The sequence below is a fragment of the Monodelphis domestica genome, chromosome 6 (genome assembly GCF_027887165.1).
Source record: "Monodelphis domestica isolate mMonDom1 chromosome 6, mMonDom1.pri, whole genome shotgun sequence".
Classification (NCBI taxonomy): domain Eukaryota; kingdom Metazoa; phylum Chordata; class Mammalia; order Didelphimorphia; family Didelphidae; genus Monodelphis; species Monodelphis domestica.
Window position 1 is genome coordinate 172,273,574 of NC_077232.1, and position 144,179 is coordinate 172,417,752.

General features: G+C 39.6%; 1 protein-coding gene and 1 long non-coding RNA gene across 2 annotated transcripts in view; one reads left to right on the plus strand and one right to left on the minus strand.

Annotated features, from left to right (window-relative positions):
* Nucleotides 1-19,420: 19,420 nt before the first annotated feature.
* LOC130455068 (uncharacterized) lies at nucleotides 19,421-83,094 on the minus strand. The gene is made up of 3 exons (XR_008912900.1): nucleotides 82,881-83,094; nucleotides 33,525-33,586; nucleotides 19,421-19,949 (listed from the first exon to the last, which is right to left on the minus strand). It is a non-coding gene; the product is annotated as an uncharacterized LOC130455068 (long non-coding RNA).
* Nucleotides 83,095-97,124: 14,030 nt separating this feature from the next.
* MGST2 (microsomal glutathione S-transferase 2) overlaps nucleotides 97,125-144,179 on the plus strand; it is a gene marked incomplete at its 5' end in the record, with an annotated part of 71,828 nt that continues 24,773 nt past the window's right edge. Inside the window, one exon of the mRNA XM_016423207.2 lies at nucleotides 97,125-97,236. Within this exon, the coding sequence (XP_016278693.2) occupies nucleotides 97,125-97,236 (112 nt within the window). The remainder of the gene's footprint in view (nucleotides 97,237-144,179) is intronic.

Below are 144,179 nucleotides of genomic sequence, written 5' to 3' on the forward strand. Positions count from 1 at the left end.
ATATTTATAGAGTGTATATATACACAGAGATACACTCTATCTAAACTATAAGCTTTTTTTGAGATCAGAGATTCTTATACTTCCTTGTATCTAACACCTAACAGCATCTCACAAAGTTATATTGAATAAAACATTAATATTTATTGATAATTAAAATGAAAATTTTAAATCAGGAGAGAATTTTAAAAAATGAAATTGGGTGTGACCATCTTTTCACAGATTGTCTTTGGAGAATTATTTTTAATTGCTTTTTTCTTCAAATATCAAGTCTGAGATGTGATTAAAAAAACATAACACCTTACCTTCTGTCTTAGAATTGATACTATGCATTGGTTCCAAGGCAGAAGAATGGTAAGGGCTAGGCAGTGGGGGTTAACACAGGATCACACAGCTAGGAAGTATCTGAGGTCAGATTAGAGCCTAGGACCTCCCAACACTAGGCCTGGCTCTCAATCCACTGAGCTACCCAGCTCCCTCCTGAGATGTGATTTTGATTGACTACACTTCCATATTCCCACTGAACCAGAATCTATTCTTTTGATTCTTTCCTTCAGCTTCCCTCATTCCAAGAGAAGCCAGCTCTTTCCACCTAGCTTTTCACCATTTAACTCCATCTTACTCGTTCCTCACTTGTATTGTCCTGTCCCTGAAAATCAACAAAGCTCTTAATCGGAAAGATGTACAGCAGCAGCCAGAGTATCATCAGACTCCTGTGCTGGATAGATTGCATTTTGCCAGAGAGAGTGTAGCTAAGGAGAAGAAGAGGGTTTATGCAAAACAGTCATCAATTCAGTATCTCTCCACCCCTGCACATAAGAGTGAATTCTCTCAGTGTCTCACCCCACAGAGTCAGCACTGTCTAAGCCTGCCCCAGTTCCAAGGATGCAATCCTTCTCTTTGTGGCCATTTTGGTAAACAGACATAGTTAGTCAGTAGCAGTGATGAATGCTGCATTGATTTTGTTCATTTTACCACCTGTGTGGCTCTCAGAGGGAGATTTAATGCTTTCTCGGGCTACTATAATATTATGACTCCCACTAGGAATATCTTTTGATTAACTGTTGTTGCTACACAGTTAATTCACTATATTTATAAGAAAGAATTCTGTCAAGTCTCCATTCCGTAGGGTAAGGGAATAACAGTAGTAATAATATAGCCAATGTGGTATTTGTATAGCAGCCCTACAAAAGGAAACACATACATCATGTCCTTTAATCCGTAGACTACCCTGAGGCATATGCATTGAGTGTATAAATATTCCAAGGCTATGTAGCTACTAAGTGACACAGGCAGATCCAAATGTAAGCCCTCTAGCTCCCAACCCAATGCCTTCTCTGCTATATCAAAGCCATGAGTTTATGAAGTATTTGTTTTGTGCCAGGCCCTGCGCTAAATGCTAGAATACACTAGAAAGGCAAAAACTGACTGGGTCATATGGGGGCGCCAATATGCAAACAACTATTGTACCTTCAAGTTATAGACAGGGTAAATTGGAGGCATGACGCCACATCACAGGAAAAATCTACATCTTGTACGCAGGCAAAATTTCATGACAGAAGCCGTCTACTTCAGATGCTGGTAGGGAAAGGCTTATCCCTCATTTTTGTCCCCAGGGTCACTACAGTTCTGGGCTTTGGGGACATCAGTGACTATAGACCTCAACATTAGTAACATTAGGCTGTATTTCTGTCTGATATAACTGAACTGGTCTGCATCATTTGTCTCTAGAATGGGATCCACTGCAACAACGACAAAGGAATTTTAGAGACAATTCCCAGATTTCATCTTAGCTCATAGTAATCTCCTCCCTCTCCACATTTCTCATCAGAGCAATTGACTTGGTCCACTTTCTGGGAGATGATGCTAGTTAAGGGGGTGGGGCAGTTAAAATCTGGCACCAGGAGAAAGGAGGAGGAACAGAGAGTTCTAGAGAAATCCAGCAACTGGATAACCAACCTCTGAGAAACCAAGACCTGGTGGCCTTCAGATGACAGGGAGATATTGTAACCAAAGAACCCAATAATCTCTAGAGCTTTGGGTTTTTTTTCCCTTGGAGCAGGGGTGGGGGTGGTACAGTACTATTAGTTAGGCAAAGAAAAGTCCCTAGTTGCCAGAAACACTCTTACAACATATTATTGTGATATCTAGGCAAGCAAAAAAAGCTAGAGAGGCAGGTTGGGGAACTGAATGAAAAACAAGGGGATAAAAGGAGAGAATTTAAAGGTGGAGACTCCAGAGAGGAGCCCGGTGTATAAAAGGAAATAATGCACTGGGGAGGTAGAAGAAAAAAGAGCCAGATAAAGTCTGATTTCCAGCAGGGTGAGCTGTCAGTCAGTGAGATAGAGAGGGTGCCTCTTTTCAGGGTGACCTGATTCAGACATTAGGAAGGAGAGAAAGCAGAATGACCTAAACTGAGGAGAGAGATGAAATCACCTAGAAGTTGTCATTGTTAAGATGGCTGTTAATGTGTCTTAGGGATGCATAAAGCTGTTGTGTCTATTGCTGGCTTCTCCTCTTGACAAGATGCTACTGTTTCTGTGGCATCATAGTCTAACATTGTTTCTTAACAAGACACAGTTACAAAAGTAGCCTGATTGGAAGGAGAAAAGGGTCAGCTCTCTCTCCCTTCTCACTTCAACCTTTTCTCCCTGTTCCTGGGAATCTGAGTAAAAATGAAATGGGAAGAGTACTGGATTTGGATATAGAACATCTGGGTTAAAATCCTAGCCCTGCTACTTTCTGTTTGTGTCACGTTGGGCAAATTGCTTCATTTTTCTGTGCCTGTTTTCTCTTCTGAGTTGGGAAGCCTGGATAGGCTGGTACTAGATGAATACTCTTTCCAGCTATCCAGAGATTTATACATTTCTAACTCTTTCCCCCCTTCCTACATGCTTTGGGATATGTAGGGCCATTGTTAACCCTTGTTCTGGGACCTAATCTCACCCCTAGGCTCTATCTATTTATTTACTTTAAGCCCTTACCTTCTGTGTTAGAATCTATACTAAGTTATCAGTTCCAAGGCAGAAGAATGGTAAGGGTTAATTGACTTGCCCAGGGTCACACAGCTAGGAAATGTCTCTTGTTTCCAGGCCTGGCTCTCTCTGAACTGAGCTGCCTATCTGCCCCCCCTCCCCAACCCTCAGACTCTCTCTTTAGGCTCTGTCCCAAATGTCACCTTGGCATCTTAGACAAACCTCTTCCTGAGACCCTCCTCCTGATTGGTGGCTCATTCTCCAGAAATGCCATTTTAGGAAGCCACGCTTCACTTCATTTATGCCTAGACTCTTCAGATCCCTCCTTCTCTTCACCTGCTACCTTCCATCTATTTAGACATCCTTTCCTTCCCCCCACATACTTTTCAGCTGATCTCTTTGTATTGTCTTTCTCTATTAGAATTTAATCTCCTTTGAGGGCTGGGGCTGTGTCTTCCTTGCTTGTACATGCTTTCTTAGAATTTAGCATGGAATGAAGCACATAGTAAGTGTTTAATAAATGCTTTTGTTTCTCTGCCTATATGAATATACTCAGAAAACAACAAATAAGCTCTCCATGGGGTATTAGAGAGCCATCGATATTATAAAAATGGGCTTACTACACGTTAATTCCAAGGATATGTTAGTAGAGCTGTTCTCTGGCAAATTCTGGGAACACAGATCTAGGCCTAGGGGGACCTGAGAGGTCACTTATTCTAACCTCACAGAGTAGGACACCAACAACTCTTGAAGTCTACTAGGTTTGTGTTGTCAAACTCAGGGCATGCATGCCAGAAGGGGCTCCTCCCTTCCCCCTCTTCACATGTGCCTGAGAACATTTCTCTCATCATCCACCCCTCTGTCCAGCAGCCCAATGGGAATACTTCCTCCCTCCCCTGTCTGGGGTAAGGCAAGGGGCTCCTATGCAGCAGAGGGTTGCAATTTGGGCACTTGGTCTCTAAAAGGTTCACCATCACTGTGATAGGTCATTGTTAAAAGGGAGCATGCATCCCTAAGGGCTAGCTAGCCTTAGAGTGAGGGAGGTGGTGGTTCAAGTCCTATCTATTATACTTTCCAGCTATGCAACCAGGGAAATTTCCTCTCTTCTAGAATGCAAATGAGTAGAGTAGAAAGACTACAAGGCTTAGAATCAGGAAGCTCTAGTTCAAATCTTGCCTGTTATACCCACTAGCTATGTCCTTGGGCAGTTCAATTTATCTGAGTCTCAGTTTCCTCTTCTATAAAATGAGGCTAATAATGCTAGCAAAAGTATCCCCCTGTTTGGTTTTTAAAAATAAGATCACTGGTAGAATGTGGGCTTCTTAAGGACATGGACTGCTTCTTTCTTGTTTTTATATCCTGAGTGCCAGATACTATGCCTGGAACCAAGGAAGCCCTTAATAAATATTTGTTGAATTTGAATTAAGTAGACAAGTAATTTAATAATAATAATAATAATAGCTCACTATAGCTATTATTAGTGTGAAGGGAATTTTTAAATTCCCTTTGTCTATTTTTAAGCTATTTGTTTATTTTATTTAATCAACCAGGAACTTGAAGTATCCCTACTTAACAATTAGTAAGTCACTAACCAAGAGAGTTCACACTTACTTAGTCATTAACAATTAGTCCTAAAAGACCACAAGCACTATGCTCCCCCCCCCACCTGCAAGGCAAATTGAGAGACTTTGATTGGTTCCTGAGATGTGATAGATCAGCCCACAGTGAAAGGAAGGAGAAACCAGAGAAACAGGAAGTGACGTAAAGAAAACTGCTTATAAAAGCTAGCAGAGGACATCCTACTTCACTTCTACTGCTTTGGTGTCTCTGCATTTGAGGGTCTCTGCATTGGAGGGATTCTTCTGCCTTGAACTTCTGCGTTGGAGATTGATGCACTGGTAAGACTCTCACTGAAGAGATTACCGAGACTCCTGGTTGGAGATCGGGACCTGAAGAAGCCTTTCTCAGAGTTGAGCTGGATTTCTTTGTTTTGGCAATTATAGGGTATTTAGCTAGGCAATATTTTCTACCTCCTTCCTACATTTTCCTCTTTACTATCTCTACCCTGCTGTAATAAAGCTACTAAAGCTACTAACATACTCATAGTTTAATTTTTATAAACGGCGACCACAATAATTCTTTTTAACTCATAAATTTAGTCAAACTATTTTTAACCCTTACATTAGCTAATACTTATTGATAATTATAGAAATTACATATTTTTGTATTATATCAAATTTCTATCTAATAAATTATATATAAAATAATAAATTATTAACAGCTGATAATAATAGCAAAGATTAGCATTTTACAAATAATATCTCATTTGATTTTCATTACAACCATAGGAAGTAGGTACTTTTATTATCCTCATTTTACTGATGAGAAAACAGGTAGGGAAAAGTTAAATAACTTACTCAGGGTTACATAGCTAACAAGTGTCTAAGGCTAGATTCAGATTCAGGTCTTCCTGACTTCCTGTCCAGCATTCAGTGTACTACCCTGCCTAACTGGTGCCCCTAGGTAACTCTCTATGTCTCCACTGGAGACTGTTCCCATACCAATGAATTTGTGAAGTAACCTGGGTAGTCACAAAATTTTCTAACCATTATTTTATTTTATTTTTGTTTTGTTTCTTTTAAAAATACTTACTCCCCCCACCCCCAATTACATGTAAAAACAGTTTTTAACATTCACTTAAAAAATGGGAGTTCCAAATTCTCTTTCTCCTTCCCTTCCTCTCTTCTCCCAAACCCTCTCCCTGGAAGGATAGACCATCTGATATGAATTTTACACGTGCAATCATGTAAAACATTTCCCCATATTAGTCATCATGTGGAAGAGATCTCAAACATAAAAGAAGAAAGAAAGTGAATTAGAGCATTCTACCCATTATTTTAATTGTTCAGTTCCCTTTGATTGCGCTTGGCTAGCAATGAGATTCCTTCTATAATTCCTTACATGATCAAAGTTGATATTAAGTCAAATATAAATTCTAGCATCTGTGTATAGAAAACAGAGCACTTATTTTTTGATGTGACAACATATCTCACTCAACTTCTCCCTGGAGTGTGAAATATATGGAGGTCTAGGTCAAGAATATTCTAGAATTGGTGACCTGTACTATGTTTGGCAACTCCATATTGCTATTTCTCAAATGTGGCAAATTCAAGGCCAAGATTCACTTCCATGGAATGGTGGGGAAGCTTGCTCTTTTCCCATGATGATTCAAACAGCCTCAACCCTGTGTAGTAATAATAAGTAGTGTAACTAAGGCTTATTTAGCACTTTAGAGATTTAAATTCTGTAAATGCGTTCCTTATATCATTCTCATAAGTCCAAAGAAAGTAATGCAAGTATTAATATCCCCATTTTACTGATGAGAAAATGGAGATCGAGAGAAGATAAATAACTAAACTCAAGTCAACTCCAAGAGTACCATCTATCATGCTTGCCTCAGTCATCTTCAGCAATAGATTCCCCAAACACAATAGTAGGAAATCAGAATTTCTCCCTGAGATAAGTGAGAGAATTCCAAATCTGATTAACACCCTCTTATCACTGTTCTTCCCCAGCTGGTATTCTCCATAGCTTCTTGAATAGATTACTGGGATTTAGGCCACCATGGTTTTCTATACACACTCTCTCTCAGACAACAAAAGCAGGGGCAGCTGGGTGGCTCAGTGGATTGAGAGCCAGGCCTGGTGATGGGAGGTCTTGGGTTCAAATATGACCTCAGATACTTCCCAACTGTGTGACCCTGGGCAAGTCACTTAACCCCCATTGCCTAGCCCTTACCACTCTTCTGCCTTGGAGCCAATACATATTGACTCTAAGACTGAAGGTAAGGGTTTAAAAAAGAAAACAAAAGCAGGTTCTACATTTGCCCTCCTATTCACTTTCTTTCTTACCCTCTGGTTTGCTTGTCTTCTCATTACTGAATTTTCTCTTTCCTCTCTACTAAGTCCTTTCAAGTCCCCATAATCAAATCTTTTTCTTTTAAAAATCTCTTTTTACATACAGACTTACTCTTCTACCCACTGATTTACTCCAAAACCACTTGAAAATTCCCAACATGCAACATAATATTAGCTCTCTGTCCATTCTCATTTTCCTTCTCCAACCCAAAAGAGTTTTCAGCCTTCCAAATGGCCAGTTCTGTCTCTGAGCCTCCTTCCTGATGTCCTTTAAAAGGCTTAGAGAATCACAGGGGGCTGCCCTCTCCCACAACCTCAGAACCCAGCTGCCTCTCTTTTCCCGAATGACCCCTGTACCATCCTCAAACTCTGTCGACGTGGAACAAGAAGAAGGCTTCAGAATGCAAGAACACTATGTGTCAATGGTGTGATACCACTGGCTAATCCAAATGTTGACATGCTCTTAGGAGGTATGAAAAACAGATTCACAGAAGGCTGTGTTTGTTAACAGAACAGAATGTTAGAGTGGCCAAGGGCTGGCGGGACAACAGTCTGAATAAGAAGACTGCCTAGGCTCAAAATGTGATGGTGATGCATTGGTAGACTGAACTATTGGTTCGCTATATACCTGATACTTACCACTTATATGCCACTACTGGAATGCTCATAACATTAAATATTCAGCTTATCCTGTAGGGATGTTTTTTTCTTTTCACCCCCTGCTTCAATGGTCTGAGCATACCATCGGGCATTTACTTAGAAAGGAAAAATCATTCCAATAGAGAGGAATGTGACAGGTGAAAAGAAGGAGGAATCTGGAGAGTCTTAGGCATAAAAGAGTCCTTTCTAGAATAATAGTCCAGGAGAAGTCACCAACCAGGGGAGGAGAGCCTGAGGGCAGAAGTTTACCTAGGGATGGCAAGGTAACATTTAGGGAAAAAAAGAAGAAATCTAAAGAGAGAGTCTTCACGTGAGTTTAGGGCCCTATTTAATATATGTTTTTAAACTTTTAAAGTGTCTTCTTATTTTCAAAATCAGAAATCTAAATACGAATTAATGAAACGAGATATTCAACCAAAACAACTCTGCCTAAATTTATTAATGATCTCTTAATTGTCAGATCTAATGGCCTTTTCTCAGTCATCATCTTTCTTCACCTTTCTATAACCTTCTTTTTCTTGATACTCTCCTCTCTCTAGATGATTAGATATTTGTAAAATGCTTTGAAAATGCTTTGCATAATTCCTGGTACATAATAATTACTTAATAAATGCTCACTCCCTTTCTCTTTCCACATTTCATGATATTGCTCTCTGTGTGAATGTAATATAAATTGTACCCCCTTACCCGTGCATGCAATTTATGGCAGGAAACAAGAGGTGATGGGGTTCTCCGGGTTCTCTGGCTTCCTGGAAGAGGCTAAAGTGCCTCGTGGTGGGGGATGAGTCTGGACATCAGGACTTGGGACCTGGGCTGAAGTTAAGCTTGGCCAATCAGAGATGCAGGAGGAGTGATATCATTGGCCATATAAGAAAAGGGATGAAGCAGAATCTCACTTTTTTTTTTTTCCGGGACTCTCTCTCCTTACTCTGGAGAGTTTAACTCTCTGCTTGAACCAAGATGAGGAAGCATGATGTGGCTTGGAGGCTTTTTTAGTTAAGGCATTTTAGTGTCTCTCTCTCTCTCTTTCTCTCTCTCTCTCTCTCTCTCTCTCTCCATCTTTACTAATAAATAATTATAAATTAATGTACAGTCTCCAGAGAACTTTAATCATTACAGTTCTCTTGGTTTTCTTCCTTTCTGGTTGCTCTTTCTCCATCTCCTTTGCTGGTTTCTTCATCTACTTCCTGCCCACTATTTGTAGGTGTCCCCTAAGGCTCTATCCTGGGCACTCTTCTTCTCTACACTTTTACTTGGTGATTTACTTAGTTCCCAAGGCTTCAACTTTCTTTTTTATGCAGTTGATTCTCAGATCTGTTTGTCTAGCCCTAGACTCTCTCTTGACTTCCATTCTTATATCAGGGACTGCCTACTGGGCAACTCAAACTGGATATCCTATAGACACCTTAAATTCAACCCATCCAAAACGGAACTCATTAGTTTCCCTACAACCCTCCCCTCTTCTTAATTTGCCAATTTCAAACAAAAGGACCATTATTTTCCCAGTCTCCTGGGCTCACAACCTAGATAGCATCCTGGACTTCTCACTCTCTCTTCCTCCCACTGATAGCTGCCCATCTGCCAAATCCTATGGTTTCTGCCCTTGTAACAGCTCTCAAATATGCCCCCTTCTCTTCTATGACAGGCCACCACTCCAATACAAACCTCATCAGCTAGGCTACTGTAATAACCTGACGATTTTTCTCTCTGACTTAATTCTCTTCACTCCAAATTCACACCCCTTTAGCATTGGTCTAATCATGTTGCTTCCCTTTTCCGTCCCCATTCAATAAACTCCAGTGGGGCTCCCTATTACCTCCAGGGTAAATGATAAAATGCTCTGTTTGGCTTTTAATGCTATTCATAACCTGGTCCCCCTTTGCACCTTTTCAGTCTTCTTACTTCCCTTCATGAACCCTAGTCCAGTGACACCAGCCACTTTACTATTTCTGGAACAAAACACTCCATCTTCCAATTGGGCATTGCTATTGGTTGTAGCCCCTTCCCATAACTCTCTTCCTCATCATTTCCTCCCAGCTTTCCTGACTTCCTTCAAGTCTTAGTCAAAGCCTCATCTTCTGGAAGAAGCCTTTCCTGGTCCTCGCTAATCTTAGCATCTTTCCTCTGAGACTGTCCTCAATTTATCAGGCGTTATCTTCTTCATCCATAGTTATTTCTAAGTTGAGTGTTGTCTCTATTAAACTGGGAGCTCCTTAAGGAGAGGGACAACTTTTTTTGGCCTTTCTTTGTATCTCCAGCATTTTGCATAGTGTCTGGTACATGGCAGGCAGTTAATAAGGCTACCTGACTGACCGAAACAGGAGGAGGGCCCTTTAGTGGAATATACAATAATCTAGGTTGTTTCATGTTAATGACTTTCAACACACTTTCCCAAGGATACTGGGGAAATAGCTAGAAGAGAAGAAATAGGATGCTTTATCTTAGAAAGAGACATGTTGGGGGCAGCTAGGTGGCTTAGTGGATAGAGAGCCAGGCCTGTAGATGGGAGGTCCTGAGTTCAAATCGAGCTCCAGACCCTTCCTAGCTATAGGACCCTGGACAAGCCACTTACCCCCATTGCCTAGCCCTTACTGCTCTTAGAACCTATGTACATTGATTCTAAGACAGAAGGTAAGGGTTCAAAAACAAAGAAAGTGGATGCATTATACCATACATAGAAAGAAGTATATGTGGCACAATAATAATAATAATAATAATGTGGTCAGAGCCAGAAGAAGCATCACAAGTTTCACATTAGAGGAACTGAAGGTAAGGCAGTCAGACAATAGGCCCCCTCCAGACTAAACATATGTTTGTTAAACATATGGATATAAACTATGATGTCTGGAACAGTAGAACAGTCCCTGGGACAACAGACAGCCTTGGCTGGAGCTTGTGGAATGCTATGAATATTGCTATAAGCAGCAGTGACATGGGGTGTCCTGGAGCAATGTTTAAGTGACCTTTCAGGAGGTCCAGAGAAGAATCAAGGTCTGTGATCGTCATGGGATGGGAAAAGAAGGCTGAGTGTTTACACGAACCTGAGTCCAACCTTGCTGGCTTCTCCAGCGTTCCTCCCGCTATATCAGAATCTGACTGGTTCCTAGCTCTTCCTTAGCAGTACGTTCATGCAAGCAGACCAAGGCTCACAAGGGATGCTCGCAACCACCCTGGGAGACAGGTGCTATGATGATTATCCTCATCTTACAGTTCAGGAAACTGAGGCAAACAGACTTTAGTAACTTGCCCCAGGGTCACCCAGCTAATAAGTGTCTGACATTGAATTTGAACCCATGTTTTCCTGAGGGCAGCTAGGTGGCACAGTGGATAGAATGCAGAGGTTAGAGTCAGAAGGACCTAAGTTCAAATCTGACCTCAATTCTCCACATCTAGAGAAAGAACTGTGGGAGTAGAAATCCAGAAGAAAACATATGATTTATCACGGGTATAGGATTTGTTTTAAAAGATTACTCTATTACAAAAATGAATACTATGGTAATAGGTATCAAAACAGGTGTAACTCAGTGGAACTGCTTGTCATCTCTGGGAGCAGGGAGGGAAAAGGGGAGGGAGACAGCATGAATCCTGTAACCAAGGAAACAATTTTTTAATTTAATTAAAAATGTAAAAATCTGACTTCAAACTTCCTAGCTTTACTTCTGACACAGAGGAGCTTTGTGACATTGGGCAGTTACTCAATCTCTCTGTTCCTCAGGGAATTCTCTGAGTTTATAAGTTACTAAAGAGGTACTGACCAATGTCAGTGAGGGGAATTGTCTCACCAGGAGATGTGAATCTCCTTTTGCTATTGTTGTTGTTGATTAATTCTTTCAGTCATGTCTGACTCTCTGTGATCCCACTTGGGATTCTTGGCAAAAATACTGAAATAGTTTGCCATTTCCTTCTCCAGCTCATTTTACAGATGAGAAAACTGAGGCAAATAGGGTTGAGTGACTCGTCCAAGATCACCTGAGGTCACATTTGAACTCAAGTCTTCCTGACTCCAGGTTCAGAGTTCTATCCACTGCACCACCTAGCTTCTCATTGTTCATGTGTAATGAGTTATGTGTATGCTGCCTTTTCCACTAACATCTAAGCTCTCTGAGGACAGGCACTATTTTAGCTTTTTGCTTTGTAAATCTAGGGTTGCTCAGTGGATTGAGAGCCAGGCCTAGAGACAAGAGGTCCTGGGTTCAAATCTGACCTCAGATACTTCCCGGCTGAGTGACCCTGGGCAAGTCACTTGACCCCCATTGCCCAGGCCTTACCACTCTTCTGGGTTTTTAAAAAAAGAATTCACTTAGTAAATACTTATGGATTAAATGAATGAAAGCATTTCTGAAGCACTTACTCTGTACCAAACCCTGGGCTAAGGGCTGGAGATACAAATGCAAGAGCTGGCAGCCTCTGCCCTCAAGGAGCTTTTATTCTAAATGGTCAGGTAAAAGGCACTGGGGAGTGGGGACCAGGGCAGAATGGCCTAGTGTGAGAGGCTCCAAGTCTACATTTTGATGAGTGAAATCAGAGAGCAGCCCAGGAACGTTGCCCAAGGCAAGAGGTAGTGGCAATTTGACTCATTTTCTGAGAAAGAGAGAGAAGGTTGGGGGGGGATAGAGGGTTCAGGAAAGGTCACAGGGCTAGAATTGGCTAGGATGAAGATGAAAAATGCAAGGTCCCCAGGACTGAATGATTGGTAGTTAATTATAAATGGTATGCTTTCTAGCTGTGTGGCCCTGGGCAAGTCACTCACCCTGCCATAGAATAATACTTGGCATCGATTTGAGACAGAAAGGAAGGGTTTTAAAAAATTGTAAATGGTAAACAATCTCAGACACTGAAATAATCTTCTTCCTGTCTTAGCCCCAGCTGCAGCTTCTTGCTTCTTTCAAGTTTTTGACACAATTGCAAATTGCTTTGCTCCAAGTTTCAAAGTCTACAACCGAAAATGCTTGCAGGGCTGTATGAGTCACACAGTGGATATTCTGGGTTATGAGCTCATTTGCACCCAAATCACTGCACCTAGCGCTAGCCTCCTCTTCCCTCACCAGCTGGATGTTGGGAGAACTTGGTGTGGTTGCTTCTGGTTATTACGCAAAAGCTGATGGCTTACTTTCTTATGCTTTGGGGACCATTCCAGTGTATCCAAATAGATAAAGTCCTGGACACTAGGAGCCCTCATGGACCTGGCCTGGGATACCACCCAACAGGAGAAGGGTACAATTGTGATGGCTAAGGTCAAGGCAGATCATTGCAGGAAGAGAATTTCCAGGAGAAGTTTAGATGTTTATTTGGGGAAGTTAAGGGAAAGTGAGAAAGGAAGGTCTTGAGAAATTTAAGTGGTAGTTTTAATGGAGTACAACTCCCCAGGATGTTTATATAAAGGTAGATTACATTGGATCCAGTATAGATTTTGACCTAGAAAGGATGGGCTAGCCAAAACCCTTCCATTTTATAGATGGGAAAATGGAGGCTAAGTGAGTACTAAGTAGCAGAATCAAGCTTTGAATCATAATCTTTTGTGGGCATATTTATTATGCCTTCCCCTAGACTGACTTCCTCAGAAGCTACCTCTGGGGACACTTTCGGATGGGGATATGGACAAAATAACCCTACTTCACCTGTGATTTTTTTTTGTGACTTATTTTCAGAGTTTTGGCCAGTCCCACATTATACAATGCTAAGGGTGAAGTATAGGTCCTTCTTCTGAATCCCCCATGAAGCCAGGAGGCTCAGCACCCTTTTTGATACTTTGAACCTCTGATGGATCTATCATCTAATTTGGGTGGATACTCCCAACAGTGCAGATCCCAAACCATTCACTAGGTGTCTTTGTGTATCGTATGTGACCCTTACTCATATCCCTTGTAAATCCTCTACAAGAGATCACAAACCAGGCCTGGTGTCAGGAAGACCCAAGTTCAAATATTACCTCAGACACTTATTAGCTGTGTGATCCTGGACAAGTCACTTAACGCTGTTTATCTCCATTTCCTCCTCTATAAAATTAACCGGAGAAAGAAATGGCCAACCACTTCGGTATCTTTGCCAGAAAAACCCCAAATGGGGCCACAAAGAGTAGGACACAACTGAAATGATTGAACAACGGTCACTCAAAAGAATTCAAGGGAACAGCTGGGTTTCTCAGTGGATTGAGAGCCAGGCCTAGAGAGGGGAGGTCCTGGGTTCAAGTCTGGATTCAGATACTTCCCAGCTGTGTGACCCTGGGCAAGTCACTTAACCCCTATTGCCCAGGCCTTACCACTCTTCTGCCTTGGAACCAATACACAGTATTGACTCCAAGATGGAACGTAAGGGTTAAAAAAAAAGAATTCAGGAAAAAACAAGTTAGCTGAGAATGCTGAGTACATCTCCCCAGTAAATATTTCACCATTGATCTGTGGATTGATTGGAGGTGACCGACACCAAGTGACTAGTCAAATGACTCCTTTGGGTAAACATAAGATTTCTACGTCACAAGTCGATTCTTCAATAAACTCTTTGAGGAACAATTTAAAGCGATCTTTTTTTTTCTATTTACAATGGTGAGCATGAAACGTATAAAAAAATGATTGTTTTTCAAGGTGATATGGGAAAAAACCCTGCAGAAGCATCTTCCATGTCCTTAGCCAATGTTCTATTTGCTATGATATTACTATTTGTTGTGAGACAAATAGTATTGGATTTTGAATAAGGAGATCTGGATGTGAATCTTGGCTTTGCTACTTGCTACTCATATAACTATGGGTAAACTTTCCTTGGGCCTCAGTTTCCTCATCTTTAAAAGGGAGGGATTGAAAATATTCATAGCTGCGCTCTTTGTGGTGGCAAAAAATTGGAAAATGAAGGGATGCCCTTCAATTGGGGAATGGCTGAACAAATTGTGGTATCTGTTGGTGATGGAATACTATTGTGCTCAAAGGAATAATAAAGTGGAGGAATTCCATGGAGACTGGAACAACCTCCAGGAAGTGATGCAGAGCGAAAGGAGCAGAACCAGGAGAACATTGTACACAGAAACTGATACACTGTGGTACAATCGAAGGTAATGGACTTCTCTACTAGCAGCAATGCAATGATCCGGGACAATTTTGAGGGACTTATGAGAAAGAATGCTATTCACATCCAGAGAAAGAACTGTGGGAGTAGAAACGCAGAAGAAAAACAACGGCTTGGTCACATGGGTTGATGAGGATATAATTGTGGCTGTAGACTCTAAACGATCACCCTAGTGCAAATATCAATAATATGGAAATAGGTCTTAATCAATGACCCATGTAAAACCCAGTGGAATTGCATGCCAGCTATGGGGAGGCGGGGGAGGAGGGGGGAAAAGAACATGAATCGTGTAACCATGGAAAAATATTCTTAATTAATTAATTAAATAAAAAATTCAATTAAAATAAATAAAAGGAAGGGATTGGAGTAAATGATGACAGAAGTGTCTCCAAGCCCTACTCCTAGGATCCTGTTAGCTAGACTAATAATTTCCTACTCTAAATCAATTATTCCATATATATGATGGGAATTCTTCCATGCATAGATGGATCTGGGGTTCTCTGTAGCTCTGGGAATTTAAAAGATCTTCTGCTTTACTATGTGGTCTTTTTCCTCACTCCTGATTTCCTGAACTACACTCATTTCCCTCCTGCTTTGGGTTAAGTAGAATAAAATTGGCTCAGCTTCTTCAGTCATTTAATACCATTCCTTGAGGGCCACGAGAAGTCACTGGGCCCGACCTTCTCTCAGTTCTCTGTTTACAGTGTTCTGGGCAGGGCTGCTTACTGATCTCACTTTGCTGGCTACCACTGTAACTGAAAAGAGGCTAAAGGAAAACGGTCCAAGTAGTCAGTTTCTCTATAATCATTCCAGAGTTTTCAGACATGTTGCACCCAATTCCAGATTAGGATTTTTTTTTTTTGGTGAAAAATTGGTAGATCCAACCTTCTCTTCTGGTTGCTCATTTTAAAAAGTTCCTGTCTTGGCTCACGAGAAAGCTAAACTTTGCAGGTTTTTAGGATTTTGATGGGAAGGTTTCTCTTTGAGTGGATTATGTGAGAACAGAATGCATTTGCTCTTGGGAACAATATTATAAGTGATGATTAAGCTCCCAGGCTACTCTAGGAGGCCAACTAAATACAAACACAATGTAGATGGAATCTGATACATCAGTCAGGAAAAAAAAAGTGGAAAACAGCAGTGGTAATCTGAGTTTCTGCATAAACCAGAAAAAAATGTGCTTAAATAAGAAAGATTCTTAAGCAATCTTCCATGCTGGTGTTTGAGGAAAAGCATAGACTTAATTAGAAGAAAATCAGGACATAGGGCCATTTTAGAGATTCTTAAAAAAGAACTTCTAGGTACTTGCAGAGGATTTAGATGTTGATGCCAATTATTTTCCATTTTACTTCAAACTTTTGATTTTCCTTTTTCTTAATATAAGTCTATCTCTCATCTTTTCTATGCTTACCAATCACAAAAGGTCATTTTCTTTTCTTTTGGCTTACAGATGGAATAAAGGGAAGAGAAAAAGGAGAAGGGGAAGACTTCTTTGTTGTAGCTGAGCAAGAGCTGAAAAAGAGAGCCCGGAGGAAGGGTACTAAAATGATGTATATCTGTAAGAGAGTAAGATTGCCCAAGGTGGAATCAGTTGGACTATGTGAATGATAGGGTGCAGTGAATAGAGAGACAGCCTTGGAATCAGGAAGATCTGAGTTCAAATCTGTCCCCAGGCACTTAGTTGTGTGACACTGGGCTAGTCATTTAACCCTGTTTACCTCACTTTCTTCATTTGTAAAAAATGGACTAGAGAAGGAAATGGCAAACCACTCCAGTATCTTCACCCAGAAAACACCAAAAGTTGCCACAAAGAGTCAGATATGACTGAACCGACTGGACAACAAAAAATGGAAGTGACCCTGGCAGCAGTCGTATTCTCTGTATCTATTACTTATCCAAGAGATGGTAAACGTTATCGCATCTTTGAGGAATTCTGCTTAAATACTTGGTTTTATACTGGATTCTGCTTTTTAGTGGGCTGGCCTTGTAACTATTCTTCTGGAGAGCATGTGATAATAAATGTTGGAAGATGAATAGGAGATTTTTTTTTATGTTTTTATATCCTCTTCAATTAGTGCTTTGAACCTATGATATCCTTGAAAAGAAAAGAAGTGATGGGGAGAGATATTGGACCATGCATTTTGTCTGCACGGTACCACTGGCCTAAGACAGCTTGAATGCCCTTAGGATGTGGAGTAGAGAGAAAGAGGTGCAACAGCTTAGGAACAGGTCAGGAGTTGCCAAGTAGTGGGCCCAGGAAGCGTCCACAAGGGAGTCACTTGTAAGTCAGAGAATGACTCAATAGCACGAAAATAGCTTTTCTAGAATTTTAAAATGTAAGCCTTCTGGTCTAACTGTTCCATTTCATGGCAGAGACTTTTGTAGTTGTTTTTAACTTTGGAGTATGAAGCTTTTTTCACTCCTCTTTACTGGTTACCTCAGAATAAGCAATGGCAATATTGTTCTGGGGGACCCTCTAGAGCAAGTATTGAACAGTTATAGCCTAGGAGGAATATGTGAGCTCTTTCGATATATTAGTTGGAGTAGCCTTATAGTAGATGTGAGGTAGAGTCCTGGAACCCCCTTAAAGAGCTTTTTTTTAATTAATTTTTTTTGGGTTAACAATAACTTATTTTCTTTCACTCTCAAATTACCCCCATCCACATGACAGAAAAGAAAAATAGAAGCCGTGTAGCTAGTGTTCAGAGTCAGGTAAATTCTCATATTGGCCTTATCCAAAAGAATATGCCTCATTCTGCGTCCCATACCATCACCTCTTTGTCAGGGGTGGGTATATTCTTTATCATCCATCTTCTGGAATCGGAGTTGATCATTTTGTTGGTTAGAGTTCTTAAGTCTTTCAAAATTCTCCTGAGTCTGTTCATTCCACTTTGAGTCAATTCATACAAGTCTTATTAGGGTTCTCTAAAATAATAGCTAGCATTCATGTAGTGCATTAAAGTATACAAAGCACTTTATAATGTTATCTCATTTGATAATCATAACAACTCTGGGAAGAGGTGATATTATTATCCCCATTTACAGATGAGGAAACCGAGGCACAGAGAGGTAAAATGACATACCCAGGGTCACACTGTTCACATGTGTCTGAGGATTCAAACTTATCTTCCTAACTCTGGATCCAGCTCTGTGCCACCTGAGTGATTTCTCTGAATCACTCTGTCCCTGCCATTCTTATTCTTTTTTAAATCCTTACCTTTCATCTTAGAATTAATACTGTGTATTGGTTCTAAGACAGAAGAGCAGTAAGGGCTAAGCAATGGTGGTTCAGTGACTTGCCCAGGGTCACACAGCTAGGAAGTGTCTAAGGTTAGATTTGAACCTAGGATCTATTGTCTCTAGGTCTGGCTCTCAATCCACTGAGCCACCTAGATGCTCCCCTTTGCCATTATTCTTATAGTAAAATAGTATTATATCACATTAATTTACTATAATTTGTTTAGCTATTACCTAATTGTTGTTGTACAGTTCTATCCAGTTTCTTTGTGACCAGTCAATAGGGTTTTCTTGGCAAGGATACTAGAGTGGTTTGCCATTTCCTTCTCCAGTGTTTTTGTCAGGTAATCAGAAGTTGTGACTTGCCCAGGGTCACACAGACAGTAAGTTTCTGAGTGCAGAATTGAACCCAGATTTTCTCTCTTTGTACTGAGCCATCTAGCTAAAGGATATCTCCTTAGTTTCCAGTTCTTTACCACTACAAAAAGGGCTGCTATAAATATTATTTTTACATATTGGTCTTTTCCCACTTTCTTTCATCTCTTTTCCCTCTAAAGAATCTACCGCTTGAAGGAATGTTCAGATAGTTCATTTTCAATCTTGCCATGCTTTTGGTTAGGGTTGTTCCTAAAGAAGTAGAGGGGGCAGCTGGGTAGCTCAGTAGATTGAGAGTCAGACCCAGAGATGGGAGGTCCTGAGTTCAAATTTGGCCTTAGCCACTTCCTAGCTGTGTGATAGTGGGTAAGTCACTTTGCTCTCATTGCCTAGCCCTTACCACTCTTTTGTCTTAGAACCAATACCCAGTATTGATTCTAAGATGGAAGGTAAGGGTTTAAAAAAAGAAGTATAGACCCACAAAGGATATGAACAAGCAATTTTCAGACGAAGAAATCAAAGATCATATGAAAAATGCTCTAAATCACTTTTGCTTAGGGAAATACAAATTAAAACAATGCCGAAGTAATACTACTTCACACCTATCAAATTGGCCAATGTGTCTGTAAACTGATAAATGTTGGAAGGGATATGGCAAAATTGGGACACTAATGCATTGTTGGTAGAGTTGTGAACTGATCTAACCATTTTGGAGAGTAATTTGGAGCTATGTCTAAAGAGCAATAAAATTGTGCATACCCTTTGATCCTGTAATACCACTACTGTGTCTGTATACCAAAGAGATCATAAAAAAGGGGAAAGGACTTGTACAAAAATATTTATAGAAAGCTCTTTTTGTGGTGGCAAAGAATTAGAAATTGAGGGGATGTCCATCAATTGGGGAATGACAACAAATTGTCGGTATATAATGCTAATGGAATACTATTGTGCTGTAAGAGATGATAAGCAGGATGGTCTCAGAAAAAGCTGGAAAGACCTATGTGAACTGATGCAAAGTGAAATAAACAAAACTGGGAGAACATTGTACACAGTAATAGCAATAGTTTATGATGATCAATTATGAAAGACTTGGCCACTCTCAGCAATACAATGATCCAGGACAATTCTGAGGGACTTATAACAAAGAATGCCATCCACCTCCAGAGAAAGAACTGTTGTAATCAGATGCAGATCAAAGCAGACTATCTTTCACATTTTAAAGTTTATTTATGGTTTTATTTTGATGTTTTGATTTTATATGAGTATTCTCTTACAACAATGGCCAATATGGAAATATGTTATGCCTGATAATACATATATAACCCAGATCAAATTGTTTACCATCTCTCTCCTGGAGGAGGGGAGGGAAAAGAGGAAGGAAGACAATTTGGATCTTATAATTTCAGAAAATGTATGTTGATAATTATTACATGTAATTGGGAAAATAAAATATCTTTGAATAAAAATAGAAGTATAGACCCACAACAAATCATACTGTATACAATTCTGGACTATTTTTGTACAAACGAAATGAAACAGGATGGTACTGTGGAAAGAGACATTAATTAGGACTTTGGCAGCCTGGGTTCAAATCACAGCACTTTTACTTACTATGTGTGTGACCTGAAAAAAAGGCAGCAAATATTTCTGATCTTCAATTTCTTCAAGCCAAAAATGAGGAGGCTGGATTAGATGATCGATTAGGTCCTTTTCATGTCTAGATCCTCAGGTCCTATAAATCAAGTTGAAAATGAATATTAAGCTTAGCTTTGAAGATGGAAACAAGGTGCAGAGGGCAATAATAAAGCCAGAAGGTATTGTGTGGAAGACATTTGTGTCCATAATTGTCACCCAAAAGAACTACCTGGACTTGAGAGTCAGGAGATCTTAGTGGTAACCTAAGCTCCCACATTTCACCATGGACAAGTCACTTTCCCTCTGTCAGCCTCAGTTTGCTCATCTGCAAAATGTGTGAACAATATCTCCTTCACAGGTTTGTGGTGAGGATGGCAATTGGACAACCATAAAAGGCTATGTAAATATGAGTTAGGGCAGCTAAGTGACACAGTAGGTAAAGAGATGAGTCTGGAATTAGGAAGATTCATCTTTCCGAGTTCAAATCTGACTTTAGACACTTACTAGCTGTGTGACCTTGGGCAAGTCACTCAACTCCACTGGCCTCAGGTTCCTCATCTGTAAAATGAGCTGTAGAAGAAAATGGCAAAGCTTTCCAGGATGTTTGCTAAGAAAATCCCAAAAGGGGGCAGAGCACAGTCTGGAATCAGAAGGAAGAGGGCTCAAATCTGGCCTCAGATACTTCTTAACTATGTGACCCTAAGAAAGTCATTTAACTTCTTTTGCCAGTCTTGGCCTTTCTGTCTTAGATTTGTTACTAGGACAGAAGGTAAGGGTTAAAAAAAAAAAGGAAACTTCCAATGGTGCCATGAGGAGTTGGGACATGACCGAAATGCCTGAAAGACAATAATAACAACATGAGTTGTTAGCATTAACTTTTGTTTCTCCTGGACTCTTGGGATTGAGTCTCACTTTTGGCTAATTTCTAGGAATGCCTTGATAAAGGTACTTTGATGTTTGGCATTTGACTTAGAGAGAAGTTATCATAAGTATTGTTTTGGAGAAACCTGGGGAGACTTGCATGAACTGATGCAGAATGGAGAGAGCAGAACCAGGAGAATAACTTGTACTATAATAGCCACACTTTAAAGACGAACAATTTTGATTGGCAAGAATGAACACAGTGACTAACCATGATTCCAGATGACTGAAGATGGAGCATGCTTTCCACTTTCTGACAGAGAGGTGATGCACTAAATATACAAAGTGAGACATATATTTTTGGACAATGTGGGAATTTGTTTTGTTGGACTATATTTATTTGTTACAAGGATTTTCTGTTTGGCCTTTCTTTTTTCCCAATGGAAAGAGAAGTAGGAGAAAAAGAAAATACATGCTTCTGTATTAAAAAAAACACAATAAAACTCTTCTACATGCTATAGAATCCTGGCTATTAAGACATTCATCAAAACAAAGAGATAAGACATATGTCTAGTAAGTAGGTGCTATTTATCAAAAGCTAACTTTTCTTCTGCTGTTCTTCCCCACAGTCTCTCTTTAAAAGCGACAACAAAAATCCTTGCTTCTTGTCTCAGTAACAACTCTAGGACAGAAGGACAATGCTTAGACAAACAGGATTAAGTGATTTGCCCAGGGTCCCAGCTGGTAAGCATTTGAGTCCAGATTTGAACCCAAGTCCTCCTGACTCCTGGCACTCTATCTTCTGTACCGCTCAGCAATTCCCCTCTCTTGCCCCTTGTTTCTGAAAAGGACATATTGTCTCTTGGAGGAGAAACCCAGCAAGAACATGCAACCCACTGACCAAAAAGGGGAAGGGAGGGGAGAGAATCTCTAGTAAAGAGTCCCAGTATGTTGTCCTCCACCCACAGGCACAAATGCTGAGCTCATATTCCTGGGAGCAGCAACCCTGTAACTGAAGCCCACACCCAGCCTCTATTTCAAGCAGTCATCACAAATCATTCCAAAACTTCCCCACAAGGGGAGGGAAATGAGAGCCCTGTTTCGGGTTACATTTGCTAAGAGTTCTTTCGTCAGTGCCCTGGACCTAATGAGGCTGGGAGAACCTTTGGGCTTCAGGTTATCACTAGCCTCACCGTAGGGGGAAATCATGGGTCCAGGACATTTTCCACTTCTGTGGAGAAATGGGACACTGCATTCTTTAGTGGTGATGGTCCTGAACTGAAGTGGGAGGACCAGGGTTCAAATTCTGGCTTTGTCATTTCCTACCCAGGGGAGTAAGGGCAAGTCAAATCACATTTCTGGGCTTCAGTCTTCCCATCTCTAAAGTGACATTTCATCTCCTGTCCCCATTTTTTTCTTTTTTTGTGCATAGGCTGATTCTCTCTGCCTCTGGCTCTTGGAACCCCTACCTCCCTTCCTGGCTCAGCTCAAGTTCTATTTCCTACCAAGTCTCCTGATTTCCCTAGTTCTTAATGGCTCCCAGTAAGTAACTTTATTTGTTGGCACAGTGGAGAGTTGTGTCCAATTCTTCGTGATCCTATTTGGAGTTTCCTTGGCAAAGATACTGGGGTGATTCTCTAGCTCATTTTACAGATGAGGAAACTGAGGCAAACAGTATTAACTTGCTATGGGTCTTACAGCTTGTAAATATCTAAGACTGGATTTGAACTTAGGTCTTCTGGACCCCAGGCTCAGTGCTCTATCCACTGTACCACTTAGCTGCCCTTTTAAAAAGGATATTTACCACATAGGTTCTGGTACACTTTACAGTGCCAAAGATGTACATTAAGTATGGTGTTATGTAGTTGGTCAGTTAGGTGGTACAGTGGGCAGAGCACCAGGCTTGAAGTCAAGAAGACCCGAGTTCAAATGTGGCTTCAGACACTAGCTGTGTGATCCTGGTCAAATGTAAATAGGGGTAATAATAGCACCTGCCTCCCAAGTTTGTTGGATCAAATGAGAGAATATAGCTCTCACCATGTGAGTATGGTATAAATGGTAGCTGTTATTATTATTATTATTTACTAATTGCTTTAAATTTGTTATTACTATTCAGCTTTGGTTATTTATTGATATTCTTGAATATGATTGGAGAATAGTCATGGGCAACAAGACCTATGCTGCCATTTTGAAATAAACAAGAAGACTTTATCTAATAGGACCAGGGACTGGAGGAAGCCTTCCTGATTCCTAGGGAAAAAGAACCAATGATGTTTTTAAACTGCCTGAAGGCTTGCAAAGTTTCTTTTTTAAAAATAATTTTACTCAAAGGTATTTTATTTTCCCAATTACATGTAATAACAATTTTCAACATATGTTTTCCAAAATTATAGGCTCCAAATTGTCTCTGTCCCTCCCTTCCTTCTCCCCTCAGAGATGGTAAGTGATTTGATGTATTACATGTATTACTGTAAGGCTTGCAATGTTTCTCATCTAATCGTTCATTTTAATGTACTCACAACTACCCTTCATGATGAGCAGGGATGGGGACTAGACCTGGGAACTCATTGATGAGCAAACTCCAGTGGCTAATTTGGGGCTGCTATCTTCCCTGTCACTTCTAGGCTTAAAGATTGCCCAGAGCAGAGGCCGCTGGTTAGCACAGTGGATTGAGAGCCAGACCTAGAGATGGGAGGATCTGGGTTCCAATCTGGCCTCAAACACTTCCTAGTTGTGTGGCCCTGGGCAAGTCACTTACCCCGTTGCTTAGCTCTTACCATGCTTCTTCTTTAGAAAAGATACTTAGTATTGATTTGAGACAGAAGGGAGAGTTAAAAAAGAAAAAGATTGCTGAGAGCACTGAGAATTACACAATCAGGATATGTCAGAGAAGGGATGTGAAGCCAAGTCTCTCTGGCTCCAAGTCCAGGACGCAGGAACGCCTTACTCAAAGTTCAGCTATCTATTCCCGAAGTCATGTTATGCCTCTTAAGGGACAAAAAATGGAGCATATCCATTTGCTTTTCTCTGCCGTGGCTTTTGTTAGTTCTGTGGAGGGTCTATTTCATCCTCTTAAGTTCCTCCTAGGGATGGTCAGTGGCAGATAAGGAAGCTTCTAGAGTTTTCATAGCCCCACAAGGGGGTCTCTGGATTATAAGTGAAGAAACTGCAGCTTAGGCAAGGGAAACCCAGGATAATTATTCCACTTTAATTCTATTGACCATAAGACCATAAGAGTTCTTTGGCTATCAAGACCCTGGAGCTGTATCTGGTATTGGATAACCTGTCATTAGAAACCAAAAAAATGATTAAAAGGACCAAAAAGGGGGTAGCTGGGTGGCTCAGTGGATAGAGAGCCAGGCCTAGAGATGGGAAATTCTGGGTTCAATCTGGACTCAGACACTTCCTAGTTGTGTGACCCTGGGCAAGTCACCTAATGTCCATTGCTCTGCCTTGGAACCAATTCATAGTATTGATTCCAAGATGGAAGGTAAGGGTTTAAAAAAAGCCATCAGCACCTTCCAGTATTGGAGATTTGTCTGGAGAATACAGAGAGGTACTCATACTCTTCTTAGTGCTATCTACCTAAGATGTAAAGTGTCTTGCAGTTCATCTAGTCCAGTCTTATTTTACAGATGAGGAAACTGAGGCCAGGGGAGGTTTAGTGACTTTCACAAGATGGCGCCAGTATTAGAGGTAGGATTTGGCTACCAGGTCCTCCAGAGCCAGTACACTTTCTACTGTATTCACTGCCTCAGAATATCAGAAATAACAGACCAAATTGGGGGAGATTCAGTAAGGCAAGTCATTGCTTCTCTCCAGGCCTCAGTTTCCTCATCTGTAAAACAAGAGAAGGTCTTCTCAGCTCCCTTCCAGCTGTATCCTTCTCTGAGTCTAGGAATGAACTCAGATGTTGAGATCCCTTATGTGTATGGCAGGTCAGGTGGGTGCTGAGAAGAGAAGGAGACTGTTCAAGGAAGGATCCCAAACTCAAGAACACATTGGCCTACTTTGACACTTGCCTAGCCCGGGGTCCTGCCTAGTAGCAATCCTCACAATCAAAGGCATTCATCTCTCATCTCTTTGGAGTCACCCAACTAGGGAGCCAGGTTGTAGCCCAGGTATTCTTAGCCCCATTTTGCTGATTAGGAAACTGGAGCTGGGGTGGGTTGAGGGGCCGAAGTGGAACTGAGCATTGCCTTCTGACTCCCAGTTCAATGTTCTTCCCCTTCTTCTAGAGGGCCTGGCAGGGGTAGGTTCATTGTGAGCGCTTTGGTTCCAGACCTAACTGATTCGTCTGCCTGGCTCCTGGGGCTAGGCATTTTTCCTAGGTATGCCATCTGTCAGAACTACAGCCCCAAGTCCTCCCCTCCCAAATTTGGGTTGAGAAATAGCAATGGCCCCCAAGTATTACTAACAGAAGGCTTCTTTCTCATATTTCCTCCAGGTCGCATTCGCCCATCTGAAGGCATACCTTCTCTTGCTAAAAGATAACTTAAAAAAGAGCTAACATTTATATAGGCTTTAAGGTTTGCAAAGTGCTTTACCTACATTATCTCCTCTGATAGCCCTAGGTAAGCAACCAAACCCCAGCGACCCCCTGATCCTACTAGCCAGCAAAACTCTCTAGCTCCTAGAAGAAAAAGAACTTCCATTTAGATATGGCTTTAAGACTTAAAAAAAACCCCAACAACCTTTCATTTGAGCCTAACAATAGCTCTCTTAGGCAGGGATCGTTTTTTATCCCCATTTTCTAGATGAAGAGGCTGAAACTCAGAAAGTTTAAAAGACTTGCCCAATACTACACAATTAGTGTCAATCAATCAATTTATTAAGCATCTACTATGTGCTAGGCGTTGTGCTATGCAGTGGGGTTATAAAAGAGGCAAAGATGGTTCTTGCCCTCAAGGGATTTGAATTGGGGGAGAAAATATACAAACAAATATATACAAAACAAATTATAAATAGGAAAAACAGGAAATTAACAGAAAGAAGGCACTAGAGTTAAGAAGCACTTCCAGGAAAAGAAGGGATGTTAGGGGGGACTTAAAGGAGGTCAGAGAGGTCAGTGGAATGGAAGAGGCAGAGGACTTGCACTAGAGTAGAGGCAGTGTCAGAGAAGAAAAGAAGGCATATTTAAGAAATATTGCTTTGGAGAAATTGGCCAGCCTTGGTAATAACTTAGATATGGGAGTGGGCGGTCGGGGTGGGATTGGGAGGAGATGAGGGCAGTATGAAACCCAGAATGACTCTTAGGTGAACCTCAGGGACTTGAGGGATGATGTTGCCCTTTACAGTAATAGGAAAAATAGTGTATGTTGTAGAGGAGGGAATTTAGAAGGGAAGACAGTGAGTCTGGTTTTGGACATGAGTTTAAGATGTCTACTGGAACATTCAATTGAAGATGTCTAAAAGGCAGTTGGAAATGTGAGATAGGAGGTCAGTAGAGAGTTTGGGGCAGGATGGATAGATCTAAGAATCATCAACATAGTGATGATTAAATCCATGGGAGCTGATGAGACGGCCAAGTGAAGTAGTATAGAGGAAGAAGAGAGGAAAAGAGAAGAGAAGGGAGGAGAGGAGAAGAGAAGAGGAGGGGAGAGGAAGGGAAGGGAAAGAAGGGGAGGGGAGGAGATACGAGAAGAGAAGAGAAGAGAAGAGAAGAGAAGAGAAGAGAAGAGAAGAGAAGAGAAGAGAAGAGAAGAGAAGAGAAGAGAAGAGAAGAGAAGAGAAGAGAAGAGAAGAGAAGAGAAGAGGAGTCCAGGACCAAACTCTAAGGGATACCTCTGGTTAGAGGAAGTGATCTGAAGGAAGACCCAGCAAAGGAGACAGAGAAGGAGTGGTCAGAAAGGTAAGAGAAAAACCAGGAGACATTGGTGTCTTGAAAACCTAGAGAAAATATAATAAGAGAGGGTGATCACTGGTATCAAAAGCTGCAAGAGAGGTCAAGGAGGATTGGGAAAAGGCTGTTGGATTTGATAACTAAGAGTATTAGTAACTGGAGAGAGCAGTTTCCGTGGAATGATAAAGTCAGAAGCTAGATTGTAAGGGGTTAAGAAGAGAGTGGGAAGAGAGAAATCAGAAGCACCTACCACTGTACTTGCCAGTATAATACATGCAGTACCAGGTTAATTGAACTTTTTTTCTCCTTAAGGCCCATACTTTCATCACAAATTGTTAAAAACAAAGCCTCTAAAAGTTGCATTTTTCCTTAGAAAAAGGAGGCAATAATGTTTAGTCCCCAAATCAAGCCTTTTCCTAACACTGGAGTAATTTAAGTTCTCCCTTGCTAACTATGGCCATCCTTGATCAGTGATGATCTGTGGTAAATAGGGAAAGGTACACCCTGGTCTATTACACACTCCATTAAGTAATACGACTACTTGGCTTTGCCCGTGTTCTTGGGTCTTAAAAACGAGTTCATAATTGTGTTTGGGAGTACTAAAGCGACACTAGGTATTGCTACTACTGGCAAACTAGAACCAAGAACAATGCCTTCTCTTTTAGAAGGAGAAAACAAATAAAAACTTCAGGAAGATCATGATGATGCCACTTTTCAAGTTTTTCCCTGAACAAGGGTATGAAATCGTGGCGATATAATTGATCTATTAAAGAATGCTCTTCTTTAGAGGGATCTTCTTCCATGAAAGTGCTGAAAACAGGACTTGGAAAAGACACGTTGCTATTTTGAAGAGTTCTGGACTTTCCCCTGATGGCTAATCACTCATTGATTATACACTGCCTAGATTAGCAATGACCTTTGCAGCATGGGCCAGGTGAACTCTTGGGAACCTCAACTGTGCAGTTTCAGGAGCTCAAGAGTTTAGGGCTCTAGGTGGCCACTGCCAATTTGTTCTACAAATAGAATTTAGTTTTTTAGTATTTTTTCCCCAAAGAAAATAATTTTGGATTGAGAACCACAGAAGACTAGTCCTGGAGAGCTCTAAGAAGCAATGACTAAAACAGTTCAATTTCTTCCTCTTCTAAGGAGAAGGCAAGAACGCAGCTAACAAATGGCACTGAAGTTCTTTTTAGTCAGTTATGTTTTGTTTTTAATTAGTCATATAAGCTGCCACTGCTTGAGTTCATTTGTGTGCAGACTTACACATGATATGAATGTATAGATGATTCCTGAACTGTCTTTTCCCATCATTTGCAACACTGATTTATCCACTACAGCTTGCCTCACTTTATTTTATTTATTTATTTAAAAGAAAAAAAACACACCAAAAAAACAACCCTTACCTTCCACCTTAGAATCCATACTATGTATTGGTTCCAAAGCAGAAGAGCAGTAAGGACTAGGCAATGGGGGTTAAGTGACTTCCCCAGGGTCACACAACCAGGAAGTGCCTGAATTTAGATTTGAACTCAGGACCTTTTGTCCCTAGGCCTGACTCTCAATCCACTAAGTCACCCAGTTGCCCCTTTGTGTCACTTTAAATAGTAGATGTGGTTAAATTAAAATTTGAGGAAAGAAATTGAGACAGTAAAGGGCTCACTGACTTGTTTGAGACCATGTAGCTGCCCTTGGGAAGGTATCTGGTTTACTTTATTGATTGGTAGAGGGGATAGTAGACAGGTAAGTGGCACTAAGCCTGGAGGCAGGAGGACCTGAATTCAAATCTGACCTCAGACACTTAACTAGCAGTGTGATTCTAGGCAAACCACCCAAGCCTATTTGCCTCAGTTTCCTCATCTGTCAAAAATGAGTTGGAGAAGGAAATGGCAAACCACTCCAGCATCTTTGCTAAGAAAACCCCAAATGAGTTCCCAAAGTGTTAGACAAGAATGAATGATAACAACAAAGAGGACAGTGAGTGCTATTTGCTGACTGTTTCTTTGCATGTGAGAAACTCAGATGCTCTTCCTTAATATTCCTTCATTTATCACCTCCCCCCCCCAATATCTAATCACTGGACTGAGGATGGGCTTTGGGGATCTAAGATTTGGCCCCTTGTCTCTGTGCCTTGGAGGTTTAATGGAATAAGGGGGGCATATGTGTGAATAAATACCTTTCACTTTTCTCCAAAAGCCAAGGTTGTTTTCCCAGTTTTTCAAGATCCCCCCATCAATCTGCAATCCGGTGTGGGGCAGGTATTACTCATCCTACTCCATCCCCCAGGAAAATAAAGGATTGAAGGCTTAAGTAGCACTCCCAAGGGCCAGAGGCAGATTAGTAGGGGAGACAGAATAAGTTCAGGTTTATTATCTTTCCAATTTGGGCTCATGGCTGCACTTATCCTTAGGAGTGGGCGGGAGGCTAATGCTCCAGGCTAATGGTAGCAGTGAAGAGAGAAAGTGGTAAGGGAGGACTCCTTAACTGATTCAGGCTCCTTAGTTAGTTATTTATCTTCCTGGTTCACTTCGGAGCAGCTCCAACAGCTTCTCAAGCTTTGGACTTCCAGGATCTCTTTACCATTAAGAATTATGGAGGACTCTCACCCCAAGAGCTTTTGGGTGATTATGCATACCAATCCATATAGTATACCTTACTAGACTTAGTTCACTCATAGGGTTATTCATGTATTTTCATATTGGTCATTATTGTAAGAAAATATTCAAAACCCCCAAATAAAACCATAACGTGAAGGACAGTCTGTTTTGATCTGCTTCTGACTTCCACAGTTCTTTCTCTGGACATGGATAGTGTTCTTTGTCCTATGCTCTTCTGAGTTGTCCCAGATCACTGGTTCCTTTATAATCATTTTTTTTTAAAGTCTAAAAGATTGGGGCAGCTGGATGGCTCAGTGGATTGAGAGTCAGGCAAGACATGGGAGGTCCTGGGTTCAAATTTGACCTCAGACACTTCCTAGCTGTGTGACCCTGGGCAAGTCACTCAACCCCCATTGCCTAGTCCTTACGACTCTTCTGCCATGAAAGATAAGGGTTAAAAAAAAAACAACAACCCCCCCCCCCCAAACTCTGGTAAGGAGGAGATGTAACAAGTAAGCCAAGTGGAGAGGAGCAGGAATTCATTTGGATTTGCGCAATATAGAGGAATATGCATAATGAGCATGAAGCAGGGGGATCATTTGGGATGATGTTTTAGGTATGTAAGCCACCTCCATACTCCCTTTATTCAGACTGACCCAACCATTTAAGAATTTCATTGTGGTAGCTGAGGCAATGAATAAATGCATGGTAAATTAAAATCTTACACTGGCTCAGTTTTGGTAGGCTTTTTCTAATCTTCTTAGTGGCATCATGTGGCTCTTGCTACTAGACTATTTAATCATTCCACAGACCTAGGTGACTGGAACAGTGAGTGCTAAGCTCTGAAGACGCAAAATTAGCCCTTGCCCTCAAGGAGCTTACATTCTATTGGGTTTTCAATGGGAAGGAATGACAATATGTCCACACATAATTCAATGTACAATATGTGCACATTAAAACCCAAAATAATATAAAAGGGAGGCTGTACCATCTGGGGAAGATAATCAGGGTGGGTAATTCTTGAGCTGAGCCTTGAAGGAAACTAGGAAAAGAGTTCAAGATCAGGAAAGAGAGCCTTTCAGAAAAAATGGGGCAACTTAGGCAAAGACTCTGAGATAGGAAGAGAGCTGATCAAAAAGTTATGTACTGGGGGCAGCTGGGTAGCTCAGTGGATTAAGAGTCAGACCTAGAGATGGGAGGTCCTGGGTTCAGACACTTCCCAGCTGTGTGACCCTGGGCAAGTCATTTGACTCCCATTGCCTAGCCCTTATCACTCTTCTGCCTTGGAACCAATACACAGTATTGATTCAAAGATGGAAGGTAAAGGTTGTTTTGTTTTGTTTTCTAAAGTTAGGTAGTGTGTCCATGTTTCTTTGGGAAATGGTGGGAGATCTCATGTGGTCCCCTAGATAGGACCTGTATTGCTTGGAAGCTAGGAGACAGTACATCCAACAGGGAATTTACATGGTGATGATGACAGATTTGTCATAAGAGCTGTGAAGCCTATCTTTCAGGACTGAATGTAGAATGCCCCCCATTGGGGACAACTAACTGTACAGCAGCGGGCATCTTTGCAACAGATTATGATGTGTGTACACCAACATTACTGGAATCCCCTCTTTTCTTTTCTTTTCTTTTCCTTTTATTTCTTTTCCTATAACCCCCACCAAATGTTCATGTAGGTAGTGAGCAGAGTAGGGGAGCAATTACTAGAAATGCATTTGGGCTAAGAATCATGATATTTAGCTGACATTTATGTAATACTTTCAGATTTACCAAATGTATATTATCACATTTGATGCTCCCAAAAACTCTGTGAGGTTGATGCTATAAGTATCAGTATCTCCATTTTACAGTTGGGGAAACTGAGGCTCTGAGAGATAATGGGTTCTCTTTCACTGGGTATCTTTAAGCAAAGGTTGGATGACCGTGTATTGGGTATGCTGAAGGAACAGTCTTGTTCAGATCTGGAGTGAACTTTTCCTCAGAGGACCCTTGAAGCTCTGAGATTCTGTGGCCATGTGGTCTGGTGGCTTGTTGAGGGCCCCATAGCTACTGAGTGTCAGGGATAGGATTGAAATCCAGGTCTTTTTTTAATCCAAGTACACTGCTCTTTCCACTACATGATGCTACCTCAGCTGTAGGAGAAGTTCAACAAATCTGGCCTCAGATACTTCCTAGCTGTGTGATCCTGGGCAAGTCACTTCATCCCCATTGCTTAGCCCTTACTACTCTTCTGTGTAAACCTTAAAATTTCTTAGACTTATAAATGTTGGAAATTTCACCATTGGGAAATTTCATACTTGAAAAATTTCCTACTGATAGTCTATTGGAATGTGAACCCCCCCTTGGCATGGGAGGGTCCTTCTCCTCCCTACTTAAGATTACTTTAGGACAGAAACCTTTTGCTGAACAATGGAAAGGGCTTTGACCTATGCTTAAGCATAGAACAGGAAGTTCTTTGAGTCATGATTGATTTTAGAATTGATACAATACTTGGAATGACAGAACCAGGTCTTGGAACTTCCAATCTCCACCCTACTCAGGGTAACAGGATTTAGGAAGGGCTGCAGCAAAGGATCAAGATTTAATTATTTGAGAATATGACCTTCAACAGACATGTGCAAAGCCACAGACCTCTGGGCGGTCCTGGGTTAAGCTAGAGCCACCATTGGCACAGGGAAGACATGGACAGTGATTGGTAGATGTGAGAACTGAGGGGAGGGAACTTGAATGGTTTCCTTAAAGATAGCGGGGTCTGAGGACTGAGGAGGTTGGAGAGGTTTTGCTCTGAGAGGTTGTGCTCTGAGAAGCTTGCTCTGAAGGAAGCTGGAGGTGGAGGCCCCTGAGTCTGTTTCTCCATTTTGGTCACGTGAGTGATAGGGACTGATCTCTTTTCTTTGCCTCAGCTATCTAAGGGCTTGGGCCTTTTGGCCCAGCCTAAACAGAGGGGGTATTTAAGCCCTATTCCCTTCTCTCTCTCTCTCTCTCTCTCTCTCTAATACCTTTCTTCCTCCTGTTTGTAATTAAACTTCATAAAAGGTTGACTGCTGATTTGAGTTTTCATTTAGGAATTACATAGCTGAATTCCTTGGCGACCTTAAATTAATATATATCAGTCTTTTAAAGTGATTTCCTTGTCACATCTGTCATGGAACCAATATACAGAATTGATTCAAAGATGGAAGGGTTTAAAAAATAAAAAATAAATTAAAAAAAGAAGTTCAAGTAACTGGGGCCAAAACAACTCCTCCCATAGGTGAGGCTCTGACTTCTGTCAGAACCTACTACACAGTGCTGCTGAGTGTTTTCCAAAGACAGAGGGGGAAACTTGCCTTTCCTTGGTCAATGTGATTTGGCTTTTAAGATGTAACCCTGTCCCTTTGCATCTCATCAGACCCAGGTAATATTTATATTGAGAGACAAAACTTTTTTGGTCTAGTGGTATTTGGTCTTGCTGCAATAGAGAAGGAAAACTAAGGCTGAGTTCAAACTCAAGATTGAATTCATAACTCTTTGGGTACATGCAGAAAAGGAGGGATGCTCATGGTAGCATTTGTTTGCAATAACAACCCTCAGCCCCAGGGCCATGCTCATTCCAAGTTGAGAATGTACAACACATTAGCTGTAGGTTTGACCTCTGATATCTCAGAGATAAGGAATGTTGGAGGGGGCAGCTGGGTACCTCAGTGGATTGAGAGTCAGACTTAGAGACAGGAGGTCCTAGGTTCAAATTTGACCTCAGACACTTCCCAGCTGTGTGACCTTGGGCAAGTCACTTAACCCCCATTGCCCAGCCCTTACTGCTCTTCTGCCTTGGAACCAATACACAGTATTGATTCCAAGACAGAAAGTAAGGGTTTAAAAAAGTAAGGACTATTGGATGACAGTGCCCCAGACCTGGAATCAGGAAGATTCATCTTTTTGAGTTCAAATCCAGCCTCAGACCCTTATTAGCTGTGTGACCCTGGGCAAGTCACTTAACTCTATTCACCTCAGGTTCTCATCTGTAAAATGGGTTGGAGGAGGAGATGGCAAACTACTCTATTATCTTTGCCAAGAAAATCCCAGATGGAGTCATAGTCACACATGATTGAAATGACTGAAGAACAACATCTCAGAGATCTAGCAGTTGTCCTCCATGACAACATGGGAATGGAATTTACAGGAAGAACCCTGAACACCCCAGCAGCCTCTGCTCTTTTCATAGAAGTAGGATCTGATAGCAAGGGAACGGGTACTGAGTAGATATGCCTTTTCTAGAACCAGTGGATCAGGTCTGCCCAGATTATATATCCTTAGCTGTAGAGATGTTTGATAGAGATGAGTCTTATCAACAAGCAGGAGGTAGAGAAACTCAATTTGGACTACTCACCATTTAGTAACTATTTAAACTCGCTCTGTATTCCCTTCAGTAAATGTTTAACAACCAGTTTTCTGAAAGAAAAAAAAAGTACACATAAAATACTTCAAGTTTAATCTAACTTATTAACATTTCCCTATAACTATGTTTCTTTCTTCTCTTTCTTCCTTTCTTCCTTTCTTCCTTTCTTCCTTTCTTCCTTTCTTCCTTCCTTCCTTCCTTCCTTCCTTCCTTCCTTCCTTCCTTCCTTCCTTCCTTCCTTCCTTCCTTCCTTCCTTCCTTCCTTCCTTCCTTCCTTCCTTCCTTCCTTCCTTCCTTTCTTCTTTCTTTCTTCTTTCTTTCTTTCTTTCTTTCTTTCTTTCTTTCTTTCTTTCTTTCTTTCTTTCTTTCTTTCTTTCTTTCTTTCTTTCTTTCTTTCTTTCTTTCTTTCTTTCTTTCTTTCTTTCTTTCTTTCTTTCTTTCTTTCTCTCTCTCTCTCTTTCTTTCTTTCTCTCTTTCTTTCTTTCTTTTCTTTCTTTCCTTTTTCCCTTCCTCCCTTCCTCTCTCTCTCTCTCTCTCTCTCTCTCTCTCTCTCTCTCTCTGTCTCAGTCTCTGTCTCTCTCTTTCTCTTTCCTTTCCTTTCTTTTTTTTCCAAGACAGAAGAGTGGTAAGGGCTAAGCAACTGAAGTTAAGTGATTTGCCCAGGGTCACACAGCCAGAAAGTGTCTGGGGTCAAAAATCAAACCTAGGACCTTTCACTTCCATGCCTCTGTATCCATTCAGCCACCTAGCCACCCCTCCCTATGTTTCTTAAGCCTAGATAATTGACCAAACAATGAATCAAGTCCTAATTCACAGCATTTGTTAATTTCTGAGGCATAAAAGCCCACATCAAAAATTTCACAATCAGCACTCAACACTCTGGACTCAGTACTTTCTGGATCTAACAGGCTCCTGATTAGTTGGGACCTTTACTATCACTTGATCCTTGAATCTTATAACTTATGAATTATGCTGAACCAGGGACTGAAAAATTTGGCTTATATTTTTATACTCTTTACATCAGAAATCCTTTTACTATAGGAGCAACTAATCAACCCATGTCCATATTGTATCACAGGTAGATGTTGTTCAGTTGTTTCAGTCATGATTGGCTTCATAATCCCATTTAGTGTTTTGTTGTAATTTTTTTTGGGGGGGGGAGGCAAGATACTCAAATGGTTTGTCATTGCTTTTTCCAGACCATTTTACAGATGAGAAAACTGAGGCCAACAGGGTTAAATGACTTTCCCAGGGTCACAAACATTGTAATTGTCTGAGGCCAGATTTGAACTCAGGAAGAGGAGTCTTTCCTACTCCAGGCCTAGCCTCCTGCCTGCCTCACAGATAGATAGGGAGACCCTACCTTATAAATGACAGAATGGTCATTAGTTTGAACTGACAGCATGGAAACAATATGATCCTGTGGAGCCAACATGTAAGAAGGATGATCTAGATCATATGGTGGATAGAGTGCTGAAAGTGGCATTATGAATTCTGAGTTTAAATCTTGCTTCAGCTACTTAGTAGTTGTGTGTCCTTGGGCAAGTCACTTTGCTTCCGGTTTACCTCAGTTTCCCCATCTGTGAAACAAGTGGCTTGGATTTGAGAATGTGCCATCTAGTATAATTCTGTGCTTAGTTCTAGGCAAATCCTTTTCACTAAGAGCACCTGGAGAGACCCTGACCATCTTTTATTGGGGAATATGTTGGAGAGAGTCATGGTGTGCCCAAGGAGAGGGATAATATTAGCCACAAGCATGGTCAGAACCAGGAAGAAGTGCCTTTAGGAGGAGATTTGAGCCATGATGATGACACATATTGTGCTGATTCAACCTCTGAGCCTTCAGACACAATCCTTCTCAAGTGAGCTCAGTCCCTGGGGAAAACAGCTCAGGGGTGGGCATCTTCAGGACAGACCATAGTGTAGGGGTGATTTCCCCTGAAGTATATTATGGACCCATGGGCTACCTTCTCTGTATCTACTTCACTCTCCCCCCCTGCCCCCTTTCCTGGTCCTCTGCTCCTTCCTGCCCCCTTCCCCTCCCTCCTTTTCTTTTCTGTCCCTTCTCCCTTACAGAGGAAGAAACCTAATTTGTTCATTTTACCTCATCATGGAAGGTGAGCTAACAAAGCCCTATTAGATCACCGACTCTGACTTTCAGGCAGAAAAGAAAATAGCCCATGGAAAAAAATGAGGAAATTGATCTGAGTTTGAGAGCCAAGAAGAAAGATAGCAGAGAGGTCATTTGAGGAACTGAAGGTCGTCAGCTATTCTGCTGAGCAGAGGGAAGACTCTGGTCCTGTCCTCTGTTACTAGGTGGCACACTGGACCTGGCATCAAGAAGACCTGAGTTCAAATGTGGCCTCAGGCACTTACTGTGTTGCCTTGGGCAAGCCACTTAACCATGTCTGCCTCAGATAATAATGGCAGCTACCTCCCGGGATTGTTGTGAGGATCCAATGAGATACTATTTGTTAAGCCTTGACATTAAATAAATAAATAAATACACAAATATATATAGTGTCTGGCACACAATAGTTGTTTAGTAAATGTTTGTTCCTGCCCCTTCCCTCATCTTCTCAGTTCTCTATCGTAAAGGTGAGGAACCCTGATCTAGGCGTCAGGGGTGTTCTAGAACGGGTTTCATTACTAACCTGCTCTATGACCTTAGGCAAGACAATTCATTTGTCAGATTTCCTCTCTTTAAAATGAGGACATTAGACTAGATGATCTCTAAGACCCATTCAAGCAGCAATAATCAATGCATCTACACAAAATGAGAGACTTAGGGGGGAATGGGGAAGAAGAAATCAGGAAAAGAGTACCAGATTTAGAGTCAAAAGACCTGAGTTAGAATCCTGACTGACACCAACTACCTGTGAGACCTTGGGTTAGTATACCTCTCTGTGCCTCCATTTCCTTATCTGTAAAATGAGGAGGCCTTTCCCCAGTTCTAAGTGTTATGATCCTGCTAGTAGACTGGCAGATTTTCAAGGAGCTAGACTTGTGATATGACAGGTTAAAGCAGAAAGAGGAGGTAGCTCTAGGTTGGGTCTCCTGTCTGCCCCTGCATCTTGGCCCCACTAGATTTGGGTATGTATCACCTTGCCAATTCATCCTCCCATGATTTCCAAAGTGGTACTCCTAAAGCCCAGGACCCTCTTTCCTCTCTTATTCCCCATTGCTTCTTCTTCACAGTCTACATTCCCCCCAGATGGACTTGCTGTCTCCCATCCCACCCTCCCATCCCATCCTCCCATGTTCTGTCTCTGACTTCTTTATCTCTGTACAGGCTACCCCTGTGCTTAGAATGCTCTCCCTTCTCATCTCTTTCTTAGGGTTGCTAACTCCATTAAAGGCTCTGCTCAGGGGCCATCTCCTAGGAGAGGTCTTTCCTGATTCCTGCCATCTGTCTTTAGTTGTTACTATTTCCTTCTTGTGGAAATTATTTTGTATCCACATGATAGAATTTTATGTTATCTTTGTACATCCAATTTCCTTCTAGAAGACTGTGTAAGTTTGAATAACAAATGGAAACTCACTGAAGGCAGACACCTGTGTCTGGTACTTAATAAATAAATGCTTGTAAAACAGAGTCTTTGCACCAGGCTCAATATAAGTTTCACAACTAATTGAAGGCTCCTGAGAAAGTCACTTTCCTTAACTAAGCAAGCCAGTTCATTTTTTTTTAGGTCACAAGTCCCTCTAGATTGTTCTTTTCCCCCAATACAGAGCCAGAGGAGGGCCATTTTGACATGGATTGAATTGCTCCATAACGCAATTTAATGTTTGCCTGGACACTGATGGGGGAACTGTAGTGTTCTGCAGATAAATGTTTAGCAGCCAGCTTTCTGAGAAAAAAATTATGCATATATACACATGAGCTTATCTAAAATTTTAGTGATATGAAGAAGGTATAGCACACAATTTACAAATAATAATAAAATCTGCAATCGTTCTTATTGTAAAATCCATATAATGGCTATTTTCACAAATATAACCGAGAGAACTGAGCCAAATTTATAAGAATACAAAGAATCCTCCAGTTGATAAATGGTCAAAGAATATGAACAGGCAGTTCTCAGAAGAAGAAATTAAAACTATCAAGAGTCACATGAGGAAATGCTCCAAGTCACTATTGATTAGAGAAATGCAAATTAAAGCAACTCCAAGATACTACCTCACACCTATTGAAGCGGCTAATATGGCCAAAAAGGAAAACCATAAATGTTGGATGGGATGTGAGAAAACTTGAATACTAATATGTTGTTGATGGAACTGTGCACTGATACAACTATTCTGGAGAGCAATCTGGAGCACGCCTAAAGGGCCATAAGATAAAAAATAAGGGAATAGGATCTACTTGCACAAAAATATTTTTAGCAGCTCTTTTTGTAGTGTTAAAAGATTGGAAACTGAAGGGCTGTCCATCAATTGAGAAATGACTGAACAAGGTGTGGTATGTGATTGTAATAGAAAACTATTGTACCCCAAGAAATGACAAGGATGAGTTCAGAAACACCTGGAAAGACTTAAATGAACAAATGCAAAGTGGAGTGAGTAGAACCAGGAACAGTGTTTACAATAATAGAAATACGGCATAATGATCAACTGTGAAGGACTACATTTTTATCAGCAAAACAAGGATCTAGGATAACCCCAAGAAACTCATTACGAAAAATGCTTTTCAGAGCAGAGAAGGAACTAAGTTGGAGTCTGATTGCATATCAAAGCATGAGATCCTTAGTTCTTTTTCTTTCATGAGTTTTTTATTGTACATGTGATACATGTCTTTAGTCACAATGTGGGGAATATGGAAATGTATATTGCATGAAAGCAATGATATAACATATATCAGACTATTTATGGCCTGTGGTGGGAGGAAGCATGGAGGGAAAGAATATGAATCACAAAATGTCAGAAAATCATTTTCAAAATTGTTTCTACACGTAATCGAAAAAAATAAATTTTAATCTTGAAAATTCACTGTGCTCTACTGTTAAATTCTTTCTTACTCACATATAAATTATATTCATTGAGTTGAAACTTCTTTTCCCTTCAGCAAACCTATTTGCACTAAGGCTAACTATCTTTTTTAGAATTTTGTAGAGTTTCAGAATTTGGAAATTTGTTTGGTCTACATAATTGTCTAGTCAATCCTAATAAAATTCAAGTGAATTTCATGTTTTAGAATTTCAGTCAAGGGGGCAGCTAGGTGGCTCAGTGGATTGAGAGCAAGGTCCTTGGTTCAAATCTGGCTTCAGACACTTCCCAGCTGTGTGACCCTGAGCAAGTCACTAAACCCCCATTGCCTAGTCCTTACCACTCTTCTGTGTTGGAACCAATACACAGTACTGATTCCAAGCAGGAAGGTAAGGGTTTAAAAAAATTTTTTTTAATAAAATTTCAGTCAAATGATATAATTTTCTTTCTCCAGATATCTGTGTGAAGTTAGTTCTTTATCAGGCCAAGAAGAAAGTTCTAAAAAAATCAAAATCATTAAAAATGCTTTCACCACTGTTTCTGTCAAATAAGACATAAGGTCATATGTTGAATTATATTTTCTAACAATATTCATTTTTGTTAAATGGAATACTTTTAAATTTATCTGAAATTCAAATCTTCAACTTGAGAGTCATTCCTTCTAGAACCAATCTTTAAAATTTTCAAAGCTTCTTGAGTAATTTTTATACTTTCTGAATGTTAGTTATCTTAACTGCAAGGCAGTTTGAAGTGATAAGAATTCTTCAAAAGTGCCAATCATTAAAGCAAGGTCTTGCAAGAAATTAATGGTAGCTACTCCTTTTGGCAAACCAGAATAAGAAGAATGAAAAAAATGTGTATATCTCCACTGAAGCATATGCATGTAGGTGTTCTTAAACTACATGCTGCCCAGATTGGTCCCAGTATTCAACCAGTTCTTACCACTTCAATTTCAGATTCTTTAATTTTAGCTTCCAGCTTAGTTTGAGTTTTACTAGATTGGTTATACATGTCCTCAAGAAACATTTTTAAATGAACAAGTTGTTTTAGTTCAAATATTTAATTGTCAAATGATAACTGCAATCAATGACTTAAACTGCCAGATGATTTTAGGAAATTCTTTTTAAAAACCTTTACCTTCTATATCAGAATTGATATTAAGTATCAGTTCTAAGTCAGAAGAATGGTAAGGGCTAGGCAATTGGGTTAAATGACTTGCCCAGGTTCACACAAGCTAGGATGTGTCTGAGGTCATATTTGAACCCAGAATCTCCCATTGTTGGGCCTGACTCTTTATCTCCTGAGTCAGCTTGCTGCCCTGGAAAATTTTCTAAAAACTGTGTGGGCTGCTGCTCTAAACTTTCATCCCATCATTATATTAGTACCATTAAAACAAAATGCAATTAAATGTGCTTCAATAATTTAAAAGTGAATAATAGTATTAAAATACACTTTTCTGTAATTGACACTAATTCTTTTAAAGCAACAAATAACATTAGCAGTGCAGGAGTTGGACTGAACACTGTAGATAAATCACTCTGGTGTTTTTCTTCAAAATAGTAGATGCCTCATCAATTATGATACAGATTTTTGTCATCTTTTTTATAATCTGAAATATTTATATATTAGTGTTCTGCTTTTTGTTGCACTGTCTTATATATGTAAATAAGCATCCCTATCTACTCCATTTTTCATTTGTAATGCAATTGCTCTCTCAACATCAGATAAACCATTTACAAAATTATAAAGAGTATTGAAATCTTATGCTAGAAGAAATATTCTTATTGCTTAGTTTATGCACTAAATTGGAAATGAAATCAGTAGTTGGCTTTTAAAAAATAAGTCTTGAATTTTAGAATGAACTTTAGAAACATTGTTTCCTAAATTTATTTTTGAAGGGAAATTTGCATAATAACTTATTTCATTAATGCCATTTGGGGTTATTAAATATGTACTCCATAACGCATATACATGATTTTCTACTGCTTTTTCTAAATGCTGAACCATTAAATAGTCCTTACATCCTAATTTACCTTCTTTTGTTTCAAAGCATGGTACTGTTCTGTATATGTAAATGTTTGCTTTTCATTTAAAAAATCTGGAAGTACAAGGGAATCCATTCTTTTGCTTTGATGAATCAGTGATTGATTGTTCAACAGATTCAAAATTTGGTTCCATTAACCTTGATTCATGAAAATGGTTTTCATTCTTATCATTATTTTCTTTGTTTCTACCTTAAAATAAAAAAAAAAACTTAATAGATCACTCTGCATTGGCATTTAGTAACAAAACTTGAAAAATAATTTTGTGTTACCTTCATAAAATTCATGATATTATTGAATGTCAAATTAAAATTTATGTTATTAACTTCTTTATAGTTGTTCAGTAATTTTTCAGTTGTGTCTGATTCTTTATGATTCCATTTGGAATTTTATTGGCAAAGATACTAGTGGTTTGCTATTTCCTTCTCCAGCTCATTTTACAGACGAAGAACAGAGGCCAAAAGGACTAAGTGACTTGCCTAGGATCATACAGTTACTAATTGTCTGAGATCAGATTTGAACTCAGTGAGAGGAGCCAGTTCTCTATCCACTGTATCACCTAAATTTAAAAATGTTAAATGAATATATTTACCATGTCTTCTTTTATGCCTATAACTTCCATGTAACTCGCTGTTTCTCACAAAAACCCATATCACTTTGAATAATCCTATCAATAATTGTGTTACAAAATCAGACTAGGAATAAATGGATTTTTACAATTACTACTAACTCGATTACTTTCCCATTCAGCAAAAAAAGTTGCTTATATTTTTGAAGAATGAGTACAGTTCCAACATGAATGTTGGTCAATGTTTTTCTTTATGTTAACAAGCAAGACGAATGTGACTCAGCAAGAATGTGTGTTGGAGCTTCACTTTTCTGTCAATGAGCTGAGCAACTTCTCTCCTGTATTCAGGGAGGATATTCCCACATCTTTTGGGTGCTGTTCCCAATGTTGCTACCATGCTCTAGGCATGACGCACATTTAGGTTTAATCCACATTACTGGTATAAATTCTTCTGCCCTGACCGATTTTAAGCTACCAACATGAAGTCATTGAACATGGAGTTGGGGTGAGACAGACAGAAGTACATTGTATATAGTATTTCTGCCATCCTCATACGACAGTCATAAATATTCTCAAGAGCACAGATAAGAGTAAAATGTAATTAAATAACTGGGGTATGACGAGTTTGGGGTATTTGTCACCTTTATTTAATTCAATTTTTAACAATGGCTATGCTTAAATGTATAGGCTCTCATACGCCAAAGTGAACCAGCTGGAGAACCTACTCTTCTAAAGAAGGAGAGCTTTTCTCCTGAAGGGATGCTTAGCAGGATGACAACAGAGGAATTTACCTGCTGACTTGATTTGTCAAGCTAATATGCCCCTAAATGCTCCTCCTGAAGCTGCTATGTTCAAAGCACCACACCAAAGCAAAAAAAAAAAATACACACAAAACAAAACTTCCAAGTAAGATCATTTCATCTGGACCCTTAATTATGTTCACATAGAAGAAACTAGATACTGTATTACTACATAAAGAGGGATTCATTGTGATTTTATTGCTGTGATTTTATTGCTATCAGAAATTTCGATTAGAAAACTTTCTCCACTGATGAAGACTAGAACTTTCTTTACAATTCTAGGGTCAAGAAAAGTTAAATGACTTCTCCAAGGTCATTGTTCAGTCCTTTCAGTCATGTCTGACTCATTGCAACCCCTTTTGGGGTTTTCTTGGCAAGGATACTGGAATAGTTTGCCATTTCCTTCCATCGATTATTTTGTAGATGAGGAAATCAAGGCAAACAGGGTTAAATAGCTTTTCTGAGGCTGGCCTTTTCTGACTTCAGGCCTAGTTCTCTCTCCTCTATACTACCCAGCTCCCTAGGTCCAAGGCCACATAAACTTTATGGATAAGAGATAAGCAGAAAGTGGTAGTTTCTAGTCCTGAGATAAGCCCTGAATGTACTTCACTATACCACCTCTCCCTAATGTGATATGACAAATGTCTTGTGTAAAGATGAGAATTCATATATTCTCCCCCAAATATTATGCATAGGATCATAGATTTGTAATAGAAAAGACCTTTAAAGGTCACCTATCGAGTCCAAGTCTCCCCCAGTTTTGCATATGAGGAAAGTGAGCTATGGAACAATTGGGTAACTTTCTCCAGGGTCACAGAATTAGTAGCTATCTGGATCAGGGTACCTAGGGTCAAGGTCATCTTTGATCCAGGTAGTCCTTACTATCAAGTCTAGAATTTTAATTGTTACTCTATGCTGCCTCTGAAGCTTATGCCTCTTTCCCTCCCTCTTTCTTGCCTCTGATCTTCCTTTTTATCACTTTCCATTCTCTTTTCCTCATCTTAAAAATCATAAATGGAGGCAGCTAGGTGGTATAAAAGGGAATTCTTCTCTCTCTCTGAGTTTACACTTGTGAAAGGGAATCTTTTATTCCCTTTGACTATTTTGAATTAACACTTTGGTTAACAATAACTTAAATACCCTTAATTAGTACCTCACTAGACTGAAGACAGGATTAACTCTCCTTTGTCTGCTCTTGGATTGAACCAATTATAACAGTTAAAATTTTTCCTTGCAGAGAGAAACTAATTTCTACCCTGCCTCAGTTTCCCTAAATTTTAACTGTTATACAATAAAAGCAAGTCACTTATTACAATGGGTGATAACTCCAGAAACTTGTGAATCCTATGATCAGAGTTGACACCTTCAGAGGCCTTTGATAAGAGTTCACCCTTCCAGAAGGTGAGAACTGGTTCCCACAAACACTGCCCTTTTGGCAGTGTTAGCACCATAAAAGCCATCAGCCCTTCAGCTTGAATCAATCTTGTGGAGATAGTCTCCTGACTGGAGGAAGCTTCACTACAGACTGTGGCTTGGATCGTGGGCTTAGAGCTTGGCTTCACTTTGGACTCTGACTCTTGGACTACTTCATGTAAAGTGGAAGCTAAAGGCTGACTCCTTTCCTAGTTTCTGGAGAAATTAGCTTCCATTTTGGAGGAGGCCTCATGATTACTCAATACCAGCTTTCCTGGTTGAGAGGTAATTAATCTCTGCCTGGATTAAGATAGGATAGATAACCTCTCTAATCCCATCAAATTTCTCTTTATTGTTTCTTCTCTTTTTGTATATATTTGTAAATAAATTTCTGAGTCAAGATATAATAAATATTGGTGACCACATAATTTTATAAAATTATTGTCCAATCATTAAATTTAACCCTTACAGTGGAGTCAGGAGGACCTAGGTTCATATCCTGGCTTCAGACACTTCCTAGTTATGTGATCCTGGGCAAGTCACTTGATCTTGATTGCCTAGCCCTTGCCCTTCTTAGAACTGATACTAAGACAGAAGATAAGGGTTTTTAAAAATCATTGGTGGACTAATATTACTTAAGGTCCACTCCTAACTCTGTGAAGTAGATTATCTTGGGTTCCTCAAGGTTATGCCAGAGAGAATATGATCTCTAGCTGCTACCAAGCTATAAAAGGCTTAAAGTACAGGTCCTATGCTGAAATGTAATCTATATTTTAGACTAGTTTTTCTGTATAAATTGTATAAATGCATCCACAAAATCCCAGGAAGCCTTATAGTGTAAATACCATTAAGAGATCAAAGATTAAGGGCTGGAAGGGACCTTAAAGGTCATCTCTTCCAACCCACTTATTTTATAAATGCAGAGATTTTGGCTTAGATAAGAAGGTGCCTTCCCAAGGCCACACATGTAGCAAGTGGTAGCACTGGGATTTGAACTAGGGTTCTTATTCCACATTTAGACTGCTTTCTGCTATAGCATGTTCTCTTCTAAGGTCTTAAGAACTAGCTTTCATATGATAAGAGTGACTGCCAACCTTGGGCAAAATAAAATAGATATGATCTATTGTTTAGGTTAAGTTTCAAATGGAATCATTGTTTTCAAGAACCAGAAGGATACTTTGCTCTCCCACTATGTATGACATGGGACAACCATCATTTCTCTGGCATGGATCAGCATGATACAAATGCAATTTTGCTTGGTTCTTTCCTTTACAAAGAGTGAAAAGATACTCTCATAAAAGCATGGGTAGTACAAACTTTCATTGAGGGAGGTAGGGGAGAGAATCATTCAAGGTTGCCTGAAATATAAGAGCAGAGAGAACACCCTGGTCTGTTTTCAGAGAAGCTCCAACCACACAGCTTAACACTCCTACCCCCTCCAGTTTTTCAAAATGGTGAATTTGGGGGTAGCTAGTTCACACAGTGGATAGAGCACCAGGTCTGGAGTCAGGAGGACTTGAGATACTTTCTGTGTGACCCTAGGCAAGTCACTCAACCCCCATTTGCCTAGCCCTTGCTCCTCTGTCTTAAGAGTTGTTACTAAGACAGCAAAAAAAAATGGTTTTTTTAAATGGTGAATTTGATTTTTAAAATCAACCACAATAGCATCTACATATTTATTTGGAAACTAGTATTCCCTATGTGTCAGAGAGCCTCCTGATCAATTTGATGAGTTTATGGGTTGGTGAGGCTTTGTTTGGGATTTTTGAGAGCATCTTCCAATAAATGTAGTCATGACACCTTCTATTTCTGCTGTCTGCTGTCTCTTGACCTCTCCAGAGAAAAAGGCAGAAAAAGGTCTTTTGGCTCATTTATAGGCAGTACAGAAGGATGGGCTTCCCACAAAGATGGGCTCCAGCCAGTTCATCTTGGTTCAGGAGAGAGGATAATCCTATTCACAGAGATTGAATAGGGAGTTCATAGGATCACCAATATGGAGTCAGAAGGAACCTTATGAGGACATCAAGTCTAGCTCCCTTCATTTTATAGATGTTTTTTATTTATTTATTTATTTATAGATATCTATCTATAGATAGAAATTGAGGTCCAATGAGAATGCCTCACAATGAGGATCAAATAGCCAGTAAGGTTCTGAGGTAAGATTTGAACCCAGATCTTCCTTCCTAGACCTCTTTAAAAACAACCAAACAACCTTACCTTCCATCTTGGAATCAATACTATGTATTGGTTCCAAGGCAGCAGAGTGGTAAGGGCTAGGCAATGGGGGTTAAGTGACTTGCCCAGGGTCACACAGCTGGGAAGTACCTGAGGTCAGATTTGAACCTAGGACCTCCAGTCTCTAGGCCTGGCTCTCAATCTCTCCTGAGCTACCCAGCTGCCCCCTTCTTGGTCCTCTTAATAAGTACCTCCATACCTTCTTTAGGGTGATGCTCTCAATAGTCCCCAACAAGGGCCTATTTCCATTGGGGAAAGCTGATTGGAGAATCCCCTTGATCAATTCCCTACACAAATGTGTTTTTAGTCAGTTTGCAAGAAATATGTCTGCTTATTTTCTGGCTTGTTGGTCCTCTTGTAAGGAGCTGCTAGGTGATACAATGGTTCAGGTCTTCATCACTTTTTGCCTTGACTAATAAAGTAACTTCCTGATGAGTCTCCCTGTTTTGAATCTCTCCCCAACTCCATTCTCCAAAGTGATAAGAGTTCAAATCTGACCATTTAAATCACTACCACCTGCCCTCTGCCAACACTGAAAACACTAGTGACTCCCTCTTACCTTTGGGATCAAACCAACTTGTCTGGCAAAACCTGGCCACTTCTTATCTCCAAGCGTGCTACTTTCTTCCATGCATTCACCATGAGGGCTGTACTGGACTACCTGTTGTTTCTTATATGATGCCCTCCTTCCAGTCTCAGTGCCTTTGTATTGGTTATCCAGCATGCTTGGAATACTCTCCCTTTCCAGCTCTAGCTCTTAGAACCCCTGACTTCCTTCAGACAACTCAAATGCCCTCATCTGCTGAAGGCTTTCCTTCGACCTCCGCTGCTGGTGCCCTCTGCTCTAGGCTTACTTTACAATCATTCTGTTGATGTGCATGTTGTCTCCGCCATTAAATTACAAGCTCTTCCAGGGCAGGGGCTATTTTTGCCTTTCCTTTCTACCTCCAGGGTTTGGCACACTGCCTGCCTTTCATGACTTTCATAAGAGCAATTGCTAAGCATGGGCAAATAGGTCTGATCTATCCCTTACCTTTATGTCTCAAATGGACCGACTGCTTTGCAAAGCCAGAAAGATACTTTGCACCCCCAGCACGTAGCCCCCGGGCCTGCCAGACCACATCCATGGCAAAGGCTCATAGAAATGCTTGTTGATTATTGAGAGGATCCAAGGGTTATTGTGAGGAAAGGTCTTACAAATGGCCAAGTCTGGAAATATGGGCTTTCCTTGTTATTAGCATCCATGTGAGTCCACTTACAATTCACTTATAATGTCCTTTCAACCCCTCGAGCAACATCAGCGCTGCTTTCAAGACCAAAGGAACCTCTCCAAGGGATGTCCCTCCATTCAGACCTCACTGAGGTTTAAGGGAGGGTGCTCAAAAGCTCAATCATTCACGGGGCACCCTCAATTATTGCTGGGACTTGTTCTCTGGGGCTTAGCAGACACTCCCCAGGCATATACCTGCTGCACCTAAATGCAAATGGAAACATGACTAGTTATATCCAGAGCCAAAGAAAAATATCCACCTACATTTCCTTTCCTTCCTCTAAACTGTCTCCAGCTCTGCACTTGGGGCTCATTTGCAAGTAGACTTCTTGAGGGGAATTCCATTCTAACTAACAAATATTGAATAAGCATCTACAATGGCTCAGGCAGCCCTGTGCTGAGCAAGACTCTCCATGCCATTTTTCCAACAGCCTGGGTTCACATCGGGTCTTTGTGTTGGTCATTCTTTTTTTTTTTTAAACCCTTACCTTCTGTCTTGGAGTCAATGCTGTGTATTGGCTCCAAGGCAGAAGAGTGGTAAGGGCTAGGCAATGGGAGTCAAGTGACTTGCCCAGGGTCACACAGCTGGGAAGTGTCTGAGGTCAGATTTGAACCTAGGACCTCCCATCTCTAGGCCTGGCTCTCAATCCACTGAGCTACCCAGCTGTTCCCCCCCCCCCGGGGGTCATTCTTGAAATATTTCATCCTTTTCATTATTGTGACATGTGCTACAGTGATCTGAGCTCTGAGTTTTTTATTGTAATTATTTAGGGGTACCTCGAACCATGGCCATATAAGATGATGAACTTATTCAATAAATGTGTGCATTCTGACTGCTCTACTGACTGGCTGTTCCTCATCTCTCAACCTATTCTCTGACCTCCCTAGTCCCAGAGATGCAATAATATTGAAATGAGGCCAATTAAAAATTCTGCAATGACCTCTAAGTGCTTAAGTGAAAGGAAGTGGCAAACTTCATTGTGGCTTCATTTTAAGATATCACCACAGCCACCCTAGTCTTCAGCAACCACCACCCTGACCAGTCAGCAGCCATCAAGACCGAGCCAAGACCCTCCACAAGCAAAAGGACTACAACTTGCTGATGGCTCATATCATAGTTGGCAATTTTTAGCAATAAAGTATTTTTAAATTAAGATTTGTACACTGGTTTTTTTAGACATAATATTATTGTACATTTAGTAGCCTACAGTATAGTGAAAACATAAGTTTTATATGTACTGGGAAACAAAAAAACCCATGGGACTTGCTTTATTGTGGTGGTCTGGAAATGAACTCCCAGGATCTCTAAGATATGCCTGTAAGTTCTTCATTTCTCTCTGGAATGATGGGAGATCTGTTTAATTATTTGTTTTCGGGGATAAAGATTGACAGCTACAATTACTCAGAGTCTATCTAGTTTTAGTAGTCTTTTTGTTTACATTTGGTTATATTTTTGTGGCTAATAGATATACTTCTGGTTTTATTTATTTTACTCTCTGCATCAATTCACACAAAACTTCTGATAGTTCTCTGAATTCTTCATAGTTGCCATTTCTCAAAGCTTAATAACATTCCATTATATTCACATGACATTTTGTTCAGCCATTCCTAACTGATGGGTATCCATTTTATTTCCAGTTCCTTGCTATCATGAAAAGTACAATTATGAATGTTTTGTAAATAATCACTTTTTTTCTGTCTTTGACCATCTTGAGATATATACATAGTCCTGAAGTAGCTCGGCCTTAGGGTATTAATAGTTCAGTGACTCTTCTTGAATAATTCAAAATGGTTTCTCCAGAACAGTAGGATTAATTCAGAGCTTTACCAACAGGATATTAATGTGCCTGCAATATGTGCTTCATTTTAATCAAAGATAGATAATCAAGTATAAGAAAAATCATACTGACACCAGTCACATCAAAATTCAACCCCTTGTGGAACACAGAGAAAGCAAACGTCACAAAAATATAATCCGTTAAATTGATTTGGTTTCTAAAGTAGAACTACCTATAAGGGAAAGAGTGTTCTAAGCAATCTCTATGTGCCAGGCACTGTGCTAAGTGCTAGGGATATAAGCATCGAAAATGGAAAAAAAAATGCAATTGACTAGAGTTCTCTGACAAGCACATTCTCTATTCCCAATTAATAGGTTGGAATCTTGTACCCTTTGATTCTTTGATTCAGTGATATCACTATGCTTAGGTCTATGTGCTCAAACATACCAAAGTCAGGGAGAAAGGACTCCAATGTACAACAATATTCATGGCAGTTCTCTTTTTGTGTGGTGGCAAAGGATTTTAAGTAAGGAGGTGCCCATCATTTGGAGAATAACTAAACAAATGTAATTTGAATATAACATGAATTGAATGGAATGCCATTGTGCTCTGTGGAATAATAAAGAGGATTCAGAGGAAGGCAAGTAGAACCAGGATACATTTTCAACAGTAACAACATTGTTAAGACAAACAACTTTAGGGGAAGCTGGGTGGCTCAATGGATGGAGAGCCAGGCCAAGAAACAGGAAGTCCTGGGTTCAAATTTAGCCTCAGACACTTCTAGCTATGTGACCCTGACCAAGTCCCTTAACCGCACTTTCCTAGCCCTTACTGTTCTTTCCACTTTGATTCTTTTGTTTGTTTTTAAAGACAAAACTTTGAAAGATTTAAAAACTCTGATCTACATGTTGACCAAGCATGATGAAGATCCATAATGAACCATGCTTTTCATCTACTGGCAGAGTGTTTGTGGATTCAAGATCTAGACTGAGATATTTTTAGGATATGGCCAGTGCAGGAATTAGTAGTGCTTGGCTATGTGTATTTATTGTAGGAGTTTTGAGCTGTTATTTTTTTTTCTATCAAGGTGAGAGGAAGACAGGAAAGGGAGAAAATAGGTTTTCATTTATTAGAAAAATAAATGTAAAAATAGAATGGGATTTTAGTTTGTGAATCTGTATTCTTTGAATTTCGTTAGCGTGAATCCCTTCAGTAGCCCCTGATGAGTAACACTGAGTTTTTGTAGCTATAAGACTGACTTCCTGAATCAGAAGGACTTGGAGAGGTTTAGCTGGAGAAGAAAAGACTTAGGGGGACAAGCTTTAGAGACTCCAGTCTTTAGAGATCTGAGGGCTGCCATGTGGGAAAAGCATCCTATTCATTCTGTTTGGCCCTAAAGGAAAAGTAGTGTATGGAAGTGACAGAGGGACAGATTTCTGCTCACTATATGTAAAAACTTCCTAAAATGGAAAGACAGCCTGATGGAACAGAAAAAACACAGATTTGGGATCAGAGCTCTGGGGGTCCAAGTCACAGTTCCACTACTTCCTGTGTGGCTTTAGACAAAATATCCCACTTCCCTGGGCTTCCATTTTTCTCAACCCTAAAGTGAAGGGATTGTATTAATTAGGTTGCTGCAGTATTCCTTCCAAGTTCTAGATCCAGGGTACTAGAATTGTTCAAGAGGGGAATGGATTATCTCTGAATGTAATAAGATTTGACATATAAGTGTATATGTGTATATATGCAAGTCATATATATATATATGTGTGTGTGTATATATACACATATATATATATGTGTGTGCACACACACATATCTATGTTTATAGATACATTTAGCTATTATTATTGAAGGGGAGGCTGGATGATACCTTACTAATGATATAGTAGAAGGGATTCCTGTCCATCTATGATTCAGACTAGATCGTTTTGAGGTCCCTTCCATTTCTGGGTTTTTGTAAGATTGTGATTCCAAAGCCTCCTACGTGCAAAATAAGGATGTAAGAAAGTGTATAACTTGTGGGCAGATGAGAGTGAGTAGGTAGATGGGAAGGAAAAGATTTAGATTCGAAGGAAGAGTTTTGTGTTTGTGTAGTAAGGTGACAGTTTGAGAGAGATTAGATCAACACAAGGGGAGTAGCTAGTGAAGCAACCAGAAGAGTCTGGTCCTACAATAGTAGCTTAGGAATCAGTCAGAAAAGTATTTAAGTGTCTAAAATGTGCCAGGGCAGCTAGGTAGTACAGTGGATAGAGAGCTAGGGCTGGAGTCAAGAGAACCTGAGTTCAAATCTGGTCTCCAATACTTACTAGTAGTATAACTCTGGGCAAGTCACCTCACCCTGTTTGCCTCCGTTTCCTCATCTGGAGAAGGAAATGACAAGCCACTCAAGTATTTTAGCTGGGTGACCCTGGACAATTCATCCTATTTATCTCAGTTTCTTCATCTGTAAAATGAGCTGGAGAAGGAAATGGCCAACCACTCCAGTGTCTGTGCCAAGAAAACCTCAAATGTGGTCATGAAGAGTTGGACATGACTATAAAATAACTGAAACTATGTGCCAGATTCTGGGGTTTCAAGCATAAAGAATAAAACAGTGTAGACTCATAATGAACTTCTATTCTAATGGGAAAGACTTGATCATAGATTTAGAGCCTGAAAGGCTAACTTAGTGAGTTCTGAATCCAGTCTTCTCATTTTACAGTTGAGGGAACTGAGGCACACAAGAGTTAAATGAATTGCCTAAAGTCAGCAGCTAGTAAGTGTCTAAGGCAAGATTTGGACCCAATCCTGGCTGATTCCAAGGCACCTTAGCACTATTACTCTGCCTCTCACCCCAGAGGGCACAGGAAAAATACTGTAGGATAGTGTGAAGGCAAAGGGAAGGGCTTCCAGAAGAACCATTAGGGAGCAGCAATGATGCTTTTTCACTAACACACCAGGCACTTAGAGACTAAAACAAGACAGCATACAATTAAATGCCAAAGTGCTTTGGAACAGTAGCACTTAGCCAGTAGCAGATTATAACTGGGGTGGGGAGACCAGCGGCCTTGCCTGGGGCACAGATTTGGTGGGAGCATAGGGTGTGGTGCAGAATACCATGCCTAGACCCACATCAAACTGTCCTTCATGAACTGACAAGGTGAGGAAGACCCTGTTCTTTCAACCTAACCTGGGGCTGCCCTGCTGGAGGTCTGTCATTATGGTATGACTGTCCCCAGGGTGCCCAAGCAGCCATGCCCTGTACAGTACTCTGTGGGGAGTAAGCTGGCCTCAATCTTGGCACAACTGTCCCTTTTCTGGATTCAGTCTCTCTTCTGAGCCATTACCCCGCCCCCAAGCTGTTTTTTGCTTTGGGTGAAAGAATACCTCACGATGGCTCTGTACAATAGGATTTAAGCTTTTAGGACTTTCCCCTTGCCTGAACCTGATCATTGCGCTTACTAAGCTCTGGCTCCCTTTTAGCAGATCACTCAATGTTAAAGTGCTTTGGGGCAGTAGCCCTTAGCTAGTAGCAGAGTTATAACCAGGGTGGAGAGATGGGACCTTGACTGACGCATAGATTTGGTAGGAGCAGAGATTTTATGGAGGGGGCTACCCTGCATTCTATGTACCTTACTTTCATATATTCCCTTCCCCACTCCAGCACAGGCTTCCCAATCTCAGCTGAGGGTCCATACCACTGTCAGTGGAAAATCAGAGACTAGGCAGGGAAATGCTCACATGACTCAGGTAGGCTGAAAAGCCCCAGAAGGGCAGGGAGAGCCACCAGCTGGGAGACCATTGTCCATCTGTCTGCTGGGGCTTTTGCCTGAGCCTCAGGTTTTTAAATCCTTGCCATTTACTAAGTCCGGATAATGCTGGGATTAATGAGCTGGTCACATAACCCTTGGGTTGCTCAGGAAAAGCAGAGAATCAGATCCCTTACTATCCTTCTTACTATTTAACCAAGGATGCAGGAGGGAAGAAAACATTACATCATCCAAACCACTCCTCATTGGCTGAACAGCCCCCAAGGGCAGGACTGTTTTCAGGAACTTGGCTCTCCTGAGTATCAGAAATGGCACAAATTCAGTTCGTAGACTTAGTAGTGCCTCTGAGGTCCTTAGGCGATAGCCCTGATACAGGGATCATGAGACACTGGGAAATGGCGATTGACAGGAGAGAGGGCCCTTTAGCAGAGGCTACCTCTGAATGGTAAGCTTTTCTGTCTTTGGGCTCGGGTTTTTAATTTTTAACCACTACATAAATGCCCAATACAAAATGCATGAGGGCCACGTGGACAGTGGCTAATGAAATTGTGACATCAGACCTGCTCATTAGCCTTCTACAAAATGGAATGCCAGTTAACTGGTTCTGTCTGCATATTTATTACTAAGTCAGAGCTCTCAGACTCCAATAGGGTTTGCTACCACAGGGCTTGATCCAGCTTTGTCAGAGAGCTGCTGCTGGGTTTTAAGCATATACTGCATGCACTGTTTCATGGGGGAGAACTAAATTAGTTGCTTTGTTTTTGTAAAGTCCTCATTTATCTGTATCTCTTATAGAAAAAAATAGAGATAATTTGTGTTCAGTGTTTGGAAAATGGTTGAATGAATTTTCACGTGTGATGGTGTCTCGTCAATTCCCCAGAATTTATCTACTGGGCCAATAGCCAAACTAGGATATGCCTTGGTGAAGGGAATTTCCACAATAAAATCCCCACGGTTGACAAAAATCTTAAGCTCTTCACAGGCTCATGAAACCCTATAAAAAATGACATATATGAAGAATGCAAAGATATATCAAAAGACCTTTATGAAGTGGCACGAAGTAAGATCAATGGAGAGAGAATGAGATACACATGGATGCTAACTATATTCTGTGGATTTGATTGGGGGGGGGGGGAGGGAAGGCCAGCCTTAAATATGGAGCTTTTCAAGTACATAGGAAGGGAGCAGCTGGGTGGGTCAGTGGATTGAGAGCCAGGCCTAGAGATGGGAGGTCCTAGGTTGAAATCTGGACTCAGACAATTCCAAGGGGTGTGACCCTGGGCAAGTCACTTGACCCCCATTGCCTAGCCCTTACCACTCTTCTGCCTTGGAATCAATACACAATATTGATTCTAAGATGGAAGGTAAGGGTTTGGGGTTGTTTTGTTTTTTTTTAAAGCAGCACACAGGCAGATTGGGAAGGGCATACAAAATGATTGTATTTTTTTGTTTGCTTATTTATTCTAATGTATGGTATATAAAAATAGGTGATGAAACACACTTCCCTCTTCTCCACAGAAAAGTGGGGCAATCAAGGAGCAGATTGTATACACAGAGATGCAGCTGTTTTGCCTCCCTGCTCTCCTTTGGAACAAGAGAGAGTTCAATGTAGAAACTCTCAGGAAATGGCTGGTAAAAGAAAAAAAAAGGCATCATGAAAACAATGCTTTAAAAAAGATATACAGTACAAAGTTGATTTTGTTTTATTATGATACATGGTATATAATGTATATGTTTGTTCTTCCAATTTGATCACAAAGTAAAAGGTTCAAATTTGGGGCTTGCGATTGGAGATGGATAGTGTCTCTACTTTGATATAGGTTTACTGGTGCCTATCATGAATGTTATTTATATCATAAACATTTTTAAAAGTCTAGGCTGAGGTTGAAGAATAGACTAGTACAATTTATCATTTTTCTTCAAATGTGATACTTTTTTTTGAAGATGTGAAAAGAATTAGAATAAGAGTAGCTAGGTGGCACAGTGGATAGAGTTGGGAGGTCCTGGGTTCATATCTGACCTCTGACACTTCCTAACTATGTGACCCTGGGCAAGTCACTTAACCTCAATTGTCTTCCTGCTCTTCCTCCTTAGAATTGATGCTTAGTATTGGTTCTAAGACAGAAAATAAGGGTAAAAGTACTAGAATACTTCAGATGAATTTTTTTTTCTTTTAGTAACAAGAACTAATAATTTTGAATTGAAATTTCTCCAGTGTTTAATCTCTCAACTAGTCCGAATCACTTTAATTTAAACAGACCAAACCAACAAACAGGTAAGGAACAAGATCACAAAGTACTTTGTGAAAAAAGTGTAAGTGTTAATAACATGATTTAATGGCCACTTTATTTTTAATTTCTAATCTTCAAGTGACATTACTTGTTGGTACATAGAAGCTTGACACACAGCCTAGGAGAATGAACTCTGTAATTAGTTAAATAATAAAAAGTAATATTCTCTAGTGGAATGGAATCTCTTTCACAGGAGGCTGAGCTCTCAATAGCCCTGATCTCATCACTCTTCATGGCATACCCTGTGGGCCAGATGAGGGCGATGAGCATTATTACCACAAGGAGCACCATTATCCGATACCTTTTCTCAATATTGGGACTCTCAGTCCTGAGATGCAGAGCAATTTTCCCAAGGTCATATAGGAACTGAGGGCAAACTAGAAATCAAGTTTCATTGCCTTAGTGTGTATATATCCTACTGCCTAGTCTGATCATTTATACACTAAAGATCAGAGACAGCCCCTCTATCTTCCTTCCTAGACTAATTCTCCCCCTTTCCTGCTTTTTTTTCATGATTTCAGAGAGAACACTGGACTGTGGGTCAAATCTCAAGTACCCTGGGGAAGGAAGAAGAAAAAAGAGATGGTTGAAATCTTCCTCACATCTCAAACATGTTTTTAAAGAATATTTTAATCTACTCAAGATTCAAGTGGTGACCATAGGAAACTCCTGGAGAGTTTACTAGGCTGATGCCACACCAATGGTTTAGTTGGATTTCCAAGTTAGCTGATTGCTTGGTCAGATATTATTTAAGTAGATCAATTCAATGGAGTCCAAGGGGTTTCCCCCAACCCTTCAAACTGTGATTTCAGCTTTAATAGCAGTTAGTCTGATGCTATATACAAAGAAACCTAAATAGTCAGTTAAAAAGGCAATGATAATGATAGCAAACTTACAGGATATTAAATAAATTCACACAAATCATTAGCATTTCTAAATAATACAGTAAAACTTAACAGGAAGAGATAGAAAAAGAAAGTCCATTTAGAATGACTACAGAAGGTATAAAATATTTGGAAGTCTACTTTTCAGGTACACACAAGATCTGGCTGAATACAATTATAGAAAACTGTTTAAGGAAATAAACAGATGTAAATAATTAGAAAATATTAATTACTCCTAGATAGGGTGAGCCAATATAATCAAAATGATAATACTACCTAGATTGATTGGTTTATTCAATAATATTTTGAAAAAAAAAACAAGGGAAGGATTACTTTATAGAACTAGAAAAGATATTCATGAAGTTCATATGGAGAAACAAAGGCACAGAAATGATGAAATGAAATGGGAATGAAGGCAGCATAGCCTTGGTAGCCATTAAGGTATACTACAGTAAATCAGGAAGTATTAAAACAATTTAGTGCTGGCTTAAAAAGAGAGAGCTTCATCAATGGATCAGAATAGGTACACAATATGCAGAAGCAAATGCATCTAATATTCAATAAACACAAAGACCTCAGCTATTGGCATAAGGACTCACTATTTGACAAAAACTATAGAGAAAATTGAATAGCAGAATGGAAGAAATTAGATTTAGATCAACACCTTGCACCTAATATAAAGGTAAGCTCCAAAGGGGTATGTGACCTAGATATAAAATATCACATCAGAAACAGATCAGAGAAATATGGAAAAGATCAAGCCACATCTAATCTGTGGCTTGGAGAAAAGTTCATGAGCAAACAAAGAAGAGAAGAAATCACAAAAGACAAAAGGAATGATTTTATTACATAAAATTTAAAACTTTTTACACAGATATAATGAAATTAAGATTAGAAGGGAAACAAAAGGAAGAAAAAATCTTTGCAGCAAGTTTCATTGTTAAAAGTCTTGTTTATAAAACATATAAGCTGGAACAGCTAGGTGACTCATTGGATAGAGAGCCAGGCCTGGAGATAAGAGGTCCTAGGTTTAAATTTGACCTCAGACACCTCCTAGTCACTCAATGCCAACTGCCTAGCCTGTACCTCTCCTCTGCCTTAGAACTGATAATTAGTATTGATTCTAAGACTGAAGGTATATATATATGCACACATATATATATGTATGTATGTGTGTGTATGTATGTATGTATGTATATATAGAACCGATTTAAATTTATTTTATTTTATTTTTTTGAGAAGAAAAGCTTTACCATAAACACTTCAAGAAAACAACAGCAGGCTCTACAAAATATTGTTCAAGGTCCTGAGTAGAGGGATAAGTTTCTACTTAGGACATTGGTCTGTACAGCAATTTATTTCTGGATTTAAACTCATAAGAACAAGAACCATTCTCCAGTAGAGAAATGATCAGAGTATATGTAACCTCCTGTAGTTACATCTTAAAGTTCTTGTGGGTGGACACCTGAGAAGGAGATTGGAAACTGAGGGAATATAGCTAGAGGAGAGAAAGAGAGAGACAAAGGAATAAAGACTCAGAGACAAGGAGTTAAAAATATGGGCTACATGTTGCTGAGCTCCTCAGATGTATTTTAGAGGATGCTCCACACATGCCCTCAAACTTTTATTGGAGAGTTTAGGAATGTGGAGTGGGAGGCAACTAATGAACATGTGGCACGGTATAGGCTTTAACATTGGCTCAACTGACAGTCACGTAGTCAAAAGAGGAGGAGATTAATCAAACACGTGACTTGGAAAGGAATGTGGTCTAACAAGGTGGGAGCTAGGACCCTGTGGCAACTAATGTCCTGCTCAGGAATTCTTTTTTCACCTTTGGACTGAAGATTTGGCAATACAATAATCAATAAGTAACATGACCATGAGTCTGGTATATGAACACATAAGATACAATATCAATACACCAATCATACTTTCAAGATGCTAATATGCCTGGTATGCTACAGTATATGAACAGATAATTTTCAAAGGAAGAAATTCAAGGTCTAAACAACTATATGAAAGAATATTCCAAATCACTAATAATTAAAGAAATGGAAAGATGATTTTAAAAGGGACAAGCATTGGAGGGGATGTAGAAAACAGACACATTAACATGGTGTTGGTGGAATTATGAATGCATTTTGGACCTATGCCCTACAAATTGCTAAAATAAATGCCCTTTGATACCACTGCCAGATAGGTATACCAAAGAGAGCAAATAAAGAGGGAAAGGACCTACATAAATAAAACTATGGCAGCTCTTTTGATCTGGAAGTAGCAAAAATATAGAAACTAAGGGAGTGCCTACATATTAAGGAATAACAACAAATTAGTATATGGGAATATACTACAATATTATTGTGCCAGGAGAAATGATGAAACGGATGTTCTGATAGCTGTTACCTGCTGACCTTCAGTATACTTCTCTCCTTAGTAAGTTCAAAGCCAGCCTCACCATTTTTCTCTTCACCTGCCCTTATATCAGGATATCCAGTAGAGAATTTTCATACAACATGTAAAAGACAGAACTCATTGCTCCCTTACCACTACTACCAAACCCCCCTCTTTCTAACTTTCCTATTACTTTCATGGGTCCTGAGACCCTCCCAGTCACTTAGGCTCCCAACTAGATGTCATCGATGACTCTTCACTGTCACCCTCCACTTGCCAAGTCCCATTGTTTCAACTTGTATCATATCTTTCCTACACACTCCCTTCTCTCCTCTGACACAGCCACCAGGCTTGTGTAAGCCCTTATCATCTCATGCCTGGCCTATTGCAAGAGCCTGCTGGGTGGTCTCCTTTTCTCAAGACATTTCAAAACATCCTGCATTCACTTGTCAAATCTATCTTCCCAAAGCATAAGTCTGACAATGTTGTTCCTCCATTCAATAAACTCCAGAGATCCATATTACCTCCATGATCAAATATAAAATCCTCTGTTCACAGGGCAGTTAGATGTTGTAGTGGATAGAGCACTGAGTTTGGAATCAGGAAGACTCATTGTCATGAGTTCAAATCGGACCTCAGACATTTACTAGCTCTGTGACCTTGAGCAAGTCATTTAACCCTCATGTGTAAAATGAGTTGGGAGAAGAAATGCTAAACCACTTCAGTATCTTTGCCGAGAAAACTCCAACATGAGATCCAGATGAATCAAACACGACATAAAAGACATAGCAACCACCACAAAACTCTTTCATAACCTGGTCCTTCCTACTTTTCCAGTTTTTTTTTTAATACCTTTTCTTCCTCTATGTAATTTCTGGTCCAGTGACATTGATCTCTTTTCTGTTACTAACATCTTTCAACGTTCAGCATTTTCATTGGTTCTCCTCACCAGTGCTTTTCTTTTCACTTCTATCTCATGGCTAAAATTTCAGCTCCTACAAGAAGTCTTTCTATATTCCCCTTAATTCTAATACCCCCTATTTAATTCTAATTCCCTCTATAAATCTCCAATTTATCTTGTGGATACTTGTTTGCACATTGCCTCTTGTAGGTGAGTTCCTTGAGAGCAGGAGCTAGAATTGTTTTCCTTTCCTGGTATCCTCAGCATGTAGGACAGATCTTGGCACAATAGTGAGTGCTTAATAAATACCTGCTGACTGGGAAGGCAGAGTCAAATGAGTAAAACCAGGAGAAAATTTTATTCGACACCAATATCATTGGGAAGACAAATAGGTACAGCTAAGTGGTTCACGGGATAGAAAACCAGATCTAGAGACCAAAGGTCCTGGGATCAAATTTGACTTCAGATACTTGCCAGCTGTGTGACCTTGGACAAGCCAGTTAATTCCAGTTGCCCAGCCCTTAGTGCTCTTCTGCCTCAGAACTGATACTTAGTATTGATTTTAAGAAAGAAGGTAAGGTGTTTTGTTTTTATTTTGTTTTGTTTTGTTTTTAAGAAAAAAAGAACATTGAAACCTTTTAAACTCTTATCAATGCAATAACAAATCCTTCTTTCAGAGAAACAAAAATGCCTCGTACCCAACCCCTGGCCAAGATGTCATGGACCCAAAATGCAGAATGGGCCATCTTTTTGGCTTTTGCTGTCAGCCACCTAGCTGACCCCCATGTAAATGCTTTAAAAAATGCTTGTTGATTTTGCTGCTACTTCTCTTCAGGAATAAGTGAATAGAAAAGGATGATATTTTTCTCATGGGGTTCAGAGTCACTATTGTTGGCCTTTGTCCCATTCAGTGGTGTCTTTGATGGTAGTTTATTCTTTCACCATGTCCCCTGCTTTCCAATCAATAGAATTTCATCCTATAGTAAGGTTTTCTTTTTTATTCTTATTTTTAAAAGTTTTATCCATTTAGCTTTTTATACTGTAATCATATCTCAAGAAACAAGGAAACTTTTTTTTTTAAACCCTTACCTTCCGTCTTGGAGTCAATACTGTATATTGGCTCCAAGGCAGAAGAATGGTAAGGGCTAGGCAATGGGGGTCAAGTGACTTGCCCAGGATCACACAGCTGGGGAGTGTCTGAGGCCAGATTTGAACCTAGGACCTCCCGTCTCTAGGGCTAGCTTTCAATCCACTGAGCTACCCAGCTGCCCCGAAACAAGGAAACTTTACAAGATCGTGAGAGAGTTGGGGTAAAAACCAAATATTGTTGGAGTATCTCATAAGCCACATTTCTCATTGTTTGGCCAGCTAAGGGAAAGTGAAAACATTCATTTTCACTGCTTTCCTTACAAATTGATAGCATAGCTGATATTTCTACGTTGCTATAAGTTTGCAAAGTGTTTGATATATGCAATTCCACTGGATTCCATTTCACCACCAATTACCTGGTAAAGTTAGTGTTAAGGGCTATTATCCCCAGTTTTAGAGTTGAGGAAACTGAGGCTCAGAGTATTTAAGTGACTTTGTCCATAGTGACCCAGCTACTCTTATAGGTGGGATTTGAACCCAAGTCTTCCTGAGTAAAATTTTGGCACTTTCTAGGATATCATACTGTTTCTAAAATGTCTATTAGGCCATTTCCTAGGGTTTAACCACTCATCTTTGCTAGATCTTGGAGGCTTTGGTCCCCTCTTTTGAAATATTTTAATAAATTACAATGTTTCTTCCCTCCGCCCCCCATACACCCCCAATGTCCAGGATTGTTTTTCTAAACTTACTGTTGTCAAGACCAGAATGACCTCTTGGAGGTCTAGAATTAAATACCTTGGAGAATAAGCTCTTCTCGCAGCTGTAACTCACCCCCCTGGTTGGGTCAAAGACTGGGATGGGTCCAAGAAGGAGGAACCAACACTGCAGCTGTTCATTATGGCTAGAGACAACTTTTCAAGAGAATCTTGCCAAGAGAATGTGCGTTTCCCAGGCCCACTCTCTCAGGGTGAGCTACATCCTGTAAAATCCCATCAATTCAAGTGTCAGTGCTACAAAAAGCTGAAGCCACCAGGAAGCCTTTGGAATGGAAAACACCATCAGTCCTGTTTCATAGGCACTGGGCTAGTGGGGCCAGCATCTGTGTGAAAATATACAAATTAGAAAACATTGAAATGGATAAACTAGGAACTTATTTGGGACTTAAAGGGAACTTGGGAGATAAGTAGGCAGAGTGGAGAAGGGAGAATATTCCAGGCATGGGAAATTGTGGGGAAAATGCCCATTACTAAGAGATAGAATGAATGGCTTATTTGTGGAATGGCCAGGAACCCAGCATTATTGGATTGAAGGGTGTATGTCAGCAAGTAAAGCTTTAGTCATTCTTCTCACCCTAGTTACAACTGTAATATTAAGTCTATAAACAAATCTCTACATTTATAAGTGAGACACTTCTGTTTAAGGGACCCCCGTAGGAAATTCTATTGTATGTCAAAGCACTGTTTGAAACTGTATGAATTATGTCTCTCTAGTTTATCCATTTCTCTTAGGATTGATACTAAATATTGATAAGGGCTGGGCAACTGGGGCTAACTGACTTGCCCAGGGTCACACAGCTAGGAAGTGTCTGAAGTCAGATTTGAATCCAGGTCTTCCTGACCCCTGTCCTGACTCTCTACTGTGTTACCTAGCTCTGCCTCAGTTTTTCATATTGTTAACAAGAAGAGTTAGATACAAGACAATTCCAATGGACTTAACACTGAAAAATGTTATTTATGCCCCTTCAAAGAAAGAGCTGATAGTACCTTAATGCAGAGCAAAGCATACATTAAAAAAAAAAACAACTCTTACTGTCCACCTCAGAATCAATATTATGTATTGGTTCCAAGGCAGAAGAGTGGTAAGGGATAGGCAATGGGGGTTAAGTGACTTACTCAGGGTCACACAGCTGGGAAGTGTCTGAGGCCAGATTTGAACCTAGGACCCCCTGTCTCTAGGCCTGGCTTTCTCTAGGTACAGAGCTACCCAGCTGCCCCCCATACATTTTTCTAACTTTATCTTTCTTGGATTTTTGTTTGCTTTCTTTCACAACATAGCTAATATAGAAATATGTTTTGCAGACTACATGTATAATCTATATCAAATTGCTTGAGAGAGAATTAGAACTCAAAAACAATTTTTAAAGAATGTTAGAAATTGTTTTGTGTGGAATTGGAAAATTGGGGAAAATCTAAAAAAATTCACTTACACTACCCTCCCCCCAATTAGTTAAAATATAGATGGCCGTTTCTTTCTCCCTGTTGACCACCCCTCAGTTGAACTTTTCCAGGTTGGTCCTGCCCTGTTGTCTTCCTTTTCCTCTCCTCTAACCCCTCTCTTTTTGTGAGACTTGCCCTAAGCTTTACTTGTGTCCCTCCTGGTTCCTCTTCTCCTTTCTAATCTTCTGCTTGATATAGCAAGAGATCTGACAGTTCACTAGTGTAAAATCTCCTTGAGGACAAGTGATTGTTTCATTTCATCTCTGTATCTATAGTCCCAGCACACTGTTGAACCACACTGAACTGAATCAGAGAAGAAGATGGCTCTGAAATGATTCTTGAAAATAGTGGAGCAAGAAGCCAGTATCTAGGAAGAATTGAACATTAAAACATACACTTTTATCTATACAGCAGAAGGGGGAAAGGGCATTTATTGTACGTGAAACTGTGATGCTATCATGTGTAGCTCACTTTTAAAATTGAAATTTTAAAAGCAAAATTCCTTGCCATCTTAGAATCAATACTATATTATATGTTGGTTCCAAGACAGAAGAGCAGAAAGGACTAAGTAATGGGAGTCAAGTGACTTGCCTAGAGTCACACAGTTAGGAAATGGCTGAGGTCACATTTGAACCCAGGACTTCCCATCCCCTGTCCTGGCTCTCAATGCACTGAACCACCTATCTGCCCCATATAAATTGAATTTAATATATAACTATTTGAATATGTTCTGTTTGTGATAAGCAGCTTATATTCCACTGGCACATTCAGTTTGGCTCATGACAACCATCAAGGTTTAAAGCATTGTTCTGTTCCATGCACTGATTGTTCTTGGTCAAATCTCTTAATTTGCCCAGCCCTCAGTTTCTTCTTTTGCAAAACAAGATGATTAAACTAGACGAGCATGAAGGTCTTTTTTCACCTTCTGAATCTTGCATTCTTTGATTTGACATTTTGCCTACCAAGTCTTCTTGTGAGTGACAATTCAGGCAGAAAGTGCCCCAGGAAGCATAACCTGTAATAATAAAACTGTGTATTTTCCAGGACAATTTTTAGTAATCAAAACTAAGCCCTTACAAACGGGATCTGGGATGCTTCTGGGTCTCTGGGTAGGTGGCTAATGATGATGTACTATATCACAGCACTACAAACGCTGGAGTTCAGTGGAGAAGATCAGATTCACAGAACTGTAGAGAGAGCCATAAAGGCCTGCTTCCCATTGACCCAGTCAGAAAACGCTGAAAAGGAGCGGGCAACTCATTTTGTGTACGGCTTGTCAGGCTTGTCACCAGGGGGCACCAAAGCTCAAGCTGACTTGGAAATCTGGCTTGATAGTGTTGTCAAGGACTAAACTGTCTTAAAAGGCCAGAAGATTATTGAATGGCAGAGCCAGAAGTGAGTTTAGAAGTCATCAATCCAACTCCCTCATTTTACAGAGAAGGAAACTGAGCCTCAGAGAAAAGCTAGTACTAGGAGTCTGGGTTCTCTGACTTGACAAGGCGATGCTCTTTCTACTGACACGTTCTGTCTGTCTTCAGGCTGTAGAGCTGTTAAACAGAACAGACAGTAGAGGAAACAGTCATTCCAGGCAGGTATGACTGTCTCCTCTAGTCCATAATCTTCTTTCACTAGCCATTCCAATGTTTAACATTTCTCCATGTCAGGAGACTTGCAGAGTTTAAGATCTCTCTCCATTATCCAAGAATGGATTACACCTGTGGTGCTTTAGTGCCAAAAGAAGATCCTACAGGAGACAGGATTAGATTAAATGTAGGAAGATAAACTAGTGGCTCCCTATGACCCCCTCCGAAAAAAAGATGATTACAGGCATCTAAGCCCTTCACAACCTGGCTCTTCCTATCTCTTCAGTCTTGTTACACTTTATTCCCATCCATGTAATCTATGACCAAGTTTCCCTGGCTGATTTGCTCTTCCTTGATTATTAGTACTGTGACTTTTAGCTAGTGGAGCCATTAGAAGGCATTTTCTCATTTGGGAGTTTACTATACTAGTGAAATCCCAGGTTTCATCTGTTTCTGCTTTAGAACAGATACTTAGTATGGATTCTAAGCTATCCATGGATGCTTTTCATCCTCACTTAGGACTTCTGTGCTCCTTCAAGATCCATCTCAGATCCCATTTTCTGCTGGAAACCTTTTCCAAGCTCTCTCTCTCTCTCTCTGTCTCTGTCTGTGTCTGTCTGTCTGTGTCTGTCTGTCTGTCTGTGTCTGTCTGTCTGTCTGTCTGTCTGTCTGTCTGTCTGTCTCTGTCTGTCTGTCTGTCTGTCTGTCTGTCTGTGTCTCTCTCTCGGTCTCCCTCACTCCATCTTGGTGCTAGTGCTTTCTCGCTTATACTCTCTCAAATTGCCCTCTATGTGTCTTTTCTTAAATAGCTGTCTGCACATTGTCTCCTTCATTAGAATGCAAGATCCTTGAGGCCAGGGACCATGATTTTTTCCCTTCCCTATCTTTGTATTCTCAGGGCACAGGGCCTAGAGTGTAGAAGGTACTTAGTGCTTGTTGACTAAAGTCTGTGGGTATGATTTTCTCTAGCAGAAACAATGTGTACATAATAAAATCTCTTTTCTTTTTTTTCCTCAGTGCTTAGCACAATACCTGGCACATAGCAGGCACTTCTTGACTAACGAAATGTGGCTAATTTTGTTTCTTCAACAGATACAATGTGTATATAATACATACAACCCACGTGGCCATTCTGTGATCATATACAGTTTATTCCCTTCCCTCTCTCCTCTCTTTTCTCCCTGTACCCTACTAGCAGCCAGCTAGTTGGATCCAGTCTTGTCAGTGGGCTTCATTAGCAACCAATGAATTCACTAGTCAGTGGCCCTACAAACCACACAGAGATGTCACTGCAACAGATAGATAGGGGAGCATAGGAGACAGGGAGCCTTTCTTGGTGTTCGGAAGACTTTTGTTCATTTTCTGCCCCTGACAGAGATGATCACCCCCCTCCCCATATTTACTTCCCAAAGCTCTCCAGGCCAGATGGGTCACACTTCTTGGGCAGCCCACAGGACTCCCTAGTGCAGCTCAAACCAGATTGAAATGTGATTTGGAAATACTTGACCAAATAAAAATACAAAACAATGTTAAGATATGGTTTTCTAAGTCAACATGTGGCCTGCGGGGATCCTTATGTACAGTTCAATGGCCCTTCCTTCGATTTTAGTGTGACGCTATTGCTCTGGTCAGCTCTGTAAGACTCTAAAGTTGTAGACAAGTTTCGAATTTGCATTAGTAGAAGGCATTTTCTCATTTGGAAGTTCCCTATACCAGTGAAGTCACAGGTTCAATCTGTTTCTGCTTTAGAACCGATACTTAGATTGGATCCTAACTTCTCCAAGCTTCCCTATTTCTCTTAAGAGCATCAAGCCTCCACATACCCAAGTTTGCAGTCTTATCACCATCCTTGACCCTTCCTTTCTCTTCCCTCCTGGTACCCAGCTAGTTGCCCACTTCTGTCAATTCCCTCTCCACAGCATCTCTCCCATTCATCCCCCCCTTTTTTTTGTTTTGCACTCACATACTTACTCTGTCTTAGGTTAGGCCTTTTTGACTTCTCAGCTTGATTATTGCCTTAGCCTCCTGATTGGTCCCCCTGCTCCCATATCTCTCATTTCTAATCTATCCCCCACAGAGCTCTCCAAATGATATTCCTAAGGCACACCTTTTTAGAAAATCTGCAATGACCCCTATTGTTTTGCATATAGTAGGTACTTAATATATGTTTGTTGAACTCATACAGGAAACAATCAGGAAAGGACCAAAGTGAAGAATTTGGTATAAAGTCATAGAAAAGTTCTTTCTTATCAGGTAAGCTGACTCGGTGCTTTTTCATCTGGAAGAGAATTAAAGCACAAAGGAGTTTACTAGCTTATTCAGGGGCACATAGTACTCAATGAAGGAGCAAACAGAGTCCAAACTCCCCAGTTTCTTCCTATCATCAGATCAGGTCAGCCTGACCAACATTGCTTCTTGGTAAACAAGGAATTTGGCATGAGGTGGCTCAAGGGGTTGAGAGCCAGGCTGAGAGATGGGAGGTCCTGGGTTCAAATCTGACCTTAGACACTTCCTAGCTGTGCGACCCCGGGGAAGTCACTTACCCTCCACTGCCTAGCCCTTTTTACTCTCCTGCCTTGGAACCAACACACAGTATTGATTCTAAGACAAAAGGTAAGGGTTTTTAAAGGATGAAAGGAGAAATATGGAATTGAATTGACCTTGATACCCGAATAAAGCCTACCAATATTAATATGTCATATGCTTAATTTTTCCTAAGTCATTAGAGTTTATAAGACACAGGAAGACAGAGGATAAGAGGTTGTATTAAGACTGGGTGAGTTGAAAAATGTGTGTAGACACATTTCCAACAGTTGTCAGGTTTCTGATTCTGAACTGACTTCTGCCCAGGACTTCTGTGATTTCCTGGAGAAAAAGGAGGAGGAGGAGGAGCAGGCGAAGACTGTTCCAGCTCCTATGGTTCTTCTGACTTGTGTGACACAGATTGTGGACTTGCCCCTTGCATTCATAGCAGTTGGATGCAAAGTATGAACTGAAATTGCTCTGTAGAATGTTCATGGAGGTACCAAAAGGAGAACAGATGCATTGTGGGAGGTTAGAAACAGACAGAAGAAGCAGAGAATAGCCAAATCCAGGAATGTAGATAAGACTAGCTGGGAGGAGAGGTAGGGTTTGGGTGTGGGAAATCAACCCCATTAAGCAATATCTTCAAAGCCTTTTGTGTATTATTTTTATCATCTATTGGTATTTTCTATGTTGTCTGATATTAATTATAAATGACATGGTCATCAACACTAAGTGATTTAATTTGTTATTAACTGTTGAGTCCTATGAGTTTGGGAGGTGTGTGTGGGTGGGAGGAGGAGAGCTGATCACAGTGGGAAGAGTAGAAGGAAACTGAGTCCATGGGGTGGATATTTGATGAGCTGAGAGAGATTTTATATTTTGGCCATTTTTGAGTATATTCCATATCACATCCTTCTTCACTCACTGCCATTGGACTGGGACAAGTGGGAAGAGATGCTAGTGGGTAGTCTAAGTGCCATCTGGTGGTCAAATGTTATTCTACCCCATTTCCCCATGACACTGGCACAGCTACTACTCTGGGGATAGTTGACCTGACTTAGAAAGTGGGAGATTGGAAAGAGAAGGGATTGGGGGGAATTAAGGTAGATGTGGTTGTGTTTAGACACAATGCAGGAAGGGTGTGATGGGATGCATCTCCACCCTATGACTCACCATTCACATCTTGGGTCAGCTCTTTTTCAAAGTCTGGCTGCCTACAGGAGTCCTTTCTGACCTACCCCCACCTCTACCCCCCAATTATTCTGGACCATTCTATATCTGTGTAGTTCTTGTTTTCCCCAGTAGAATACAACCTTTTTGAGGGCTGAGACTGGTTTATATTTATCATATTCTCAGGACCTGGCACAATGCTGGGAACAAAGTAGGTACTTATTTGTCAAACAGAATTCTGGGGGATGCTCTTTGACCAATGTACAAGAGAAATTCCACTTCCATATACCATTGTTTCTAGATGCTACTATTTGTGTGGGTGCTTGATAGACTTTTGGAACAGATACCCTGGCCAGGGTGGTGTAGGTACATGGAGAAGGCTGATGGGGAATAAAGTAAAGGTGATACTTTGGCAGTTCTAATGAAATTCTAGTTGTTTCTATAGACACACAATTAACTTGGCGGGGGGGGGGGGGGCTACACTCATCTATCTACCATCTGTTAACTCTCTTGATGCGTCAGGAGATGGAATACTTTTGAAGAGTAGTTATATTAGTGGGTTAATTTCATTAACTATTCAGTTCATAGCTGAAACCTCCCTCCTTCAAGTTTGTCTTTTCTGATTAAGCTGGTTTTTTCCTTGCAATTAGCTTCTCCTTCTCTTGGCTTCTGCACCCCCATCCCCGAGATAAGTCATGTTGCTCATGTCACAAGACAAATCCAGCCTTCTGCCTCCTTTTTGGAGGTCCCTTTCAGAAGACTGTCCCTGGACATGTCATGAAGACTCCACCAATATTTTTCCAGAGTCCTTCTTCAGGGTATAAGGGTATATTTTTGCCCAGAGGGCCTTGAGTCCCTCAGCACCTGGGGTCTGGCCCTGACTAGTGCCCACATTCCTGGCTGACTTGAACTGTGGGCCTCACCACATTGCTGGTACTGGGGAATCAGGGATCTGGGATGACATGTGACTGACTGGGCTGCTGATTCAGGACCTTCTCTGACTGTATTTATTAGCATAAGAAGTGACTGCTTGACAGTTACCTGTTCCCATATAGCCTTCTCTGAACTTGTCCATCAAACTAACACAATTATCTTCCACCATGGAGGCAGTGGGGTATGGGGGGGGGAGGGAATCCTTGTTCTGGAAGTAGAGGGTCCTGAGTTCAAATCCTGTCTTTGAGTTTACTTCTCATGTGACTTGGGGCAAGTTACTTCATTTCTTGGGAATCCATTTCCTTATTTGCAGAAATGAGGGAGTTGGACTAGAAAACCTCTGAGATCCACCCCCCCCCCTTGCTCAATTTCTATGATCCTGTGAACTGCTTTCTATCAGAATTCTAGTATGAATCTAAGTCCAAAGGACTTGGTTTTGGAGTCTGGTGCCTGATATAATATCTGTCTAGTAAGTGCTCATTGATTGGGTTGTGATTGACTCAGTATTTAATATGACTTCTGATAATCAGATCTCTTAGATGGCAATTTTTTTTAACACTTATACCTTCCATCTTAGAATCAATCTGAGACAGAAGAATGGTGGCTAGGATGACTCTATGGTCACATTTGAATCCAGAAACTCCTGTCTTTAGCCCTGGCTCTCAATCCATTGAGCCACCTTGCTCCCCCAGATGGGGACTTTCAAATGCTTGGAGAGCTGAAATCAATGTATATTTTAGCCTCAATTAACTGGATACTTAATGTATGAAATACAGATTTTTTAAAAAGGCCTGGCTATCGATTCTCATCCAGATTTGTTGAATGTCCACGAATGCACAGAGGTTTTTAAAGACCTCAAGACTTCCCCTGAAACAAATGCCCATCGTAAATGCAATAATATCCAAAGAAATGAGCCTGGGGATTATCCAAAAGGCAATGGAGAAATACAAGGTGAGTATGAATAGTATGCAAAACATTCCAAATAAAGAATTACACTAGAGAAACTGTAAAAGATGTCATCAGAGGAATATGTTGCAACAGAATAAAACAAAACAAACAATAGGCTGCTTAGATAACAAGCATGAGGGACAGGGCATTTTGCTCCACTGAAATCCCAGCAAAGTCAATGGAAAATTTTAAAAGTCTTCAGCATGTTGGATAGATCCTCTGCTCTGGATTTATAAGAGGGTCCAGGTAGTCAGGCTGCATTATATAAGCAAGTATCAACTTTGATGAGAATCCTCTGGAGCATTGGGATGCATGTTATAAAGCCAATCTAGGAGACATGAAGAAGGTGGGCTTTTAAAGCCTGATAGAACAATGGTCATTGACTAGGATTGACCTCTTAATTTAAGAACTGGGGGAAGTGGTCAAAAATTCCAACAACCTGGATTAAAATACAGCCTTGGATACTTATTACCTGGTTTGAGCTTGAACAAACCACTCAATCTCTTCAGGCCTCAGTTTCCTTATCTGAAAAAATTATATCATTGGACTAGATGACCTCTCAGATCCCTTCCAACTCTAGACCTATGATACCCAAGATAGAAGACAAGTTCCTTGAAAGCAGGCTCATTCTTGTCTTAAATCCTTAGAAATTTAACACAGTGCTTGGTACATAGTAGTGCTTAAAATTGGCCTGTTGATGGATTGATTTTTCAATCCTTGGTTGATCAGAAAACTTTGTAAGCCTGAAGATATACTACCCAGAAATCTGATGTCAGAACAGAAAATATTTCTAGGAATGCTTCTGAAGAAGATAGAACTACCTCCACCAAGAAAACACCCAAACCATCAAAAAGCAAAACTTGAACCTAAAAAGAAATGACTGTCCAAAGAGACCATATGCTACTGAGTTCCAGTACCTGGCTGAACCTGACCACAAAGGGTCTGATTATAGGGAAGGATGATAAATTGTACTTACTGGAAATTGACTTCTTTTCCCCCTTATTTTATGTCTTAGTAATAACTCTAAGACAGAAGGGCAAGGGCTAGGCAATTGGGGTTAAGTAACTTGCCCAGGGTCACACAGCCAGGAAGTACCTGAGGCCAATTTTGAACCCAGGACTTTCTGTCTCTAGGCCTGGCATTCTATCTGATGAACACCTAGCTGCCCCCTGGTTAACTCTTAAACAACCTCCCAAAAGACTTCTTCCCCATCCAGAAAAAATACCTTTCCTTCCTCAGAGTCATTTTGTGCTAAGTATGAGAATAATAGCTAACATTTCTGTAGAACTTTAAGATTTGCAAAACACTTCACAAATATTAATTCATTTTATCCTCACAGCAACCCTGGGAGGTGTGAGATAGCATTTTCTTCATTTAACAGATAAAGAAATTGAAGCAAAAAGGTAAGTGACTTGTTCAGGGTAACACAGTTCCTAAGTATCTGAGGTCAAATTTGAACTCCGCTCTTCCTGACTCCAAGCCTACCACTCCAACCACTGTGCTACTGTACTGCTTAACATACAAAACTTTCTGAACATAGGCATGACTTCTCCCATCTTCTGTGCCAAGCTTCTCAATTTTTAAAAAGTCAGCAATATTCCTAACATTCTTGGTGTCATGGACCTCCTTCAGCAGTCAGGCCAGTTAAATGTATCCACTGAAATACATAGAATCTCAAAGGAAATAAATTATATTGAAATAAAGATGTCATTTTTTCATCCAAGTTTATATACGTCCTGAAAAATCCATCTACAGACTCCTTGGGTATCCATAGACTCCAGGGCAATAACACCTGTTTTTCAGTGAACCAATAGGTCATTCAAGAGACGTCCCCCAACCCTTGAACATTTTCCTTCTCCCTGTCAATCTGATAGCAGGAGCAGTCTCGCAGTCTCTAATATTATACAGGCAACCAGGAAAACTGGGAAGGAAATATTTACTTGAAGAAAACTGTCATCCTGGCTTCTCTCTCTATTCAGGGAGAGGAGGGCAGCCAGGGGCAAGGCACCAGTGCCCAAGGTGGGAGGTAGCTGGATAATGAGATTCTCTTTGTTATCTTGCAGTCTGAAGTAAGGAATACATGCAGGAGCTGGTCCTCTTGAGTCACAGCATGTTATAACAAAGGCTCCTTTTATAGGATTCCATTCTTCAAAGAGCTAGCATTCAGAAATCGCCTCCTGGTATTTGTATCTCCAGTTCTTAGCACAGTATCTGGCACATAGAAGAAGAAAATGCTTTTCTTAGCCCGCCCTATCATATCCTATTCCTCTCTCTCTCTCTCTCTCTCTCTCTCTCTCTCTCTCTCTCTCTCTCTCTCTCTCTCTCTCTCTCTCTCTCTCTCTCTCTCTCTCTCTCATAATTTGTTCTTTATATACCTCTTTATCAATTAATCAATAAACATTTATTAAGAGGACTGGCACTGGTTAAGTGCTAGAAATACAAAAATAAGGAAAATATAGGGATTGCCATCAAGGGGCTTACAATCTAATGAGAGAACATGCAAACAGATATACTGAAAGCAATCTATATCTAGGATAAATAGGAAATAAGTAACAGGAGAAGATACTAGAATTAAGAAGGATTGGAGGAAGGCTTCTAATAAAAATTTTAAAAGAGGGATTTTAGTTGGGACTTAAAGAAAACCAGGGAGGTCAGCAGGCAGAGATAAGAAGGGAGAATATTCCAGGCATGGTGATTCAGAGAAAATGCCCAGAGCTGTCTTGTTTGTTGAATAGCCAGGAAGTTAGTGTCACTGGATCAAATAGCACATATTGGGAAATAAGATGCAAGAATACTGGAAAGGAGACAGCAAGGTAATACAAGGGATACAAGAGTACGAGGCCTGCAGTTGGGAGGATTTGAGTTCAAATTTAGCCTCAGATACTTCCTAGCTGTCTGATCATTTCCAAGTCACTTAACCCTAATTGTTTGGCCCTTGGTGCTCTTCTATGTTAGAATTGATGCTAAGACAGAAGGTAAGGGTTTTTTTTGTTGTTGTTGTTTTTTTAAAGAAGCCTGGAAAGGTAGGAGGGAGCTATATTATGAAGGGTTTTGAATGTCAAACAGAGCATTTTGAATTTGCTCCTGGAGACAATAAGGAGCCATCGAAGTTTAGTGAGTTGGAGAAATGATGTGGTCAGGAAAGTCAAGCCCTTCATGATACAGCTCCCTCCTATCTTTCAAGGCTTCTTAAAAACCAAACAAACAAGTTCATTGCTGGTGGAGTTGTGAACTGATTCAGCCATTCTTGAGGGCAATCTGGAACTATGCCCAAAGGGTGCTAAAAGACTGTCTGCCCTTTGACCCAGCCATAACACTGCTGGGTTTGTACCCCAAAGAGATACAGAAAAAGACATGTACAAAAATATTCAGAGCTGCACTCTTTGTGGTGGCAAAAAAAATTGGAAAACGAGGGGATGCCCTTCAATTGGGGAATGGCTGAACAAATTGTGGTGCATGTTGGTGATGGAATACTATTGTGCTAAAAGGAATAATAAAGTGGAGGAATTCCATGGGGACTGGAACAACCTCCAGGAAGTGATGCAGAGCGAGAGGAGCAGAACCAGGAGAACATTGTACATGGAGACTGACACATTGTGGTACAATAGAATGTAATGATCTTCTCCATTGGTGGTAATGCATCAATCCTGAACAACCCAGAGGGGTACAGGAGAAGAACACTATCCACACATACAGAGGAAGAACTGTGGGAGTAAAAACACTAAAGAAAAACTACCGCTTAATGACATGGGTCAAAGGGGATATGAATGGGGAAATAGACTCCAAATGAACATCCTATTGCAAATACCAATACCAACAACATGGAAAGAGCTTCTGATCAAGAATACATGTGATACCCAGTCAAACTGTGTGTCGGCTATGGAAGGGGTGGGTGAAGGGGAGGGAGGGAGGAAAAGAAAATGATTTTTGTAACCAAGGAACAATGTTTGAAATTAAAAATAAAAATTAGAAAAAAGGAATAAGGCAAATAAATAAATAAAAACAAACAACAAAAACCTTACCTTCTGTCAGCATCTAAGACAGAAGAGCAGCAAGGGCAAAGGGAAAGTCAATTTAGTGGCTGAATGGAAGATGAATAATAGTGGAGAGAGACATAGGGAAGGCAGACACACCTACAGGTGATTTTATTAGTTCAAGTATTAGGTGATGGGAACCTGCACCAGGAAAGAAGAGGCCATATTTGAGAAATGTTGCAAAGGTGAAATCAACAGGTCTTGACAACAGATTGGATATTGGAGGTAAGAGAGGATGAAGAGTTTAGGAAGATACCTCGGTTGAGAGCCTGGGTGCCTGGAAGGATGGTGATACTCTTGACAGTAAGAGGAAAATTAGGGAGGGGGGTTTGGGGAAAGGATAATGAGTTCAATTTGTTGAGTTTAAGATATCTCTTGGATATCAAAGTTGGAGAGGCTTCAAGACTGGATGTCAGCAGAGAGCTTGGGGCAGGACAGGTAGATTTGAAAATCATCAACAGATATAATAATTAAATCCATGGGAGTTTATGAGATTATATAGTGAAGCAGTATAGAGAAAGAGGAGGACCCTGGACCAAACCCTAAAGGACCTCTGTGGTTACAGAACTGATCTAAAAGAGGATTTAGCAAAGGAGATAGAGAAGGAAACAAATCAGAAGAGAAATAGTATAGTGTCTCAAATATTTAGAGAAGAGAATATCAAGGAGGAGTGACTAATAATGCCAATGCCTACTAGAGAGGTCAGAGAGAATGAGGCTAGAGAAAAGGCCACTGGATTTGGCAACTAAGAGATCATTAGTAATTTTGGAGAGAGCAGTTTCAGTGGAATGATAAAGTCAGAAAGATTAAGAAGATTATAAGTGGGAGGAGAAAAGTGGAGGCACCAAATGTAGATGACCTTTTCAAGGGGTTTTAAGGTGAAAAAGAAATATTATGATGATAGCTGGGACAGAAGGATCAAGTGAGAGTTTTGTTTTTGTTTTGTTTTTTCAGGATGGGGAATATTTGTGAGCAGAGGGCATTGATCCAGAAGACAAGAAGAGATGGAAAATAAGTGAAAGATTGAGGATGAGAGAGGGAAAAATCTATTAAGAGGAGATGGGATGGAATAGGATCAATTGAATTAATAGAGGGGTATTACCCTTGGTAAGGAGTAAGGCTAACTCACCATTTGAGAGAGGGATGGAGATAGTGGCAGAAGATACTTGATGATAGGAGATGAGGAAAAGAGGAGAAGAGGAAATGCACAATGTAATAGCCTCAACTTTTTCCATAAAGTTTGAGGTAAGGTTCTCAGCTGAGAGAGTAGTATGGAAGTGTAATCATCAGAGGTTTGAGGAGGAATGAAAAGGTTTAGAATAGCTTCTATGAAGAGTGGGACAGTGAGTTGATAAGATAGGATTGCCCAACAGCAGTGAGCACCTTATTGGTTTCTTCCATCTGTTCGGCCAATGTAGCTGAGGAAGTCTCCAGGTGTAATGATTTTTCGTGTCAATGGACTCAGGCTTCCAACGCCGAGAGAGTGGGACTGTCTCTGTGCATCGACTTTTCCACTTAAATCTCCTTCATGCACAAGTGTCTTTGTGCACACTCATAGATGAAAACACACAAAGACAATCGTCATCCTCGGTTACCGAGAGACTACTACTACTACTACTACTACTACTAGTGAGCTAATTGAGGTTTTGTGTAACATAAATTTGTAGGAAACCCAATCAGAATTGTTGTATGATTTTCTCCACTTCCATTCAGCATTATCTGTGTAGGAGTGAAAGTGGCAAATGGTATGTGATCCAAGATTGAGGTTTGGCAGGGAATAGTCAGCACTATGGTAAGGGAATTAAGAAGTGGGGGACAGTGTAGAATTGAAATGATACACCAAGGAGTCAAGATGATGAAAAGGAGAGAGAGTGGTTAATTCAAGGAAGATAGCCTAGGAGAGAATTGAGGGGACAAGGGATTGAAGGTCATAGTGCAGATGAAGAGTAGGATTTTGTAAGGGGAGGCAGAAAGAGAAGAGATTATGGGCAAATAAGGAGATTTCAGAATTCCTGAGCATAGAGGCAGAACATTTGTGGGTGAAGGCAACATCAAGGGTATGGCCACTGTTGGATGTGGCTGAGGTGAGGTGCAAGGGTAACTTATGGGAAGTGACTAGACTGAGGAACTGAGTGGTTAGGGTATTTGAGAGAGACTCAATATGGATGTTGAAGTCCACTGGTATGAGAGTAGGAGTTAGTGAGGAGAAAAAATTGTGAGTGGTACAGAGAAAGGAAGGGGAGTGACCTAGGGGTCAGATTGTGATGGGATGGTAGATAGGAACCTCAGAGGAAGAGAGGTCACTACATGATGAAGGTAGGCAGAGAACCTGGAAGTGGCAATGAGGAATAAGGGGTATTAATCATCACATAATTTCTTTGCAGTGTTATCTATCAGTCAGTTGTCTAAAATTATTTGTCTATCTGTCTGTCTACCTACCTACCTACTTGTCTATCTAGCCAAATAATCATTACATAGTTCCTTTGTAATACATAGAAGATTTAAAGGTACATGATAGATGATGTAGATGAAAGCAATGCGGCTTACTTTTGAAGTATTTAAGGTTTTCTGGCTGCATCTATCTATAATCATGAGAAGTAACAAGCTGGCAGTGTTCATCTTGTTATGCCAGTCTGATCATTGCAGGAGGTCAAAATAGGGGTCACACAGTTAGAAAGTGTCTGAGGCCTGATTTGAACCTAGGACCCCTCCTTTCTAGGCCTGGCTCTCAGTCCACTAAGCCACCCGTCTGCCTCCCAAAATAGTTTATCCAAAACTATCAAATTTTGCTCTCTGTATCTAATAGTAGAATCTCCTCAATGAGATCCAGAACCATTCAAGATCTTGGATTAACTACAGAACAATAAAATCTAGTGGATGAAGAAGCTTTCTTCAGACTACAATATTCATATGGAGACATGATTGAGTTATGCCCATTAATATTTATATTTTAGATAGACATTGCAGATGAACAATGCACTTGGCCCAGAATTAAACAGGAAGAAAATGGGCTGCTGGATTACATTTGGGAATGCAATGATTTTAATGACTTCAAGTTTCCCCTTGGAAACAAATTCCCATCTTTTTTAAGCATCCATATTCTTTTGGTTATGCCATTTGGTATAATACCACAGACTTTATTTGTTTTAAACCCTTACCTTTCATCTTAGAATCAATACTGTGTATTGGCTCCAAGGCAGAAGAGTGGTAAGGGCTAGGCAATGGGGGTTAAGTGACTTGCCCAGGGTCACACAGTTATGGAGTGTCTATGGCCAGATTTTAACCCAGGACCTCCCATCTCTGGGCCTGGCTCTCAATCCACTGAGCCACTCAGCTGTCCCCTACCACAATAGAAAGGCAGCTGGTGAGCTTGAGTAGGTTGCCACATATTACCAATACAGAATGTCCAAAAAAGAAGAAAGTAGACTGGTTATGAGTGAGGAATAAGCAATGGAAAGCTCCCATATACAATGGCAAGAGATCTAGATAAAGGTTTCCAGTATATTGAGTAGACCTCATGTCTTCCAATGGAGGATTTACATAGAGAGCATGTACAAGAGTCTCACAGGTAAGACAACCATGGATAAGCTATGATTCGCATCATGGAGGGGGCCAGTATCCACATTAAGAGATCACAGGTATCAAGAATATAAATGCAAGACAAATCTCTATTTCATTTGGTTCAAAAAACATGGCATCAGTATTCGATAGTTGGGGATTAAATGTCCAAGTATGTTAGAAATAAAAATTTCTGGCTGAATAGTATTGAGTTTGGAGTGAGTAATGGAGTCAGGAAAGAAAAAAGATCCTAATTTATCCCTTGCTTATATATACTAGCTACGTTTCTATTTGCTATCTCTATTGGAATGGTCCTGTCATTTCATTATTCTTTGGAGCGCTCAGTGACAAACTTTTTTATTTGTTTAAGTCAACACCTTCTTTGCAACTTCTAGTCCTTTAGAGAATTTCCTGGGATACTGAGAGGTTAAGTGATTTTCTAAAGGTCTAACTAGTATGTGTCCAAGGTAGGACTTGAATCCATGTTCTGCCTAACTCCAAGGCCAGTCCTCTTTCCATTATGACAGGCTGTCTCATCTCACTTATATATTTTTGTAATATGGGTCAATTCAAGAATGAATGAAACTTCCAGTTGAATTTTCATTTTACAGCATATGCCCAGGAAACACTGAGTAATTTTTTTTGGAGTGTAAACTCAAAAGCAGAAACTTGGAATGTGTCAGGCTACGTTTTATGTTTATTGAAGCTATTCTCCTTGAAGCTGAAGTGGTGTAAAATTATATTGTGGATTCAACAGCTGCAATTAGTCTCACAGACATGCCCATTTTCCTCAGTTGAAAAGCTGTCAAGACCTTAACAGCCAGATGCAAGAAAAATCTGAGAACCCCACATAAAATAATATCTTCTTAGGAGATGTTTCCATTTGATTGCTCAGTGTCTAGATGGACTTATCTCTCTCCTTCCATCCCTCCACAGTGTCATTCATTAACATGAAAGTATCTAAGAAGTGGGAGTAGAATGTGAATGTTCTGTCAGAAGGCAACATGGTTGAGCGGAAAGAACACCATGGAATTGGAAGAAAAAAGTTCAAATCTCATCTCAACCTGTATTCCTTATGTAAGCTCAGATAAGTTACTTTCCAACTCAGGGCCTCGATTTTCTCATCTGTAAAATGAGAGGGCCCATGGACCTGCTGATCTTTGGAGCCATTCCCAGCTCTAAATCTGTGATTCTATGAAAAACCAGATCCAGTAGAGACAACCTCCAGCATCAGATATAAATAACAATCTCAAAGCCTCCCTATGCAAGGAGTGCAAAGCAATTTAATTCAGTTTGACAACCGTCTCTTCATCTACAACTAGGTTAGCCATGGGACTACGGAGGGGGTTGGATGCTGAAGTTGCTCCCTGTTGATCCTTTTTTGGGATCAAATGTCATTTTTACCTTGCTTTAAAGAACCAAAATCTTGTCAGTATCATGCCAGCAGATAAAGAGAAAGGTATTTTATTTAGCACTATTACTTGGCTACCAAATAAAGTGGCAGTGACAGAAAGCATCTCTGTTCATTCCATCAAAGGTGGAATTGTACATTCGTGGGGCATCCAAGTTTCGTCCCTTGAGAGGGGGTTCACGTAGAGGCAGAAGAAATTTTCTTTTGGGGAGTAATTAGGTGACTCAGTGGAGAAAGCCACCCTGGAGATGGGAGGTCCTGGGTTTGAATCTGACCTTGGATACTTCCTAACAAGGGGTATCACTTGGCAAGTGACTTTACCCCAATTACCTACCCTTTGCCACAATTTTGCCTTAGAACTGATGCTTAGTATCAATTCTATGACAGAAGGTAAAAGTTGAAAAAATGTTCTTTTTAACATTTAACATTAAAAAAGGGGCTTGTCAATTGTGATCATAACAAATTGGAGGTATTGCCTTGCACTATTTTTCCCACTTATACAAATAAGGGAGCAGTAGAGACTGGACGTGTAACCATGGACAAATTATCCTCTCAAACTAGTTTTCTTACCTGTAAAATGTGGATAAAAATACCTGTGGGAGCAGAGGCATCCTGATAAAGTGGTTAGAGGGTTGACCTTGGAGGGAGGTGGACCTGGCTTAAAATCCTGCCTCCACAACATATAGCTCTGTGGCCACTGGCAAGCCAAGCATCCCAGACACCTCTTGAACTGAAGGAGTTTACACATTGAGAGTTCTCTATATCACCTACATTCAGATCTGAACTCTTCTCCCTCTACCGGTGTGCCACCTCACAGAGCTGTCATGAAGTTCAAATACAACGATATGTATAAAATCGTTTTCCAACCTTTAATCAGTCAATGAGCATTTATTGATTTATTTTTTAAACCCTTACCTTCTGTCTCAGTATCAATTGTGAAGCAGAAGAGTGGGTAAGGGCTGGGCAATATTGATTCTTATTTGCCCTGGGGTCACATAGCCAAGAAGTGTCTGAGGCCAGATTTAAACCCAGGTCCTCTTGACTCCTAGCCTGGCACTCTATGACCCCTTCAGGAAGTATTAATAAAGAGTTTATTATATGCCAGATACTGTTCTAAGAGGTGGGGATATATGAAGAAAGGCAAAAAAGTGCTACATGAAAGCCACAGATGATTACCAAGAACTTTTATTTTAGAATAATCTAAGGCAGCGTCCTTCTTTTCTGCTGTTCAGGTCTTCTCTCTCCTTAGTTCCAGGAGCCAGGCCAGTGGTGTGCTTTTACATATTTAACAACTAGCTTTGGGGCAGGGGTGGGGAAATGATGCACTTAAAAGTTAATCTGCATTATTAACATTTTCTCCATCACTTTCTTAAGTCTGTACTATCCACAGGACAATAAATCAGCCCTGATGTGTAGCATTTGCCAATTTCCAAAGTGCAAATGCTCATATTGGAAATTTAACAATTGACTTTCAGGAGTTCATTGGAGCTGGTTCCAGCACACCCCTGGGGCCACTAGAGGGAAGCAGCAGAGCTGGGTTTATTCAGGGCGCAGGTTGTGGGAGGTGGCACTTTCTTGCTTCCAACTAAATTCCAACATGACACTCCTGAGCAGCCTGAGAAAAACTATGAAGCTGGTGGAGTTTGTTTTCAGTTCTCTTTCACTTTATCTTTTTTGTGGAGGTGGAAAGGGTGGCTGTCCTTGTCTCTCCCTCCTCCTCCCATTTTCTAGATGAGCTCTCATGAGCTCTCCATGTACCCTCCTCCTTCCAGATTTGCTTTTGCCAGATTTGGGATGAGAAAGGGGATGATAGATCACACACACATATACATACACACAGGCAAACCCCAGTCTTCCACATTTAACATTAATTAATCAACTAATCAATTGATTCAACAATCATTTTTCAAGTATCTAGTATGTGAATAAACTGTTCTGAACATGGAATAAATACAAAGATAAATGAGAGGATTGGTGCCCTTGTAGGAGCTTCAATGACTGTCTCTTTACCTCAGGGATATTTCTCATTTCAAGGGGACACAATCCTTTAACCAGAGGGCAGATGCCCTAATGGTGGAATTTCAGAATTATAATGAGATTAATTTAGGAGCCTCATCATACCTAACCAGTCTCTTCTCCCAATCACAAGACTTTAAAAGGTGCCACTGTTCTGTTCCCTGAAATCAATTAGTATCAATTCTTTGGCTTCCCTTTTCCTTCCAGAAGCTGCTCTTTTTCTAGCAGAGGGCGTGTGAGTGTGTGTGTGAGTGTGTGTGTGTGTGTGTGTGTGCACTCATGTAGCATCCCTGTTATTTTTAGGGTGAATCAATGTGTTGTTAAAACTCATGACCCTAAGCAGATAGAAAGTCCTTAAACGATCTCAATTATTTTTTTTCTTTTAAAAATGAGGATTATGAAATACTTGACAAAAAAGAACTGAATTCATGTATACATCTAACCATCACTTCAAATTCTCCCATCTTCACTACTGTAAATATAATAAAAGATTTACAATTAGACAGGATATTCAAGGTCAGCTGTTCCAAAGCCCTCATTTTACAGAGAAGAAAACTGAGGCTAAGGGAGTCTCAGAGGTGACCTCTCTAAGGGAGTGGCAGAGCTGGGACTCAATACTCATACCCTTTGACTCCAAATTCAACATTCTTTCTATTGGAGTACATAGCATAGATGGAATGCATTTGTACATTTTGCCTCTTATTCTTCTTTGCTTTCACTTTACCTGATTTCAGAGATGTATCTAAGTATCCTGACAGAAGGCTGAACTTTGGAGTCAGGAAGATTTGGATTCAAGTTCTGCCTTTGATTTATATTAGTTGAGTAAGAGCATGCATGGCTAAGTCACTTTCTCAGTTTCTCAGACAGACTCTTGAGTTCCAATCCTGGCTGTGCCACTTTAAAAAAGTTAAATTGTATTTTATTTTTTCAATTACATTTAGAAACTGCACCTTACAATATACACCAAGATAAAGTAAAAATGTTGGAGGGGATGTGGGGAAATTGGGACACTATTGGTGAAACTGTGAACTATTTCAATCACTCTGGAGAGCAATATGATACTACACCCAAAGGTCCATAAAACTCTGCATATAGCCTTTGACCCAGCAATACCACTACTGGGTCTATATCCCAGAGATCAGAGACAGGAGGAAAGAACTTACTTATTTAATTAATTTATTTTTTTAAACCCTAACCTTCCATCTTAAAATCAATTGGTTCCAAGGCTTCTTCTTTTTTTTTTTAAGAAAAATAATTTTTTATTAGCATTGTTACAGGCAATGCATACATTTGAACTGATCCTTAAAGTGTACAACCCCAACCGAGCTTTAAACAGATAAATCAGCAGAGTGAAATCTATATTGTACATGTATGCAGAGCTGTAAGGGTTAGGCAATGGGAGTTGTGTCTTGCCCTGGCTCACACAACTGGAAAGTGTTGAAGACAGATTTGAACCTAGGACCTCCCGTCTCTAGGCCTGGCTCTCAATCCACTGAGTCACCCAGCTGCCCCCAAGGACCTTCTTACACAATTTTTTTTTTTTTTGGCCAGGCTGACTTTTCTGAGAAATTGTCCATTTGTATCCACAGAGGGAGCTCCCTACAATGATAAAATCATGGGATCACAGCTCTCTGACTGAAAGGCATCTCGAGAACACACCATCTAGTTCAGTTCAGCCTTCAATTTACAGTGGAGGAAATGAGGCTAAGGAAGGTAAGTGATTTGTCTGAGGTCACAGGGCAGTAAGTACACGTGCCGGTCTCCTCCTGTCCTCCCCCACCGACCAAAGAAAAAAGATTTCAGATGAACATTTCCATGAGCCAGCTAGATCCCTCATACTAGTCCTTTTCCATAGCTCCAGGGTGTTCCATTATGTTCCTCTACAGCGGGTAGTCTAGCCCATCCCCTACAGTCGGGCAATGAAGTTGTTTCTAATTTTTCAGAGCCCTGCCGGGCGCAGCATTTTTTCCTCCTCTGGAGTTAGTTCCTTGGATCCTAGAGCCGCCCAGGAAGCATTCTCTCAGCCCGGTTTGGAGAGGATAGTAAAGGAAGAGGTTAAAAACCCCACGACCCTCACACTAGGCTTCCCAGGCAGGCGCTGCAGCCCTCTCTTTCCCACCATTATAGCCTAGCCCAGGGCATGTACACAGCCTGAAGTCCCAGTCCCTACCACTGACTTAGATGGAGCGGGCAACCCAGGCAGGGTGGGTGGAGAGAGCAAATGGTCTCTGAGAAAGAGCGGCAGAGCCGGCCCCCTCTAGCCTGAAAAGGGGGGGGGGGGGACGCCGGCAGGGGAATTAAAAAACAAAGAGCAAAGCTTCGTTTGAGTGACAAATTCAAAGAGGACGAGAGAATATCGAAACAGAAAAACACATGCATGAATATGGATGCTGGTGCACACATACACACACACACACACACACGCACGCACACACACGCCATGAGGCAGATTCAAAGAAGAGAAGCCGATAAAATGACTGGCCAGATCTTGTGTGAGAAAGGTGCCGGGACGTGGGAAGTAATTAGGGAGTCAATCAGAAATGCCCAGTACATACCCGAAAATGAGCAATGTTGAAGAATTGCCATCACTCCAAGATCCACGTGAAGAGTCACATAATGGAGCAGTGACTCCACCAGGGAGGGGGCAGCGAGGGGCCTTGGCTAGTCCCTTAATGGAAGGCTAATGAACAAGGGGCGGGAGGGGGGCTTGTAAAGGGAGTGACAGGAGCTGTGGTGTCACTTTCCTCTTTGTTGAGTGTGCATCAGCAGGCGGTGACTTGTCTGAGAGGACAGAAGGAGGTTGCTAGGTAACCAGGCAGGATGTGTGAGAGGAGACCCCCACTCCTTTCTCTAGCCAATGTGAGGAAGCAGGCTGGGGGAGGGCATGGGTTCTCTGGTAGTCTTTCTTCCCGTCTTCCAGAGCACAAAGCAAATTCCCAACACAACGGGGCCCAGGTTGGCAGAGTGGGGGAGACTGCCCTAAAGAGAAATAAGCTGCTACATTTCGTGGAGATATTCTTAGCCTTTTTTGTGTGTCAGGGACCCTCTGGCAATCTGGTGAAGTCCATAAACCTTTTCTCAGAATAAGGTTTTTTTAATTCATAAAATAACATACCTAGGATCACAAAGTAAATTAATTATATTGAAATATACTTATCAAAATATAAAGTCTTTAAAAACAAGGTTACAGATCCCAGGTTAAGACTGATTTAGGGGGACAAAGGTAAAGAGAGAAGCAAGGAAAAGAAAAAAAAAAGGAAACCGAGGTCCCCATGGAAATGCAGAAATCTATGGCTTCTAGGGTTAAAAAGAGAAAGGGAGTGAGGACTGAAGGGAAAAGAAGAGAAATCTTTATCAGCTGGGGCAGCAACTCTGACAAAAGCCAGTAATCAAGGAAAGATTTCCTGATCTTGATATAAACTGAATTAGGAGTTCCTGTGCTATGGTGGAATGAGAGACAGCTGGAGTCAGATGGCTTGATTCCATTCTAAGCTCTCTTGCTTATTATCTGTCTGTCCTTGGGCAAATTATACAACATATCTAGGTCTTAGTTCCCTCTTTAAAGTCTCTGAATTCTTTGATTCCTTATATTTTTCCCTTTGAGGCATCTTTTACAGACATGGATTGCCTACTTGGGTATACTTCTCCAAGTCAACTGATCTTAGAGCAGAGAAGTGATGGGACTCCATCCAAATTTGAAGCCAAAGTCAATCCAAGGGCACTTTATGCTTATGGATTTATGTAGTAAGCACTTCATTCCTTATAGCAACATTTTTCTAGGGATGTGACCTCATTGGGACATGTAGAAGAACCAGCCCAAAGTTTGGTGAAGTTTTCTCATTTTTTATCTGTCATAGCTTCTTTCTCAAAGATGGAAACATTACCAGCTACTAGTGATACCCTAAACAGATTTGAGTTAATCCAAGGCAGAGGTTCTTAATCTGGATTGGCATGCCCCTAAGTGTCTATGGTTAGATTTCAGGGGATCCATGAACTTGGATGAGAAAAATTTTACATCTTTGTTTCAGTTTAATTAGTTTCCTCTATAATCATTTCAATTTTACTTTATGAATTTACCCACATTATTCTGAGATAGAGTCACAGACTTCACCAGACTGTCAAAGGGATTGATACAATTAAAAAAAAAAAGAAGGTTAAGAATCTCTGATCTAAGGCATTTGCTTTAGTTTGGGAACCTATATACTTTATACTTTTTTCTGCAATGGGAGGAAACAGCTATTCATTCCTGGAAATGCTGCCAAATGCCTGGCTTCCTAGGAATTGGCTAGGCCTGCTTTTGAGAATGTTATCTCACTATATGGATGAAGTAGTTCTGATCAAAAAGTCTTGGGCTTATTCATAAAAACACTGTCCTCAGGAGGATAGGTTATCAGAAAATTGTAACCATAAATTATTTCCAGGAATGAGGGAGGTCCTATAACAAATCAACCAAATCATACAATCCCAATTAAAATAAACTATAAATTGCTATGTTTTGATACATTTGTTAGACTAAAACACATCTCAGTTATGAACAAGGAGTGCAAACTTCTCTAGTTGTGATAGGAAATTTGACTACCTGAGAGACTTGATAAAGCCTGGTGGGACCTATAAAACACTAAGAAAAAGTGCATATTCCCTTATGGGCAAGAGAGAACTTTGGCCTTGATTTTGGTCTCTTCCTCCCCATACTATGGTTGATGGAAGACCTTGTGAACTTTAAAGCATCTATAGAATGTCAGACTCCCCATATTTCCATTAATCAGTCAGTCAGCAAATATATATTAGGTACCTATTATGAGCTAGGTATGGAAAGAATGGCAAAAATATTTCTTCCTTTCAAGGATCTCAAAATCCTGATCCCAGCTGTGTCACCAGAATAGTTGACAACAGTGTCTATGTCAAAAACTAAGGAGAGACTTAATGCAAATTTAAGATGCTTCAATGAGCCTGGCAGAAAAAGAGAACATTTTGAGAACTTTATCAAAAAGAGTCCCCAACAGCTATGAGTTACCCCTTTGCCACATGTGTTCACTTAAGCCATCTTTCCCCCAGACTCTAAATGCATATGTGGGATAGTTTGGACTTTTGGGGAAAGGAAGGAAACAAGCCTTTATTAGGCACCTACTATTTGCCAGACACTGTGCAGAATGCTTTAGAAATATCTTATTTATAAATTCTTGGAGGTAAGTGTTATTATTATCCCTATTTTACAGTTGAGTAACCTGAGGCAAACAGAAGTTATGACTTTCCCAGGGTCAAATAGCTAATAAATGTCTGAAGTAGGATCTGATCTCAGCCCAGATTTTTATCCATTACACTACCAAACCATGTGGGGGAGATTTTGTATCAACTATTCTTCTTATATTCCATTAGTAAATGTTCCTTTCTAAAATCTAATTGAGTCTGACTAACTTACAGATGAAAATAACTCCTTAAAATTAGAATTAAGCAAATGGAAACAATGAACTCATAAGACACCAAGAAATAATAAAACAAAATCAAAAGAATGAAAAAATAGAAGGGTGTAAAATAGTATGAGAACAACTGACCTAGAAAACAGATCAGAGAAAAAAGATTATAAAAATTGTTGTTCTACCTGAAAGTTATGATCAAAAAAGAGTCTAGACCCTATACTTCAAGAAATTATTAAGGAAAACTTCCCTGAAGTTTTAGAACTAGATGGTAAAATAGAAATTGAAAAAAAAATCCACCAATCACTCCCTGGAAGAGATCCCAAGATGAAAATTCACAGGAACATTATTGCTAAGTTTCAAAGCTTGTGGGTCAAGGAGAAAATACTTTAAGAAACTAGAAACAAACTATTTAAATATTGTAGCACTGTAGTCAGAATAATCTAAGATTTAGGAACTTCTACATGAAAAGACCAAAGGACATGGAACATGATATTCTGAAGAGCAAAGGAGTTGCACTCACAACCAACAATAGCTTATCCAGCAAAGCTGAGTGTAATCCTGCAAGGAAAAAAAAAGGTATTTAATTAATTAAGGAACTTTTAGCTATTTCTTGAAGGAAAGACTAGAATTGAACAGAAGATTTGTTTTACAAGAATCAGGAAAAACATATGATGGTAAACTTGAAAGATCAATGATATGGGGTTTAATAAGGTCAAATTGTTTATTTCAGAGAATGAAAAATATTATCTGTAAATATTAAGAATGATATCATTATTAGGGTAGTTTGAAAGAGCACACATAGATAGGAGGCTTGAGGATGATTTGATTATGGTGGGATGATTAAAAAACTAAAATTAGGTAGGAAGAGATAAAATGGAACAATTGTCTTAAAGAACAAAGATGTTAATGGAAGAACTGTTGGGTGGAGGGTGGGTAATGTTAAAACTTTATTCTCATCAGAACTGGGTTAAAGAAAGAATAACATATTTAGATTGATAAAAATCTTTTTAATTTATAGAGAAATGAGAGGGTGAGGGGGTAGGATAAGGGTAGGATATTAGAAGGGGTGTAGATTAAGGAAATAGTGGTCAGAAGTAAATTAGACTTCTGAGTAGGGGTAGGGGATTGTTATATACAGTAACAGCAATATTACACTATACTAGAGAAGACCATAAATATCTTATATTTTATTAAATTTATTATAAGATACATTATATAGCTTTATATATACATAGTATATTTATATAATTTATAACAACATAAATTTAATAAATACATTTATTAAAACATTTTATATCTATATAATGCTGGTCTTCTCTAGATCAGAAGACAGCTTAGAACTTAGAACTCTAGATCAGAAGACAGCATAGAACTTAAAATGTAAGACAAAAAATTTAAAAAAATAAAAAGATATCTATAGGACATCTAGTTTGAGATATCTAATAGACAGGTGGATATTTAAGTCTGGACCTGAGGAGAGAAGTGAGGACTGGATAAGAACATTTGAGAATTATCATGTTAGAGATAATAATTTAAACCATGTAAAAGGGTGGCTACAGAAACTCTTGTGATCTCCCAGATGGTTAATGTGCAAAGGAAGGTCATCTGAGAATTGCAAATGCAGAATGGAACATAGGATCATGAATTAAAAACTAAAAGGGACCTCCAGAGTCATCTAGTCAAGCCTCCTTATTCTATAGGTCAGACCCAGAGGATTTAAATGGTAGAGCCTGGGATTTGAACATACTTCTTTTGACTCCAAATCTAGATGTTTGTTTTTTTTCCCCATTGTATTACAAATGAATACTTTCTTAAATTGAGATTAGTCTTATTATATATACTATTGATTTGATAAAAAGGAACACCATGGAAACATTTCCACAAATCCTCAAATCTTTTCTAATCCCATTTTTTAAAAATTCCATTATTCTCTTTTATCAGTAAAGATGAGGGGCTAAGCTCCAAAGGGAATAAAGTCATGCTTTTTTTGACACTTGGGAATTTGAGAATCCTAGAAGGAGGTAGTAAGGTGGGCAATTTTGGGATTATTTTCACATTCTAATTTTACTAAAGCTATTGAATCAGAGAAGTCTCTAGTCAAGTAGTCAGAGTGACTTTTTTTTTTCTGAGTTGCCAACAATGATGAGATGGGAGGTGAAAGAGGGGAACGAGCCATCATTTCAAAATAAATAAAAAAAAAGATTGTCATCTTTTTATTGAATCTATTATGGCCCAACCCCTTCAGTGTAAGTGTAGCTAGATTCTCAACCAAGAAATAGAATAATTATCTATAAAGAGTACTTGATGATGTTTCTTTTGTGTATACAGGTATTATCATTATGAAGTAGTAGACATTATTCTGTCTACAGCTCCTCCTCCCATTCCTAGACCATTCTTCTAATTTTGGAGGCCAGCACTGGGCCTGGAGTCAGGAAGACCTGAATTCAGATCATTTCCCAGATACTTACTGACATGGGCACTGTACCCCAGAAACCCAGGGGAACTATTATCAGGGAAACTCCCTTGCTTTGTCTCCTCCTGACTCTTAACCTAAAAACACCCAATGACACCCCCACCCAGGGTCCTGAGATGTTTATCCTCTTTTGTCCTCTAGATTTAAGATGGACAAAGAGATGAATCTTTATGCCTCCAGGCAGACCCCAGTCAGATGACCACCTCACCCCACCAAGTGCCTGAGGGACTAACACTCTATAGGTCACTTCCACACCATGACATAGCATCTGTTGTAAAGAGTATATAATCCCCAGAACTGATGTCATCTGGGGGACAGCCTCTCCATCCATGCTGTCCCCATGGAGGAACAGCCTTTCCATTCATGCTGTCCTCCCAGGAACTGCTTCCCATCTTGCTGTCCCACCTTGCTATCCTCCTGGACACTCTCAACATTACTTTCTAAATTAATAAATTTCTCTTTTTGTTTTTAAGCTAAGTTTTGGAATATTGCATTCTTGCAAAAGGTATCCTTCCGGAACCCCAAAGGTATCCTTCCCGCCCATAACACTTACTGTGCATGTGGCCTTGGGTAAGACATTTAACCTCTGTTTGCCTCAGTTTCCTCAATTGTGAAATGAGTCCGATAATGGCACAAACTCCTAGGGTTGTTGTGGATTAAAGGAAATAACATTTGTAAAGAACTTAGCATAGTATCTGCTACATAGTAGGTACTTAATGAATGCTTCTCTTCCCCCATCCCCCCATTTCTTCCTTGTTCCTTTTATCCAAAATTCTTAAGAAAGATCAGGAGATTGAAGGTAAAATGTTTCTAGAAACTTAAAAAATAAAAATGCCAATGCTAGGGTATTTGGTAAACACTCATCCTAATGTGTTATCAGATGCATTTATTTATAAAGTTTCATTGGTATTAACTCTTTTTGCCAATATGACCACTGCCCTGATACAAATTTCTGTAGTAATAAAGAAAAATCCTTACAACCAATAGTCACAAAAACCAAGTCTGAAAGGTTGGGGCACATTCTCTCCCCACTGGCCCCTCCATCTCTCTACCAAGAGGAGGGAAATCTGTAAATTGAATGATCTATCCTTCAGAATCAAGATTGGGAATTGCGTTTAATTTGAGTTCAATCTGCTTTCAGTATTGTTTTCATTTACATCACTGTAGTCATTGCAAAACTAGTAGGATCTAGTTGACTCACATAAAAGAACTCTTTGTTGGAGCAAAGATTGGAAACAAGGTGGATGCCCACTTGGAATACTGCTCTACTGTAAGGAACAATGGATGTGAGGATTTCAGAGAAACCCTGGACAATCTGTGTGAACTGGAAACACACACAATGACTACCTTCATGCAAATGAAAACACTAAAATGAAGCCACATGCTGAATAATCATAATGACTAATTTAAGCCTTGGGAAAGAGATGAATTAATGTCTCTCTTCTTCCGGAGAAATGTGATGGGCTAAGTGTACATTACATACACACTCAAACATTGTTATTGTTTGGTTTTGTCTCACTGTTTTTCTTTGTTATACTTGAGGTTTAATTTTGGGACTGGGGTAGAGAAGAGAAATACATCCAGAAATGACTGTCCTATGAAACAAAGGTTTTAATAAAAGTTTTTACTATTTAGAAAAGTCTCTTTGAAAGTCACCTCCTATTAAGGACCATTTCAACAGGAAACCCCATGGTATCCCAGCCTCTGATATAAGATCACAATATGCAGCCAAAATGCCATATGGAGAAGTCTGTTTGGAGAAGGAGGCAATGGAATGATGGAAAGGAATTCATACCACCCCATGCTTTCAATCTGTCTTTATTCCACCCAAGCCATCCAGGCCAAGGGGAAGCATTTGCAATGCAAAGCAGGTTTGAAAAATTGGCTTTATTTAAATAAGCCTCCTTTCCTAGGCTGCCCTCCATCTCCCCACCTCTGGGCAGCCCTGATTTGTAGGAGTTAAAAGAACTGCCCATGTGAGTTGCTCTGGGTGAAAAGAACCTTTTGAGCAGAACTGTTTAACTAATTAATGCAACACTCCCTCTAAGGTTAGAAATGAAAGCCTGTGAAAAGAAACTGTGCAGAGATACTGGGCTTTGAGTCCACTCTGTGCTTCCAAAGAGCCACACAAGTCAGACGAGCCAGCCATAATTCTGTAGCTTTCTGGCTGAAATCTTTAATCCTCAGTGTCCTGGGCTATCAGAGCAAAGCATGTTAGTTACAAGATCTGTTTTCAGTGGGCATAAATCACAAAGAATTATCCACATCTCTAGCCACAGCCCTTGAACTAGCTAAACTGTGATGTTTAAAAATAAGAGAAGCCTACAGAGAGAGAGAGAGAGAGAGAGACAGAGAGAGAGAGAGAGACAGGGAGAGAGACAGAGACAGAGACAGAGACAGAGACAGAGAGAGGATAAACCAACCTAGAATTAAGGAAGAGTGCTCCCAACTCAAAGTAAATCATTGGGTTTATATAAGGTATCTCCTTTCCCCCCCTCACACCTAGATGGAGAAGAACAATGAATAGAATAGCAAAAAAATAGAATGGGAGTCTGGAGGGGAAAAGGGGACTTTTTAGGGCATCCTACTGTGGTATATGCTAATAGAAAACGGATCCCTCCTCCTATCATACCATATCCTTCAAATCATACCATAAGGGTCAACCCTAAGCAAAACTGTGAAGAAAAGGATGTTTGACTCCATTGTCCAAGTTTCTTTTTGGGGGTAGGATGGGTTAAGTTCTCTGTACCCTTTCCCTCAATTTCTCTCTCTTTTCCACTTCCTGGTGTCAGTGGTTTTTTTCCCCCTAAACCCTTACCTTCCATCTTGGAATCAATACTGTATATTGGCTCCAAGGCAGAAGAATGGTAAGGGCTAAACCATGGGGGTTAAGTGACTTTCCCAGGGTCACACAGCTGGGAAGTGTCTGAGGCCAGATTTGAACCTAGGATCTCCTGTCTCTAGGCCTGGCTCTCAATCCACTGAGCTTCCCAGCTGTCCCTACATGAGAATTTCTTCCTGAGGGAGATCCAAGATTCAGCATTTCAAACTAACAAAAAACCTTGAAGTACTTTAGGTAGAGTTAGCAGATTCAGTCAGATGTTGAATACCCTTTTTGTCCTAGTAGGTTTTCCTATTGTATCAAAGTCCTTTCTCAGGTAGCCCAGCTCTTAGCTGGATCTTTTGCCTTGGTGTCCATTGTAAAGCATCAGCCTCTCCCTGGTAAATCCTGTCTAGAACTCCTCAGTTTTTTGTTGCCATTGTAAAGCCAATCAACCATACTGGCCTGTCCTCAGTTCCCAAGAGGTATATAAGTTCCCCAATTTTCATGGTTCCTTGAAGCTGTCATCTATAATGGTGACACTCCCAGGGATCATAGCCAGAGTAGCCAGAGCCTTATGAGCACATGACTGTGTATGGAGGCCTAAAGATTATACTGCATCCATCTCCTGATTAAAGATTCAGTTTTTCTGACTATTTAATAGTTCTGTGTTTTTTCCAAATTAACACTGGGTTCTAGTTCCCTTTTGCTCTTTTCTATTTACCTCTACCAAAATCTCCTCTTAGGAAAGGATCAGGTAGCAAGCAAACAGATTGTTTATACCTAGTAAAGAATGAGGATGTGAAAAAGAGTTCTACCTGAAGGACTTTTCTATTGTATAGTTAGAAATTCTTGAACCTCAAAAAAACAAACAACAACAACAAAAAAATTACCCAAAATTCTTTTCTGTATTACCTAGAATCCTTTTCCCTTTCCCTGTGTCCTCATGTTTTGTGTGATTGTATTTAAGTTGCTGTAACTCCTCCTTCTTCCTCTCTTTGACTTGTAACCAGGCTGAGTTCAGGCAGTTCTTTTGATTTAGTTATTATTAATAAAACTTTATAAAAATATAATAGTTATTATATATTAATTTTAATCTTTACACTATTCTGGCTAGATAAGACTGTTAGAGTAACTTACAAGAGAGCTAAAAAAGCTTGTACTATCTTACACAAAAGATCAAAAGGACTAGTAACATTTTCTAGGAGGAAGAAAGCTTCAGTGGGATTGTTGGTGGTCAGTAGGTAAGTGAAGAAGCAGCGAAACAGCAGATGGCAACAGCTGCTCAGCATTGTGGGCAAGTAACCAGGAAGGGGAAGGAAAACCAGAATGAAACCCTCAGATTGTGAGTTATCTGGAAAGTAGTACCTTTCCCTACAATGTAGTAATCTGGAGATGTTGTATCCCTCTGTGATTAGAAGTCCAACTTTCTTTTTTACTTTGTAATTTTATTTCATTGTATTTTTCGTGCTTTGAATTTACTTGCTTTCAGGTTTAGTCTAGGAAATTCATGGGTTGGGGGCTTATAAGGAATACATACTGAACCATGAAATTCAGTGTCATTTTTAGGGGACTACATGAAAAAGGGCCCTGGGTGCTATAGTAGAATCATAGATTGTAAGAACCAGAAGGGGTATTAAACATGCATAAATCCTAATTTTAAATAGAAGCTGTAACATTGCTTTATCTAAGCTCATAGGGCCAGAACTTGAACCTAGGTCTCCCTAATTTCCAGCCAAATGCCCTTCTCCCTTAGTGTTACCTCTCCCAAAAGCAAAAATAATCCTCATTTCTAATTGCAAATAAAAAGTTTTGGTTATGTCAGAAGAATTTTAGGTACCATAGGGTAATAGATTTAGAGATGGAAGCAAAGAAATAAAGCAAAAAAAAATCACCTAGTACAACTCACTTACAGATGAGGAAACAAATCTAGGGAAGTTAAACCCAGGTTCATACAGATATTAAGTGGCAGAGTTGAGATTTGAATTCAGGTCCTCTAAGTGAAAGCTCACTGCTGTCTCCACTGAACCACATGAGAAGATGTGTGTATGTGTCTGTGAGCTTCCGAAATATTTTGCATTTAAAAAATGCCTCCTATGTATGCCAGGTACTATACTATGTGCTGGAAGTACATCCACCCCAAGTGCCAAAGCCCTTTTGTATGGGACTTTCTCCTCACTGGTGGAGATCAATGCCCCACCTAAGACCCTGATTGGATAGCTTTAATGCACTGAAGAAATCGGGTCAATGCTAAATCATTTCCAGGTCCCAAATCCATGTGGGAGAGCTCTACATGGCCTGGAAAGCTCAATGTGGACGGTGTTTCTGTTCAAGATGAAAACAAGTTTTTCTTTGTCAATGTTCTTTTTTTCTTGCCGATTGATACAGGTCCTATGAGACTAAGCAAGCAGAGATATTTGGCAAATTTTGTAAAATGCTTCTTATTTCGTTGGCTTAGTTGGGGAACTTTGTGAACTATTCCTTGTTCTATGAATTTGCAAAACATTGTTATTTGGAGAGAGTTGTGATTTTCATCTGTAAATGAGGGATGGCATATGAAAATGTAACATCTGGGGGCAGCAGGGTAGCTCAGTGGATTGAGAGCCAGGCCTAGAGCCAGGAGGTCCTACAAGGTCTGGTGGCCTCAAGCACTTCTTAGCAGTATTGATTCTAAGACAGAAGGTAAGGGTTTTTATTTAAAAAAAGAAGAAGAAAAGAAAAAGAAAAAAGTAACACTGGCTGTTTTGAGACTTGACCATTTGGCCCTGGGGACCCAAATGAAAAGACATTGCTAAAATTCCTTCAGAGACCATAGAGAATTCTTCTGAAGTTGGAATAAGAAATTTAATTTGTCGATGAAGACTGTAAAAAAAAAAGCACCCCTGCCTATTTGCCTAGGACAGCAAATTTGGAACAAGAGTCAAGTTTCAGCACCTTTAGAAGGAGTTACCACGTTGCATCTTTGTGAGGGTTCATTCCCTGGATTTTGACTGTGAAGGAAGGACTGGAAGAAGGGTTGGTGATTTAGTGGCACTAGTATACTCAGTACTCTGGAGATTGACCATTCTGGTCATTATTAATTATTAATGCCCAGCCATTAAGCAGGATTTCCAGAGTTCATCCTATTTCTGCTCCCTCCTTGACCCTGGAGGAAGGCTGAAACCGTAAACCGTAAGACATCCTAAAGAATTGCTGCTCAGAATTAAGTGATGAATCACATTTGGGATCACAACAACAAGCATTTACTTATTTGTTTTTAATTTTAAAAAAAATCCTTACCTACTGCTAAGTATCAGTTCTAAGATAGAAGACCAGTAAAGGCTAGACAACTGGGGTTAGGTGACTTGTCCAGAGTCACATAGCTAGGAAGTGTTTGGGGTCACACTTGAATCCAGGACCTCCTGTCTCTAAGCCTGGCTCTTACTCTACTGAGCCATCTAACTACCCCAATATCAAGCATTTGTTAAGTGCTTAGTATATACTAGGCAAGCAAAAATACATTAAATGGCATAGCAGATAGACCAAGGGCTTGGAGTCAAAAGACCTGAGTTCCACTCCTGCTTTACATACTTACCAGCTATGATTCTTGTGAGTCACTCAATCCCTTTCTGCAACAATAAAACAGAAAAGATAACAGGGAAGTTGTGTAAATCCAATGAGATGATATTTCTGTAAACTGTCCTAAATTCTCTTTTTTTATTGGTGGAGATGAAGGCCCTACTTGGGGTGAGAGTGGGGCAGAGTTGGTATTCTTCCATCTGTATTGAGACACCATTAGTCCTTTCTCTGGCAGCGGATAGAATTTTTTCATCACGAGTCCTTCGGGTGTTGTCTTGGATCATTGTATGGCTGATGGTCATTCTGTACTTCTGCCAAGAGGTGGGAAGCATGATCTATCATTAGTCTTTTGGTAACACATTAGGTCATTGCATTGATCAGAGGTTTCCAAGGCTTTCAAAGCTGTTTCCCTTGACAGTATTGCAGAGTCATGGCAATTGCTCTCATTCTCACTTCATTCTGCATCAATTCATGCAAGTCCTTCCAAATTTCTTTGGTTCTGCCTGTAAGGGGTAAAATTATGGTTGGACTGAATATTTAAGAGTAAGGTTGCCAGGAATTAATTACTTAATTCCAAATGAATTATTCAAGTCAGAATGACTTTTATGGTAGTTTATTTACAAATAGAGAGAGTGAAAGTAAGGAAAATGAGAGGGGGGGGTAACTATTTTAGCCCAGTCCCAATCAGGCAGGGCTTCAGAGGACCCAGCAAAGGGGGACACAGAGGATTAATTAAATAAGGCATCTAACCACAAGGCCTCCTCTAAGATGAGGGGCCTCACTGGAGGCTAGTGCCTCCAGAAATGCCAAGAAAAGGGAGTCAGTCTTTTTCATTCACCCATGTGTCAGTCCAAAGGGAAGCAGTCTGAAATCTCAAGCCTGAGCTCCTCCAAGGACAAATTCAAAGGAGAAGAACCTTTCACAGGAAGTTACCACCATAATTAAAGACAGTTATCTGCGTCACTTCCTGTGCCTTTGGTCCACTTTTATGTGGACCAAAGGTGGTTTTAACTTTGCTTCAGACTGCCCAGGGGGCAGTCAGTTGTTTTTGATTTGTCACTTGATAGCACATGTGGGTCTTAGACAACCCCCCCCTTAAGGATTAAGTGGGGGTGTATACATTCCTGGTGGCTAAAATATAAAGAATAAATAGGGGAGAGTTAATCCCATCTTCACATATTCATTTCATAATTTTGTGGGACACAATATTTCCTTACATTCATACACCATTATGTGTTCAGCCATTCTCCAATCAATGATTACTTTGTTTTCAGATTTTTTTTTTTATAATAGAAAGTACTGCTGTAAATATTTTTGCATGCACAGGGCTTTCACCTTTGATATCTTTGGGCTATATGCCTAGTAGTGGTATTAGTGAATAAAAGAATGTACACATTTTAGTGACTTTGGGGTTATAATTCCAAATTGCTTTCCAGAATGGTTGGAGCATTCACAGGTCCACCAAAAAGTCTGTCTGTTTTTCAGCATCCCCTCCAATAATTGTCATTCTCCTTTCATCTCTGCCAATTTGATGCATATGACCTTTTCAAGCTCAGAGATGTTTTGTGATATATTTCTCTTATTAATACTTACTTGGCTAATTTTTTTCTCATAGTTGTTGATAACTTGTATCTCTTCTATTGAGAAACTACTGATCTCATCTTTGAAGAATTTGTCTATGGAAAAAAACTCTTTCATCTTTGTAACAATTCCTTATATATTTGTAAATCAGAAAAGAACAGAACATTTTATTATATTTTCCTCAGATAATTATTTTTCTTATTTTTCACTAATATGTTTGTGCAAAACTCTTCAGTTTCATGTAATCAAAATTGTCTATTTTGTCTTCTGCAGTCTTTTCTATCCCTTTTAACAATAACTTTTCAAACCCTTAAAATATTAGAATAAGGATATTAATAAGAAGCCCATATTGGTCTTGGGAACTCAAACTCATAAGAATCTCTCTGGATTTCAGAGATTCTCCCATCCAGGACATTCATAGACATTTTTATCAGTGGTAAAAGTGTTAGAATGGGAAGCTAGGAGTAGGAAGGGATAACATTTGATCCATCAATTCTATACTATGGAAAGTGTATTGAATTTTGAATTCTAGGACCTGAGTTCAGATCCTGACTCTACCATTTATCACTTGAATGACCCTGGGGAAGCCACTTTCCAGTTCTCATTATTTTATTATTTATAGGGATTTTGTTATTCTTCACTTTCTTCATCCCCAAAATAAGAAGCTTGAACCATGGAGCTCCCTTTAGGTGTAAATCTTTGATTCTAAATCCCCTGATGCTCTTTCCTAGCAAATTTAGTCTGCTGTCTCTCTTGGGGACACAAATTTCATTGCCAAAAAAAAAAGCAACATTGATATTAATAACAATTCACTTATAATAAAACACTTTATAACTCATAAAGCATTTTCTTCCCTGCCACTTCCGGGAAGAAGTAACAAGAGTTTGGTTTTCCTAATTTTTCAGATAAAGAAGGTGACTCTCAGAACTGGCAGGAACCTCAGTGATCAATCCTGGTTACGTTTCTTGCTCTGGATTACCTAGCTGGTAATGGCAAAGTTGGGTTCGAAGCCAGTCTTCTGACTCGCCTTGCGCTCTCTTCCCGTCAAGGCTCTCGCGGAGGTAGGGATACTGCTCGGATGTCAAGTAGGACAAAGAAAGTAACATTAGAGGGGCGGGATCCCAGCAGGGTGGGGAGGGAAGGGAGAAGCGACTTCATTTATAAACGGCAGGGAACTAACCAAGGATCCTGGCGGGAAATAAGGGCAGGGACAAGGTTTCACATTCCTAAATAGAACTCTGTTTTGACATCGGGGTTGCAGCTGTTCCGCCCCCACGCTTGTCTCTAACCGGGCTCGGAGCGGAATAGAAGCTGCTGTGGTCTCTCAGGGCGACATCTGGTGGCTGCCACGGAGAGGTGCGGTTGGTTATCTTAGCTGGCATCTGTAACAAAGTAATGCGGGCTTCATTCAATTATGCAACAAATATTTAAGATCCAGGTTTGGGCTAGACACACCTGCGGCATAAAAGAAGACTGTACGCACTCCCTGTCCTGTAGGAACTCATAGTCTAGTAGGAAAGATGAGACGACACAAAGATTAATGGGAAAGCAGCCCCAGATGTACTCTGTGACCACATCCATTTTAGAGTGGGGTGTGTACCAAGAAGTCTTCTTGGAGGTGATATAGGAACTGGACTTTGAAGAGAAAGACAGGAATTGGGCAAATGGAGGAAGGATAGAAGCCTTCTATGCAGAAGGAAAAGTGTCCCAGGGATTAGAATGCCGGAGTCCCAAAGATTCAGAGGGGCTCTGTAGTGGTTTTTAAGTGAAAGGGGTTTGTCCTGGACATTCTCAAATTGCCTATCGTGTTTTCCTATGCCTTTGATCACCTGCGTAGCTGGAACGGGCTGCATCTTGAAAACCGGCCAGACTGTGGCAGTCTTTCTCTTTTTCCTGCATCCTCTGTCCTGTTGTGTCCCAGCCTGATCTAAAGGCCCATAGTATGAACTGAACAGAGAAAAGGGATTCTTTCTTTCTTTCTATCTTTCTCTATCTCTCTTTCTTTTTCTTTCTTTTTCTTTCTTTCTTTCTTTCTTTCTTTCTTTCTTTCTTTCTTTCTTTCTTTCTTTCTTTCTTTCTTTCTTTCTTTCTTTCTTTCTTTGTCTCTCTTTCTTTGTCTCTTTCTTTCTTTCTTTCTTTCTTTCTTTCTTTCTTTCTTTCTTTCTTTCTTTCTTTCTTTCTTTCTTTCTTTCTTTCTTTCTTTCTCTCTTTCTCTCTTTCTCTCTTTCTCTCTTTCTCTCTTTCTCTCTTTCTCTCTCTCTTTCTCTCTTTCTTTCTTCTTACAAAATACTGTGTATTGATTCCAAGACAGAAGAGTGGTAAGGGCAAGGCAATGGGGCTAAATGACCTGCCCATGGTAACACCTCTAGGAAATATCAGAGGCCAAATTTGAAGCCAGAACCTCCCATCTCTGGAACTCAGTCCACTGAGCTACCTAGTTGACTCCTGCTCTGCTTTCTTTTACCTTGGCTCAGAGAATAGGCCTAGTGTCTCTGTTCTATATTATATGTCCTGGGTACTGGGAGCTTACAGTGATCTCCCATCAGACCTGGCAGTTTGAGACAGAGAGGCTTTGGAACTAAGAGTGAAGGTATGACAGTATCTCCAATGAGCTTGGCAGGGAAGCCTGGAGAAGCCAGAATACCTGGGAAAGGCTCTGAATGTGGATCTAGGATTACATACTCTATAGGAACTAGGCTAATTTGTTTGCGTATTTGTGATTATATCTTTTGAAATGAATACTCCTTTGTAGAAGCAAATCTAACTATTAAGTGGCTGAATGGAATACTTGGATACATGGGGCTACCGCCCTAAACTTTCAGGAATATCATCAGTGGGCACTGGAGCCATTGGCAGAGACCCTAGACACCTCCAACCCCCTGAAGGGTGCTGAAGAACTCGGAGGGAGGAATGAGATATAGCATACCCCGCCTTCAGGCAAGAGGGACCAGGGTTACATAAGTATGTGAAGAGCAGTCATTTGGAAGGTGGATTAGACTTGCTCTATTTAGCCCCAGAAGGCAAAGCTGGTAACAATGAGTGGAAGTAGCAAAGAGGAAAATTTAATCTTGATGTCAGAAAAATTTCCTGCTAACATTGTTTCATCATGTACACCTCTTTGTGACCGCATTTGGAGTTTTCTTGGCCACTAGAGTGGTTTGCCATTTCCTTCTTCAGCCCATTTTACAGATGTAGAAACGGAGGTGACAGGGAGCCACTAAGTATAGGACATTTTATTTGAACTTGGCTCTTCCTGACTCCAGGTTAGACATTCTACCTGCTGCACCCCCTAGCTTCCCTCCTGCTAACTAGACCTATCTGAAAGTGGAAGAGACTGTCTCTGGAGGCAGCAGGTTTTCCTGTTCTCAGGAGTCTTTAAACAAAGATTGGGATGCCCGTTTCTGGGGATGTTCTAGAGGGGAGTCTTGTTCAGTTATGGATTGGGCTGGATGGCTACTGAGACGCCTTCCATCTCACGAATTCTGTGATTCTGTGAGATCTTCTGATTCTATATACGAAGAAGCTAAGGCCCAGAGGCCACACAGACTGGGACTGGAAACGAAATCCTTTGACTTCACCCCGCAGATCTCTGTTAGCTAGCAGAGCGGACTCTGACATTTCATCAGCTGCAGCCTTGAACACCTGGGTCAGGGAGCGGCTCCCGCTGGAACAGGAGTGGCATCCCTACTCTATTACCTTCATTTTCTGAGCACTTAAGACAAGAGTAATTTACAGACCTCATCTAGGAGTGATCGCAACAGATAATCTTTCATTAATTGGCTTGTATCAGATCAGTTCTGGTGAGAGAAATCCTTTGCAGCAAAAAGCAACTTGTCTTGTCGTTGAGTGCTCTCTTCAAAACCTGCAGTCACAAAGAACAAACTCTTCCACTGAGCCCCAGGTTGGGTTTTCCCCCTTTTTTTCAGGGTCTTCCTAGACACTCTCCAGCCTTCTCCCCTCTTTCTACCCCTTGAACACATTCCTCTGGAATAGAGCTCCCCCTAATGGCCTGACATAATACCAACAAGGATGCCACTGGTGAAGTGAAGACTCCCTGTCTTTCCACTCTGGTTTTGATGCTAGGCTTAGATGATCCTATTTGTAAATTATGAATGAAACTAAGGGGCCTGAACTGTGTGCAGCTGAGGGCAAAAGAGCACCCCTCCCCTCTGTTCTAGGGAAGAACCTGTGGCACTGAGCTATCTAAAATTATATTGGATGTAATGGATACCAGCTACTCACAAAAATGAACAATATGGAAACATATTTTACATGATAACACATGTGTAACCCAGATCAAAGTGCCCAACAGCACCAGGAGGGAGAAGGGAAGAAGCGAGGGAAATAATTTCCATAAAATGTAAGGAATTTAATTAAGGATTTGACTAAAATATATGAGAATTTTAAGATAATAATGTGGTCGCCAATTTTAAAATTAATACAGTCCAAGTCAAAATGACTTTTAGCAGCTTTTATTTACAAAAAAGGTAGAGAGAGTGAAAGTAGGGAAATGAAAGAGATCGTGAAGTAAGAAGTCTAGCTTATCACCCTAAATGTTGCTCTGGTCCCCGCTCAACCCACAAAGGGCTCATTAACCCCTCAGCCAGAGGACTTGGTGTTGATTGGCCTCCTCCAAGAAGGGGAGGCCTCTTTGGAACTAATCTCTCCAGAAGCCAGGAAAGGAAGGTCAGCTTTTCACTCACAAGGAGAAGATCCAAAGGGAGAAGAACAGTCCCATCCAAGCTCCTTCAACCCGAAAATTCAGGATGAAGACCTCTTGGACAGGAAGTTCATCATCTTTTATAGTCCTTTTTTATGTCCCTTCTTGTCCCTTCCTCCACTTTATGGGGACCAATTGCAGTCTTTTAATTTATTTAACACTGTCCAGGGGGGCAGTGTTTGTAGGTTCCACCTCTCATCCTATGAGGGTATAAACTCTTATCAAAGGATTCACAAATTTCTGAGTGATTGAGTTGAAAGGGTGGAGTTCTCTAATTGGCTTGCAAACTGCCTCACCTAGTGCCAAGTAGGGGTGTTCAAGCTTTGGTTGATTAATTTAAAAATAGACAAGGAAAGAGTCAATCCCATCCTCACACATATAACTTAGGAAAACTTGTAAAGAAATGTGTTACTACTGTAATTTTTAATAAATAAGTAAATAAATATTAAAAAATAAAAAATATAATAGTGGACACCAGGGTTTAGATTATAACATTACTACTTATGAGATGTGTGACCATAACTAAACTAACTAAATAGTTAATTCAAACTAACTAAACTAACATAACTAAATGGTTCAACCTTTCTAAACCTCTGTTTCCATCTGTAAAATGGGCATAATAACGCTTTATAGGATTTCTAGGAGGCCAAAATAAGATAAAGCATTTTGCTAATAATATCAGTATTAATAGTTAAGATTTATATCATACTTGCTATGTTTCATGCCTTGATCTAAGTACTTTGTAATTATTATCTCATAAAACACTTTTTAAACTTTAGAGTGCTACAGAAAGCTGTTAAATGTAAGGTATTAGTTGTTAGTCATGCCCAACTCTTTGTGATCCCGTGGACCATGGGATTTTCTCAGCAACTCCTGTCAGTGAGATAGGGGGATGTCTACCCCAAGCATGTGAAGGTTTCTCCCAGCAGAAAGGGATAGATGAGAACAAGCTGTTCCAAAGACCAAGAAGCAAGCACTATGGAATGCTTAGAGCTTGGGCAGACATCAACAACACCAAGGTCATCCACTGCATCTTAGCCATCACCAGTCAACCTGACTTTTGTTTTACCTTTGGACTTGAATGATTCTGAAAGAGAAAGTGAGGCTGATGATTTATTGTGACTTTGTCTCACTTAAATCCAATTATTGCACAAACCATCACCCCATGATGTCATTAGTCCTCCTTGAAAAAGGACAAACAACATAAGTATTAATAATAGTTAACATTTACATAGCTCATTAAGGTTTGCAAAACACTTTACAGATATTATCTCCTTTTATCTTTATGACAACCCTGGGAGGTGGATGCTATTATTATCTCCATTTTATAGATGAGGAAAATGAGGCAGGTAGAGGTTAAGTGACTTACTCGGGATCACATGGCTAGTAAGTATAGAAGGCAGACATTGAATTTAAGTCTTCCTGATTCTTAGATGAACTCTCTGTCCACTGTGCCACTTGGAGAATGAGAAAAATAAACAAGAAGGGATAGAATAATAAGAGATAAATCTTAAAAGCAAAATGCTAAGAAATAGGAATCAATTTCTAAGAAGTTGAGCATTCTTCCTTTTGGTATGGAAGCACTCATCCTAAGCTCCATGGGGCTAGTAAGGCTTGACACCCCACTTTTATAAGCCTTCAAGGCCTCAGATAGGAGCCCTGCCAAGTTATTTGGCACCAGATACATGTGCCTACAAGTTATGAACCCTTTTGATGGCTAGTTGCCCTTATTAGACCCCCAGATCCTTCCCTACCCAGCCTCCATCAAGCTGGAGGCAATATTTCCATTTTCCTTTGACTCAAGTAAAGATCTTCTATTGATATCGAAGGTTGTTTCTTAGCAACTAAACCATTTCTGTCTGAATGTTTCCATCCTTCTGTGTACAGGATGCAATGTGCATTGTAGTTATTAGTACACTCCAGGACCATAGGATTCTTTGACAGGCTCATAATTAATCAATCAAGCAATCAAGTATTTCACAAGTGTCCACTATGTGTCAGGCACTGTGCCAGGTGCTAGGGATACAAACATAAAGAATAAAATAATTTCTATTTTCAAGAATCTTTCTTACATTTTCATGAAATAATTGGATTTTAGAGCTAGAAGGAGCCTTATATAACCCAACCCCTTCATTTTATAGATGAGACAACTTAGGCTTACACCAGTGAGGTGACTAACCAGGCAGAGCTGTTTCTGGCAATACTGGGACTCAAGGCAAGCAATATGAAATCTTCCTTAGATCAACCTGTTAAGGCAAAAGGATCATGATTCAGTGAAAAGATCATCAACTCTGGAATCAGGGAACCTGGTTTCAAATCCTCTCTCTGATATCTTCTATATATTAGTCTCTGAGAAAATAAAAAAAACTCTGCTTGCCTCAGTTTCTTCAACTGTAGGATGAGGATCATCATCATAATATATAGCATTGTTGTAAGGATCAAATGAGATATTATTTGTTTTATTTTGTTTTTTAAACATTATTTTATTTGGTCATTTTCAAACATTATTCATTAGAAACAAAGCTCACCTTTTTTTTTCCCCTCCCCCCTTCCCCCACCCCTCCCATTGGTGATGCGTGATTCCCCTGGGTGTCACATGCGTCCTCAACTCGAGCCCATTTCCCTGCTATTAGTTTCCATAGTAGGGTGTTCATTCAGAGTCTCTCCTCGATCATATCCCCTCCACCCCTATAGTCTAGCTGTTGTCCTTCCTCGGTGTTTTTACTCCCACCATTTATCCTCTGCTTGTGGGTAGTGTTTTTTTTCTCCTTGATCCCTGCAGGTTGTTCAGGGACATTCCATTGAGACTAATGGAGAAGTCCATTACTTTCGATTGTACCACATTGTATCAGTCTCTGTGTATAATGATTTCCTGGTTCTGCTCCTTTTGCTCTGCATCACTTCCTGGAGGTCATTACAGTCTCTGTGGAATTCCTCCATTTTATTATTCCTTTTAGCACAATAGTATTCCATCACCAACATATACCACAATTTGTTCAGCCATTCCCCAATTGAAGGGCATCCCCTCATTTTCCAGTTTTTTTGCCACCACAAAGAGCGCAGCTATGAATATTTTTGTACAAGTCTTTTTCCTTATTATCTCTTTGGGGTACAAACCCAGCAGTGCTATGGCTGGATCAAAGGGCAGACAGTCTTTTATCACCCTTTGGGCATAGTTCCAAACTGCCCTCCAGAATGGTTGGATCAATTCACAACTCCATTAGCAATGCATTAATGTCCCAACTTTGCCATATCCCCTCCAGCATTCATTACTTTTCTTCACTGTCATGTTAGCCAATCTGCTAGGTGTCAAGTGATATCTCAGGGTTGTTTTGATTTGCATCTCTCTGATTATCAGAGATTTAGAACACTTTTTCATGTGCTTATTAATAGTTTTGATTTCTTTGGCTGAAAACTGCCTATTCATGGCCCTTGTCCATTTATCAACTGGAGAATGGCTTAATTTTTTGTACAATTGCTTTAGCTGTTTATAAATTTGAGTAATTGAGACATTTGTCAGAGGTTTTTGTTATGAAGATTGTTTCCCAATTTGTTGCTTCCCTTTTCATTTTAATTACATTGGTTTTGTTTGTATAAAACCTTTTGAATTTGATGTAATCAAAATTATTTATTTTACATTTTGTGACTCTATGTCTTGCTTGGTTTTAAACTCTGACATGTATACGATTCTGTGTTCACCTAATTTACTTATAGTTTCCTTCTTTATGTTCAAGTCATTCACCCATTCTGAGTTTATCTTGGTGTAGGGTATGAGATGTTGATCCAGACCTTATCTCTCCCACACTGTTTTCCAGTTTTCCCAGCAGTTTTTGTCAAATAGTAGGTTTTTGTCCCAAAAGCTGGGGTCTTTGGGTTTGTCATAGACTGTCTTGCTGAGGTCACTTACCCCAAGTCTATTCCACTGATCCTCCTTTCTGTCTCTTAGCCAGTACCAAATTATTTTGATGACCACTGCTTTATAGTATAGTTTGATATCTGGGACTTCAAGGCCACCTTCCTTTGTATTTTTTTCATTATTTCCCTGGATATCCTTGATCCATTGTTCTTCCAAATGAACTTTGTTATGGTTTTTTCTAATTCAGTAAAATTTTTTTGGAAGTTCAATGGGTATGGCACTAAATAGATAGATAAGTTTGGGTAGGATGTTCATTTTTATTATATTGGCTCATCCTACCCATGAGCAGTTGATGTTTTTCCAATTGCTCAGGTCTAGTTTTAATTGTGTGGAGAGTGTTTTGTGGTTGTGTTCATATAGTTCCTGTGTTTATCTTGGGAGATAGATTTCTAAGTATTTTATTTTGTCTAAGGTGATTTTGAATGGGATTTCTCTTTCTAATTCTTGCTGCTGAGATTTGTTGGAAATATATAGGAATGCTGATGACTTATGTGGGTTTATTTTGTATCCTGCAACTTTGCTAAAGTTGTTGATTATTTCCACTAGCTTTTTTGTTGATTCTCTAGGATTCTTTAAGTAGACCATCATATCATCCGCAAAGAGTGATAACTTGGTCTCCTCATTGCCTATTTCAATGCCTTCAATTTCTTTTTCTTCTCTAATTGCTACTGCTAGTGTTTCTAGTACAATGTTAAATAATAGAGGTTATAATGGGCATCCTTGTTTCACTCCTGATTTTATTGGGAATGCATCTAGTTTATCCCCATTGCAGATGATGTTAGCTGATGTTTTTAGATATATACTGTTTATTATTTTTAGGAAAGACCCTTCTATTCCTATGCTTTCTAGTGTTTTTAATAGGAATGGGTTTTGTATTTTATCAAAGACTTTTCCTGCATCTATTGAGATAATCATGTGGTTTTTGTTGGTTTGCTTGTTGATATGGTCAATTATGTGGATGGTTTTCCTAATATTGAACCAGCCCTGCATTCCTGGTGTGAATCCTACTTGATCATAGTGAATGACCCTCCTGATCACTTGCTGAAGTCATTTTTGCTAGTATCCTGTTTAAGATTTTTGCATCTATGTTCATTAGGGAGATTGGACTGTAGTTTTCTTTCTTCGTTTTTGATCTACCTGGCTTTGGAATCAGTACCATATTTGTGTCATAAAAGGAGTTTGGTAGCACTCCCTCTTCGCTTATTATGTCAAATAGTTTGTACAGTATTGAGATTAGCTGTTCTTTGAATGTTTGATAGAATTCACTAGTGAGTCCATCAGGCCCTGGGGATTTTTTCTTAGGACGTTCTTTAATGGCCTGTTGGATTTCTTTTTCTGATATGGGATTATTTAAGAATTCTATTTCTTCTTCTGTTAGTCTAGGCAATTTATATTTTTGTAAGTATTCATCCATATCTCCTAGATTGGCATATTTATTTCCATATAATTGGGCAAAGAAGTTTTTAATGATTGCCTTAATTTCCTCTTAGTTGAAGGTAAGGTTCCCCTTTTCATCTATGATACTTAGATTGACCAGTACCTTCGCTATTTTGTTTGTTTTCAAAGTACTAGCTTCTTGTCTTATTTATTAGTTCAATAGTTCTATCACTTTCAATTTTATTAATCTCTCCCTTAATTTTTAGGATTTCTAATTTGGTTTTCTTCTGGGGGTTTTTAATTTGTTTGCTTTGAAGTTTTTTGATTTGCATGTCCAATTCATTGATCTCTGCCCTCCCCACTTTGTTAATATATGCACTAGGGATATGAATTTTCCTCTGAGTAGTGCTTTGACTGCATCCCATAGGGTTTGAAAGGATGTCTCACCATTGTCATTTTCTTCAATGAAATTATTAATTGTTTCTATGATTTGTTCTCTAACTGATTTTGGAGCATTATATTATTTAATTTCCAATTGATTTTTTATTTTGCTCTCCACATACCCTTACTGATCATTATTTTTATTGCCTTATGATCTGAAAAGGTTGCATTAATTATTTCTGCTTTTCTACATTTGTATGCCATGTTTTTATGATCTAGTATATGGTCAATCTTTGTGAATGTGCCATGTTCTGCTGAAAAGAAGGTGTATTCCTTTTTGTCCCTATTTATTTTTCTCCATATATCTATCAGCTCTAATTTTTCTAAGATTTCATTCATCTCTTTTATCTCTTATTTTTTTATTTATTTATTTGATTTATCTAAATTTGATAGTGGTTGGTTCAGGTCTCCCACTAGTATAGTTTTATTATCTATTTCCTCCTTCAATTCTCCTAGTTTCTCCATTAGAAATTTGGGTGCTATACCATTTGGTGCATACATGTTGATTAGTGATATTTCCTCGTTGTCTATACTCCCTTTTATCAGGATGTATTTACCTTCCCTATCCCTTTTAATCAGGTCTATTTTTGCGATGGCTTTGTCATATCATGATTGCTATTCCTGCCTTCTTTCTGTCAGTTGAGGCCCATAAGGTCTTACTCCATCCTTTAATTCTAACCTTGTGAGTTTCTACCTGCCTCATGTGTGTTTCCTGAAGACAACATATGATAGTATGAATTTTAAAAGTCTCCATCTTGGTATAGCACCAAAAATTTGTGCACACCCACACTACATGGGCATGTGCTAATCAATGACAAATCAGAAATAACTAACTGCCCACCTGGGCTGTCCTAAGCCAAGCTAGAGCCAACCATTGGCACTTGTGAGGCATAGGAAGTGAGGTAGGGAACAGCCTCTGGAATTCGCTCACTTCCTGTGGAGAGAGTGAGACACGAGTTGGTGTTAGAAGCTTGGACAGGGAGGACGCCCGCAGATAGCTTTCCTTCAGATTGGTCACATGAGTTAAGGACTGATTCTTTCCACCTTGGCCCTTTGGGCTTAAAACTCCCTCTGCCTTGGTCAGAGGTTGAGTAGCCACTTTCCCTTTTCTCCTCTCTCCTTCTCTCCCTCTCCTTTCCCTACTCCCATTGTGATTAAACCTCCATAAACTCCATTCTGACTTGAGTGTTTCATTTTAGGAATTTCATAAGTAAATTCCTTGGCAGCCATTGTTCAATATTACAACAATCTTAAAAAAGTGAAATTTTCACCATTACAGTTGGCATAAGCACTTCGGGAAAAAAGAAATATCTCAATCTTCTGATCTTTTTCCTTCTTGATTCAATACTGATCACCTGGGAGAGGTCCCACCCCGACTACCCCCTCTGGCTCTTGGCCCTGCTTTAGTGCTTCGAAGGTTTCTCGAACCTCAATAAATTTCCTGAATTTTCTTGCCCTCACCCCCACTTCCTCTTCACTCCATCAGTCCTTTTACCAAATACGTTGGCTTAAAGACACAGCTGCCAGAACAGGTAAGTATAAAACACCTTTCCTCTCTTCTCTTTTCTCCTCAGGTTTTTTTCCTCCCCTTTGTCTCTCATTTCCTCCTCCCTTTATGTTAAGGAGGTGGCTCAGTGGATTGAGAGGCAGGCCAGGCTTACCTACTCAACTGATTAGCAACGAGGAACCTCACAACTAGCCTGCAAAAAAAAAAAACAGCTGAATACAGCTAGGGAGCTACCTTAAAACCCATTTTCCTGTTTTCCTGGCATTTCTAGTCTTAAAATTTTAAGTGGGCTTTGCTCAAGGAAGATAGCACATGGTCCTAGCAGTTTTAGCCTGAGGGCTAAAGAAGATTGCTGGGACCCTCCCATATACACACTTTGTAAAAGAAGGAGTTTTAACTCTACCCTTTGTTTACAGCCTATTCACTCCTAATCAGCCTTTTCATAGCTTCTGCCTTCCCACATAAAGCTTTTGTGACCCCTCCCAGAAGCTTAATAAGGAGAATTTACAACAGAATAGGCCCTTAGCCTGTACAGGGTTGTAGACTAAAGGGATCCACCTATTGACAAAAAAAAAGTTACAGGCAACTTAGTCATTGACTTAAAGAAGGAAAATGTGGTTCCAACCAGTGCATGACCTGCTTTGAAACTGGCTTATAAGTTCAATAACCAAGTCCATTGGATTTTTAGTAGGTGTTCCTGTAGGATGGTTTTTTTTCAGAAACTATAAACCTCTTGGTGACCCTTACATTCATCTTCCTTCGGATTGTAATTGTTGTACTTGTAATAATATACCTAAACTCTAAGAGAGAACACTCCCTTGTTCCTTCTATTACTAAACAAATTAAGGAACAAAATACTGTTACTGATCGACGAATTAAGGAACTACACACTTTTATTGATCAGCAAATTAAGGAACAAAATACTGTTACTGATCAACGAATTAAGGAACAAAATGCTGTTACTGATCAATGAATTAAGGACCAAAATACTTTTATTGAACAACAAATTACAGAAAAAAATACTTTTATTTGTCAACAATTGGTGGAATGGGATGAAGTTAGGGAGAAAAAATGGGGAGAGATAAAAACTTCCCTGGATGAAGTTAGGGAGGAAAAATGGGGAGAGATAAAAACTTTCCTGCAAAACATTGAAAGGGAGTTAAAAACATCCCACAATAGGAGTGATTTATCTCTCCATCCCCCATCATTATCAGATCCCCTGACCCACCCTGCCCAAAACGATTTGGCTCAAATAGCAGCTCCATTACAATACCACCATTACAATAGGGTTTTGGATTCTAATCCATTCTGCTATTTGTCTATGTTTTATGGGTGAGTTCATCCCATTCATGTTCAATGTTATGATTGTCATTTGTGAATTCCCCAGCATTTTGATATCCTCCCCTAATTCTGACCTTTCTTCTTTTGCTATTACCTTTTAAACCTGTGGTTTATTTTAAATCAGTCCCGCTAGTCCCCTCCCTTGTTGTGCTTCCATTTCTAGCCCCTCCCTTTTTGTTCCCTTCCCCTCCCCCCTCTCCTTCCCTCCCTTTTTGTGTCCCCTCCCCCCCTACCTCCCTTGGTTTTCCCTTCTCCCTTACCCTGTTGGATAAGATAGAATTCAAGATCCCAATGGATCTAGCTGTTCTTCCCTCTCAGAGTTGGTTTAACTGAGAGTAAGGTTTAAGTAATACCAATTAGCACTCTTTTCCTCTCCTTCTTATAAGAGAATTCTTCCCCTCCCCTTCCCTTGTGTATTTTTGCATGACAAAGATTGTTCTATTTAATTTATTTCTATTTCTTCAAGTATATCTTAGTACCATCATTGATTCCCCCATTCATTTTTTTTTCTATCTCCCCCTCTCCATATCATGTTAATGCCCCAATCTTTCCCTATGAGTGATTCTTCTGATTACTCTATTAATGCATACAATTTTTGAAAGTTGCACATAATATTTCCCTCATATGTTAGTATATATAATTTGATCTAATTGTGGCCCTTATAGAAGAGAGTTTGAATAAAAGAGGGAAAAAAGCACTTTTCTCCTTTTCCCTTTCTTTCATATTTACCTTTTCATGTTTCTCTTGCTCTTTGTGTTTGGATGTCAAACTTTCCACTGAGTTCTGGTCTTTTCTTTATGAATATTTGGAAATCTTTTTTTTTTTTGTCGAATTTTGTCGAATGCCCATACTTTCCCCTGGAAGTATATAGTCAGTTTTGATGGGTAGCTGATTCTTGGTTGAAGACCCATTTCTCTTGTCTTTCTGAATATCGTGTTCCAGGCTTTATGGTCTCTTAGCATGTTCACTGCTAGGTCTTGTGTGATCCTTATTGACGAGCCTCTGTATCTGAAGTTTCTCTTCCTAACTTCTTGTAATATTTTCTACTTAGCTTGGAAGCTCTTGAATTTGGTGATTACATTCCTGGGGGTTGTCTTTTGGGGATTTAGTATAGAGGGTGTTCTATGAACTCTTTAGATTTCTATTTTGCCCCCTTATTTGAGAACATCAGGGAAATTCTCTTAGATGATTTCTTGTAGTATGGCATTTATGTTTTTGTTAATCTCTGGTTTTTCAGGTAGACCAATGATTCTCAAATTGTCTCTCCTTCCTCTGTTTTCCTGATCTGTCACCTTGTCAATGAGATATTTTATGTTTTCTTCTAATTCATTAATTTTTTGACTTTGCTTTATTAATTCTTGCTTTTTGCAAGCTCACTGTCTTCCAGTTGCTTAATTCTGGTCTTTAAGGACTGGTTTTGCTTTTCAGTTTGATCTTCCCTTCTGTTAGAGGCTTCCAGCTGTTTCTCCAATTGTGAGTTTTTGTCTGTCAGGCTGAAGACCTCTTTCTGAATTTGTTCCAATTTTTCTAGTTAGAAGGTTTCCATCTTTTGGATAAGCTCCATTTTGAGTTCTTCCAGAGCTTGTGGATAATTTCCATTTTGGGGGGCATGTTTTGATTTTGTTTGCATTTCATCCTCTTTTTCATCTGTAGCCTGCGTTTTCCCTCTGTAAAAGTTTTCAATAGTCACTTTTTTCCCTTTCTTTTTGGAGAGTTGATCTTGGGCACTCTGAGCCATCCCTTTGGTGGTTTTCCCTTTCCTTTTCATTTAGGAATCTGGATGAGGTGGGCGGATTTTGATGTTTTTGCCTTAGGCTGATTCTTCCCAGCCTCTGAAGTTTGTTAGTGTGCCTGCCCACACAGTCTGTGGTCTCTTCTCTCCTGTGTGCGCAGGCTTCCCCTGTAAAACTGCTTCGAGGGGTCTTTCCCTGGTAGTCCTTGTCAGTTCCCGAGGACCCTGGCGTGCCCTCCACTACAGCGAGGAGCAGAGGAGATTTTGCCTCAGGCCATTTCTAGAGCCTCCACAGCATTCTCAGTTTGCAGGAGCCCCTGTGGTCTACGTGCTCTGTGAGCTCTCCAGTGAAACCCCTCTGAGGGATATTTCTGGTGAGTGTGCTGGTCCCTACTCCGGTTCCGTAGGTGGGATGGAGGAGGGCAGCTCAGCTCAGCTCACACTTGGCAGTGAGCTTTCTCTCCCTCTTATAGTGTGGGAATATTCAAACCCCATGTACCTTTGTTGCTGTGGGCTGCTGGAGAGTCCCTCCAATCTTCCAAAGATGATTTTTATGCTCTTTTGAGGTAGTCTGTTTCGTTCGGCATGGGAGAGAGGAGGAAGCAATTCGTGTCTAGATTGCCACCATGTTTACCCGGAAGTCTGAGATATTATTTGTATAATGCATTTAATCCAGTGCCTGGATTATAATAATAAATGTGATTTTCCTTTTTCTTCCCTTCCCTTATCTGTAAAATGAGGGGGCTAGATTGCATGGTATCTGAGATCTCTTCTGGCTTCAGATGGAGGATCCTATTACCTGGAAACAGTGACTAATGATAGAGGAGAGATTTCTCAAGATCCTAACCCCTGTGTGTAGAGACCTACAAGGCTGCTAATAGGGAGGCCCTTGTAGAGTAGGATGGAAAAGAAGACAAGGGAAAGGGGCTCTCTGGAAGTTAGGGCCACCAAAGAGGAAGGAGTATGGCATTTAGTAACTTCCATTTTAAATAACTAATCTTCGTTCGTTCGTTCGTTCGTTCGTTCATTCGTTCGTTCGTTCGTTCCTTCCTTCCTTTCCATCTTAGGGTCAACATTGTGTACTGGTTCCAAGGCAGAAGAGCAGTAAGCATTAGGCAATGGGGATTAAATGACTTGACCAGGATCACATAGCTAGGAAGTGCCTTCAGTCAGATTCAAACCTAGGATCTCCCCTTACAGGCCTGGCTTTCAATCCACTGAGCTGTCTTGCTGTCCCCTAAAGTTTGTTCTGCATCTACCATTTTAGCATTCTTGGATCTTTTACTTATATTCCATAAACAGACAAGTATTGGCTTTGTAATGTTGTTCTCTGACCAAGCTAGTGGAGAGTCTAGCAATTATTATATTCTCCTCTGGCTTGAACCGAATTGTGTGTGTGTGTGTGTGTGTGTGTGTGTGTGTGTGTGTGTGTGTGTGTGTATGTGTGTCTCCTTCTTGAGTTTTTACCATCTAGGCTTTCCTTTGTTTCATTTCCTCTGAGATTTGAACTAGCCTTTGCCGACCTATAGGGTCCAAATCCATAATGGAGACTGGCAGGCAACCTCTGCCTAAGGCTTAGTACAATACAATTTGTTAACCTCTACTCTGTGCCATGTTGGTACTATAAGGCCATTTCACTATTTTAGCTGGTTCATTGATATAATCTCTCAAGTGTGATTTCCTAATTCCAACTTCCCAGGGCCAAAAAAAGTGTTTTCCAGTTTCTAAAAAGGGATAAACCTGTCCTCTGCTAATTAAATTGGGTTTTAGAATATATACATTTAAAAATAGGACAAAGTGACCAATTTTAACACACCATTGTGCCTTGACTGGTTCTTTTTTGGACAAATAGTATTGTCAGTAGCAGCAGCAGCAGCATCCTGCCTCCAACAGTTAATATGAACATAGGCAAGTCACTTTGATTCTCTGAGCCTTAGTTTCTTTACTTATAAAATGCTAATTGGACAGTTAAGTAGTATAGTGGACAGAGCACCAGTCCTGGAGTCAGGAAGACTCTTCCTTCCTGAGTTCAAATTTGGCCTTAGATACATACTAGCTGTCTGACTCTGGGCAAGTCACTCAATCCTGTTTACCTCAGTTTCCTCATCTGTCAATGAGCTGGAGCAAGAGATGGCAAACCACTCCAATATCATTGCCAAGAAAACCCAAAATGGGCTCACCAAGAGTCAGACATGACTGAATAATGGCTGAAAAACAACGAAATGAGAATAGTACCTTTTGTAGCTCCAGGATTGTTGAGTTTCAAAAGAAATAATGTGTGTAAAGTATTTTGTATATATGTTCACAAATATTGTATTATTGTTATTATATATTTTTTAATCTGGTCTCTTGAACCTGATTCCCCACTCCCTTCTAGCTTTGCAGAGCCTTCAGTTTGTATAAAAGGAGAAAATCTAACCTATAATAATCACTTTACTTTTCACAACAGAAGAGGTAGTATGTCATAGTGGATAGAGAGCTGACCTTGGAGCTGTAAAGACCTGAATTCAGATCACACCTCTGAAACATACTGGCTATGTGACTTTGAGGAAGTCACTTTACCTCTCCCTACTCGAGACTAATTTTTCCTCTGTTTTTTTTTTTTCATTTCTTTGATTCTGATTTAAATTTCTTGGTTTCTCATGAAATAATTAGTTTCTAGTTGATAAATTCTATTTTTTAAGGCCTAATTTTCCTATTTCAGTTTTTGGTTTTCCTTTTTTAATTGGCCTGATTCTCCTTGCATCACTTTTGTTTCTCTTTCCCACTTTTCCTCTGCCTCTCTTAATTGGTTTTTGAAGATTTTTTTGAGCTCATCCAGAATCTGTGTCCAATCCGTATTTTTCTTTTGGACTTTCATGTGTTAGCTTTGCTTTCACTGTCCCCTTCTATGTCTGTACCTTGATCTTTGTCTCCATAAAATTTTTTTGTAGAGTTAGGTGCTTTTTTATTGTTTGCTCATTTCCCCAATCTAATTATAGGTAGGCTTGGGGAATACTGTGATGGTCTGAGGACTGAGAGCTCTGAGAGCCCCCTCTGCCTGCTGATTCAATTGACCCTTGAGATGCTGATAGCTTCAAGACTTGCCTCAGGCTTAGGTGTAAACTTTTGATCTCTTTCTGAACTTGATCAGGTCAGGGATTGATCAAATTCTAGCCCCAGGCTTAGGTTCAAGTTTTTGATCTCATTGTCTACTTGGTGCAATTAGGCACACCCTTGATTGCCCTGTCTTGGAGCTCTGCTCTGAGCTTTTGAGTTTTTCTTTTCTTGAAAGTTGTTTCACTCTGTCTCCTTGATTCTTTCCTTCCTGTATTTGTTTTGTGGTGATATTTTAATCTTGGTCAGAGAGGATTCTTGTGGTGGTACAGAGCTGCTCTGGATTATGCCACCATCTTGGCTCCACCCCTGGAAGTTTCAAGACCACTTTTTAAGACTATAAGTTGCAGAGAAGATAGAAGGAGCTCCCTCAATCAGTAGTTTACTGTGGCAACTGCATTTTACAACCTGGGTAGCCTCCATTTATTTGTTTATTTATTTATTTATTTTAATTTTATTTGGTCAATTTTAAACATTATTCTTTGGTTGCAAAAATCATATTTGATTCCTCTCTCCCCTCCCCCATCCTTCCTCTTGCCAATGTGCAATTCAACTGGGTATTACATGTTTCCTTGATCAGAACATATTTCCATGCTGTTGATGTTTGCACTAGGATGTTCCTTTAGGGTCTATATCCCCAATCATAGCTCCTCGACCCATGTAATCAAGACATAGATCATTTTCTTTTCCTCCCCCCCACCCCCCATAGCCGATGCATAAGTCCACTGGGCATTAGATGTTTTCTTGATTTGAACCCATTGCTTTGTTGATAGTATTTGCATTAGAGTGTTCATTTAGAGTCTATCCTCTGTCATGTCCCCTCAACCTCTGTATTCAGGCAGTTGCTTTTTCTCGGTGTTTCCACTCCCATAGTTTATCCTTTGCTTATGAATGGTGTTTTTTTCTCCTGGATCCCTGCAAGTTGTTCAGGGACATTACACCGCCACTAATGGAGAAGTCCATTACGTTCGATTATACCACAGTGTATTAGTCTCTGTGTACAATGTTCTCCTGGTTCTGCTCCTCTCGCTCTGCATCACTTCCTGGAGGTTGTTCCAGTCTCCATGGAACTTCTCCACTTTATTATTCCTTTTAGCACAATAGTACTCCATCACCAACATATACCACAGTTTGTTCAGCCATTCCCCAATTGATGGGCATCCCCTCGTTTTCCAGTTTGACCCATGTAATCAAGCAGTTGTTTTTCTTCTGTGTTTCTACTCCCACAGTTTTTCCTCTGAATGTGGATAGTGTTCTTTCTCATAGACCCCTCTGGGTTGTTCAGGATCACTGCATTGCCACTAATGGAGAAGTCCATTACATTTGATTGTACCACAGTGTATCATTCTCTGTGTACAATGTTCTCCTGGATCTGCTCCTTTCACTCTGCATCTGGAGGTAGTTCCAGTCTCCATGGAATTCCTCCACTTTATTACTCCTTTGAGCACAATAGTATTCCATCACCAACAGATACCACAATTTGTTCAGCCATTCCCCAATTGAAAGGCATTCCCTCATTTTCCAATTTTTGGCCACCACAAAGAGTGCAGCTATGAATATTCTTGTACATGTATTTTTCCTTATCTCTTTGGGGAACAAACCCAGCAGTTCCATGGCTGAATCAAAGTAGGCTTCATTTTTCTGACAAGGCATAGGATAGTATGAATAATCCTAGTGTATCATTTAGTCTTATTTGATCCAGTTATTATCACCATTGTCACCAGTATCTTGCCTTTGACACTTAAGACCTATGTGATCATGAATATAGGCAAGTCACTAGCTATCCATTTTCTGTTTCCTCATCTGTGAAATGGGGACAATAATATTTTTAATTTTTCATAGGGTATTTTTTGGGGGGGAACAAATGAGCAAATGTAGGCAAAGTTTTCTTAAAATGCCATATTTCTATATTATCATCAGTTAATATTATTGTTACTTTTGCCCTCATTTCTGGGCAGATCTGAAAATGGGATGAGTTAGCTATCTCCCTTTTCTAGCTGACTTCAGAATACTGGCGATATCCTATCCTATGTGAGTCCTAAACAAAGATGAGGGCTTGTGTTTGGGTGTTTGGAAGTGTAAACCTCAAATTTCCTTAGACTTATAAATGTTGGAAATTTCACCATTGGGATATTTCATACTTGGAAAATTTCTTACTGATAGTCTATTGGAATGGGAACCCCATTGGCATGGGAGGTTCTTTCTCTTCCCTTCTTAAGATTACTTTAGGACAGAAACCCTTTGCTGAACAATGGAAAGGACTTTGACCTATGCTTAAGCATAGAACAGGAATTTCTTTGAGTCTTGATTGATTTTAGAATTGATACAATGGAGATACTTGGAATAAATCTCCACCCTATTCAGTCCTAATAGGATTGAGTAAGGGCTGCAGCCTAGATCAAAATTTAATTATTCCAATCTCTACCCTACTCAAGTTAACAGGATTTAGAAAGGGCTGTAGCAAAGGAGTAAAGATTTAATCATTTGAAAATATGACCTTCAACAGACATGTGCAAAAGCCAGAAACCTCTGGGCGGTCCTGGGTTAAGCTAGAGCCTCCATTGACAGGGAAATTGATGAACAGTGATTGGTAGATGTGAGGACTGAGGGGAGGCAACTTGGAGGGTTTTCCTTAAAGATAGGGGGTCTGAAGACTCAGGGAGGGGGTGGAGGTTTTGGTCGGTGTGGTTCCTGGGCTCTGAGAAGGCTTGCTCTGAAGGAAGCTGAAGATGGGGGCCTCTGAGACTGTTTCTCCATTTTGGACACGTGAGTAATAGGGACTGATCTCTTTTCTTTGCCCCAGCTATCTAAGGGCTTGGGCCTTTTGGCCCAGCCTAAACAGAAGGGATATTTAAGCCCTATTCCCTTCTCTCCCTTTTTCTCTCTCTTTATCTCTAATTCCTTTCTTACTCCTATTGTAATTAAACTCCAAAAAAGGCTGGCGGCTGACTTGAGTTTTTCATTTAGGAATTACATAGCTGATTCCTTGGCGACCTTAAATTAATATATATCAGTCTTTTAAAGTGATTCCCTTGTTACAGAAGCTGGAGTACAGTTTTTCAAGGATATAAGAGACTTGAACAAAATAGCATCCCTAAATCTAACAGCATCATTCATTTTTATCAGTTACCCAAAATGTAAGGAGAATAGGAGATCTGAAGGACAGAAGGCTTGAATAGCCTGACACACTTCCTTTATTTAGATATCTATCTTTCTTCATTTAAAAATTTAGTGATAATGATTGGTACCAAGTCATTGCTTAATCAAAGCTAGGAGCTGAGGATTCTGTCTGCCTGAAAATTATTTGAAATGTGCATCAAAGGGGAGACATCAGGTATAGTAGAGTCAGTGGACCTTGGTTTGAATTCTAGTTCTGATATTTATTGCCTGTGTGACTCTGAGAAAGTCATTCAGTGAGTTATCATGGCAGAGTGGATCAAGGATTGTCCTTAGAGACAGGAAGACCCAATTCTGACAAATCCTGCATCAGACACCTCTTTCACCCCATTTTGATAAATGGGGTGGGATTGGACTCTATGGCAACTAAACTCCCTTCTAACTCTAAATCTGTGATCTTGTTTTCCTGCTTTTTAACCTTTTTGAGAAGTTTAATCATTAATATAATGACAGTGAACAGAATATCAGGCTGATTTATCTTCCTAAATTAAAATCTGGCCTCTGACACTTACTAGTTATATGACTCTGGGCAAGTCACTTAATCCTGTTTGCCTCAGTTTCCTCATCTGTAAAATGAAGGAAATGGGAAATCACTCCTGTATCTCTGCCAAAAAAACTTCAAATGAGATCCCAAAGAGTTGGACACAATTGAAAAAAAGACTAAACATAGTGAGAAGTATGGACTAGATCAGTCATTTCCATAATGGGAACTGTAGCCCTGTGTAGAATAACATCAGCAGAAAGTTTGTGGCTTTATCTTTAGAGGATATGTGATTAACCAATGGGAAGACAGGCAGAGGAGTCATATCCATCCCTCCATTATCCCCACTCCCATGCCAATTGTGGCTTTGCCTCTCCAATACACCATCTCTTTAAATGTTCTCTTAGTCATTCCCTCAGGGTAGTTATAATTTATTTTGACCCAGATACCTACAGGAGCTGCAACAGACAAAACTCTTTGCCACCCACCTCCTATCTGCTGAAACTATTTTCTAGTGTATTTAATAGGCAGACTTCCTCAGGTGGTTCTGCCTTCTAGAGCAATAGCAGATGAATATGCTCCCTTTATTTTAATAGGAAAAAAGAGTCAGCACAGGATTAGCAGATATGGATAAGCTGTGATTACACTATTCCACCCCACCTCATCCCCTGCTCTCCTCTCTTCCAAAATTCCATATTTCTATTGAAGCTACTCCCATCCTCTCCATCATACAGGTTTACGATCTTGGCATTTATTATCCTTTACTCCTCACTTTCCTTCAACCCACATTATCCAATCCATTGCCAAATCTTGTTATTTTTTTTACCTCCACAACATCTCTGATATCATATCCTTTTTCTTCATCCATTTAGTCACCCTGGTACAGATGTTCTTCACCTCTTTCCTGATCTTTATGCCTCAAATCTCTTTCTGATTCAATGAGCTACCAAAGTGATTTTCTGAAAGTGCAGGCTTGTTTATGTCACTCCTTTAATAAACTCCAGTGGCTTCCAATTGACTCAAGGAAAAGTAATTATTTCATCTTTATCTTATCCTTTAAATTTTCATTTTTATGAATTTTATAATGTACATGATTATTAGTTCAGTACATTTATATAATTGAGAAAAAAGTAGAATCACATTTGGGAAGGGGTGTGCTGAAAAATATCTTACTGATTAAATAGGGATATGTAATAAAAACAATTGGAGACTAAAGAATTAGATAATAGCTGACATTTCTATAGCATTTACAGGTTTGCAAAGCTTTGTGTATGTTATCTAATTGGAGTATTTGGCAACCTAAAACCTAAGGAGTATCCCTTGACACATATTATTAATTCCATTTTATAGGTGAGGAAATTGAGTCTCTGATTGAATTCAAATTTTCCTTCAAGGCTCATTTTAAATGTTACTTAATCCAATTACTAGTACTCTTCCTTATTTTCAATTTGCTATCTACCTACCTACCTACTTACCTACCTACCTGCCTGCCTGCCTCTTTATCTATCTATCTATCTTCCTTCCTTCCTTCCTTCCTTCCTTCCTTCCTTCCTTCCTTCCTTCCTTCCTTCCTTCCTTCCTTCCTTCCTGCCTTCCTTCCTGCCTTCCTTTCTTTCTTTCTTTCTTTCTTTCTTTCTTTCTTTCTTTCTTTCTTTCTTTCTTTCTTTCTTTCTTTCTTTCTTTCTTTCTTTCTTTCTTTCTTTCTTTCTTTCTTTCTTTCTTTCTTTCTTTCTTTCTTTCTTTCTTTCTTTCTTTCTTTCTTTCTTTCTGTCTATCTATCTACCTGTCTATCTGCCTATCTGCCTATCAAGGGTATAGGACATTTTTGATTCTATGATTCTCTGAGAAATATTTTATTAAAATTAACTCAATTTTTAAAACAAAATTCATTTTCATTTTTTCTCTTCCACTGAAGTGTTTGCTTGTTTTTCCAGGGCTTAGCTACCAAACACCTTCCAGAAATATATACACTTCTGAGACTGGAGAAGGCTCCCTTTCAGCTTCCACAAATCCAAAGGCAATTGACAAGGAAAATGTTGAGCATCTACCAAGTTACTGGGTTTGGGGTTAATATCAGTGCATTTTTTTCTGCTTGAAGTTCTTTAGGAAGTTTTATTGCTACAGCAGGCAATAAACATTTCCTTATCCAAAGCTCTATTGTTTTTTATCTTTCTAGAGGCAGAAACTACCAAATCTCTTAAAGTAGATTACTAGGGGCAGGCTGGGGCTTAAACTTAAATTGCTTCTATGTTCTTGTTTCAGCCACTGGCTCTGCTCTGACCTGGGTTCAGGGTTTGCTTGGACGTTTGGTGGTTAGGGGGAAGTCAGTAGGGAGTTCTAAAATATGAGGATGCCATGAGAGAATGGATGAGTTTCAGCTAGGAGCAAGAAAAAAATAATTCAGGAGGAATCCTTCCTAGGGTAACAGTGTGGTGCGAGGGAACAAACGGTAGATTTGGCATCAAAGAACCTGGCTTAGAAATGCAGCTGTATTGTATTTCACTTGTATGATCTTAGGCAAGTCATTTGACCTATTTGGACCTTAGTTTTTTCTCCTTTGAATAATAGGGCACTTTAGAATAATAGATTATCCCAAAGGTTCCCTTCCAACTAGAAATTCTGAACTTCTTCAGCAAGAGTTTGCATGAGATTAAATGGAATGAGCCAACTACATTCTAAGAAGGCCATTTTATTTTAGTCAGCAGGCCTTGAGCCTTTGCTCAATAATGACCCCTTCTTTCTTGATGCCAATACTCCTCTTTTTCCTGTTTTTTTGGTTTGTTGTTTTTGCTCTGCCTTCTCCCTGGAAACAACTCCTTCTTCCAATTAAAAATTTTTTAAAAACCCACTGAACTATACAGAGAGTACAAGAATTTAGAATGTATAAAGAGGAAAATTTATATATGCAGTCTGCTTTTCTGGGACTACTGGAAGGACAAGAATGAAAAAGGCAATATAGAGACTGTGTAAACTGGGAGATAGATGTATGCAGGTGTCTCAGAGTTCTTGGGCTGGTTCCCTTTTCTCTGGGAGACAATTATGCCCAGAGAGTTTTCACAAGTTGAAATGGAAAAGGAGGAAGAATCCACCTGACAGTTTATACTTTTAGCCTTGTTGGTGGTAAGGAGTAGAGCCTAACCTAACCTGGATCATGGTTAAACTAGTCACTGCCATGGGGGACATCAAGAAGAATTTGAATTTACAGTTTATTTTTCCTCCTTCTTCCTTTCTTTTTTCCTCCTGATGTAGCTCCCAAGACTTTTCCATTTTCCCAATCTCTTTTTCTTTTCCTTTCTCTTTAGATCACTTGGGAAAAGATGTGGTGGGAAAAGGAAAAAAAAACTGTCCAAGCTGCAATGGTATTTCAATGGTATTGCAACTAATTTGGCAGTCTTAAAGTTTATTTAAGTTTATTATACTCTATGAATGTGTTAAGTTATATGATCAATTAAGAATGAATTATTGGGGGGTAGAGCCAACATGGTAGAGTAAAAGCAAGGACTCACCTGATATCTCTTCCAAATTCCCCTCCAAACAATTTTAAAACAATGTTTTCAAATGAGAGGGTGTCCCTCAATTGGGGAATGGCTAAACAAATTGTGGTATATGATGGTGATAGAATACTGTTGTGTTGTAAGGAATGATGAAATGGAGGATTTCTCTATGAACTGGAAGAACCTCCAAAAACTGATGCAGAGTGAAATAAGCAGAACCAAGAGAACATTATACACAGAAAGTGAAACATTGTGGAACAATACAATGTAATGGATTCTGCTACTACAAGACAATCCCAAGGGATTTATGAGAAAGACTGTTATCCACATCAAAAGAACTGTGGGAACAGAAACACAGAAGAAAAATAAATGACTTATTTGGATATTTGATTGGGGGTTTTGGTTTAAAATATTGCTCTATTGCAAAAATACATAATATGAAAATAGGTATAAATGATAACATTTGTATAACCCAGTAAAAGTGCTTATTGGATATGGGAGGGGGGAGGAAAGAAAGGAGAGAAAGAAAATGAAATGTGTAAACATGGAAAAATATTTTAAAAATAATAAAATAATGTTTCCACATGAGATCTGAAGTGGCAGAACCAAGAAAAGTATAAGCTAGAACAATTTTCTATCCCCAAACAACTTAGAACATCAGCAAAAAGGTCTGTCTCACTGGGGTGAGAATGGAGTGCAGTCATCAGCAGTAGGCTTTTGGGTTGGGGGATGACTAATTTCATGGCAGAGGCTTCAGCTCTCAGCACATGGATGGTAAGGAAGTCAGATAACTGGTCAGACAGTAATTATAAGAGTGCCTTTGCTGGTAATGGGTGTAAGACTCTATTGCCTTCCCATACACAGTTCTGGGTCACAGTTCCAGGGTAAGAAGGACCATTAGCACATTAGATCTTGTGGCCAAAGGGAAATAGGGACCCTAATAATATTTCTGGGGCAGAAAAGAGTGCTTTTGTTGCTCATAAACCACAGCATTGGCCAGGAGAGTAGTGACCACGTTTCTCCTTAGATCATACCACCTTGGAAGAACTGAAAACTTACAGACCCCCAGAACTAGCTCTGAAAACAGCAGCATGAAAAACTTGATTTTGTCTCCTCCACCCTAGGAATAGCACCCAACTTTAACATAAAGTTAAAAGTCAAGAAATAGGGTGGGGAAATGATCAAACAACAACAACAAAAGACCACAGATAGTTACTACAGGGACAAGCAAAACACACACTCAGAAGAAGACAAAATCAAAACAGCTTCATCCAAAGCCTCAAAGAAAAATGTGAATTTGTCTTATGTTAAAAAAAAAAGAATTCCTGGAAGAACTCTAAAGAGTTAAAAAAAAATTAAGTAGGAGAGATAGAGGAGAAATTGGGGTAAAGAAATCAGAATTATCCAAGAAAATCATGGAAAGAGTCATCAGTTGGGTTAAAGAGGCATACAAAAATTCTGGGGAAAAAATTCCTTAAAAACCAGAAGAGGCAGGGCAGCTGGGTAGCTCAGTGGATTGAGAGCCAGGCCCAGGGATGGGAGGTCCTAGGTTCAAATCTGTGTGACCCTGGGCAAGTCACTTAATCCCCATTGCCTAGCCCTTACCATTCTTCTGCCTTGGAGCCAATACACAGTATTGACTCCAAGATGGAAGGTAAGGGTTTAAAAAAAATCAGAAGAGGCCAATGGTAAAAGAGGCACAAAAATCCGCAGAAGAGAAAAAACTTCTCAAAAAGCAAAATTGGTTAAATGGGAAAAGAAGTATAAAAGCTCACTGAAGAAAATAATTTCTAAAAATTAGAATTGGACAAGTAGAAACCAACAACCTTCTCAAACATCAAGAAATAATAAAACACAGTCAAAAGTATGAAAAATAGAAGAATATGTGAAATATCACATTGGAATAAAAAAAACTGACTTAGGAAAAAGATCCAGGAGAAAATCTATCTAAGAAATAGATCCAGATTTTGGGCTATCTGAAAACCCGGTGATTAAAAAAAAAAGAGTATAAGCATCATATTTTAAGAAATTATCAACAAAAACTGCCTTGATACCTTAGAACTAGAGAATAAATGAGAAACTGAAAGAATCCATTGATCATTTTGTAAAAGAAATCCTGAAATGAAAATTCCCAAGAATATCATAGCCAAATTCCAGACCTCCTAGGTCAAGGATAAAATATTGCAACCAGGCAGAAAGAAACAATTTAGATACCATGGAGTCATAGGATCACACAAGATTTAGCAGCTTCTATATTAAAAGATCAGAGGGCTTGAACTATGATGTTTTAGAAGGCAAAGGAGTTAAGATAACAACCAAGTGTGACCGTGAGAATTACCTACTCAGAATTACCTACTCAGAAAAACTGAGTATAATCTTTCAGGGTAAGAAGTAGATATTTAATGAAATAGAGGACTTTCAAGCATTCCTGAAGAAAATACCAGAGATGAATAGAATATTTGACTTTCACACATAAGACTCAAGAGAAGCATAAAAAGGTAAATAGGAGAGAGCAATCATAAGGGATTTAATAAGGTTAAAACTGTTTATATTCCTTTATGGGAAGATGATACTTGCAATTCCTAAAAACTTAATAATTTTCAGGGCATTTAGAAGGAGTTTAAATAGACAGGGGGCATAGATGTGAATTAACTATGATGGAAAGATGCCTAAAAAAATAAACTTTATGGGCAAGAAAGAGTCACACCAGGAAAAGGAGGAAGGAAAAGGTAGAATAAGGTAAAATCTCTCATATAAAAGAGTCATGATAGAGCTTTTACAGTGGAAGGGAAGATGGAGTAGTGGTGGCAGACAACACTTTAACCTTGTTTTTTATTGGAATTGGCTCAAAGAATGGATAACATACACACTCAATTGGATATAGAAATGTTTTACCTTACATAAAAGCTAGAGGGGAAGAGTGCAGGAGAAAGGGAGAGGCTTTTAGAATGGAGGGCAGATTGGAAGAGGCAGTGGTCAAAGAATCAAAACACTTTTGAAGAGGTAAAGGGTGAAAGGAGAGAAAGAGAGATAAGGGGGGGGGAAGAGGATAGAGGGAAACAGTAATTATGAGTATTAAAATTTTTATAGTAAGTTTTTCTGATAAAGGCTTTATTTCTCAAATATATAAAAACTGAATCAAATGTTTAAGAATAAAAGTCATTCCCCAATCAATAAAGAGGCAAGGGGTATGAACAGGTAGTTTTCAAAAGAAGAAATCAAAGCTATTTATAATAATATGAAAAAATTAAAACAACTCTAAAATACCACCTCACACCTAGCAGATTGGCAAATATGGCAGAAAATAAAAATGACAATTTTGGAAGGATTGTGGGAAAATTGGGAAACTAAAGCACTGTTGGTGGAGTTGTAGACTGATACAATTATTCTGGAGAGCAATTTGAAATACTCAAAGGCCTATAAAACTGTATATCCCCTTTGACCCAGCAATATTGCTACTATGTCTATATCCCAAATAGTTTTTTTTTTTAAGGAAAAGGACTTATATGTACAAAAATATTCTTAACAGCTCTTTCTGTGGTGGCAAAAAATTAGAAATTGGGGAGATGTCCATCAATTGGGGAATGGCTGAGCAAGTTATGGTATATGATTTTGATTGATTATTTTTGTGCCAGAGGAAATAATAAGCAGGATGCTTTTAGATAAACTTGGAAAGAAAAACATTAACTGATGCAAAGTGAAGTCAGCAGAACTAGGAAAACTGTGTTTTTAGTAATAGCAACATTGTATGATAATTAACTGTGGTTGACTTAGCTATTCTCAGCAATACAGTGATCCAAGACAATTCCAAAGGACTTATGATGAAAAATGCTATTCACCTCCAAAGAAAGAACTGATGGAGTCTGAATATAGGTTGAAGAACAATATTTTAATTTCTTTTTCTTGACTTTGGGTTTTGTTTTTGTTGTTCTTTGTGATTTCTTTCACAACATGAATAATATGGAAATATGTGTTGCATATTTTTGTTCACAACACATATTAAATTTCTGACCTTCTCAATGAGGAGGAAGGGAATGGAGGGAGGAAGAAAATTCAGAACTCAAAAATTAAAACAATTAAAATTTGTTTTTATTTGTAACTAGAAAAAACAAAATAATTAAAACAGTTTTTTTAAAGGAATGAATTATTGCATCTATGAGCTTAGAGGGAACCTGATTGAGAGTATATAAAATGGGAGTGTATGTACAAGAAAAATGATGTAAGAGAGTTTTTGTATTTCTTGGTTATTTGGAGTATATTACAGACCACGTTTTCCAGATTTCCATTGAACCTAGGGGTCAGTTCAGCCGTATCTAAGGTCTCTATGGAGTAGGTTACTAATTAGTACCCAGAGCACCATCTAGTGGCCAAATCCTATACCACACCCCTTTCCCTCCCCATCTTTTCCTCCAATCCCACCTCCCACAACTAGTTAAGAAATTGACAGATGACCTAACAGTTGACTCCCCATCAGCCAGAAGACAGCAAGGTGGTCACAAGCGATACTAAGTACATCTTTGTCACTTCTGCTAATGCTCATCATCTACATGCCTGTCACACAATTTTCAGAAGAAAGAGATGGCAGTCAGCTCTGCCAATAACGTTCAGAAACACAAGAGTGATTCAGAAGAAGCAGAATAATGACATCACCAACAGGCTCTGGTGACTCTGCAGTATTGGCAGCACGAGTTGACTCTCCATTCACATCCTGGTATTATCACATGTCATATCTTTTCCTTTGTATGCCTCTCCTCATGTGTTCCCTAGACGTGTCTGTTTTTCCACTGATGGTACTGAGGGATAGCATGGACCAAATTTATGGTGGGAGTGTATAATTTTGAGACTTTTTTTTCTCTGTGATTTCATTTAATGCCTTTGCTAGGAACCCATTGTGTCCTTTGGATGAGTAGAAACAATAAATTAATGGGAACTTGTGAGCTATGTTTCTAACCCCCAGGATGTTTGACCACAGAATGTTTGGCTTTTCGGGGGTGGGGGGGCACATGTGAAAGGTATTGTCTTAGGTTCTATATGTTCAAATATGTAAGAAATAAGTGTGTGTGTGTGTGTGTGTGTGTGTGTGTGTGTAAGTAATAAACATTTATATAACTCCCACTGTATTCCTAGCACTGTGCTAAGCACTATATATATATATATATATATATATATATATATATATATATATATATATAGTCACACACACTCATTGCTCTACAGTTAGGGAACACAGGCAAAGAGAGGTAAAGTGACCCATGCTACCAGCTCCCTATAAGTAAGATTTAACTCCTTTTCCCCCATGATCTTTACTTTTTGATGAAGGCAGCCCAAACCTGTCTAGGTTGTGTGTTAGATTAAACACTTGATGTCTAGCCAAGGAAGTTTGAGTTTGGCAAAGCTACTAGGTGTTTTAGTCATTCTAGAACTGGCTTCCTCTAACTTAATTCCAGCTGTGGGAGTCTCACAGGTTTTGGCAGGCACTCTCGTTCTCTCTATCTTTTATTCCATTTTGTTCCTTTCCTTGGCTTCAAGATTACAAAGAACCCAATTATAATCTCTTTTCTCACTTTTGGAAACTTTGTCCTCTTTTGGCTTCATGGGTTACCAGATATGAATTACTTTTCCTTATCTTAACTACAGGTATTTCTTCTCTTGGGCTTCAGAAAGCCCTGCCCTGATCTTTGGTATTTACCTCCTTTATCTACCTAAATATATTAGTGATTCTAACCCTTGGAAAATCTCTCATTCTCTCATTTCACTGCTCTCTCTCACTCTCTCTCTCTCTCACTCTCATTTCACTAGAATTAGGATGGGGGTACCAGGTTTTGCCCTACATCAGGGATATTCTTCCTCTGCCCAGGTAGGGCATTCTTTGGTTAAGGAGCAGGCAGAAATAAGATCGACCTACTCTTCTAGACCAGGTACAGTTTATGGGAGAGAGACAGCACAATCCATGGATATGTGGCATGCTGGGAAGTGGTCACCTGAACCATGTATTTTAGGACTCTAGGCTCTTAGCAGATGGGACCCAGGCTTCTCATGGTCACTTCAGAAAGAGAGGTAATGCAGCTATAGCCCTGAGTCAATGGGTAGTTTGGTAAGTGATCCTCTAGATCAGTGGTATCAAACTCACATAGAAAATTCTTATGGGAGGCATATTGACTTAGAAAACCATAAATGAACATGATCTATGTTATATTTTATTCTGACTTATTTTCTTAAACATTTCCCTATTAATTTTTTTACTTTTCTTTTTCTTTAGAATATTCTCCATGGTTACATAATTCATATTGCCCCCCACCTCTACCACCATCACTCTTCCCCACCCCATCCAGGAGCTGACAAGCAGTTCTACTAGGTTATACATGTATCATTGTTCAAAATCGATTTCCATATTATTCATATTTGCAATAGAGTCATCTTTTAATATCTTTTTTATTATTATCAAAATTTGATATAAAAATATCAAAAATAAAAAATATCAAAACCCTATCAACCCATGTGATTGATCATATGTTTTTCTTCTGTGTTTCTGATCCCACAGTTCTTTCTCTGGATGTGTATAGTGTTCTTTCTCATAAGTTCCTCTAGATTGTTCCAGGTCATTGTATTGCTGCTAGTAGAGAAGTCCATTTGTGCAATAATATACCAATCTCTGTGTACATTGTTCTCCTGGTTCTGCTCCTTTTGCTCTGCATCACTTCCTGGAGGTCTTTCCAGTTCACATAGAATTCTTATAGTTCATTTTTCCTTTGAGCACAATAGTATTCCATCACCAATATATACCACAATTTGTTCAGCCATTCCCCAATTGAAGGGCATCCCCTCATTTTCCAATTTTTTGCCACCACAAAGAGCATGGTTATAAATATTTTTGTGTAAGTCTTATTCCTCATGATCTCTTTGGGGTATAAACCCAACAGTGGTAGGGTTGGATGAAAGAGTAGGCATTCTTTTAAAGCCCTTTGTATATAATTCCAAATTGCCCTCCAGAATGGTTGGACCAATCCACAACTCCACCAGCAGTGTATTAGGGTCTCAATTTTGCCACATCCCCTTCAACATTTATCACTTTCCTTTGCTGCCATATTGGCCAATCTGCTTGGTATAAGGTGGTACCTCAGAGTTGTTTTGGTTTGTATTTCTCTAATCAGGAGGGATTTAGAACACTTTTTCATGTGCTTATTGATAGTTTTGATTTCTTCATGTGAAAACTGACCATGCCCCTTGACCATTTGTTGATTAGGAAATGCATTACATTCTTTAAAACAAAACAAAATAACGCTTTCCTTCCATCTTAGAATCAATACTGTGTATTGTTTCTGAGGCAGAAGAATGGTAAGGGGAAGAAAATGAGAGTTAAGTGACTTGCCCAGGGTCACATAGCTAGGAAGTGTCTGAATTCAGATTTGAACCCAAGACCTCACATATCTGGACCTGGCTCTGAATTCACTGAGCCACCAAGCTGACACCACTCTGTTCCATTCTAATCTGCTTTGGGCTTTTGCAACTTGAGCTTAACACTTGTGTCTTGACCATAGCTGCACCCACTCATGTTCCAAAGTGAATTTTCATTAGGTAACAGAACTCTGCCTTTGACCCATCCTCTATACCAAGGATTTTAAACTTTAGATTGATGGACCTCAAGGGGATCTGTGGATCAATTTCAAGTGACTTATGAACTTGAATAGGAAAAATTTTCATTTTCATTTTCATTTATGTCGAATAGAAATTTAGCATTTCCTTCAATTATTTAAAATTATTATTTTGGAGTCCATAAGTTTTACCAGCCTGCCAAAAAACAAAAAAAGCTCTTGCTCTAGATGCTATGAATGAAGCAAACTCATCATGCAGAAATAAGTTGACTCTACCCTTTATGGTTATTGGTTCCATCATCCTATTATCCTACACTGAGGTTCTGAAGGCCAAGGAGTCTAAAACCTTTCTTTAAGTTTCAAATTCTTATGTTGCTGCCAGTCTGGAGTTGCTTTAAACTCACTCCTTGTGCCCTGTATTCCTCTTGCCAGATTTCTCTTTGTGGGACTCTAATGAAAGTCAGGGCCGTGAACACTGACCCACTCTTGACAATTACACACCCTGGCTGGGTTACTTATTCTCTCCATTATCTCCTTCAAGATAAGTCATTAGATATATTGAGCTTTCTCTAGGGCGTATATTACTTGGATCATAGACTTCAGACCTGGAACAACCTTAGAGATTGTGTAATTCAAGGGCTTTCTTGTGTCCTAGTCCCCTTTGGCAGTCTAATAAACCTACAGACCCCTTATCCAAAGAATATTTTTAAAGAATTAAAGGACATGCACGCTCTCTGTTAATTGCTAGTGAAAATAAAGATGGATTTTTTTTCTCTTCCAAGTTCATAGAACCCTCTCCCCACACTGAAATCTATGCCTGAACCCCTTGGAGGTCTGGGGACTCTAGATTAAGAACACTTGATTGAGTCCCAAAAGGAGGACTGTATTTTGTATCCAAAAGGACACCAAAACTCCCCAAAGTGAATGACTTGCCCACAATAGCTCAGATAGAAAGCATTGGAGGTTAGAGGTAAGCCTAGCCTTCAGACTCCAAGTCCAACATTTCAAGGTTGTGACAGAAAAAAAAATTTGTGTAACATTTTTCATAAAGAATAAAGGGGAGCCCCTCAGCATAAAGGGGGCTTTCATGACTCTAGAGAGAGATACTAAACTCAAGGGACTATGTAGACCATTTGAACTGGAAGAAAGTGAGAGATCATGATGAAACTTCTGAAGCTGGAGTCCATCAGAGATTCATGATCCTAGATGAGGAAGAGGTACATCATTTTCACTGACTTTAATTGAAATTTGGCATTTCTTTCAGCTATTCTAAAACATTATCCAGAGAAGGGGTCATAGAATTTACCAGATTGCCAAAGGGGTCCATGTGGCAAAAGAGCTTTTCAAAACCCCAATACTTTTCAATATTCATCCCCCAACATTTTCTTTTCCCTGTCTTCAGGTCACCCTTCTCCTCTGCCCTCTTTCCCATCAAAGAATATTGTCACTTATGGAGAGGATAGGTAAGAATAGAATAGAATAGAAACGTTTCCCTAGAAAATACAGAGATACTCTAGTCCAATGATTTCATTTTACAGACTACTAAACTGAAGCCCACAGAGGAGAAGCAACTTGTACAAGGTCACAGCCCTTGATCAGCAGCAGAATGAATGCCTCTTCACAAAGACCAATTTCTCCTTTGCTTTCACCTAGCCTCCCCATGTCAAACTTTTTTTTACCTTGTGTTGTGTATTACTTTTTTGGCAAGCTTTGAGGAGATGCTTTTTTTTTTTTTAAATAAAAAGTGTTGGGTTTTTTTATGTATAAAAGCTACCTCAATATGTATTCTGGGTCCTTGGATCAACTGGGGAGTCCACTAACCTAATGATTCTGAATGCCTAGCTAATATATTACTTTTGAGAGAGGGGGGGGAAGAAAGAAAGAAAAAGAAAGAAAGAAAGAAAGAAAGAAAGAAAGAGAGAGAGAGAGAGAGAGAGAGAGAGAGAGAGAGAGAGAGAGAGAGAGAGAAAGAAAGAAAGAAAGAAAGAAAGAAAGAAAGAAAGAAAGAAAGAAAGAAAGAAAGAAAGAAAGAAAGAAAGAAAGAAAGAAAGAAAGAAAGAAAGAAAGAAAGAAAGAAAGAAAGAAAGAAAGAAAGAAAGAAAGAAAGAAAGAAAGAAAGAAAGAAAGGAGATAGGGAGGGAGGGAGGGAGGAAGGAAGTTTTATTGATGCCTTTCGTTTTTATATAATCATTTCCAAATATTCCCATTTTCACTTCTCACTCCCACTCCACCATTAACCTTTCCTTGTAACAAAGAGGGAAAAAAACCACACACACATAAGTGAAACTAATTGACAAAGAAAACCATATCTGACAGCGAATACCACATTTCAAACTCTCTTTCCTTCTCGGCTTCCATTTTTCCATGTCTTCCATGGGACTTGGACTCTATCCCCTCTAGCTCTGGGCCTTTCTTTACCTTAGCTAGTATTTAGCTAGTTTCAGTCCCACTTTTTGGCCTCCTCCATTCTACAGTGAAATAGGCATCCTCCCTGCCATGTATTGTTTCCTATTAGAATGTAAGTTCCTTGGGGGTAGGAACTGTTTAGCTTATTTGTGCTTCTAGCTCAGCACTTAACCACAGTGAATGGTACATAGTGAGTGCTTAATTAATGCGTATTTATTTCTTCATTTGTCCATTCATTCATAGTGCTATATCTCTCCAGTAGTAGTAGTCTCTTGGTAACCGAGGATGACAATTGTCTTTGTGTGTTTTCATCTGTGATGTAGATGAGTGTGCACAAAGACACTTGTGCATGAAGATTTAAGTGGAAAAGTCGATGCACAGAGACAGTCCCACTCTCTCGGTGTTGGAAGCCTGGGTCCAGTGGCACGAAAAATCGTTATATCTGGAGACTTCCTCAGCTGCATTGGATGGCCGTGTTGTCCTTTGTGCTCCAACATGCCCTAAGCACTCCACAGTGCTTTGCTGCGTCGCCCTCTCAGCCGTTGAACATTCTTATTGGTTTCTTCCGCTTATTCCCCCGAAGCAGTCTTCACATGCTGGGTGACCAAAGCCCTAGTTCACCAGGGGTCCACGACGACCCGATGGCTACCCTCACAAGGTTTAGCCGGCCTGTCGAAGCCGTTTCCTAGGGTGTGGCCACTGCCGCATGCTAGCAGCTACTGGGAGCCACAAGTGAGAGCTGGGTGTCAGGTGAGGGTCAGAGGCTGGAGAGCTGCCCTAGGAGGGCACAACAAGCCCTCCATACCAGAGATACTACCCCTCTCTGAACACCCCATATATCTCTCCAATGAAAGGAGAAAGGTACATGTTCTCATCTATTCTTTGGGACCAAGAATGACCATTATATTTTTGCTGGAAATGAAATTTCGTCTCAGAATTCCCTTTCTTTTTATATCTTTTAATTCCCTATTCTACTATACCATATATCACAGCAGTGATTTGCATATAATAGGTACATAATAAATGTTTGTTAAATGTATAAGTGAATAATACCCTAGGATGCTAACTAAATGAATTGGCTATATTGAATTAGAGTGGCTTCTATAAATTTTAATACCTCCACTGTACTCATAGGTAATGAATAGCCAGGATATAATACAGGATTCCCAAATCCAAATAAAGCACTCTTTTTTTCCTAATTGATTTTTTTTTTCAGTCAAGGAAGTCAAGCCTTCTTTTTTCCCCACCACCTCCTTTCCATTCTTAACCAGCAAGAAAGCAAAAACAACACAAAACAACAAAACACAAATTCTTTGTTAAAAGACATATTATAACACTCTTTATTGTCTAATTATTTGAATTGTCTTTGTGGGGCTTTGTTGAGGTGGGGAGGAAGACCTTATTCTACAACTGAGTCCATCCCTTCTCTCTCTGGAGATGGATAGCATGTTTCATCATGTGTTTTCTGGAATTGTGCCTGGTCATGAGGCTCAGTCTTTTAAAGATGCTTACCTTTACTATATTATTATTGCATAAATGGTCTTCCTGGTTGTGCTCACTATATTCTGTATCAGTTCCTAAAATTCTCCCCAGATTTCTCTAAAACTTCATTTCTTACAGCATAATAGCATGCCATCACAGTCATATACCATAATTTATCAAGCCATTCCCCGAAGGATGGGCATTCCCTTGATTTCAATTTGTTGCCACCAAAAAAAAAAGGGCTACTATAACTATTTTATATATATATGGGATCCTTTTCCTTTTTCTTTGGTCTCTTTGAGGTAATCACCTAGCAGGGGTAGCTCTGGATCAAAGGGTGTGCAAAGTTTAATAGCTTTGGTGGCATAGTTCCAAATGGCTTTCCAGAATTGCTAGACCAGTTCTCAGTTCCTCCAATAATGAACAGAATCTCAGAGCTAGAAAGGACCTTACAGGGGTTTGAGTTTGACACTGAACATTTCACTCTTAGCTCCCTACCTATGTGACCTTGGACAAATCACTTAATTTCCTTAGACCTCAATGTCCTTTTCTGTAAAAGGAAGAAGACCATTTAGGCTATCAAGTCCCTTCTAGCACCAGAGTACCACACTCATTATCCTAAAAAGCCTTTCTACAACATACTCAAGGAGTGGTCAGTCCACCTTTGGTAGAAGACTTAAGTTCAAGAGGACCTTATTACTTCCCTAGTAGCTGAAAATCAGCAACAGAATAAGCCCAATTTCCTCTTTGTGTGCATCTAGCCTTTCCAAGCCAAAATTCTTTGGCCCTGATTGTGTGTTACTTTTGTGGGGGCCAAGTTTCTTGGTAAGGAAACAGTAAGATTTTGGGCAAAGACTTCTGTGGGCAGTCCATTCCACTTTTGGACAGCTTTATTAGGAAATGCTTACCTTATATTGAACTGAAATTTACTTCTCTGCAATTTCTACCCATTCATTGCCCCTGGTTCTGCCTTCTGGCACTGAGCAGAACACATCAAATTCCTCTTTTTTAAACATTCCTTATTTAAACTCTTAAAAATAGCTCTCATGTCCCCCTTAAATCTTCTTTTCTCTAGATTCAAAATCCCCAGTTCTTCACCTGATTCTCATCTGGCATTAACATGAGGTCCTTCATCATCTTCCTGACCACTATCCCCTAGAGGGTCCTTAAAGATCATCGCCTCTACTATAATGTGGATGTTGCTGTTCATTCTTCCTTTTTCTAAGAAGACTAATGACATCATGGGGTGATGTCTTGACTTAGAGAGAATTAGTTTTTTTTAAATAATATTTTATTTGATTATTTCCAAGCATTATTCATTAAAGACAAAGATAATTTTCTTTTCCTCCCCCCCACCCCCCATAGCCAACGCGTGATTCCACTGGGTATCACATGTGTTCTTGATTCGAACCCATTGCCATGTTGTTAGTATTTGCATTAGAGTGTTCATTTAGAGTCTCTCCTCTGTCATGTCCCCTCAACCGCTGTAGTCAGGCAGTTGCTTTTCCTCGGTGTTTCTACTCCCACAGTTTGTCCTCTGCTTATAGATAGTGTTTTTCTCCTAGATCCCTGCAGATTGTTCAGGGACATTACACCGCCACTAATGGAGAAGTCCATTATGTTCGATTATACCACAGTGTATTAGTCTCTGTGTACAATGTTTTCCTGGTTCTGCTCCTCTCGCTCTGCATAACTTCCTGGAGGTCATTCCAGACTCCATGGAATTCCTCCACTTTATTATTCCTTTTAGCACAATAGTATTCCATCACCAACATATACCACAATTTGTTCAGCCATTCCCCAATTGATGGGCATCCCCTCATTTTCCAGTTTTTGGCCACCACAAAGAGCGCAGCTATGAATATTCTTGTACAAGCCTTTTTCCCCATTATCTCTTTGGGGTACAAACCCAGCAGTGCTATGGCTGGATCAAAGGGCAGACAGTCTTTTATCGCCCTTTGGACATAGTTCCAAATTGCCCTCCAGAATGGTTGGATCAGTTCACAACTCCACCAATAATGAATTAATGTCCTGACTTTGCCACATCCCCTCCAGCATTCACTGCTTTCCTCTGCTGTCATGTTAACCAACCTGCTAGGTGTGAGGTGATACCTCAGAGTTGTTTTGATTTGCATCTCTCTGATTATAAGAGATTTAGAACACTTCTTCATGTGCTTATTAATCGTTTTGATTTCTTTATCTGAAAACTGCCTATCCATGTCCCTTGCCCATTTATCAATTGGAGAATGGCTTGATTTTTTGTACAATTGATTTAGCTCTTTATAAATTTGGGTAATTAAACCTTTGTCAGAGGTTTCTATGAAGATTTTTTTCCCCAATTTGTTGCTTCCCTTCTGATTTTAGTTACATTGGTTTTGTTTGTACAAAAGCTTTTTAATTTGATGTAGTCAAAATTATTTATTTTACATTTTGTGATTCTTTCTATGTCTTGCTTGGTTTTAAAGTGTTTCCCCTCCCAAAGGTCTGACATGTATACTATTCTGTGTTTACCCAATTTACTTATGGTTTCCTTCTTTATGTTTAAGTCATTCACCCATTTTGAATTTATCTTGGTGTAGGGTGTGAGGTGTTGCTCTATTCCTAGTCTCTCCCACACTGTCTTCCAATTTTCCCAGCGGTTTTTGTCAAATAGTGGAGTTTTGTCCCAAAAGCTGGGGTCTTTGGGTTTATCATATACTGTCTTGCTGAGGTAGCTTGCCCCCAGTCTATTCCACTGATCCTCCTTTCTGTCTCTTAGCCAGTACCAAATTGTTTTGATGACTGCTACTTTGTAATATAGTTTGAGGTCTGGGACTGCAAGGCCCCCATCATTTGTGGGTTTTTTTTTCATTATTTCCCTGGATATCCTTGATCCTTTGTTATTCCAAATGAACTTTGTTATGGTTTTTTCTAAATCAGTAAAGAAATTTTTTGGGAGTTCAATGGGTATGGCACTAAATAAATAAATAAGTTTGGGTAGGATGGTCATTTTTATTATATTGGCTCGTCCTATCCATGAGCAGTTAATGTTTTTCCAATTGCTCAAGTCTAGTTTTAGTTGTGTGGAGAGTGTTTTGTAGTTATGTTCATATAGTTCCTGTGTTTGTCTCGGGAGATAGATTTCTAAGTATTTTATTTTGTCTAAGGTGATTTTGAATGGGATTTCTCCTTCCAGTTCTTGCTGCTGAGCTGTGTTGGAGATATATAGAAATGCTGATGACTTATGCGGGTTTATTTTGTATCCTGCAACTTTGCTAAAGTTGTTGATTATTTCAATTAGCTTTTTGGTTGAATCTCTAGGATTCTTTAAGTAGACCATCATGTCATCCGCAAAGAGTGATAACTTGGTCTCCTCCTTGCCTATTTTGATGCCTTCAATTCCTTTTTCTTCTCTAATTGCTACTGCTAGCGTTTCTAGTACAATGTCAAATAGTAGAGGTGATAATGGGCATCCTTGTTTCACTCCTGATCTTATTGGGAATGCGTCTAGTTTATCCCCATTGCAGATGATATTAGCTGATGGTTTTAGATATATACTGTTTATTATTTTTAGGAATGACCCTTCTATTCCTATGCTTTTCAGTGTTTTTAATAGGAATGGGTGTTGTATTTTATCAAACGCTTTTTCTGCATCTATTGAGATAATCATGTGGTTCTTGTTGGTTTGCTTGTTGATGTGGTCAATTATGTGGATGGTTTTCCTAATATTGAACCAGCCCTGCATCCCTGGTATAAATCCTACTTGATCATGGTGAATGACTCTTCTGATCACTTGCTGGAGTCTTTTTGCTAGTATCCTATTTAAGATTTTTGCATCTATATTCATTGGGGAGATTGGTCTATAGTTTTCTTTCTCTGTTTTTGACCTGCCTGGTTTTGGAATCAGTACCATGTTTGTGTCATAAAAGGAGTTTGAGAATTAGTTTTAAGTGAAGAAGAGCTTCACAAAGTCATCAGCTTCACTCTCTCTTTAAGAGTCATTGAATCCAGTGGTAAGACAAAATTCAGGATTACTAGAGATGGACTGGGATGTAGTGGATGACTTTTGTATCTTTGAAATTGAATATACGTTATGTTTAGGACAAAACATAAGATTATCATATCTTTTTTTTCTTATAAGCTATCCCTTTCCTAAGGGAGACTAAGACTTCATTAGTTTGTTTTTTGACTGCTATGTGATGCTATTTACTTATATTAAACTTGTAGTCTAGTTCACTAGACCTTTCTTAGATGAATTATTATCTAACTGGACATCATTATTTTTTTAAACTGATTTTTTTAACACAAAACATAAGTCTTTTTATTTATCCTCATTAATTTTCATTTTACTAGTTCTGGCTCAAGAGGAGGAGCCTTTGTGTAGTAGATTTGGAATCTGGAAGACCTTTTTGAATCTTGCCTCTGACATAGTAACTGTCAATTTAGGCAACTTGCTTAATCTTCTAGTGCTCCAGGCAATTACTGAAGATTATGAATTACAGAAAAGTTGCCATATTGCTTTGGCAGAGAGAATTTCATCATCAGTGAAATCACAGGTCCCATTTCTATATCTAAATTTTGCCAAATGATTTTGCCTTGAGATCCTTTTTGGAACTTGAGACTAACATCCAATGTGTTAGCTCTCCCTTCTTTCCCAAATTCCTTTATCCAACTCATTGATAAAAATATTAATCACCAAGGGCTAACAGATCCACTAGAGCTAACTCCTTTTAAATTGAAACCAAATTGTTAATGACTAATCTTTGAGTCCAGGTAATCAACCACTTTATAATTTATCAAATTATACCATCATCCAACCCACATCTCTCTATTTTATCCAGAATAATGGGAGGGGAGGTTATGTTAACTATTATAATAAAATTTAGGCACCCAAAACTTTAGCCATCTGCTAATTTAGCAGTTTGTTAATCCTGTCTTAGAAAAGGAAATGAGGTTAGCCTGGTACCATTTTTTAAAGCCCATATTGTCTATCTTAGAATTAATACCAAGTATCAATTCTAATAAGAAGAATAGTAAGGGCTAGGCAATTGAGGTTAAGTAACTTGAGCTAGGATGTATCTGAGGTCAAATCTGAATCCAGGACCTCCTGCCTCTAGGCCTGGCTCTTTATTATGAGCCACCTAGCCACCCTTGCAGTGTCTTTTTGAAAAAAGCTACTTTAGCTCTTTGTGATGACTGTTTCCTTTTTTAGATTTTTACTATCCATCCTTTTAATAATATATTCTAAGTCCTGGAGATGGGAGGTAATGGCTTCAAATATGAGCTCAGACATTTCCTAACTGTGACCCTGGGTAAGTCACTTGACCCTATTTGCCTTTAAAAAATCTATATAAAATATATGCATATATAACATATAAAAGTGTTATATATATTTTTAATAATTTTTATTAATTAATAATATTTAATTAATAAATTAATTAATAATATTTTTATTTTTATTTTCATTCTTATTTTTATATATTTATATATTTATATATTTATTTTTATTATTATTATTTATTATTATTATAATATTTAATTAATAAAATTAATAATTTTTTAATAATCTTTTGCTTGAAAGTTTCTATTATATATTATCTATTATTATCTATATCTATATTTAATATCTATATCTATATCTAATATTATCTATATTTCTATTATATATATAATATATATATATATAATAGAAACTTTCAAGCAAAAGAAGTTGAGCTCCCAGGACTATCATTTGCAGACTTCACTCCTTTCCAGTTTTAGTATATATCTTGAGGAAGGGAACATCACCACTCTTTCCTTTTATGAAAATCAGGACATTTTCCTTCCTCCAGGCTCTCTGAAGAAGACCTCATCCATTCTCCATGCTCTAAGATCTCTGACAGTGTTTCAGCAATCACATCTTCCAGTTGCTTTTCCCCCCAGTCCTATAGGATGTGATTCTTTTGTTTCTGGTGATGATCTGTCAAGGGCAGCTAAATATCTTCTTACTATCTCCCATATCTTGAGTCTCATCTGTTTATAAAGAGCTGTGGTCTACTGCTGGCCTTATCAAAAGGTCTTGGGCACAGGGATTATTCATCTGGGGCTAGGGAATCTTTTGAGAAATGCATTTCAATGTAACTGATTTCCCCTTCTATAGTTTATTCTATGAATTAAGGACCAATATTATGAGAAAGAGTTCAGACTCTACAGAACACTGAAAGTGAACTTTGGCATCCATAACAAAGTGGAGAAGCTCTTTACTTTTTAAAGTTTTTAAGGATATTCCTAATTCCAGGGCAATCCTGTCAAGGAGTAACTGGAAGCCCTTTGCCCTGAGGGAGTTAATGTACTTTGGGGAAGTAAGCCAAAGGAAAGTTCTTCCCTTTGTTTACAATCCCAAGCACACCTGCAGGCTTGATCCTTGTATCCGGAGCTTGAGGTCCAGCCTTTCTTACGCCCCTGCCCCCAGAAGAGGTTGGTTTGCTTTGTAAGGCGTGTCACCTTTGCGAGACAGATTCTCTTTCCTCATCCTCCCATTCTACAAATAATTCAGCCATCAGAAAGGGCCAGAGGAGGGATGGCAAGCCATTTGGTCCTACTGGCTGCAGTCTCTGTTCTCTCTGTCTGCCAGCAAAGTAAGAATGCCTGGGCTTGGCGGGGAAGGAGGGTGTAGGCTGGGAAGAGGGGGTGGGATGAGGAATGGCTCTGGATAAGGCGAAGCTCTGTGGACTTCATCCTTAGCTCCGAGGCTCTTTTTGCTTAGCAGGCCAAGGCTTGTTCAGGGCTGCCAGGGCCCTTGTATTGGCCCTCCCCTCTGAGGCAAAGTTTGAGATTGAGAAAGAGCAGCAGACTATCTCTCCCAGCTGGAGGCTGGGTCCGCCATGTGCCCACAGCTACCCGGGACTTTTATTATTCTGTGGCTGCAGCCACACAGCCCTCGAGCCAGTGGACATTAGTCACATACTAGTCTGGGGGTAGTGTGGCCTCTGAAATTGATCTGAGCATCTCACTATGGAATGTTTTAAATCAAGAGTCCTTCAACTGGGGTTTAACGACCCTTTATAGAGAGATTTCAGGGAATCTGTGTATGAACTTGGATGGGAAACAATGATGTCTCTATTTTGCTTAAATCTAACTGAAATTGAGCATTTCTTTTAATTATGAATTTTAAAAACCCCAGTATTCTGAGAAAGGGTCCATGGGCTTCCCCAGTCTGCCAGAAGGGTCTGTGACAAAACAAAGGTGAAGAATCCTTGCTCTCAATCACCATTTCAATTTCTTGAATGCTATTAAGATTTTAATTAATGCATTTTCTCAAATCAATTGAATGTCACTTGGGATTATCAGATTAATTGACTCTTCCCTTTTCCCCTCACCAAAATAGGACTCTGAGATTAAATGATTACCTTTAAATTCTAAAATACTTTCCCACCAGGAATACTAAAGATTTAGGTTATTCATTTCAATAGAACTTTTAATGTACAGGAAGCTCAAGTTGCTTAGTTCAAACATTATTATCTTTGTTGCTTCTTTACTATTTTTTTAAACCCTTACCTTAGGTCTTGGAACTAATACTAAGCATTGGTTCTAAGGCAGAAGAGCAGTAAGGGCTAGGCAATGAGGGCCAAATGATTTGCCCAGGATCACACAGCTAAGAAGTGTCTGAAGTCAAATTTGAACCTGGCTCTCCATCCACTGAGCTCTATCCATTTAGCTTTTACTATTTACTGTGGCCTTGGAGTCCAGTTCCACCTCTGAACCTTATAGCTTTGTGACTCTGACATACCATAAACAGAAAGCTCATCTTACCACATATACAGCATTCTGTCTTGGTAGACTTCTGCCTCTCTGTTGTGAAGTAGGAGTCATATTTCATTATCTTTCCTCCTGGTCTTCCATTAGTTTCCCCATGGCTTAGAGTTCTACTTCTTTTTTGTTTGGATTAGAGTCATTGTGCATATTTTTCTTGACTCTGCTTTTTTCATTCTGAACTCATTCATCTTTTCCCATGTCACTCTGAAAATTTCATATTTGTGGTTCGTTATTGCACTGCAACATTCCATGGCATTCATATAGCACAGATTTTTATGTCATTCTCCAGTTGATGGCTATCCACTCTGTTCACTACTCTTCGTTCTAACAAAGAGTTCTTTGATGACTATTTTCTTCCCAATTCCTTTTTTTTTAATTTAGAATATTTTCCCTGGTTACATGATTCATGATCCCCCCCACCCCACCCCAGCTGACAAGCAGTTCCATTGGGCTATACATGTATCATTGTTCAAAACCTGTTTGCATTATTCATATTTGCAGTTGAATTAACTTTTATTTATTTTTTTCCATTTGAAGTGAATGATCCTTTAAAGCCCAAACCCCTATCATATCCCCATCAAACCACATGATCAATCGTATGCTTTTTTCTTCTGTTTCTACTTCCACAGTTCTTCCTCTGATTGTGGATAGCATACTTCTCATAAGTTCCTCTGGATTGTCCTGGGTCATCGCATTGCTGCTAGTAGAGAGAAGTCCATTACATTGGATTGTACCACAGTGTATCAGTCTCTGTGTACAATGTTCTCCTGGTTCTGCTCCTCTCACTCTGAATCAATTCCTGGAGGTCGTTCCAGTCTCCATGGAATTTCTCCAGTTCATTATTCCTTTGAGCACAATAGTATTCCATCACCAACAGACACCACAATTTGTTCAGCCATCCCCCAATTGAAGGGCATCACCTCATTTTCCAATTTTTTGCCACCACAAAGAGCGCTGCTATGAATATTCTTGTACAAGTCTTTTTCCTTATTATCTCTTTGGGGTACAAACCCAGCAGTGCTATGGCTGGATCAAAGGGCAGACAAGACAGTCTCTTAACATCCTTTGGGCATTGTTCCAAATTGCCCTACAGAATGGTTGAATTAATTCACATCTCCATCAGCAGTGTATTAGTGTCCCAATTTTGTTGCATCCCTTCCAACATTTGTCACTTTGCTGACAAATTGGCCAGTCTGCTAGGTGTAAGGTACCTCTGATGACTATTTTAATGTCTATTGAATCTTTGTTTCCATCTGATCTCCTTGGGCTCCATGCTCAGTAGTGAGGTTGCCATGGACGATTTGGTTATCATTATTTTTTTGCATAAAACCAAATCAAAATCCAGAAATGGTTAAGCCATGTCACAACTCTACCACCAGTATATGAGTATATGGGTCTTCTTATAGCTCCTCTGATTTTGATTACTTCCATCTTTTGTCTTTGTCCATTTGCATGAAGTAAAAAATGAAACCTCTCTCTCTTTCTCTTCTTCAGAATCATCCTATGTAATTGTAGAATGTCCTCATGCATTGATTTATTATTGAATCAACTCTCGAAAATTGTTTATTCTTATCCTTTGATATCTACTGAGGAGACAATTGAGGCTTATTATCCAGGATGTAAAACCATCTGGAAGTATGAATATCCTTTCACCTGAGGGAAAAGTCCAAGGTGCCCCAGCCTACATAGCTTCCTGTATTGACCCAGTCTGATTCATGTACTTATGAAAATCCTGCACTGCATACTCTGGAGTTTGGTATTAATGCCTTTGTAGATACAAGGCAAAAATGGGTTACTTTCCAATTTTTAAGTTGTTCATTATTGATTCACGTAGTGCCTGCATTTCCTTCCATGTTCAAAGCTTAGATCCTACTGTATGTAAAAGCCCTTTGCTAGGCACTGAGAGAGGAGTGGAGGTAATTCAGAGTATAGATCTAAGATATCTCTAACTGCATGCAGCTTCTACATAGCATCTGCCCTCATTCTTTGACAACTCAAGTCAGATTTGGAAGAGTGTCCATATCCCCTCGCCCCTCGCCAGCCAGAGAAAGTGGTTGGCCTGAAGATGTGCTGCTCATTTTCACAAAGAGCTTTCTCTGTGGTTGGTCCAGTGGGTGGTGTGGGTTAAGAGAGGGGAAAAAATAGGCTGGCTGGTTGGCAGATGTTTCGATGAGGATTGAGAGGACTCAGATTAGAATCTAGTGCAGAGGGCAAACATGTTTTTAAACATTTTAAATAGAAGGCTACATGATCAGAAATCCATATATGTATGGAGCACATGCATTTAATTTATATGATTAATTAACTTCAGCTTCAAATTATAATGACTAATTGATCCAAGTGCCCCAGTGCAACATTTGGTCCTGGAGGACAGTTGGTTAGGGTGTACTTGACTCCTAGTTCACATGTGAATTGGGTTTTTAAAATCTGTTTTGTTGGAGCAGAATGGATCAGTGTCAGGTCACTGAACAGTGGGCAGGTTGGAGGAGAGAGACTATGTGTGTGCTGGAAAGAACACCTGAGGGGGCTTGGGTTTGAGTTCCTGCTTTGCATTTTACTTCCAGTGAAGGTAACAATCTCTTTTTCTTGCTAAGGCTCCATTTCTTCATCTGTAAAGTGAGGAAGCAAAACCAGCTGGTGTCAAAAAATCCCATAGGCTCATTGATTTAGAGTAGAAGGGATATTTGAGGTTATTGAGAATAACAAGTACATTTTATAAATGAGGACACTGAAGTTCACAGAGGTTAACCTATGCTCAGGGTCATCCAATTCAGTGTGTGCAGACTTCAATCTTCCTGACTCCAAGTCTGGTGCCCTAACCACTATACCACCCTCTCTCTTCCAGTTCTGAATCCATTGGTTATATGACTAATGGGAGCAAGAAGTATTAAGTAGAGGTTGGAGGAAAGTAGGGAGAGAAAAAGAGAGGAAGTAGAGCAAAAAAGACAGAGCAGAACATTTGTTTGCCTGGGATTTGGAAGCTGAATGGGTGTGTGTCTGGACAAAAGCCAGAATCTCTTACAGAGAGTAAGGCTATATAATTGCTCTCTCCTATCTTTATGAGGGCTCAGCCAAGTGTTTCTGAAGGCCAGAAGTGCCTACAAAAGGAGAGTGGAGGGAGTTGCTGAGGACCTGATCCCTCCAATTGGAGGAGAATAGCAAAGGGACAGAAGAAGACAAAGAGAGGGAGGGCAGGAGAACATTCAAGAAGGGTGGACTTGATATCAATTGAATGGTTTTACCCAAGTCATTCCATTCATTAACCAAAAGGCAAACTTTTATTGAGTCTTCTATATACAAAGCATGGCAGCAAGGTGGTGTAGTGGATTGAATGCTAGACTAGGAGTAGGAAGATTTATCTTCATAAATTCAAATCTGGCCTCAGACATTTACCAATAGTGCTACCCGAGGTAAGCCACTTAACTCAGTTTGCCTCAGTTTCCTCATCTATAAAATGAGCTGGAGAAGG